Raw genomic sequence first — 121,896 nt, forward strand, 5'->3', positions numbered from 1 at the left:
ATACATCTTGCTCACCAGATGGTAGAGTTTTGTCATGACTGGCTCTCCCAAAGCCATCAGTAGTTCTAATGGAATGTTGTCTACTCCCGGGGCCTTGTTTCGACTCAGGTCTTTCAGTGCTCTGTCAAACTCTTCACGCAGTATCTTATCTCCCATTTCATCTTCATCTACATCCTCTTCCATTTCCATAATATTGTCCTCAAGTACATCGCCCTTGTATAAACCCTCTATATACTCCTTCCACCTTTCTGCCTTCCCTTCTTTGCTTAGAACTGGGTTGCCATCTGAGCTCTTGATATTCATATAAGTGGTTCTCTTCTCTCCAAAGGTCTCTTTAATTTTCCTGTAGGCAGTATCTATCTTACCCCTAGTGAGACAAGCCTCTACATCCTTACATTTGTCCTCTAGCCATCCCTGCTTAGCCATTTTGCACTTCCTATCGATCTCATTTTTGAGACGTTTGTATTCCTTTTTGCCTGCTTCATTTACTGCATTTTTATATTTTCTCCTTTCATCAATTAAATTCAATATTTCTTCTGTTACCCGAGGATTTGTATTAGCCCTCGCCTTTTTACCTACTTGATCGTCTGCTGCCTTCACTACTTCATCTCTCAGAGGTACCCATTCTTCTTCTACTGTATTTCTTTCCCCCATTCCTGTCAATTGTTCCCTTATGCTCTCCCTAAAACTCTCTACAACCTCTGGTTCTTTTTGTTTATCCAGGTCCCATCTCATTAGATTCCCACTTTTTTGCAGTTTCTTCACTTTCAATCTGCAGTTCATAACCAATAGATTGTGGTCAGAATCCACATCTGCCCCTGGAAATGTCTTACAAATTAAAACCTGGTTCCTAAATCTCTGTCTTACCATTATATAATCTATCTGATACCTTTTAGTATCTCCAGGATTCTTCCAGGTATACAACCTTCTTTCATGATTCTTGAACCAAGTGTTAGCTATGATTAAGTTATGCTCTGTGCAAAATTCTACAAGGCGGCTTCCTCTTTCATTTCTTCCTCCCCAATCCATATTCACCTACTATGTTTCCTTCTCTCCCTTTTCCTACTGACGAATTCCAGTCACCCATGACTATTAAATTTTCGTCTCCCTTCACTACTTGAATAATTTCTTTTATCTCGTCGTACATTTCATCTATTTCTTCATCATCTGCAGAGCTAGTTGGCATATAAACTTGTACTACTGTAGTAGGCATGGGCTTTGTGTCTATCTTGGCCACAATAATGCGTTCACTATGCTGTTTGTAGTAGCTAACCCGCACTCCTATTTTTTTATTCATTATTAAACCTACTCCTGCATTACCCCTATTTGATTTTGTATTTATAACCCTGTACTCACCTGACCAAAAGTCTTGTTCCTCCTGCCACCGAACTTCACTAATTCCCACTATATCTAACTTTAACCTATCCATTTCCCTTTTTAAATTTTCTAACCTACCTGCCCGATTAAGGGATCTGACATTCCACGTTCCGATCCGTAGAACGCCAGTTTTCTTTCTCCTGATAATGACGTCCTCTTGAGTAGTCCCCGCCCGGAGATCAGAATGGGGGACTATTTTACCTCCGGAATATTTTACCCAGGAGGACGCCATCATCATTTAATCATACAGTAAAGCTGCATGTCCTCGGGAAAAATTATGGCTGTAGTTTCCCCTTGCTTTCAGCCGTTCGCAGTACCAGCACAGCAAGGCCGTTTTGGTTAATGTTACAAGGCCAGATCAGTCAATCATCCAGGCTGTTGCCCCTGCAACTACTGAAAAGGCTGCTGCCCCTCTTCAGGAACCACATGTTTGTCTGGCCTCTCAACAGATACCCCTCCGTTGTGGTTGCACCTACGGTATGGCCATCTGTATCGCTGAGGCATGCAAGCCTCCCCACCAACGGCAAGGTCCATGGTTCATGGGGGGGACATTAAGATAGCAAATTAATTTTGAGTCCTCCAAGACAATGAGTAGCAGTACTAGTCAGTAAGAATTGTGATCTTCAACTATTATTATTATTTGAGGCAGGAAATACATCTCAGCTAAAAAGTACTAATAAGAAAACACTCCCAAGTGCCAACAAAAGATCGCGATGATATCTGGTGGTACGTAGTACAAAATGTAATTTTTTTTGTTTATGCCCAATTTCACTTTTAAGGAGTAAAACACACTCTAAAGGTAATTTGGCATTTTAGGTTTAGACAGAATATAGAAGATAAATAAAAAATGTTTTTCATATAAAAGTTGATTTGTAATTAATATTCTGGAAAACTGTATAATCAAATTTCGTAATAATTTGAAATTTCGCAAAATACCCTACCACCATTAATTAATTCTGAGTAACAAAAACTTTTATTACAATATAAATGAAAGAAGTTTTATTACACGGTGGTGTCTGTGACTGAAAATCGTCTTTCATTTATGTTGCAACAAAAGTTTTCATTTTTCAAAATTCATTAATGGTGGCGAGGTATTTTGCAAAATTTCAAATTGTTACAAAAGTTGATTATATAGTTTTCAAGATCATTAGTTATATATCAACTCTTTTATGAAAAAATCATTTTTATCATCGTTTCAAAGAAATTCCCTCTAAATGTAAAATGCTAAATTATCTTTTCAGATGCATTTTACCCCTTAAAAGTGAAACTGACCACAAAAAAATGTGTTCCAATATTTTGTCCCCTCTACACACTTGCCAAGTTTCATCAAGTATGTTGATTGACACTTAGGAATGATCGCTCATAGCTAACCAGACAAGCAGACTGACAGTATAAATGTATTTAATTTGATCTACGCTTGATGCAAGTCACAATATACCCTCAAATCAAATGGCACAGGCCTACTGGAAGTTATGTGCAATAATAACTCTACACGAAGTTTGCAATTAGAAAAGTGGTACCAAGGCTCTCTAGAAAATCTGTAGACTATATTGCCTATAAGTAGCTATTAAATAATACCCCTATCTAACAAAAAAATGCGTGACACACACAATGTAGCCAAAACACAAATAAACACCATATTAGGAAGGGACGAAGGAAGTGTTTGATTTTAGGAACAAAGACGGCGTTCAGTTTTAGGAAGAAAGAAGATTTTTATTACAGTATGTCACTTAAACTGCAAAATGATACGTTTTTCTTAAATACACTCACGAGGTGACCAAAGATGCTGACAGACAGATTTGTAGCGTTTCCAAAGATGATGACAGAGTTGATATTTCGAAAATAAATAAAATTATTTATCATTTATATGTAAGGTAGCAAAACTGCAAGCTCTGTGCAGCATTACATTGTATATTCTCTCTTCCAAAAGTGCTTCGTAACTTACTAAAATACATACAGCTTACATATTTATTGTAACAGGCATGACCTCAAAGAAAGATTCGAGCAAAAGTAACTTATCTGTACTTCATCTCTCAAGTACAGTATGTTTATATATTCAGCCAGCGATGTACATTTCAATTCTCTGGAAGTCTCAAGAAAGATTTCTATGTTAAGTAGGTTGGACAAGCCCCTGATAGGTTGAAAGATAGAGAAACATGTTGTTCTCAGAGCAACATTTATGCCTATATAAAGTATCTCAAATATACGTCAAACCATTCAAATTCCTTAAAAATGGCAGTAAGAGCTACTTACCAAAGAGGCCGCATATTGTGTGTGTCCAAAATGCAGATGTTCCCACTTACTGTGAGCTTTCAACACTCCTTGACTCAAGACAGCCAACTGTCGTTACTGAGAACAAAGCAGTATAGAGCTAACTAATAAAAGTTGTTACAGCAGTAGAGAGCACTCTAGCCAGTCTTGACAATTACTGTTAGATGTGTTTAAGGTTAGTTGCTATTAAAAACTTGCATAGACAGTGTCCTGGCCAGTCTTTTTTCTGGCGACTGGGGGATGTGAGTGCTCCTCTGACCAGGGTATATATAAAGTGTGTAATTTTTCTTCCAGTAAGAAAAGTCTACACCGCAACAACACATAGGTGGACAATTTTGAGTCATACTCCGCCCCCCCCCCCCAGGTGACGTCACATCGTTGGACCCTTGCTGCAGCTTCAAGTGGATGATGCATTCATCTCGCCCAATGCTGTGCCTATGAGAAACATCACAAGCAGAACCCATATCTGTGCACAGTGGCCTTGGTGGAGATCTTACAAGTGCTGGCAATGTAGGATGGATGTGTTGTCTGCAATGCTTTTCCAGTGATTGCAGTGTTGTGTGACTGTTTGAACAGAAAAATCATTGCATCCCAAATCATATAATTTACTTCGGCATAGTCTGTGTAAAAGTACCCGAGTGACTTGAACTAACTGTTTTTGTTACAGAGGGATATCGAAGTAATTAATTATATAATGTGCTGCCATACTTACAAACGTGCCATGGGCTGGCCACACCTCTCTCTCTCTCTCTCTCTCTCTCTCTCTCAAACACACACACACACACACACACACACACACACACACACACACACACACACACACACACACACCAGCAACATATGCAAATGGCTGGAGTCTAAGATCTTTGATATGTGTGACACAAGCGATAGGAGAGATAAAAAGGGAATCACAGTAAGTCTCTTGGTGACTGCAGTGAACACACTGTACACAGAAGAACTATTCAACAATCTGCATAAACTATATATGACCAAAAAGTATTAGCGCATTAATAGAGATAAATTTTCCTACATGTGTCCAAAAAAATACAGCTCATCTCGTCTGTAATGCGATGGAAAGCACTGCTTTCTTTTCTCTTACAGGCATAGGGGTACGCCTACATGTGAGAATTCCTAAATAACATAATTCATTGGCACTCAATAGGCTTTTCTTTCGTTTAAATATATGAAGTTGGTGCACAAGTTTGTAGCGTTTTTGTTTTGCGTCTTGGTATTCCGGTTGCTATGGGTTTAGCTATCGACTGTCCTTTTCATTTGTAGTTTACTGTTGCTATTTGAGTTTACATATTGTCATTTTGTCGTTTGGAGATGGTGAGTGGAGCTGTGGACGCTAGAAAATGGAGTACCAAGTGGAGAAATCGGAACATTTCCAACCTATTCTTCCGTCTGAGTTCCGTAGAAGGGTGACAGCAGCAGAAGCTGCCCGAAACATTCACATAGTTAGTTCGTTGATTTGAGGGAGGGGCCCAAACAACAAGGTCATCTGTTCATAGGATTAGGGAAGGATGGGAAAGAAATTCGGCCGACGCCTTTCAAAGGAACCTTCCCAGCATTTGACAGAAGAGATCTAGGGGAATCGTGGAAAACGTAAATTAGGATGCCAGACGTGGGGTTGAACCATCTTCCTACCGAATGTGAGTCCAGTGTGCTAACCACCATGCCACCTCGATCGGTCGTTTGCTTAGTGATGGGGATAATGCCACTGGACAGTGAAAGGCAAGAAAATGATTTTCTGGTTTTAAGGAGGATCCTTTTGATATTAGTGACTCTCCACATTCAGAAAGACCTTTGGGGCTTGATGGAGATTGTTTAAACATATTAATCCAAAGTGACCGCCATTAGTGTAGTCAAGAACTGGCAGATGTCATGAACTGTGATCATTCCACCACTGTATGGCACTTGCATGCAATGGCGAAGGTTCAGAAGCTGGATAATTGAGTACTGCATGCTCTAATCCAAAATCACAAAAACTAGTGGATGGCCATGTATGCATCTCTGCTTGGTCGTCATCAGTTCATTCATAAAAATACCAACCATTTCTGTCCTGTATAGTCACTGATGACGAGAAATAGCGTCATTATGCAAACATAAGATAAAGAAAGGAATGTTCGAGCCCAAATAAAGCAGCAGGTCTTCGTACAAAGAATTATTAACATCCACAGAAGATAATGTTAAGCATCTGGTGGAACAACGACGGTGTGGTGTACTACGAATTGCTTCCTTGAGGTGTAACCATCACTGTTGACGTTTATTGTCAACACCTGAGTCATCTTGAGGATGCAGTCCAAGAAAAGCTACCAGGAAGACTGCATGAACTGATGCTGCTCCATTTAAAACACCCACCCTCATTCTGCTAGACTTACACAAAACACTATACAGGAATTGAGCTGGGAATTCATTTTGCACTGACATTATTCAGCTGATCTCGCGCCCTCAGATTTCCTCTTTCTGCCCTCTCTGTTGAACAACATTCAAGGAACTTTCTTTCCAGATGAAAATGCTCTCTGAACGTGTCACGATGAGTTCTTCGCTTCAAAACCACACGATTTCTAGAGTCACAGAATCCAAAACCTACCCAGACAGTGGCAGACTGTTGTAAATAGTGAAGTAGAATACATTATTGATTACTAACGTTTCTGTTACGTGTATCTGTTGTGTTTGTTAAACTTACGAAAAGCGGTACAATTTATGGACCAACCCAGTATAATGCTAACACAAGTGTACCACAACAACCAACCTATATTTGTCTTTTAGTGGAAATGGTCTGTTGGTAGTTTTTTTATGGTACAGGTGGTCATGATAGGCTGTGCCCTCCAGCACTGTAGAGGTTGAAGGATGCTGTGTAAAGGCCAGAGGAGCAACCACTAAAAAAATTGTATCACGCTCAGTGGTCTGTGATCTGAAAGAGTTTGGCGATATACTTGCTTAACTATTCCAAACACATAGTACAATGAGATATGTAGAGATTTATGGTGGATTATACCCATTTATCTGCCGAAGGAATCTGGAAGTAACTTCTTCAAGGAGGGATCTGCCTAAGTCTATTAGACACGTCGCCACATCCCAAATTAGTCTAGTCAGGTATTTGTATGATCGAGATGTATTAACAGAAAAAATTAAAACGTGAAGAATACTCAGTACTCCATAACAGCAAAGAAAATATTTCAGCACCCAATTCAAACTGTTGTTGTTGTTTTTGTTGTTGTCTTTATTCCTGAGACTCGTTTGATGCAGCTCTCCATGCTACTCTGTCCTGTGCAAGCTTCTTCATCTCCCAGTACTTACTACAACCTACATCCTGAATCTGCTTAGTGTACTCATCTCTTCGTCTCCCTCTACGATTTTTACCCTACACGTTGCCCTCCAATGCTAAATTTGTGATCCCTTGATGCCTCAGAACATGTCCTACCAACCGGTCCCTTCTTCTTGTCAGGTTGTGCCACAAACTCCTTTTCTCTCCAGTTCTATTCAATACGTCCTCATTAGTTATGTGATCTACCGATCTAATCTTCAGGATTCTTCTGTAGCACCACATTTCGAAAGCTTCTATTCTCTTCTTGTTCACACTATTTATCGTCCATGTTTCACTTCCATACATGACTACACTCCGTACAAATACTTTCAGAAATGACTTCCTGACACTTAAATCTATACTCGATGTTAACAAATTTCTCTCCTTCAGAAACGCTTTCCTTGCCATTGCCGGTCTACATTTTATATCCTCTCTACTTCAACCATCATCAGCTATTTTGCTACCCAAATAGCAAAACTCCTTTACTACTTTAATTGTCTCATTTACTGATCTAATTCCCTCAGCATCACCCGACTTAATTCGACTACATTCCATTATCCTCGTTTTGCTTTTGTTGATGTTCATCTTATATCCTCCTTTCAAGACACTGTCCATTCCGTTCATCAGCTCTTCCAAGTCCTTTGCTGTCTCTGACAGAATTACAATGTCATCGGCGATCCTCAACGTTTTTACTTCTTCTCCATGGACATTAATACCTACACCGAACTTTTCTTTTGTTTCCTTTACTGCTTGCTCAATACACAGATTGAATAACATCGGGGACAGGCTACAACCCTGTCTCACTCCCTTCCCAACCGCTGCTTCCCATTCATGTCCCTCGACTCTTATAACTGCCATCTGGTTTCTGTACGAATTGTAAATAGCCTTTCGCTCCCTGTATTTTATACCTGCCACCTTTAGAATTTGAAAGAGAGTATTCCAGTCAACATTGCCAAAAGCTTTCTCTAAGTCTACAAATGTTAGAAATGTAGGTTTGCCTTTCCTTAATCTATTTTCTAAGATAGGTCGTAGGGTCAATATTGCCTCACGTGTTCCAACATTTCTGCAGAATCCATACTGATCTTCGCCGAGGTCGGCCTCCTCCAGTTTTTCCATTCGTCTGTAAAGAATTCGCGTTAGTATTTTGCAGCTGTGACTTATTAAACTGGTAGTTCGGTAATTTTCACATCTGTTAACACCTGCTTTCTTTTGGATTGGAATTATTATATTCTTCTTGAAGTCTGAGGGTATTTCGCCTGTCTCATACATCTTGCTCACCAGATGGTAGAGTTTTGTCAGGACTGGCTCTCCCAAGGCCGTTAGTAGATCCAATGGAATGTTGTCTACTCCCGGGGCCTTGTTTCGACTCAGGTCTTTCAGTGCTCTGTCAAACTGTTCACGCAGTATCGTATCTCCCATTTCATCTTCATCTACATCCTCTTCCATTTCCATAATATTGTCCTCAAGTACATCGCCATTGTATAGACCCTCTATATACTCCTTCCACCTTTCTGCTTTCCCTTCTTTGGTTAGGACTGGGTTTCCATCTGAGCTCTTGATATTCATACAAGTGGCTCTCTTTCCTCCAAAGGTCTCTTTAACTTTCCTGTAGGCAGTATCTATCTTACCCCTAGTGAGGTAAGCCTCTACATCCTTACATTTGTCCTCTAGCCATCCCTGCTTAGCCAATTTGCACTTCCTGTCGATCTCATTTTTGAGAAGTTTGTATTCAAACTACAATCCTTAAAAGTGCTGTGTGGAGTTTTGAGGTTACAGAATGTTGTTCCGGCATTAATGGTTTATCTCCAGTCATCCCGTGAGATTACTGTGCTGTATAATGTGTATCACTGGAAACGGGTCTCCAACCCCCCTTCCCCCATAGGTAGTGGAGTCATCCGGTGAGATTACTGTGCTGCGTTATGTGTATCACTGGAAACAATTTCCAACCCCCCTCCCCCACAGCTACTGTCCTGGGTATTATAATTATGGTTCTTGCTGTGTGTGTCTCTCCATTCACATGGAAAGAAAAATTGCCTCATACATGTTGATTACCTCACCATGCATGCACACAGATAATTTACAGATCCAAGTAAAAGGTTTTGATATCCATATACATCACTTTCCAGCTGTTTTCCGTGTATGGGTGTGTGTCACTCGTACAGCAACGGTGCCAATATGTTTTACATGTCGTGATGTGATGCGGTCAGGATTAAATCACATATGTCACTGAGACATCTCTGTGATGAAAGAAATAGCTAAAAATTACGATAAATGACAAAAAATAGGTAGACATGGAATAGTTATGGTATCACATGTCTGTCTCATGCCTCGGTCAGACTAATTCAAATCACAAAGTACACATTAACAGTTGATACAAACTCGAACGGTTTCACAAGTAGTTGGAATAACATCCACGTTAATAAACGCAGTAACTGTTTGCCAGTTGTACTTTTTTAACAGTTAAATCAAAACTCCTTAATGCTGATAGCTTTCACAGCTGGAAAAGCAACTTATATGTACTCTAAAACTATAAAATTTATGTAACACCTACCACAGGTGGTACTGCAGAATACTATTTGCGATCTGGTAACTGATACACACTGTCAGTTTCTCATGGTGGTACAATACAGCTGTGAGATTCATATCCGACACCTATTCTCATGCTATTGTACATACACTTTCTAATCAAAAGCACCTTGTGTGAACACACCCCACCACTTTTTCACGTTATTCTACCATAAATTAATAATATTAAGAGATTCTCCTTGAGCACACCCCATATCTTGTTGTCCTATGTATGTAATCGTGTTAGGCAATGCACATCTCAGCAGTTTTTTTTGGACCACAGACCTCCGATTATGGTACAGACTTCTGGCAGTTCTTCTTCCTGCCTAGATACAACATCCTGCGACTATTGATGTTGGAGGGCACAGCCTACCACCAGAGCAGTTCCGCTAACACATTTGTAGCTTGGTTGTTGTAATACACCAGTGTGGTCATAAAGTCCCAGTCACTACGATAGTGTCAGCGTTACAGAAGCTACTGAGTGGGAATGAACTTCATTTAGGGATTCTCATGTCTCTGATGTACGGCTACTTGTGTAAGAGGAAAGAAAGCAGTGCTTTCCTTTGCATTGCAGATGAGACGCGCTATAATTTTTTTGTGCAGTTGAGGAAACGTGTCTCTACTAGTGTCCAGACATTTGTTAGTCATACACAATTTATGCAGTTTGCCACATATCTTTTCTGTATACAGCACGTTCACTGCAGTTACCAAGAGATGTGCCGTGACTCGTTTCTTTATCTCTCCTAGCATGTGTATCAGATATCACAGAGTGCCTGCTCCAGCCATACATGTATGAGACCAGCACATGTACGTGTGTGTGTGAGTGTGTGTGTGTGTGTGTGTGTGTGTGTGTGTGTGCGTGTGCGTGTGTGTGTGTGTGTGTGTGTGTGTGTGTGTGTGTGTGTGTGCTGCATCATAGTTCCTAGCTGATCACTGGCACATCTGTAAGTATGACAGCACATTGCTTAATTAATTACATCGACATTCCTTTGGAATGCAGACAAGTAGTTCAAGTTGCTCTACTAATTTTACGTAGAAAAGTCGAAGTAAATTATATGGTTTGATATCCAATGATTTTTCTCTTCACATCAGTGTAGAGAAATACCGCCACTGGAACAGCACTGCTGACACTCCATCCATCCTGTGTGAGTGGCTTGTGCAAGCTCTTCATCAAGGCCAGTGTCTACAGCCACTAGTATAGCTTGCAGTGCATCTCACAGAAAGGAGGGTGAGATGAACACATCATAGGGCATCTATGTGACATTGCAGCAAGGTTGCAATGGCATGATGTCGCTAGGTGGATAATGCAAAGCCAGTCATCTATATGTGGTTACAGCATTTTTTCTTATTGGAAGAAGTGGTACACAGTTTATATTTGCGTGGGCTGTAGAAGCACTCACATCCCTCAGAGGCTATAAGAAAATAGATTGTCCATGGCTCTCTGATGCCAGTTTTAATAGCAACTAACCTTACAAACATCTAATAGTCATTGTGTAGATTGCCTAGGGTACTCTAGTGCTACATCCATGTCAATTATCCTCCTACACTTCACACCTAGACAAAAATAACTATTATTAGTTAGGGGTACATTGTTTTTTTCTCGATACATATTCACTGTCTTGCATCAGGGAATTTCCATATTTTTCATATTTTTTTTTTTTTTTTTTTTTTTTTTTTTTTTTCTTTTCATCAGTCTACTGACTGGTTTGATGCGGCCCGCCACGAATTCCCTTCCTGTGCTAACCTCTTCATCTCAGAGTAGCACTTGCAACCTACGTCCTCAATTATTTGCTTGACGTATTCCAATCTCTGTCTTCCTCTACAGTTTTTGCCCTCTACAGCTCCCTCTAGTACCATGGAAGTCATTCCCTCATGTCTCAGCAGATGTCCTGTTGTGGACTGGCTAGACAGCCAATCCACTATGACAGGAAGCCGAAAGGCACGCGTTTAAGCTCACACAGGCTGGCGTGAGGTCTGGAACAGGTAAAGTAATTGAGACTAGCAAATAAAGTACGTAGCTGCTGGAATACTTAACTTTAATCCATAATTGGTGAACATCGCTCTTGACAGTACATGTTTTACAGCATCAATAGTAACTGGTAATGGCGCCTTGCTAGGTCGTAGCAAATGACGTAGCTGAAGGCTATGCTAACTATCGTCTCGGCAAATGAGAGCGTAATTTGTCATTGAACCGTCGCTACCAAAGTAGGCTGTCTAACTGGGGCGAGTGCTAGGAAGTGTGTCTAGACCTGCCGTGTGGCGGCGCTCGGTCTGCAATCACTGATAGTGGCGACACGCGGGTCCGACGTATACTAACGGACCGCGGCCGATTTAAAGGCTACTACCTAGCAAGTGTGGTGTCTGGCGGTGACACCACATGTCCAATCATCCTGTCCCTTCTTCTTATCAGTGTTTCCCACATATCCCTTTCCTCTCCGATTCTGCGTAGAACCTCCTCATTCCTTACCTTATCAGTCCACCTAATTTTCAACATTCGTCTATAGCACTACATCTCAAATGCTTTGATTCTCTTCTGTTCCGGTTTTCCCACAGTCCATGTTTCACTACCATACAATGCTGTACTCCAGATGTACATCCTCAGAAATTTCTTCCTCAAATTAAGGCCGGTATTTGATATTAGTAGACTTCTCTTGGCCAGAAATGCCTTTTTTGTCATAGCAAGTCTGCTTTTGATGTCCTCCTTGCTCCGTCCGTCATTGGTTATTTTACTGCCTAGGTAGCAGAATACCTTAACTACACTCCTGGAAATTGAAATAAGAACACCGTGAATTCATTGTCCCAGGAAGGGGAAACTTTATTGACACATTCCTGGGATCAGATACATCACATGATCACACAGAACCACAGGCACATAGACACAGGCAACAGAGCATGCACAATGTCGGCACTAGTACAGTGTATATCCACCTTTCACAGCAATGCAGGCTGCTATTCTCCCATGGAGACGATCGTAGAGATGCTGGATGTAGTCCTGTGGAACGGCTTGCCATGCCATTTCCACCTGGCGCCTCAGTTGGACCAGCGTTCGTGCTGGACGTGCAGACCGCGTGAGACGACGCTTCATCCAGTCCCAAACATGCTCAATGGGGGACAGATCCGGAGATCTTGCTGGCCAGGGTAGTTGACTTACACCTTCTAGAGCACGTTGGGTGGCACGGGATACATGCGGACGTGCATTGTCCTGTTGGAACAGCAAGTTCCCTTGCCGGCCTAGGAATGGTAGAACGATGGGTTCGATGACGGTTTGGATGTACCGTGCACTATTCAGTGTCCCCTCGACGATCACCAGTGGTGTACGACCAGTGTAGGAGATCGCTCCCCACACCATGATGCCGGGTGTTGGCCCTGTGTGCCTCGGTCGTATGCAGTCCTGATTGTGGCGCTCACCTGCACGGCGCCAAACACGCATACGACCATCATTGGCACCAAGGCAGAAGCGACTCTCATCGCTGAAGACGACACGTCTCCATTCGTCCCTCCATTCACGCCTGTCGCGACACCACTGGAGGCGGGCTGCACGATGTTGGGGCGTGAGCGGAAGACGGCCTAACGGTGTGCGGGACCGTAGCCCAGCTTCATGGAGACGGTTGCGAATGGTCCTCGCCGATTCCCCAGGAGCAACAGTGTCCCTAATTTGCTGGGAAGTGGCGGTGCGGTCCCCTACGGCACTGCGTAGGATCCTACGGTCTTGGCGTGCATCCGTGCGTCGCTGCGGTCCGGTCCCAGGTCGACGGGCACGTGCACCTTCCGCCGACCACTGGCGACAACATCGATGTACTGTGGAGACCTCACGCCCCACGTGTTGACCAATTCGGCGGTACGTCCACCCGGCCTCCCGCATGCCCACTATACGCCCTCGCTCAAAGTCCGTCAACTGCACATACGGTTCACGTCCACGCTGTCGCGGCATGCTACCAGTGTTAAAGACTGCGATGGAGCTCCGTATGCCACGGCAAACTGGCTGACACTGACGGCGGCGGTGCACAAATGCTGCGCAGCTAGCGCCATTCGACGGCCAACACCGCGGTTCCTGGTGTGTCCGCTGTACCGTGCGTGTGATCATTGCTTGTACAGCCCTCTCGCAGTGTCCGGAGCAAGTATGGTGGGTTTGACACACCGGTGTCAATGTGTTTTTTTTTTTCATTTCCAGGAGTGTACATTGACTTCGTGAACATCAATCCTGATGTTAAGTTTCTCGCTGTTCTCATTTCTACTACTTCTCATTACCTTCGTCTTTCTCCGATTTACTCTCAAATCATACTGTGTACTCATTAGACTGTTCATTCCGTTCAGCAAATCATTTAATTCTTCTTCACTTTCACTCAGGATTGCAATGTCATCAGCGAATCGTATCATTGATATCCTTTCACCTTGTATTTTAATTCCACTCCTGAACCTTTCTTTTATTTCCATCATTGCTTCCTCGATGTACAGATTGAAGAGTAGGGGCGAAAGGCTGCAGCCTTGTCTTACACCCTTCTTAATACGAACACTTCGTTCTTGATCGACCACTCTTATCATTCCCTCTTGGTTGTTGGAAATATTGTATATGACCCGTCTCTCCCTATAGCTTACCCCTACTTTTTTCAGAATCTCGAACAGCTTGCACCATTTTATATTGTCGAACACTTTTTCCAGGTCGATAAATCCTATGAAAGTGTCTTGATTTTTCTTTAGCCTTGCTTCCATTATTAGCCGTAACGTCAGAATTGCCTCTCTCGTCCCTTTACTTTTCCTAAAGCCAAACTGATTGTCACCTAGCGTATTCTCAATTTTCTTTTCCATTCTTCTGTATATTATTCTCGTAAGCAGCTTGGATGCATGAGCTGTTAAGCTGATTGTGCGATAATTCTCGCACTTGTCAGCTCTTGCCGTCTTCGGAATTGTGTGGATGATGCTTTCCCGAAAGTCAGATGGTATATCGCCAGACTCATATATTCTACACACCAACGTGAATAGTCGTTTTGTTGCCACTTCCGCCAATGATTTTAGAAATTCTGATGGAATGTTATCTATCCCTTCTGCCTTATTTGACCGTAAGTCCTCCAAAGCTCTTTTAAATTCCGATTCTAATACTGGGTCCCCTATCTCTTCTAAATCGACTCCTGTTTCTTCTTCTATCACATCAGACAAATCTTCACCTTCAAAGAGGCTTTCAATGTATTCTTTCCACCTATCTGCTCTCTCCTCTGCATTAAACAGTGGAATTCCCGTTGCACTCTTAATGTTACCACCGTTGCTTTTAATGTCACCAAAGGTTGTTTTGACTTTCCTGTATGCTGTGTCTGTCCTTCCGACAATAATATCTTTTTCGATGTCTTCACATTTTTCCTGCAGCCATTTCGTCTTAGCTTCCCTGCACTTCCTATTCATTTCATTCCTCAGCGACTTGTATTTCTGTACTCCTGATTTTCCCGGAACATGTTTGTACTTACTCCTTTCATCAATCAACTGAAGTATTTTTTTCTGTTACCCATGGTTTCTTCGCAGCTACCTTCTTTGTACCTACGTTTTCCTTCCCAACTTCTGTGATGACCCTTTTTAGAGATGTCCATTCCTCTTCAACTGTACTGCCTACTGCGCTATTCCGTATTGCTGTATCTATAGCGTTAGAGAACTTCAAACGTATCTCGTCATTCCTTAGTACTTCCGTATCCCACTTCTTTGCGTATTGATTCTTCCTGACTAATGTCTTGAACTTCAGCCTACTCTTCATCACTACTATATTGTGATATGAGTCTATATCTGCTCCTGGGTACGCCTTACAATCCAGTATCTGATTTCGGAATCTCTGTCTGACCATGATGTAATCTAATTGAAATCTTCCCGTATCTCCCGGCCTTTTCCAAGTATACCTCCTCCTCTTGTGATTGTTGAACAGGGTATTCGCTATTACTAGCTGAAACTTGTTACAGAACTCAATTAGTCATTCTCCTCTTTCATTCCTTGTCCCAAGCCCATATTCTCCTGTAACCTTTTCTTCTACTCCTTCCCCTACAACTGCATTCCAGTCGCCCATGACTATTAGATTTTCGTCCCCCTTTACATACTGCATTACCCTTTCAACATCCTCATACACCTTCTCTATCTGTTCATCTTCAGCTTGCGACAGCGGCATGTATACCTGAACTATCGTTGTCGGTGTTGGTCTGCTGTCGATTCTGATTAGAACAACCCAGTCACTGAACTGTTCACAGTAACACACCCTCTACCCTACCTTCCTATTCATAACGAATCCTACACCTGTTATACCATTTTCTGCTGCTGTTGATAATACCCGATACTCATGTGACCAGAAATCCTTGTCTTCCTTCCACTTCACTTCACTGACCCCTACTATATCTAGATTGAGCCTTTCCATTTCCCTTTTCAGATTTTCTAGTTTCCCTACCACGTTCAAGCTTCTGACATTCCACGCCCCGACTCGTAGAACGTTATCCTTTCGTTGATTATTCAATCTTTTTCTCATGGTAACCTCCCCCTTGGCAGTCCCCTCCCGGAGATCCGAATGGGAGACTATTCCGGAATTTTTTGCCAATGGAGAGATCATCATGACACTTCTTCAAATACAGGCCACATGTCCTGTGGATACACGTTACGTGTCTTTAATGCAGTGGTTTCGGTTGCCTTCTGCATCCTCATGTCGTTGATCATTGCTGATTCTTCCGCCTTTAGGGGCAATTTCCCACCCCTAGGACAAGAGAGTGCCCTGAACCTCTATCCGCTTCTCCGCCCTCTTTGACAAGGCCATTGGCAGAATGAGGCTGACTTCTTATGCCGGAAGTCTTTGGCCGCCAATGCTGATTATTTATCAAAGTTTAGGCAGTGGCAGGGATCAAACCCGGGACTGACGACGTTTTATGAATCAAAGACGCTACCCCTAGACCACGGGTATTTTTCATATAATTTGTAAAAACGCTGATAATGCTGAGACAAAAACACGTTTCTGCACCTTTCAGCCTATCAGGGCTTGTTCAAACTAATGAACACAGAAATCATTCTCCAGATACTTAGAGCATTGAAAGGCATATCACTGACTAAATATACAAACGTAATACACTTTGGTCATCTCATGAGTGTATTTAAGCAAAAAATATCGTTCTGCAGTGTAAGTGATGTACTGTAATGAAAACTACATTTCTTCCTAAAACTAACGCCTCTTTCCTCAAATCGAGCACCTCCTTTGTTCCTTCCTAATATGGTGTTTTATGTAAACCGAAAGAAGGAAAGGGGAAGGGACGGTGATGTCAGCTGCATCAGGACATTCCACAGAATCAGCAGCTATGAGTGAAACCGTGTACCAAGCAGGGATCTGAACCTGGGATCTCCTGCTTGCTACACAGTTACGTTAACCACTGCTCCATCCAGACTGTCTCAGCATATCTCTTGGCCAACCCACACTCCCACCTAGCACCAACTATCTGCAGCCCCCGTCCATTCCCTCCATGTTCGCTACTCAGAGATTTCCGCAGGAAGTCGGCCGTAATTGTGCGCCGATGCTGAAGAAGGAGGAAAGATTGCTCATCAAGAAGAATCAATTATATGACATATCCGAAACAACAGACACCATGCATTTGTATAATGTGTTTTTTGTTTGTGTTTTGGCTAGTTTTTGTGTGCCTTTATTATTAGATGATGGTATTATTTGATCACTGCTTGTAGGAAATACAGTATATAAACTTTCTAGAGAACCATCGTACCATTGTTCTGATTGCAAACTTTGTGGAGAATTGTTACAGTATGTTACCACCAGGAGATCTATGCCATTTGATTAGGGGGTGTATTTTGACTTACATCAAGATTAGCCTAATTAAATATATTCACTGTCAGTCTGCTTGCCTGCTCAGATTAGTATTTCATAGCTAAGACATATTTCCTGCCACACATAATAAGATGTGGGCAAAGTCTTAGTGAGAGGTTCCAACTCATTGCCTTGGAGGGTTCAAAATTATTTTGCTACCTTAACGTCAGGCAGGCACACACTCACATTTCAGTCTGTTTTTATGCTTTATCTCAGCCCAGGCAGGCACATATTTGCATCTCAGTGCATGTATTTATGCATCATCTCGGCATGTTTGAGCTTGCAATGTCAACATGTTAGCTCATTCAATACACTGCTCTGGCAAATATGTACATAATTCAAGTGGTGGTGACGTACTAATTCTTAACTGTGTAAGTACATGAATATACCCCATTTGTTAAGCATCTTAGGGCGAATATTAACACATGCCATATGCCATTCATTACCCATTATAGGCGGCATATTTATATGTCTTCTCGCCATGTTCTCAAAATGAAACACTGCTCAGCTAGCATTCTGCAGGTGGATTACCTATGGGGTGTACACACGTATAAAGTGTGAAGACAGAAGTAATAGTCTGATAATAACATAATTTTTTGTTAGAAATAATATGAAGCAAAGTGCCCGAGAGCAGCAGGTCCCTCGATTAACATTTTGCAGACAGTGCTATGACATAATTATTTTATACTCTCAAAGTATCTTACCTCAGTATTTTTTTTAACTCTGTTTCTCACTTTGGCATAGCCTTCGAACAGGGGCAACAACATATGACATAAATAATACAGCTACTTTTGACCACTAAATTAATTAAGTGACTCAGCAGCACAGGATGATATTGAAGTAATGCGATATTGGTGTAACACTGGTGTGAAGCAAGTGTTACACTGGTGTACATGCTGCAATTGTGCCACATACATGCAATTGCGATGCAGCCTGATCATTTACATGTTTTCAGCACAGGTCTTCTCACTGAGTTTGGGGCCACACAGCTAACATTTGGTGGACTATGCTATGACAACGTTATTTTATACTGCATGCTGCTCACTATAGCATCGTTTAACTGCAGTAATAATAAGCAAAATAATCTGTTGTAAGAAATACCCACACCCTAATCCTCTTAATACAGAGCACAAAGCTAGAATGGAGAGCATTTTGCCCAGAAGTAGTGAGCCCCTTCATCTTCTCAGCAATATAATGTGCAGACAGCAACGGTGTGCTCATGCAACTGAATTATAAATATTAAAACTGGCTAAAAGGAGGGAGGGGGGGGGGCTGAGCTTGTACAGCATTAGATGAAATGTCAGTGTTCTGGGGCCCGACAACACTTAGTACACAGCACATTAACAATGACATAACTCGATTGACTGACCTCCCTCTCCCTTCCTGCACCTCTTCCTCCCCTGGCTATTGTCTGTCGTCAGTGACCTTGAATAAGATATGCACAATTGCATCAGTTATAATATGACGCCGGAAAAATATGTTAAAAACTGATGCTGAGTGAGAATCTGCAGTGATACCCACTTTTAAAAGATTATTGATCGGTCTCGTGCAATTGTTTCTATCATTTAAGAATGAGAGGTATTAGCATGTCATGAAACAAGTCAGCATGATGATTGGTATACCCATTTCAACCTGTTCAGTGAATTTGAGAAAGTAATGCGGTATCTGTTGGTGGGCTGCAGCTTTTAATAAAGGAAGATGAATATCCAATCACTAACTCTTTTACAATGACTTTTTGTGCATTTGCAGAAAGCATAATTCCTAAATTCGATACAGACCAGTGTCAAAGAAAGTCCTAGATGGCTTCCCACACATTCAACACCGCCAAGTACTTCTTGAAATATGTATGAGCATATCTCTAAGCCTGTACACAATATGTACTCATAAACACAGCTCTTTAGATGGAGCTCATATGCCATATGTTGCTTTATTTCCCATGTTTTTTAATACGATAAAATGTACACTGTACATTTCTGCATTCAAACTGGCGCCATGCATAGTTTATGTACTTCCGGCAGACGTCAGTGCCAGTCTGCAGCATGAGTGAAGACAACACATGATCGATCTGTGTGATCGTGGTAGCCTAACCTCTGATTGGGGCTTAGCTCACTTTGTGGTTCACATTGTGTGCTTGTGTTGTATTAGGAACGTGGATGTTTTTGATGGTTCTTCCAGATCGGAGTAGGAAAAATTTGATGTGGTTAATAATTACGAACCTTCCAAAGTATTTTGCGTAAGTTCCAAAAGTTCAGGTAATCAATACAGATTTATATTACTGAAGAATATCGTTACAAAACAATATGCATGTTCCTATAAAAGCAAATATTACCTCAAAATATTTCATGCTGTTCTTTTAGCTTCTTATGTATGTATTTATTTATTCATGTACAGATGAGGGTCCTAATACTGCTGCCTGTCCTTATACATCACAGAACTTAAATACTGACATGATCAACTGGCCAGAATTGACAACCAGCCTGATTTACCATCTGTCACTATTGATAGCGGTGTAACTTTGCAGATTAATGAAAACTGTACTGAATTTGAATGCTTCTCGGCATTTTTCAATAATGAGAAACAATAAAAGTTGAAAGAAACAGGCATGCAGAACTAAAAATAATTAAAATGATTAAGAGAAAGTCTATGAAGAGAAATCATAAACGGCATCGATGGTCAGTAGTAAAGAGACATTAAATATATTGGTTTCTCTTTATTATTCTGTATATGAGTACAGTGAAGATACCAAAATTAAGTACTGTTGGTCGAAGGATTTCTGTATACTTCATGGGCAAACTGGCTAATGAGTAGAGACAAATTCACTTCCATCTTGTTCTGTTGCACTTGAATCACAACACAAAATTCATAAGGCTAGGTCAGTCAGGATGTGATTCACTGCACAAAATTAGGCCTTTCTTCAATTCTTTTGTCTCAAAGTGTAAGAATAACTTCAAACCATGCATGAATCTTACAATTGATGAAGGAATATGCCCTTTAAGAGGCTGAATAGAATTTAGAGTTTACATGAAAAACACACCAAAATGAAGATGGAATCAAACTTTATTTACTATTTGACTCAACAACAAGTTATGCTTTGAACTGTGAAATTTACACACATAAAGCAACCAATGTAGATACCTCAGGCTTGTCTGTAATTGAGAGGTCATGTGGAGATTATTTTGGCAAAGCACACTGCATTTACATGGATAGGTTCGACACAAGTCCTGCTGTGGAAGAATGAAACCTTTGGAGTAGACATTGTAATGAAAAACAGGAAGGGTCTACCGAATGAAACCAAGACTCTGAAGCTTAGAGAGGGGAAAATGATATTTTGGACAAAGAACATTTCCTTGCGGTAAAATGGAACTCAACCAAGGATGTGCACTGTCTTTCAACCGAGCAAATTCAATTGTAACAAGTACCAGAAGCAAAGAAAATTAAGTAGAGAGACATAAACCAGATGTTGTAATAGACTAGAACAAGGGTAAAACTGGAGTAGACAGGATTGACCAGCTATCAAGCTATTATCGTTTCTGTTAGAAGACACTGAAATGGTGGAAGAAGATTTTCTTTCACTTGATCCTTTTAGTAGTAGTGAATACTGAACAACAATAAACACAGAATCTCTGGCGTGTTTCATCAATACCTTAGGTAAACAGCTAGCTGTTCATGGCGGTGTGGAAGGGCTGCAGGTCAAATGTGCACCATCACCAAGTGCAGGCAGGGTCTCTGACTGATACTCAGAGAAAAGATCCCAGCAACAGCACATAACCAAAATGAAGCAAGATTCTGTAAAGTTCGTGCAGATAAAGGGAAATGCACTCCTGTACTGAATTTTTCTTGTAGGCCCATGTTTCTTGCAATAAAATATGTTCTTTTGTACAGGTTTATTTCTTGCAAACATTCAAAGGAATGAGTTTTCGACGTAACTTTCTTTTGGAAAAACATTCAACTTTGAAAACTGTAGAAAAATGCCATTTACATCTAGGAAAAAAATGTATAACAGCATTAGAAAGAGGAAGTTTTAAACTTTAATGTAAGCAGTTTAGTATCTTTATATTTTCTTCATGGCTTCTTCCAAAAATCCTAGAAATTGGTTGAAAAGTGTCAGACCATAGGGACAGAACTTGTGTAAATGGCTCGGTATGGAAAATGTTAAAAGACAGATGCTTGGGATGGATCCTACCAATAAGCCCAAACTTTAAGAAGCTCATTGGAGCTGTGTTATCCACAGCAAAGAAATGTATCTGAAGAGATTTCCGCAAGAAATATGTACTGAGATGGAGGGATAACGCGTAATTCTGTACAATGAGTTTTGTGACAACAATAGCTGAAATAACTGACAAACCTCTGCACAGTATGGGTGTAGCTAATTGTATGCAGTGAACTGAGACAGTAAAGGCCTTAGACTTCCACATCTCAAGCTCCTCGGATTCATCACATATAATTAATGTCAAAAAATAATTGAGGTCTCTCAAACTAGCTTGTAAACCTAAGTCAGACTATTCTAGACCATTCAGTGGCGAGGAAATAACTGCAGCTCCCAGAGAAATTACAGCAGGGAAGGCACATAGTTTCATGGCATCCATTCAGAATTCCTAATCCACAGTGGCAAGTACGTAAAAAACTGGCTAGAGATTCTTTACTGATACTCTCCGAACTAGTAACGTACCCCATGATCTGAAAAGAGTGATAATCATAGACATGTTAAAACCAGGTAAACCGAATAACAAACTGCAAAGCTATCGACCTAGTGCTTTACTTAGCACAGTATATAAACTTTTGGAAAGATTATTGTATAGCAGAATCAGTCACAAAATTTCCGGAAACCTGTTTGCTGAAAAGGCAGCGCCTTGTAATGCTGTGTGGAGTCAAACCAGGTGTTAAAATTGGAAACCTCATTGATGATATGTTAAGCAATGGAAGCTATCAAGTTCTAATGGGTAATTAGATGAGCCCTCTAATGAAGCTTAATAATGGGCTTCAACAATGATCAGTGCTAACTCATCTTCTGTTTTTCCTATATATAGCAGACATGCCTAAGACACTATCAAGGAAATTTGGATGAGATGATGACTGGGCTCTTGCTGTCAGCCACAGAGACATGGGCATTAATGAGTCTGTCTGACTGAAGACCTACAAACTATCGGCTAATACTTCCATAACTGTTAGTTACAGCCAGGTGCTGACAAAACGGAAGTCACTAGCTTCCACCTTAAGAGCAAGCTCGCAAACCAGGAAATAAAGATATGTTTTGGATGAAAGCAGCTGAGCCATAACAAAAACCCACGTTATCTAGGGGCTACTCTTAAAAATCAATTTCAAAGAGCACTTGCTGAAAACTGCCGGTAAGATGAAGTCAAGATAGATCTTGCAGAGACTTTGTGCCAGAATGTGGGGATCACCATCTCCAACACTAAGATGATCTGTTCTTAGACTGTTGTACCCTATGACAGAATATCGCACTGCAGTCTGGATCAACAGCCCACACACCAGACTTGTTGATATGAAGCTCAACCAGACTACATACATCATCATACAAACAATCAGAAACACTTCAACTGTCTTCTCTGGCATATAGATCCTCCAATTTTCCTGCGAAATTCTATTCTCAAGCTGGAGTTTACAAAAGTAGCTGAAGATCCTTATCTCCCTATAAACGAGGATACTCCTGCGCTCAATAAAGTCAAACTTCATCAGTAGTCATCCACCTCTATAAATTTTTGATGGACAACAGAGCAACAACAACAGACCTACAAAACTTCCTGGCACACAATTTCAATCTGCCATTAAGTTTCATTTCAGTGCACACCCCACTGCAGAGATCTCGAGGGGTTGTGAAGGGTGAGTTGAGGAACAAATGGAGGGTAGGAACCTGTGTTCGGAAATGTCATCCAGCGACGCTAAATACACTGATTTTAATCAATTCTTTTTGTCTCCAGAATATGTCTTCTACTGATTCATAATATAATTCCAAAAATCTCCATTGTTTGTCCCTTGCTGCTACCAACCAAAATTCAACTGAGTGCCTCCTCTCCTCACGATCAACAGATAAATCTGTCGCCCATCTTCGCAAAGCAAAAATCATCTCTGACTCACCTCTGTGCTGCGCACCATCTCTGTCGACGCTGCTCGTGCATGTCTAAGCAACTCAGACGTCAAGAGCGCGATTTCAGACATCAAAAACAAGAAAAGTTCCTACAAAAATTAACGCGCACACCATTCACTATACCTCGGCCTCTCCAACCAGAATTTTGCAGGATGAGATCTGTAATTAACAAAGATGAGATTTGCAAAATTCGCTAACGATGTTAAAACACAATGTGCTCAAGTAGAAATTACGAAATGATAACCGTATATAGCGTAAAAAGGTAACGGGATTCATAATTTACAAACTGTTTTGAATTGTTGAACACAGGCACAGTCCTCGACAGATTGTCTTAAATCATTGTGCATAGGTGCATAAGCAATTCATGACAAACTGATTTAAATCATTGTGCACAGGTTCATGAACAGTCCATGACAGATTGGTTTAAATCATCGTGCCCAGGCTCACCAACAGTCCGCGAACATCAGCGTGCTCAAAGCATCAGTAAGGAAACAAATGCGGTAACGTCACAGGCTTTTACAACATTGCAAAATCTGTTTCCATACTTGTATTACATGTATTCAGTGACAATAGTTGTTAACTTGAATGTACTCAGCACATCACAAAAAGAAAACTTGTCGTAGTGTGTATTGAAGTAAACATGTTTTGTCGAGGACTCAGTGCAAAAACATTTGCATCATTGTACTGGTTTGTTTGTGAGGACGCTAAAGCAGACTCAGAGGGTACACGAATGGCCATAGATATTCCGCTGACAACACAGAGCCATAGTGACTAAGAACAATATTGCAAAGTGCCGTAGTAACGTGATTCCGTCGCATTTTTTTCACCAAATGTCTGTGAAATAATTGCATGAATCCAATTTAAGTGAGGTAAAACATCTCTGTTGTAAAAGTACGTCAATACATTGCATAAGTGTCTCAAAGTGCGGAAGAGTATGTCTAAATATGCCTATGAATGTTCTCATTCAGCATAAGACATAATAAGCAAACACTGTTACAAATAAGTAAATACATAAGGTAGACTAAAAAGCAAGTTGCCATAAGAGAAGGTGTTTGCTGGTGGCATTCGTGACCGATCCACAATATACAGTTGAAGCTGATAAATCACCACAAAGGTTACATATTAACACATACATGAAATTCTTTACTTTACTGTTGCACTGTATACTAGGCAAGAAAACATATGAAAAACATTTTATCCATAGAAGACATGAACTGAGAATGAAAATCATAGCGTTTTTAAGCAAATATCTGTCAAAATACAGTTACAAAAGTAAGAGCTTCTTTCAGGTTGCCTAACATACGCTATACAGTAATCACAAAACATAATACTATTTCCACGAAAAAGTTTTAGCTCGAGCATCTATTCAGATGGAAAGTGGATGAAGGAAGGAAATAAAGGTTTTTGCACAAAATTATTGTTGTATCTGTCAAAAGAAACTAGTTAATTAAAACATCAGTCGTCAGTCCGTCACAAAAGATAATGAAAGTGAAAATGTGGCCACAAATGCCTTTTCTATGCGTGTGCTAACTAATAATTATCATCTGAAAATATGCTTAGTATATCCCAACTGCAAGATAGACAAAGTAGTACAAAAAATGCCTTGCAACGATACACAAATAAGATAATGAATAGTTGTGCTAAATGGTTAGTAAACGTATACACATCTGTTAAGCTGATCTGAAAAAATAAAAATAATTTCATTAACTTGGTTAACAGTAACCAAGAAAGAAGAGTTGATAAGACAATCAAAACCAAACAGTTGTCAAATCGAGCAGATGAATAGAAGTGTCACTTCTCATAAATGTCACTACCTACACAGAAAAATGCGCACAGGCCGAAAGTTCTCATCACAGTGTAACAAATAAAGTAGCAAATTTTCCAACACATCTCGTCTCCATTCATAAGAAATCTCCTACTTTAGACAAAAGTCACTAAACCACAACAGCACAGAATGTGCACTAAAAGCAAATCATCTCATAATCCCTAACAGTCCCTAACCTCATTGCCTATCTCCTGAAATCCTAAAATATATCATCTCAAATATAAAATCCGCAAGTCCACAAAATCATCAACTTCTTCATCATAAAATCATAATTACTTCCGTCACATACCATATAAATTACTCAAAATAGGTCATATGACACTGTACTTACAGTTGTTATTCCGTATTATAATGTTCAGTGATCTTAAATGGATTCCACTATTGTGTACTATACAACATTTGTCAAATATCATCCAGTTGCTGCATAGTTCAGTGCGTCAGCCTATGAGAAAAATTCCATTACTTTACTCAGTGCCCGATGTTACCATCCAACACTCATGCTTTTGTGTCATTACGCATTTCTACACGACTAAACGATGCCGCTTCTTTTTTTGGAACGTAGTTTTGCCCGAATATTTATACTGCTATAAAATATCTTAATTAGTGATATTGCAATCTGTAAAAGTAAAGTACATTATATTAACAGAAATTCATAAAGTGGAAGAATACAAGGAAATAATCAACCTTGCTGTTGTTCGTAACTTTCATTTCTATTATTCCCCCATCTCTCATTTTCTCGGAAACTATGGTCTTGTTGTCTATTATCATGACAGTTGTGACTGTGTGCTTGCTGCTTATGCATGTGCAAATTCTTGTTCTCTTGTACGTAATTATTTGCAAAACTGCTATGTTACCGTGGAGGGCTGTTGATGTTTCCCCTTGAATTATGAAAGTGCTGGTTGTTGTAATAAAAATTAGGATCTTGTAGCGAATCGTACTGTGGTGGTGTATTGAAATTGTTACGTCCCTGATATTGTTGTTATTACTGTTGGTTATTCCCGTTTCTTCTGTCTCTGTTGTTACTGAATGATTTGAAATGACCCCTATTACAGTTGTCATTTTAACTGTGATTGTTCTGATAAAAATATCTGTGTTTGTACATATAGTCTGAATTTTTAATGTCAGTCAATTGTAAAACGTTATGGAATGCACTGATGTTTTTCTTCTGATGTCCAGTCGGCAAGGAAACACGTACAAATTTTGGGAGTTTAGAAATCTGATTAAAACAGACTGACCGATCGGTTCTATTAAATGTTGGTTCTGTTGTATCGTGTGCTCGAAGAACTGTGTTCATGCTGCAACCTGGAATTTTAAAAATTTGGCAAACTCGTGAGTTTTTCCCTAATACCACGCTGTGCCTCTGAGACATATGCTGCTAGGAATGCATTTTGAAATTCCTCTAAAGAAAAGCACTGTCTTGCCATGAGTCGCATCCGCATAGCTGGTTCACCTTCCAAAAAACTGAAAATAAATTCTAACTTGAATTCTGGAAATTCTAACTTGTGTGTCACAGGCCAAGCTGGTGGTAAAGAAAAGTTAAACTGTTGCATCCAATCTAAGAGATGTAAATCATTGATGCCACCGCGAAAACCTTTAAACTTTCTACCCGACAAAAAATGCTTGTAGTCAGATCAGTCGTGTCTAGTTAAGCCATTAAAGTCGTGTCAGTTGAAATGTGAATGTCCGTGTTCATTTTAAATGGTTCAAATGGCTCTGAGCACTATGGGACTCAACTGCTGTGGTCATAAGTCCCCTAGAACTTAGAACTACTTAAACCTAACTAACCTAAGGACAGCACACAACACCCAGCCATCACGAGGTAGAGAAAATCCCTGACCCCGCCGGGAATCGAACCCGGGAACCCGGGCGTGGGAAGCGAGAACGCTACCGCACGACCACGAGATGCGGGCTGTTCATTTTAAAAGTCTTTTTTCTTGCACAAAATCATTTCTCGGCCGTGGCAGCTCTCACTATAATCACGTCTCTCTTGTTCTTGTGACAAATGCTTTTCACTGTCAGCTAGATGAGTGCGTGACTTACAGGTTTCTTGTTTGTGCTGTTTGTTTACCGTCATCTGCAATTCCTTAAAATGTTCTAAAGCTTGAAATTCTGCGGTTTCTTTAAACTGTATTCGTTGTCTGCGTACTATGAGATCGTATGTATTTATTTCGATCTGCTCAACTTCGTTTGGAAGTTCACAGATCTGTGCTTTCAGTGTTTCAAATTGTGCTTTTGTACCGGAGTCAGTTTCAGGTTTTTCTGTTCCAATTCTGTGCGTGATTCGAACGCTTTTGCGGTTTGCGCTGTAATTTTGCGACCGCGGCATTAGGACCTGCTCTATTAATTTTTTTAGTAATTGAAGCTGTCTCTTTTCGGTGTGTGTCTGTAATTTATTTAAAGTTTGTGTCAACCTCAACCACTCTCTGAGAAAACTGACGTTTACTTGCGTTTCCATTTTTGAAAATTCTTCTGTTCTTGTAGAGCTTTTGCTTAATTCTGTATCCCATACCTGTAGTTACATTCTGTACCATTGAATCATTGCTTCCTTTTGGTTTTATTTCAAGTATTTCGTTGTGTTCTTGCAATTTTGTTTCAATGTGACTTGATAACTGATTTATTAGTGTTTGGTTACTTTCTTGTAATAAGTGCTGAAGAATTAGTTCAAGGTCCTTTTTTCTGCAGAGAATTGCGTGATCAAGTGACTGTTCGTCTGTGTTTTCATTCGCTGCTGCATTCTCTGAAAAATTTTGCATCGTATGTGTGGTGATGCCGTCTGACTGAGCAGAATCGAACACTTTAATCTCGAGTCTCATCATCAGAAGAAATATTTAAGTTCGCAAAAATGTTGTCATTTTTAATACGTGTAATGTTCATATTCCTCGTAACCTGATTAAATGGGAGGAAAGCATTTACAAAAAAATGTTCAAATGTGTGTGAAATCTTATGGGACTTAACTGCTAAGGTCATCAGTCCCTAAAATTACACACTACTTAACCTAAATTATCCTAAGGACAAACACACACACCACTGCCCGAGGGAGGACTCGAACCTCCGCCGGGACCAGCCGTACATGACTGCAGCTCCTGAGACCGCTCGGCTAATCCCGCGCGGCCAAAGCATTTACATCAAGCACTGTTGTTTCTAAATTGCTCTCTGTAGGTGACTCGTTAGAAGTTAAGGTACTGCTGTCGCATTTTTAATATTGACTTTTAGAGAATGATTGCTACGCCACTTGATATTCACTGTGTTGCGCGGAGTGGTAATTGCACTGAAGAGCAGAAGAAACTGGTACACCTGCCTAATATCGCGCAGGGCCCCCGCGGGCACACAGAAGTGTCGCAACACGACGTAACATGGACTGAATTAGTGCTGGAGGGAATTGACACCATGAATCCTGCAGGGCTGTCCGTAAATCGATAAGAGTGCGAGGGGGTGGAGGTCTCTTTTGAACAACACGTTCCAAGGCATCTGAGACATGCTGAATAATATCAATGTCTGTGGAGTTTGGTGGCCATCGGAAGTGATTAAAATCAGAATAGTGTTCCTGGAACCACTACGTAAGAATTCTGGACGTGTTGCGTGTTGTCCTGCTGGAATTGCCCAAGCCCGTCGAAATGCACAATGGACACGAAAGGATGCAGGTGATCAGACAGGATGCTTACGCTGACGTCACCTGTCAGAGGCGTATCTAGATATATCAGGGTTCCCATATCACTCCAACTACACACGCCCCACACCATTACAGAGCCTACACCAGCTTGAACAGTCCCCTGCTGACATGCAGGGTCCTTGGATTCATGAGGTTGTCTTCATACCTGTACACGTACAATTTTAAAAACGAGACTCGTTCATCTAGGCAACATGTTTCCAGTCATCAACAGTCCAATGTCGGTGTTTACGGGCCCAGACGAGGCTTAAAGCTTTGTGTCATGCAGTCATCAAGAGTACACGAGTGGGCCTTCGTCTCCGAAAGCTCGTTTCGATGAAGTTTCGTTAATTTGTTCGCACTCTGGAACTTGTTGGTGGCCCAGGACTGAAATCTGCAGCAATTTGCGGAAGGGTTGCTCTTCTGTCACGTTGAACGATTCTCTTCAGTTGCCGTTGGTCCCGTTCTTGCAGGGTCTTTTCGGCCGCAGAGATGTTGGAGATTGATATTTTCACGGATTCCTGATATTCACGCTACACCTGTGAAATGGTCGTACGGGGAAGTTCCCACTTCATCGCTACCTCGGAGATGCTGTGTCCCATCGCTCTTGCGCCGACTATAACTCCACGCTCAAACTCACTTAAATCTTGATAACCTGCCATTGCAGCAGCAGTAACCGATCTACACTGAGCAAAAGTATCCGGACATCTCCAAAAACATACGTTTTTCATATTAGGTGCAATGTGCTGCCATCTACTGCCAGGTACTCGATATCAGCGACCTCAGTAATCGTTAGACGTCGTTAGGGATCAGAATGGGGCGCATCGCAGTATTCAAGGACTTCGAACGTGGTCAGGCGATTGGGTGTCGCTAGTGTCATACGCCTCTACGCTAGATTTCTACACAACTAAACATCCCTCCGTCAACTGTTTTCGATGCGATAGTGAAATGTAAACGTGAAGCGACACGTACAGCAAAAAAGCGTACAGGCCGACCTCGTCTGTTGACTGATAGAGAGCGCCGACAGTTGAAGAGGGTCGTAATGAGTAATAGGCAGACATCTATCCAGACCATCACACAGGAATTCCAAACTACATCAGGGTTCACTGCAAGTACTATGACAGTCAAGCGGGAGGAGAGAAAACTTGGATTTCATGGTCAAGCGGCTGCTCATAAGCCACACATCACGCCGGCAAATGCCAGACGACGCCATGCTTGGTGTAAGGAGAGTAAACATAGGACGACTGAACAGTGGAAAAACGTTGTGTGGAGTGACGAATTACGGTACACAATGTGGCGATCCGATGGCAGGGTGTGGAAATGCGGATGACGGGTAACGACATCTGCCAGCGTGTGTAGTGCCAACAGAAAATTCGGAGGCGGTATTATTATGGTGTGGTCGTGTTTTTCGTGGAGGGGGTTTGCACCCCTTGTTGTTCTGCGTGACACTATCACAGCACAGGCCTACATTGATGTTTTAAGCACCTTCTTGCTTCCCACTGTTGAAGAGCAATTCGGGGATGGCTATTGCATCTTTCAACACGATCGAGCACCTGATCGTAATGCACGGCCTGTGGCGGAATGGTTACATGACAATTACATCCTTGTAATGGACTGGCCTGCACAGAGTCCTATTCCTATAGAACACCTTTGGGATGTGCCAGGCCGCACCGACCGACATCGATATCTCTCCTCAGTGCAGCAGTCCGTGAATAACGGACCTTCCAACACCTTCCAACACGTGCCTGAACGTATGACTGCCAGAGTGGAAGCTGTCATCAAGGCTAAGGGTGGGCCAACATCATACTGAATTCCAGCATTACCGATGGAGGGCGCCACGAACTTGTATGTCACTTTCAGCCAGGTGTCCGGATACTTTTGATCACATAGTGTAACAATTGCGGCCAGACACTTGTTACCTTATGTAGGCTTTGCCAACCGCAGCGTCGTATTTTGTCTGTTTACGTATCTCTGCATTTGAATACGCATGCCTATGCCGGTTTCTTTGGCCCTTCAGTGTATAACACTACTGAAAGAAAAAATAAAGAAATTTTTATAAATTATCCCACCAAGCTGCAAGAAGACACACATGATTAGCAAATAAAGCTGCAGCAAAACAAAAGTATAAGAAAAGAGCTATCAAGACCAGTGCACTTCATTTCGAAACTTGAAAAAAAATCGGAAATTCTCGCCTCCAAATCTAAGCAGAATAGGGCTGAGTGAAAGTCGTCTGTTTCGATTTGTTTATAGTGAGAGGAAATGAACCTGAATCTGTAGGTAACTTAATAGTAACCGTCAGTGATAAAATTCAGCTTCGAGAATGCTTAGGTAAATCGAACTGCGAGAATCTTGAGAAAACCATGCCCTGTCATAAACTTGTAATCACACAATCTGACTATGAACTCTGATAAAACAAAACTGATTTCTCTGAAATGGGTGCAAATTGCTCTCGTAAATACAGCGCGTCTCGATAACAAAACTGCAAAATCTAACTACAGAGATACACGGAGGTTCAATGGACACTCTAAAAACTTTACTATCGTTTTTGGTTCACAATTTTGTGTTAACATTTTTCAAATAAATGAAAATGAATTGAGTCCTTGGATGTGAGCAACGATTCTGGTACAAATGAACTCAACTGCAATTTCATCTCGTTAGACTTAACAACATTTAATGAAATTTCAAAAATACTAACGCTTTTTGTGAAAATAATAATCCCAAAATTACACAAATTGAACTTACAAAAATTGAACTTCATATGTATAATCTCTCCTTAAACAAAATTCCAGACTCTAATTCTTAAAACTATTTCTCTCTCAATGATCGATAAATCCTAAAAAAAAAAAAAAGCCAAAAGACTCCTCATCTGGACCACTGACGAGCCAACGGCTATGGCAAATAAAACAAACTTAGTCATTATCTGTAAACCATTCTTCATAAATGTTATCGTACCAATGTAAAAATCAATTATTTTTGTCTTGGGAATAAGTATTCTACTGATTCATAATATAACTCCCCAAATCTCCGTTGTTTGTCGCTTGATGGTGCTAAAGCACAACTCGACTGAAACTTCCTCGCAGATTAAAACTGTGTGCCGGACCGAGACTCGAACTCGGGACCTTTGCCTTTCGCGGGCAAGTGCTCTACCAACTGAGCTACCTAAGCACGACTCACGCCCCGTCCTCACAGCTTTTAATTCCGCCAGTACCTCGCCTCCTACCTTGCAAACTTCACAGAAGCTCTCCTGCGAACCTTGCAGAACTAGCACTCCTGGAAGAAAGGATATTGCGGAGACATGGCTTTGCCACAGCCTGAGGGTTGTTTCTAGAATGAAATTTTCACTCTAGAGCGGAGTGTGCGCTGATATGAAACTTCCTGGCAGATTAAAACTGCCAGGAAGTTTCATATCAGCGCACACTCCGCTGTAGAGTGAAAATTTCATTCTACAAAACTTCAATGTTCACATGTAACACCAAAGCTCAACTGACTGCCTCCTCTCCTCTCCTCGCGATCAACAGATAAATCTGACCCACATCTTCGCATAGCAAAGACCACGTCTGACTTACCTCTGTGCGGCGCAGCATCTCTGTTGAGGCCGCGCGTGCATGTCTAAGCAATTGAAGTCTTACGAGCACGGTTTCAGGCAGTAATTGTATTATAGAAAAGTAGTGGAGCAACTTTACATTGTAAAATACACTGAAGCGCCAAAGAAACTGGTACAGGCATGCGTATTAAAATTTGGAGATACGTAAACAGACAGAATACGGTGCTACACTCGGCAGCGCCTATATAAGACAAGCGTCTGGCGCAGTTGTTAGATCGGTTACTGCTACAAATAAGGCAGGCTGTCAAGATTTAAATGAGTTTGAGCGCGGTGTTATAGTCGGCGCAAGAGCGATGGGACAGAGGATCTCCGAGGTAGCGATGAAGTGGGGATTTCACGAGTGTACCGTGAATATCAGGAATCCAGCAAAACATCAGATCTCCGACAACGCTGCGGCCGGAAAAAGATCCTGCAAGAACGGGATCAACGACAACTGAAGAGAATGGTTCAGCGTGACAGAAGTGAACCCTTCCGCAAATTCCTGCAGGTTTCATTGCTTGGCCATCAACAAGTGTCAGTGTGCGAACCATTCAACGGAACATCATCGATATGGGCTTCGGAGCCAGAGGCCCGCTCGTGCACCCTTGATCACCGCACGACACAGAGCTTTTCGCATCGTCTGGGTCCGTCAACGCTGCCATTGGAAACGTGTTGTCTGGTCGGATGAGTCTCGTTTCAAACTGTATCGAGCGGATGGACGTGTACGGGTATGGAGACAGCCTCACGAATCCGTGGACCTTGTATGTCAGCAGGGGACTGTCCAAGCTGGTGTAGGCTCTGTAATGATGTGACGCGTGTGCAGTTAGAGTGATACGGGACTCCTGTGATACGTCTAGATACACTCTGACAGGTGACACGTACGTAAGCATCCTGTCTGATCACCTGCATCCATTAATGTCCACTGAGCTTTCCGACTTACTTGCGCAATTCCAGCAGGACAATGCGACGTCCCACAGGTCTAGAATTGCTACATAGTGGTTCCAGGAACATTCTTCTGAGTTTAAACACTTCCACTGGCCATCAAACGTCCCAGACATGAACATCATTGAGCAAATCTGGGATGCTTTGCAATGTGACGTTCAGAATAGATCTCACCCCTCGTAGTCTTAACTGATTTATGGACAGCCCTGCACGATTCATGGTGTTAATTCCCTCCAACACTACTTCAGACATTAGTCGAGTACATGCCACGTCGTGTTGCGGCACTTCTGCCTGCTCACGGGGTCCCTATACGATATTAAGCACGTGTACCAGTTTCTTTGGCTCTTCTGTGTATACAGGTATAATGCAGCGTTACAGTGCGTTAAAGCACGTAACAATAATTACTGAGCGGCCACTTTATGTAAAAATTTTATAAAAACGTAATGAAAATGTTTTTAAATCTCAACAGCTTACCGCCCATCACATAGCTATTAACGCTCACTAATGGGCTGTAGGGACCAGGTTGACTACCGATAGCCGTAGCGACAACCAGTGGATACGACGTGCCGTCAGACCAAAGAAGCCAAAGTCACAGTCTGCTTAGGATGAAGAGAAATCCGAGATGAGAGGACTGGATAATACGATCTTTTGCGATGGTTGTTCATCATATCAGAACAGCAGCCGCCAAATGGATCAGCAGAAGAGCCAGCTTGGGTTAGTCTGGGAGGGGATCCGCCACACTGCGTGATAGCGATGAACAATGCCACTACATCAGAGTTACTAAACACGGCTTCCCGAAATTCCTTCAGGAAAGGAGATGAAGTAAATATTCTCGAAATCGAATCAATAACAAGGAGGAGGAGGAGGAGGAGGAGGAGGAGGAGGAGGAGAAGAAGATTAGTGTTTAACGTCGACAACGACATCATTAGAGACTGAACACAAGCGCGTATTAGGGAAAGATAGAGTAGGAAAGCAGCCGTGCCGTTTCGAAAGAACTATCCCGGCTAGTTCACTTGCTAGTGAATCTGCTTCAAAAATTCGAATTTTTTTCCATCTTAAATAAATATTTAGAGTTTTGAGAACAAAATGGTGGTTAAATGAATCGATTAGGACATCGGGAACATATTTAAAAACAAATTTAAATACATGTTAGAATGCAGCAACGACCATGTTTCCACTGCGGTCGTATGTCAAATGCCTCCAAAGGGTTCTCAAATGTGATGGAAAATACGGAAGAACTGTAGAAATTGAAATTTAGAGTGTGTTGGTCATGTCCAAAAGAGGATGGCCACACGTTTACGTAAGCTAATAAAAGATATGAAGGGGAAAAAGCTCAGTGATGACAAACCAATTGCTGGTCGGGGTCGTCTAACCAAGGAAGAGCAGGACAAACTGCAGCTGTATTATGGTTTGTCCATAAGAAGGAATCGAGACAATACTGAGGCCATGAAGAAAGCAGTATGGGCTGCCTTTTTCCATAAAGCTTCTACGGGTGACCATCCACAGTATGCTCTCTGCGATAGTGGTGTAGACACATGTTGTGGATACAAAAAGCAACGGCAAATGCTGAGACTTATCCCCACCGTCACTCCCTGCCATTTGAGGTATTGGAAGCAATTAAGCCCATATACAGGGACCTAAGTGACACTAAACTATTGTCACGGTGCTTACATGGAAAGGCACAAAATATTAATGAATATTTCAACCATGTGATATGGGAACACCTGTCTAAAACTGTGCTGGTTGGTTTCAATGCCATGAGATTAGGGGTATTAGATGCAGTTATTTGCTTTAATGATGAGGCAGTTAGCAGATGTGATGTTTTAGAGTTGTTGGGACTAACTCCTGATTTCAATATGATACAAGCACTGATGGAAATTGGTTCCTTGAGAGTGACCGAAGGCGAAAAATGGGTTTTTGAGGCAGAATACCAAAGAGGAGCAAGAAAAGGAAGAGAGAAGATGAGGAACAAAGAATATTATGCAACTGGAGGGTATTAAGAACAACAGAGGTGAGTAACAGATCAAATGTATCTTTAAACTGAATTTCCCAAGAATCAAATTTTCTGACATGTTTATTTTATGCAAAAAAAAAAAAAAACTATTTGAGCTAGAGATCTGAAATTTTTTGTGGTATTTCAGGCTGCCATTTGGAGAAGAGTAAACTACAGACACCAGCTTACTATCACCAGGAGGAATAATATACCCTTATTAATTATAAAAAAATTATCTCAATTTCGACTGTCTAATTTATGTATTTATAGCATAAAAATCACTGACTGATATCACTTGATTGTAGTCTACTTTTTAGATAACAATGTCACAAATGTGTGCACAAAGTTTTAAGCATCTAAGGTAAGTAGTTAATAAGTCTGTAGACTTCAAACATAGACTGGCAGGAAAAATTTTAATTTACTGACCGACATAAGTGTTTATATAATAAAGTTTATATCAAAGTTATTCTGATTATTCTTATACCAAAATCTTCATCCCTAAAACACTTTCATTGTCCTAAAATTTCTTTGTATTTAGAGTTCACTTTATGTTGTTAGACGCTCATAAACTTTATGAAAATTCTTACCGTTTTTCCAATCGTTCACTGTCAAGTTACCTCAACTGCTTTAAGAAAATCACGGAAAACGTAATCAGGATTTCCGGACGCGGGCTTGAACCCTCGTCCTCACGAATGCGGGTCCAGTGTGCTAACCACTGCGCTACCCCGCTCAGTAAATCAAAAACAGCTGCCAACATGAGTAACGTACAAGTAGATATCCTCGACGCACTGTACCAGATTTTAAAATACTCCTGGTTTTATACTAGTCTGGTTACTTTCAGAGAGTGCTAAAACAGTATCTCCACACTCAGCAGCCACATACAACCACTCGTTTGTCGAGAGATCACTGGCTAAGGATTGGAAAGTTGTAAAGGTCGCACCAGTACTCAACAAAGGAAATAGGACTAATCCACTAAGTTTCAGACCCATTTCAAAAAATGGTTCAAATGGCTCTGAGCACTATGGGACTTAACATCTGAGGTCATCAGTCCCCTCGAACTTAGAACTACTTAAACCTAACTAACCTAAGGACATCACACACATCCATGCTCGAGGCAGGATTCGAACCTGCGACCGTAGCGATCGCGCGGTTCCAGACTGAAGCGCCTAGAACCGCTCGGCCACACCGGCCAGCAGACCCATTTCACTGATGTCGATTTGCAGTAAGAGCTTGGAACATAAAGTGTACTTGAAAAATGTGAATTACCTCGAAGAAAGAATTACTTCGAAGATAACGACGTATTGACAAATAGCACGATTTGAGAAAATATCCTTCTCGTGTAACACAACTAGCTCTTTATTCACACGAAGTAATGAGTGCTATCGATAGGAAATCGCAAATTAATTTCATTTTTCTAGATTTCCAGAAGGCTTTTGAGACCGTTCCTCACGACCTACTTCTAATCAAATTGCGTGCCTGTGGACTATCATCTCAGTTGTACGTCTGGATTCGTAATTTCCTTTCAGAAAGGTTCGTAATAACAGAAGAAAAGTCATCGAGTAAAACAGAAGTGTCGTCTCGCGCTCTCCACAGCAGTTTTATAGCTCCTCTGCTGTTCCTAATGTATATAGCCATCTAGGAGACAATTTAGGCGGCCCTCTTCCACTGTTTTCAGATGATACAGTCATTTACCGTTTAGTAAAGTCATGGGAAGATCTGAATCAATTGCAAAGTGACAATTGTCTCTCAGTACGGAAAAGTTTGATGTCATCCACGTGAGTACTAAAATGTGTCCGTTAAATTTCGCTTAAACGATAAATCACACAAATCTAAGGACTACCAAATCAACTAAATATTACAGTTACGAATGACTGAACCTGTAACGACCACATAGATAACGTTGAGGGGTAAGCCAACCAAAGAGTGCATTTTATTGACAGAACGCTCAAAAGACAACAGGTTTATAAAAGAGGCTGCCCACAATACGCCAGTCCGTCCTCTTCTGGAGTAGAGTTGTGCGCTTCTGATCCGTATGTGACGGGATTGATGGATGACATCGAAAAACCTCAGAGAAGGGCAGTTCGTTTTGTATTATCTCGAAATGTAAGGGAGAGTGTCAGGAATATGATACACTGATTGGCGCAGGAATCGTTAAAACAGAGGTGCTTCTCAATGCAGTGAGACCTTTTCATGAAACTTCAGTTACCATCTTACTCCTCTGAATGTCAAAATGCTTTGTTGGCGCCGACTTAAGTAGGGAGAACTGATGATCGTAATAAAATAACAGAAACCAGAGCTCGCGTGGGAAGATTTAAGTGTTCGTTTTTCCCATGCGTTGTTCGACAATGGCGCAGTAGTGTGAAGATGGTTCGATTAACCCTGTGCCAGGCATTTTAGTGTGAACTGCAGAGAAGTCATGTAGATATAGGTGCACACTCCACTAAGACTCGACGAGACCTCAAGAGAACTCTTGACACTCTACCTGCCATTTTGACATTGTCCCCTGACTTGTCGGAGCTGACGGACATACACTACTGGCCATTAAAATTGCTACACCAAGGGGAAATGCAGATGATACATGGGTATTCATGGGACAAATATATTATACCAGAACTGACATGTGATTACATTTTCACGCAATTCGGGTGCATAGATCCTGTGAAATCAGTACCCAGAACAACCATCTCTGGCTGTAATAATGGCCTTGATATGCCTGGGCATTGAGTCAAACAGAGCTTGGATGACGTGTACAGGTACAGCTACCCATGCAGCTTCAACACGATACCACAGTTCATCCAGAGTAGTGACTGGCGTATTGTGACGAGCCAATTGCTCGGCCGCCACTGACCAGAAGTTTTCAATTGGTGAGAGATCTGGAGAATATGCTAGCCAGGGCAGCAGTCGAACATTTTCTGTATCCAGAAAGGCCCGTACAGGACCTGCAACATGCGGTCGTGCATTATCCTGCTGAAATGTAGGGTTTCACAGGGATCGAATGAAGAGTAGAGTCAAGGGTCGTAACACATCTGAAATGTAACGTCCACTGTTCAAAGTGCCGTCAGTGCGAACAAGAGGTGACCGAGACCTGTAAGCAGTGACCCCATACCATCACGCCTGGTGATACTCCAGTATGGCGATGACGAATATACGCTTCCAATGTGCGTTCACCGCGATGTCGCCAAACACGGATGCGACCATCACGATGCTGTAAACAGAACCTGGATTCATCCGAAAAAATGACGTTTTGCCATTCGTGTACCCAGGTTCGTCTTTGAGTGCACCATCGCAGGCGCTCCTGTCTGTGATGCAGCGTCAAGGGTAACCGAAGCCATGGTCTCCGAACTGATAGTCCATGCTGTTGCAAACGTCATCCAACTTTTCGTGCTGATGGTTTTTGTCTTGGAAACGTCACCATCTGTTGACTCAGGGATCGAGACGTGGCTGCACGATCCGTTACAGCCATGCGGATAAGATGCCTGTCATCTCGACTGCTAGTGATACAAGGCCGTTGGGATCCAGCACGGCGTTCCATATTACCCTTCTGAACCCACCGATTCCATATTCTGCTAACAGTAATTGGATCTTGACCAACGCGAGCAGCAATGTCGCGATACGATAAACCGCAATCGCGATAGGCTACAATCCGACCTTTATCAAAGTCGGAAACGTGATGGTACGCATTTCTCCTCCTTGCATGAGGCATCACAACAACGTTTCACCATGCAACGCAATTTTAATGGCCAGTAGTGTAGATATTCCGCTCGCCACCGCAAGGTGCGTGTAGCACTACTTGTCATTTCCCCTCCTGTTCCACTCGCAAATACAGAAGGGGAAAACGACTGTCTGTACGCCTCGTACGAGCCCTAATTTCTCGTATCTTGTTATCGTGGTCCTCACGGGCGATACGTGTTGGCGGCAAGTAGAATCGTTCGGCAGTCAGCTTCAAATGCCGGTTCTTTAAATTTTCTTAGTAGTATTTCCCGAAAGGAACACCGCCTTCCCTCCAGGGATTCCAACTTGAATTCCTGAAGCATCTCCGTAACACCTTTTGTTTGCATCTACCGGTAACAAATCTAGTGGCCCTCCTCCGAATTGCTTCGATGTGTTCCTTCAATACGACCTGGTGCGGATCCCAAACACTAAAGTAATACTCAAGAATAGGTCGCACCAGCGTCCTGTATGCGGTCTCGTATACAGGTGAACCATCCTTTCCTACAATTTTCCCAATAAACCGAAGTCGAACGTTTGTCTTCCCTACCACAGTTCTCACACGCTCGTTCCACACCTCATATCGCTTTGCAACGCTACGCCCAGTTATTTAAACGACTTGACTCTCTCAAGCTGGATGGTAGTAATACTGTGTCCGGAAATTACAAGTTTGTTCTTAATACTCATACGCATTAATTTACATTTTTCCTCATTTAGGGCTAACTACCACTCATCACACCAGTTGGAAATTTTGTTTAAGTCGCTTCGTATACTCTACAGTCACTCATCTTCTACACCTTACCGTACACCACGGCATCTTCAGCAAACAACAGCATACTGCTGCCCACCCTGTCTGCCAGATCATTTATGTACCCGGTGCTTATAATTAAAGTTAAACTTTCAAACCGCTGTAGAAATAACACCACTGGCCAGAATGACGTCAGATTGCAAGGGAATATTATCGGAGAAGGAGAAAAAGTATGGCAGAATAATAATAAATAGTTACAAAATGTAGCAATAGATAGCGCTGCAAGCATCATAATTTAATAGTGGTCGACTACAGATGACAAATGAATCATACAACAATGGCTAAGGTGTACGTTTGACGTCAAACAAACTGTACTGCTCAGTGTGCATGAGTGTGCAAGTGTGATACTGTTAGTTACGTAAGCCCATCCACCACAGCAAGGTCATTTCATATGGGATAGGAAAAATCGGTTTTTAATTGTCCTGAGGTCAAAAATCGCATAAAAAGCATCACTCACGTTGGTTTTTAATTGTCCCGGGGCCAAAAACCGCATAAAAAACATGAGTCTGAATCAAATCTGATTACCAATTTCGGTGTGACTGGCGCGAAACATGTTCAATATGCTGTCCAACGTTTTCTGCAACAAGATGAAATCGAGAAACAGCATGTTCCACAACTGATCGAAGTGTTTCTGGGATCACGTTCAGAATGTGTTGCGCAATGCGTGCATTCAATGCAGTCGGAACACTGAACACATCTTTCAGATAGCCCCACAGCCAGAAGTCACACGGATTAAGATCAAGTGATCGGGAACAGCCAGGCTGTAGGGAAATGGCGGATGATAATTCTAGCATTTCCGAAATGGCGCTTCAGCAGCTGCTCGACTGGATTTGCAATGTGCGGAGGTGCATAAAAATGATCCCATCCACACATCCACGCTGTTGGAGAACTGGAATGACGTGATTGAGCAAAAGACACTCATAGCGCTTACCAGTGACGGTACAGGTAACAGTACCGGAAACCTGTCTCTTCGAAAAAATGTGGACCTATGGTAAATGATACTATAAACTCCCGCACCACACAGGGACCTTTTCAGGATGAAGTGGTACTGGTTGATTTGCGTGAGGATTTTCCGTTGCTCATATTCGAAAATTCTGTGTATTGACATATTCTGTCAGATGGAAGTGGGCTTCGTCTGTCCACAAAATCTTCCACCGCCAAATATTGTCCACTTCCATGCGAGCAAGAAATTATAAAGCAAAGCTCTCTCTTGCTGGCAGGTCAACAGGAAGAAACTCGTGCGTATGAGTAATTTTGAACGGATAGCAAAGAAAGGAGTTGGGTAGGATTTTATGCACCGTGCTCACGGGTATATCCGATGTTATGGCAATTCTCCGTGCGGTACACGTTTGCACACCACCACTCGTCTCCTCCTGCATTGCAGGGGCCAGTACTTCCACGGACGTCGAATCAATTCATTTCCTCCCTCTACCAGGTTGCACACCAAAAGAACCCGTCTTTTTGAATTTCCGATTCATTATCTCCAGACCCACGGCAGTCGTCGGAACAACGCCTTTTTTCAAACCTCAGTGTCCGGATCTTCTGCAGAGCGACGTGTGCACTATGATCGTTCTTGTAACACAGGTTTACAAGCAGAGCGCGAACCTGCATTGAGACAGTTGTGGCGAACGTCGCAGGCGCGAAAGGAGGAAAAGCCGTGTACCCGGCGTGTTTATACCAATTTCAGTAGGTCGTGCGCATGATAGGTGTTTTCATTTACGTATTCTCACACATACAGCACCATCTACTGATCAATTTTCACACTATTTTTTTTCCTCTTCTAAACGTTTTCCGATAGTATTCCGTTGCAATTTGAAGTCATTCTGGCCAATGATGTTATTTCTACAGCGTTTTGAAGTTTAATTATAATCACCCTGTATATACAGAACAACAGTGATCCTACTACACTTCCCTCGGGCACACCTGACGATACCCTTGTCCCTCACGAAAACTCACCACCGAGGACAACGTACTGCGTTCTATTATTTAAGAAGTCTTCGAGCCACTCACATATCCTCCTGTACACGACAGATATGCCCCAACCCCCCCCCCCCCCCTCCAGTACACCTCTTGCAAGATGCTGATGACACCGCATTCCTAGCCCTCGCTCCTACCCTCCAACGGTCCCAACGCCTTCTCCAGAATCACCTTGACCTTTTTGCTGCATGGTGTAACCAGTGGCTCCTGAAACTCAATCCTTCCAAGACCCAGGCAATCATCGTAGGTCGTACCACACACTCCTTCCGGCTCCTGGATTTCTCCCTTACTGTCTGCGCCCATCCTGTCTGCCTCACTCCCACCCTCACCTACCTTGGCCTCACCATTGACCGTCACCTCACCTGGATCCCTCATCTCCGCTCCATCCAATCCAAAGCCCACAACCGCCTCTGACTCCTCAAACTCCTCTCTGGCCGGACATGGGGGTTGCACCTCTCTACCATCCTCCACACCTACAAATCCTTAATCCGTCCCATCCTCTGTTATGCCAGTCCTGCCTGGATATCTGCCCCCCCCCCAAATTCTATAAGTCCCTCCAGATCCTTTAGCGTCATGCGCTCTGCCTCACCTTCCGTACACGCCTCCCATCCCCCATGTGGATCCTCTATGATCTCATTCCTTTCCCCCATCTGCTCCTATTCCTCGAACATACCCGCATCCTCTACACCTCCCACCGCCTAGAACCCCCTCACCCCCTGGTTGCTCCTCTCCTCTCCTATCCCCGCCCCCTGCCACGTCTTCACTGTTGTGTCCCCCCTACCCTCCATCTCTACACCCTACATCTCCTTTCCCAAGGTGGCTTCCATCAACTCCCCCTCCTGTTTGATGCCCTCTCTCCCTCCATTTATCCCTCCTATCAACTCTGGTCCTCACTCCCCCTCCTTTCCTCTGTCCTTTTCCCGGGCTCCCTCCCCCCCCCTTTCATCCCCTTTCTTCCCCACCTCCCCTCTCTTTGCCCCCTTCTCTCCCCCGAGTCCTTTTACATTTCCCTCCTCTGCCTCCTCTCATTCCCTCTCGCGTCTGCACTTCTCCCCCTTTATTAGTCGTCTCCCTCCTTGGTTCCCTCCCCCCCTTTTCGTTTTTTCCTCTCCTCCCTCCTTGTTTTCCCCCTCCTTCAGGTCCCCCCCCCCCCCCCCCCCCGTCTGCCTTTGGTTCAGGAGTGCCATATTTGTGCCGCCATTTTCGTGCAGTGTTTTACAGTGTGTGTTTTTCCAGTGAGTGTTCCATGTTGTGTCTTTTGGGACGTGTAGTGAACAGCCATCATACTGTCGCTGGGTGTGATTTTCTTTATCTCTTGCGAACAGAAACCAGACTGTCGCCCTGTTTTTTAATTGTGTGTCTACTATGTTACTTGTCTGATTCCTGTGTATTTTATCAACATTGCCAACCCCTTTTGCTTTCTGTTTTAACTTTCCGGAGTTTTACGCCATTTTACACTTTAAGTCACCATTTTATCGCCTGTTTTTCCTTGTTTCTTTCTTCTTCCTTTTTTTTAAAAAAAAGTCTGTAGGCTGTAGAGCAGCTTACTAAGCTGCTGCCATCCCGCCCCCTTCGGGGGGAATTGAAAATCAATAAAGAAAAAAAAAAACCACATATGCCCTCATCCCCTCCATCTACCCCTCCTACCAACTTTGATCCTCCTCTACCGCACCCTGTGTTTTTTCCCTTCTCTCCCTCTTCCCTTCCTTCCTCCCTCCCTCCTCCCGCCGTACTTCCCCTACCCCCCCCACCTTCTTTCCACCACCTCCCATCTCCTCTGCCACTGGCATCTACACCCTACCCTCTCCATCCTCCCCCACCCCCCCCCCTTTTTCCAGGTCCACGGACTCGTACACGTCAAGTGAACTTTCGCGCGCCGGAGATCGTCGCCAGTGTTTTCGTGTGTGCCATTGTGTTCGTGATTCAGTGTTTCGTCATTTGTGCTCCTTCGTTCACGTGTGCCGTTTCTATCGTCTCTGTTAGTGCCCGAGTGCTGAACGTTTTTCTTTATACGCTGCACTTGTGAACGACTTCACGTATTTTTAAATTTGTGTGTCTACTGTTGTCTATCCACCGTGTTTTTTCGTTTTTCGATGTCTCCACTTGAAATCAGTGTATTACCTGTGGCCGAAGAGCGGCGTAGTATTGCCGCTGCTGGCCTACCTTTGTATAAGGTGTAAAAATAACAATAAAGGGAAAAAACCACTCACATATGTGTGAACCTATTCCATATGCCCGTACCTTCGTTAACAGCCTGCAGTGGGGCACTGTATCAAACGCTTTCCGGAAATGTAGCATAAAAGATGAACCGTAAGTTTAAGAAAATGATTTCAAATTCGAAGAAGTCTGCTCATGCTGGTGACACAGATCGCCACATACGTAAGAAACGAAACATTTAGTAGCTGTTAAAACTGAAAAAAAAAAATTTGCTTTCATAGTAGAGGGCTCGGATTTAGACTGGATTTTTTTAACACTGACAGAAACGAATCAATTATATTTTATGAATTAACGTCCACTGAATGTCGACATTTCGGCTTTTAGATTTCATTTCCGGTAAGTATCGGAAATAAAGCCCACAAACGGAAATACAGAATTTCGAAAGACTTTCTCTCTATGTGTCCACGGACTCATTATGGATCCGCTAACAAAATGAAAATAAGTGCTTCCCACACACATCTGTAGTGTTTAAATTTCTCTAGAAACAGTGACTAAAGACGAACTTTTGTCGGGCGGTTCACGCGACAGAGCTACAGAATGCACAGTTTGAGAGGTGGAGTGGTTGCGGCGGGTAGAAGGGGGGGGGGGGGGGGGTAGACTATCGGGTGGTCCTAGCCGCTCGATATCTCGACTAGCAAAGTTCGTCGGACGGTCAAAATCCATACACATGTCCAATTTGTTGGTACGTCTGTCGATCGGTTAGTGCTAGTGCAGGGGCCTTTAGTGTAAAGGCCTTGAGGCGTAGCCCTATGGGAAGTACCCTTTGCAATGTATTTAGCGCTGATGTAGATGTTGAGAAGAAAGTTGGGACTAGACGCGGTGCGTCGCAAGCTGCCACAGCTAGCTCCCGAGTCGTGTGCGGCATTTTCTGTGCAGCAGTGCTAAATTCGAAGTTTGTCAATGAAAAATCTTTTGAGTTCATAGGCGACATCATACAGTCCGAGAAGCTGTTAGTGTGACGAATAAAAAATAAAAATAGCTCAGTGTCTAATAAGGGAAGAAAATGCTTCGAATACGAATCAATGAAATTCATTCCCTTTGCGACGGAACCACACGCAGAAATGGACAGCTCACTTGTGTTACTATATTTCAATAACTATACGTACTTTGCAATTGACTGCTGTAGCGTACTAATCCATGGTCTTAAAATTATCAATAAGTGTATTTGTAAATTAGGAGATTTTATTCTGTTTTTTAAATTATTGTTGTAGTTAATCGTCTACATGTAGCACCTTCTACCAAATGCATTCGAATAAATATGTAATCAACGGATGTTATAGTGATTTCAAAATTTATTCTGCTACGGTAGACCACATGAAATAGTTTGTAGAAATAAAGTAACTAAAAAGTTAGAGTTCACTTATATAATTCTGTTTATTTACAGAAATTAATATCGCAAGTACACAGTATTACTCTGTTGGTACATGTCCTGCCTTTCAATCTTTGGTAATCGTGCCATGAAATATTCTTGTACTAGCTGTCCATCACTGGGTGGCCATCAATGTATCTTTGCTGAATTGTGTTAACCTGTATAATAGCAAGTATCTTCTGTTCAGTCTCCAAAACAACTGCACCCTTACTTATGTCATCTGTGTCTAAATATTTACTATGTACACGATATACAAGAGAAAACTATCAGAGCATCTGCTTCGATAAGTGCCAATGTGATAAGGAATACCACTCAATCCATGATATGAAGATTGCAGCTCGGCATTGATACCAATGGTCAGCACTTAGAACCCCTTCTGTAAATGGACGTTCATGCTACTTTTGTGACTTTCGTTGACCTTCAAAGACCTTACTGTTACACATCTCTGGATTCCTCTCGCTAGCCACTATCAGAAAATAAGTACCACACTATAGCATCCCATTTAAAAAACAAAGTTTACCTTCATATCTCTGACGCGAACTCACCTAGCAATAAAAAACCAACGTCATATTATGGCTCCCCATTTTCAGATACAACTTTTATCCCACAAACTTTTCAGCTCCTCTCATACTCTCGGAGTTATTCTTGGTCGCGATAGTTAGTGACTCACCGTGTATAGTGAGAGAACTTCCACTTCGTCCACGGCCCTTCTTTTTAAATATTCTCCTCTTCCACCATAGTTTTCTTTTCCACTGATTTCCATTTCCATTGTTAGCTGCATGTGAAATGACCAAGTAAGCAATCGGTGCAGTCAGCTGATCACCTATTCTCCTTCAAGACCGACTCAGAACGGCACAAATTCTGTAGCTTTGGTGTACATTAACCACGCGACGTATGTCCCAAAATGTCTCCTTCTATAGCATACTACTATATTTGGAGCCACGAACGATGCAGGTCGAGTTTAGGTTTGTTCTGCGCACCTACGTCACGCACTCTCCGACAGCCAACGAGCGTTCAGCATGTTCTGCGCGCTCTGCTGTGAAAGCCGTACGTAATGCGACCATTGAACGTAGCCGTAGAGAGTTGCTTACAAGGGAACCTCCCGATCGCACCCCCCTCAGATTTAGTTATAAGTTGGCACAGTGGATAGGCGTTGAAAAACTGAACACAGATCAATCGAGAAATCAAGAAGAAGTTGTGTGGAACTATGAAAAAATAAGCAAAATATACAAACTGAGTAGTCCATGTGCAACATCAAGGGTAGTGTGAGCTCAGGAGCGCCGTGGTCCCGTGGTTAACGTGAGCATCTGCGGGACGAGAGGTCCTGGGTTCAAGTCTTCCCTCGAGTGGAAAGTTTAAGTTTTTATTTTCAGTTTATGTGACAAACTCTTACGTTTTCATCACTTTTTTGGGAGTGATTATCACATCCACAAGAAAACCTAAATCGGGCAAGGTAGAAGAATCTTTTTACCCATTCGCCAAGTGTACAAGTTAGGTGGGTCGACAACATATTCCTGTCATGCCGTCACCAGTGTCGTATAGAATATATTAGACGTGTTTTTCTTTGGAGGAATCGGTTGACCTATGACATTGCGTTCAAATGTTTTCGGTTCCCATTGGAGAGGCAAGTCCTTTCGTCTACTAATCGCACGGTTTTGCGGTGCGGTAGCAAAACACAGACACTAAAGTTATTACAGTGAACAGAGACGTCAATGAACGAACGGACTGATCATAACTTTGCGAAAATAAAGAAAGTAAACTTTTCACTCGAGGGAAAACTTGAACCAAGGACCTCTCGTTCCACAGATGCTCACGCTAACCACGGGACCACGGTGCTCCTGAACTCACACTGTCGTTGATGTTGTCTATCCTGCGCATGGGCTACTCAGTTTGTATATATTGCTTATTTTTTCATAGTTACACACAACTTCTTCCTGTTTTCTCGATCGATCTGTGTTCAGCTTCTCAAGGCCTATCCACTGTGCCAACTTTTAACTAAATCTGAAGGGGGTTGCGATGGAGAGGTTCCTTTGTTAGTGAATTTCGATTCCATTTGTTGCGCATTGTCATCGCTGATTGTGATGGTAAGTGACAAATTCTGCATAAGCGTGCATAAATTGCAGGATATGCGCTTTCTTAAAGCGGGAAGCACGCGTATGCGCTTACCGCAACTGTCGCTTGGAATCGTCAACAATGCAGTCCACGTCCGTGCCTCGGCATGCGCGAACCGCCATCCTCCGTGGATCGGACTATAGACGTATGTAAGGTGTTGTTGCCCCAGCGTAAACAAGGCTGTAGAGGTGCAGCGCCACCGCTGCACCTGTTGTGCGTTCGGCTGCTGTGCGTCGAGCCCGGACCTCGTCTACTGTGCACTGTTGCCGGCCGCCAGAAGGCGTGGCGCTCGCCAGAGTGACGTCACTGAGGCCGCCTCTCGCTGCGCTACAGCTTGCACCAGCGCAGCGTGCCAGTAGCGTTCGCAGCTGGCAACTGAGCAGACGGGATGGATCGCTATCAGGGCCGCGTCGCTCTGGTCACGGGCGCCAGTGCCGGCATCGGCGCCGCCATAACTCAGGCGCTGCTCAGACGCGGCGTCAACGTCGTGGGGCTCGCCAGGAGGGTCGACAGAGTCCAGGTGAGCCGTGCTGCGTCCGTACCGGTTCGCGTGCTGTAAAACTCTGAATCGGAAATACCATCCGAAACACATTTGGCGCAGGAGTAGGTCACTAACTACTGATTACCAACACACTCTTTACGGGACCGATCGATGTGGCACAGTGTTCAGCAAACTGGACTCTGATTTGGGAGGACGACGGTTGAAACCCGTTTCCGGCCATCCAGATTTAGGTATTCCGTGAATTTACCTAAGTTATTAAACTGCTTAAGGCAAATGGCAGGCTGGTTCCTTTGAAATCCGATGGGACGGATGACCTAGCTGTTTGGTCCTCTACCACAAATCAACCAACATCCACCAGACAAACGTAAAGGTAATAGAAAATAATTGAACTTCAAACTCAAATAAGAAATAACCTTTATCACACGAAAAATACCGTAACCACCCAGCTTCAATAACGCATCTATAAGAATTATTCTACGAGAAACAGGGGCCTCTACAAGAAGCTTAAGGAGTCAAAGGTGAACTAAAAACTTTGATATTCTAACTAAATAAAGCAAAAGTTATAAGAAATAACAAAATCAAACAAAAAAGGAAAATACAAAGCATTAGCGAAATCATAAACCTTAAACAAAACCAACAACAAAGGCAGTCTAGCACACACAGTATAAAAAATAGAGTTCAGGTTGGTAACCACAACCTAAAATTAAAAGAAAAGTAGGCACCAGTCTAGCCTCATAATATAAAGAGAAAGAAGAATCAATCTAGCAAAAGAACAATAAGGCATAGCTATTAAAATCAAAACCATAAAAATAAACAAATTAGAATATGAAGTTAAATAAACTGAACCTCTGGTTATTAAAAAAGAAATCCAAAAACTTAACAAAATCAAATCTTCAAAGCGGTTTTTTTTGTCAACCCAAGTCAGTCCGTGGAATCAATACCAGAAATAAAAATAATACACGCATTTTCAGTGATTTTTCCAGGAGCCATAAAATGTTTAGGTAGATTTCACTTTAAGGTGAGCCTAAAGGATTTGTTGGTGACAAACTCGTACACCAATGACGAATTTCTTAGCACGAGCGACTGATATGTAAATGTCCCCAATAATAGGAAGTTAAGGGAGTATGTTATAAAGTCAGCTCCGCGCAATGTGGTAATGCGAAGTTTAGGTCGAGGGGAATGCTCGATAAGAGTTGCCGGCTTTGACCAGTGATGTCAGCTTGTAGTACATACATCCAGTTTCGTTCTTCGTTGGCAAAGTCAACGAATGTGAAGCCAAAAACAATCTGGCTGTGGGGAGACTGATCTGCAGCTTAATGCATTTGAAAATACGCCTTTGACATCACTTTATAGTAGCAATGTTCACGACGTCTGTCGCATGTTTAGTACGTCACTGATCAAAGCCGATCAATCTTATCGAAAATTCCTCTTTATCCTCAAGGGAATAAGTGTTTCATAATAAGTTGACGATACACGGATAAAACAGCGTAAGAATTATCATATGCTCATCAATGTATTGAACATCTACGTATTTTGTGATATTTTTAGCTTTTAAAATGGGAAATAAGTTCCAGATGTTTTTTTTACTTATTCCATATCCAGGAGGGACGTATATTAGCATATCTTTTCTCTAAAAATATTTGCGTTCTTGACGATTTATCCGTTAATAAATATGCAACCAATCACTTTTTAAGATTTATTCAACCATGACTGGTTGCGTATTTATTGCCAGATAAATCGCCAATTGAAGTCAGCCACAGTTACGTTCGTCACCACAACGGATATACTGAAATTTGTGGTCTTGTTTTCTGATGCGTTCTGCATCCTGGAAATTCACTATGGATCTTATGGAACGCAAAGTAAATCTAATCCAACGGATAAAGAACATAGCGTGTAGAAGATCCGCCCCCACACACCACACACCACACACCACACACCACACACCACACACCACACAACACACAACACACAACACACAACACACAACACACAACACACAACACACAACACACAACACACACCACACACCACACAACACACACCACACACCACACACCACACACCACACACCACACACCACACACCACACACCACACACCACACACCACACACCACACACCACACACCACACACCACACAACACACAACACACAACACACAACACACAACACACAACACACAACACACAACACACAACACACAACACACAACACACAACACACAACACACAACACACAACACACAACACACAACACACAACACACAACACACAACACACAACACACAACACACAACACACAACACACAACACACAACACACAACACACACCACTCTTCAAAATACTCGACGGCTGAATTCGGAACTTACTTGGGTATAATAACAGTATATGCATAAAGGTGGCAATGTATAAATACAGTAAAAGAAACTTCAGAACGTTAAATCCTGTTTCAGAATTATTTGTGGAGACACTCATGTACATAATTGTGTTTTAGGGATCTTTGATTTTTAAGAAATACTGTTTATCCTTTATTCCAAGGATGACGTGTATTAGTTCCTTAAGTGATCTGTTCACAATAGAGGGGCTCATTGAGAGCGATAATTGAGTAAATTTTCTACATCTCATTCCAATTGCCATCCGCGTCATTGAAGTTTGTCTAGTTAAGAATTTCCTAATCTTAGCTGTGTTCAAACCAATTCTGAATCATTATCTGTTCTGAAGTCCTCAACCCACAACTAGTTTTCTAACTTCATTGATACTTGCTACTCAACCACGATATTACTGCACCAGGCCCCCGTGGCCGTTATCGGAAAGAGGCGCTGAAGTTACAGTAAACAGTCGTATAAATTTTTCAGACTGTCGGATACGCTGTGAAAGGTAGATTAGCTTGCCGACCATGTTGTCTGGTCGTTAGAACGGCAGTGCATCCTTATAGGCTTAAAGTACTCAGGTAAAAACACCAGCCGATCGAAGTGCCCTCGTTCCCGGGTGCGATAATATTGTGGTCGACTAATAGCTCTGCAGGAATGTGGGGAAAACGGGAAGCATTACTGCCTGTACGACTTAAACCTCGCAAGTTGTAAATAACCTTTCGCATCAGTCCCTTGACTTACACACTACTTACCCTAACTTACGCTAACAACATACACACCCATGCCCGAAGTAGGAGTCGAACCTCCGGCGGGAGAGGCGGCGCAAATCAGTGACATGGCGCCTCTAACGGCACGCCACTCCGGACGGCTTTCGTTGCTGTATTGTATCCTGTTATGTTCATAACTGGAAAGATTCCACCCAGTATTGTTAGCTTTCTCTAAATCTACAAAATCTGGAAATGTGTGTTTGCCTATCTTACAACTCGTAGGGTAAGTATTGCCTTGAGAGTTCTTAAATTATCCCGGAACCTATCCTCGAAGTCTGCTTCTAATTCTCCACACTTCCGAAAACAGACTCGTAAAATTCACGGCTCTATATTCGCACCTGCTCGCAGCTGTCTTCTTTTGAAATCGAATTATTACAATCGAGTGTGAGGATACTTCGCGCTTATGACTCGGAAATACCCATGCAATGTTAAAATTTCACATGCGACTACAGGCGAATGTTTCCTGATACTGTTGTTTGTTGTTGTTGTTGTTATTATCTTCAGTCCAGATACTGATTTGATGCACCTCTACATGCTACTAATTCCTGTGCAAGCTTCATCTCCCAGTACCTACTGCAACCTACATCCTTCTGAATCTGCTTAGTGTATTCATCTCTTGGTCTCCCTCTACAATTTTTACCCTCCACGCTGCCCTCCAATGCTAAATTGGTGACCCCTTGATGCCTCAGAACATGTCCTACCAACCGATCCCTTCTTCTAGTCAAGTTGTGCCACAGACTCCCCTTCTCTCCAATTCTATTCAATACGTCCTCATTAGTTATGTGATCTACCCATCTAACCTTCAGCATGCTTCTCTAGCACCACATTTCGAAACCTTCTGTTCTCTTCTTGTCTAAACTATTTATCGTCCATGTTTCACTTCCATACATGGCTTCACTCCATACAAATACTTTCAGAAACGACTTCCCGACACTTAAATCTATACTCGATGTTAACAAATTTCTCTCCTTCAGAAACGCTTTCCTTGTCATTGCCGGTCTACATTTTGTATCCTCTCTACTTCGACCATCATCAGTTATTTTGCTCCCCAAATAGCAAAATTCCTTTACTGCTTTAAGTGTCTCAGTTCCTAATCTAATCGCCTCAGCATCACACGACTTAGACTACTTTCCATTCTCTTCATTTTGCTTTTGTTGATCATCTTATATCCTACTTTCGAGACACTGCCCATTCCGTTCAATTGCTCTTCCAAGTTCTTTGCTGTTCTGACAGAATTACAATGTCATCGGCGAATCTCAGTTTCCTTCTTCTCCATATATTTTAATACCTACTCCGAATTTTTCTTTTGTTTCCTTTACTGCTTGCTCAATATACAGATTGAATAACATCGGGGATAGGGTACAACCCTGTCTCACTCCCTTCCCAACCACTGCTTCCCTTTCATATTGGCAGAAGCCGACCTCGGGGAAGATCAGTTTCGATTCCATAGAAATATTGGAACACGTGAGGCAGTACTGACCCTACGACTTATCTTAGAAAATAGATTAAGAAAAAGCAAACCTACGTTTCTAGCAGTTGTAGACTTAGAGAAAGCTTTTGACAATGTTGACTGGAATACTCCTGATACAGATCTACCAGAAAAAATGCGTTTCAGTAATAACAGGGGTGATAGCGAGAAAGAGTTCAAACATTTTTTTGGCGTAAGTAGACTGTAAAAATACCATTATATCCATATAGCTGCGGACCCTTAATGTTAGTCTGCACACTAAGCAAGCAATATTGGAAACAAAAGAAATATGGCACCAGAATTAGTTCAGGGACGAGAAACTGAAACGTTTAACGGCAATACGTTCGTCAAATAGCAAATGGTTTGGGAGTGCAGTTGAACGGAATGAGTTGCCTCGAAAGAGGCTATAAGATTAACATAAATAGAACTAATACGAAGGTAATGTAATTGAAAAAGGCGGTCCTGCGGGAAGTGGATGAGGAAATGACACTCAAAGTACAAGAGCTTTGCACCCGGGACAGCATAATTGTCGTGATCCTAATGGAGGAGACTGCAGACTGGCTGTCCGAATGAAAGAGTTCCAGGAAAATACGTATTTAACAAACCGCACAAATTATGAAGTATTCTCTGAAGTTGTTCTTTGCCATTTTCTTTCACAAGGCTGGAAGATGAATGATAAATAGTTCAGCAAAAAACCAACCTTTTGTATGCTGTTGCTATAGAAAACTGCTGTAGATTAAATGGGTTGGTCGGATACCCGATGAACAGTTGCTAAATCGAATTGCAGAACACCTGAAACATCAAGGAATTTTAATTTTAGTAATGGGAGTGGGGGGATAAAATTTCCATTTTCGCTTTTCGTCTGGTCACGAATCCACTCACATATAGGTTTTGGGTATACTTTTCTGCTTGCCAGGCATAAGGTTCCACAATCTGTTTTTGACTGCATTTGAATCGTGAATGAGTTGACAGGTTCTTAATGGCTTTCAATATTGGCTGTTGCGCACGAAGTGATTTTTGTGCCGAGGAGAAAAAGTACTGGACTGACCGGGAAGTTCGTTTAAATGCTAAAGAGCTAAATTATTGTTGAACAAATACTACATTCTAGCGAACTGTTTGGCAGCAATACTACAAATGACATAGTAATCGTATTTGTAATATTGCTATACCCACTCGCGCTTTCGGAGGTAAAGGCTCTCGTACGCAATTATTGACGGATGATAAAATATTCTGTAACCTACGCATGGGATTAAGAACATACCCCCACTTACTGGGAAATTTTCTAGCCACTTCAGATTTACAAAACATTCTAGTATAAAATGTTCGACCTAATACCTCCTCGTACTTCAACCTATGGTAAGTGCCCTTAAGAGCCTCTGTTCGCTTTACACAGTCCATCCCTTACCCAACGCGTCCAAGCAAGCTTCTACTTGAGGGAGTCACTGTGATGTTCCTGAGGGTCCCTGCTGGTCACGCCGGTCTGACGGGTATGAGGCTGCTGGCACTGCTGCCAAGGCTGCAGCCCTCCTACCTCGGCCTGCCAGCTGTTACATTCCTTCGGATTATCTCCGTGTTGCCGTCTGTCGGCAGGCGGTGTAACTTTGGCGTCGCCACTGGTGTTCGCTTCGCGGGAACAAGTTGGGAGGCCGAGAGATCAATTTAGCTAGTTTGCGCATTGGCCACTGTCTTCTTAGCCATCGCCACTTAAGTGGTGATCACCCACCACTTTGTACTCGTTGTCTTCGGCCTTTGACAGTTCGCCATTTCCTGACCTAATGCTCTTATTTTAACGGCGTTCGTTCTAGTGTGTGTTGGCCGTCTGAGTTGTTGTTGTCTTCAGTCTTGAGACTCGTTTGATGCAGCTCTCCATGCTACTCTATCCTTTGCAAGCATCATCTCCCAGTACCTACTGCAGCCTGCATCCTTCTGAATCTGCTTAGTGTATTCATCTCTTTGTCTCCCTCTACGATTTTTACCCTCCACGCTGCTCTCCAATGCTAAATTTGTGATCCCTCGATGCCTCAGAACATGCCCTACCAACCGGTCCCTTCTTCTTGTCAAGTTGTGCCACAAACTCCTCTTCTTCCCGATTCTATTCAATACCTCCCCCATTAGTTATGTGATCTACCCATCTAATCTTCAGCATTCTTCTGTTGCACCACATTTCGAAAGTTTCTATTCTCTTCTTGTCCAAACTATTTATCGTCCGTGTTTCACTTCCATACATGGCTACACTCCATACAAATACTTTCAGAAACGACTTCCTGACACTTAAATCTATACTTCATGTTAACAAATTTCTCTTCTTCAGAAACGCCTTCCTTGCCATTGCCAGTCAACATTTTATATCCTATCATCAGTTATTTTGCTCCCCAAATAGCAGAACTCCTTTACTACTTTAAGTGTCTCATTTCCTAATCTAATTCCGTCAGCATCACCCGACTTAATTCGACTACATTCCATTATCCTAGTTTTGCTTTTGTTGTTCATCTTATAGCCTCCTTTCATGACACTGTCCATTTCGTTCAACTGCTCTTCCATGTCCTTTGCTGTCTCTGACAGAATTACAATGTCATCGGCGAACCTCAAAGTTTTTATTTCTTCTCCATGGATTTTAATACCTACTCCGAATATTTCTTTTGTTTCCTCTACTGCTTGCTCAATATACAGATTGAATAACATCGGGGAGAGGCTACAACCCTGTCTCACTCCCTTCCCAACCACTGCTTCCCTTTCATGTCCCTCGACTCTTATAACTGCCATCTGGTTTCTGTACAAATTGTAAATAGCCTTTCGCTTCCTGTATTTTACCCCTGCCACCCTCAGAACTTGAAAGAGAGCATTCCAGTCAACATTTTCAAAAGCATTCTCCAAGTCTACAAATGCTAGAAACGTAGGTTTTCCTCTTCTCAACCAACTTCAAAGATAAGTCTTAGGGTCAGTACTGCCTCACGTATTCCCACATTTATACGGAATCCAAACTGATCTTCCCTGAGGTCCGCTTCTACCAGTTTTTCCATTCACCTGTAAAGAATTCGCGTTAGTATTTTGCAGCTGTGACTTATTAAACTGATAGTTCGGTAATTTTCACATGTCAACACCTGCTTTCTTTGGGATTGGAATTATGTTCTTCTTGAAGTCTGACGGTATTTCGCCGGTCCCACACATCTTGCTCACCAGATGGTAGAGTTTTGTCAGGACTGGCTCACCCAAGGCTGTCAGTAGTTCTAATGGAATGTTGTCTACTCCGGGGGCCTTGTTTCGACTCGGGTCTTTCAGTGCTCTGTCAAACTCTTCACGCAGTATCGTATCTCCCATTTCATCTTCATCTACATCGTCTTCTATTTACATGATATTGTCCTCAAGTACATCGCCATTTTATAGGCCCCCTATATACTCCTTCCGTTTGAGGTATCGGTCGTTTTAGCGAACGGCACGCGGGCTGTCGACCGCGTTTTACTTTCAATAGCAGTATGACGAATGACATTTAATCTTCGGATCGGAACCTCTGCTGTCGCTACGGCATACTTCGTGCATCTTTCTCCAAGATAGTCTTTGTTTTAGCTCTTTCCTTCCGTCGATTGGGCTTAACAGGTAGTCGCTTTTAACTTTCTTCAATTAGTGTTCTAATTTCATGACATACGCGCGTAAGACCTCAGTTGTCTTTCCGCTGCAAATCAAAACCAAACAACCCATGTGATCTGAGCCCAAAAAACGTTTCGCACTCTTTGACTGGCTTGTTAAGATTTTTAAACATTTTCTTGATTTTCAAATACATACTTCGTCAGTCTTCTAATTCAGCCTCGACTTACGGACATAGGCCTCTTCCAAAAGTTCTTGAACAATGTTCCTTTCCTTCCTCTCAAAGGTTCACTTAGATCTAAAGAATATCGTGCTCTCTTCAGTAAAAATATTACGAATGTACTGATAACCTCAGTCTTGCTGACGAAATAAGGATGGCTAATTTACAGACACAATGTCTGTAAAAACGATCCGAAAACAGACTTGATCGGGCCAGCAAAATCTGTGACGCTCTTAGATGCAAACAAGACAGTAGAAACAGATTTCAGATAGCGTTTTCATCTTTCGCAAGTTGTGTTGCGTGTACGCTTACCGCATGATGCTAACGAAAAGACCACGGAGTAAGTCACCGACTCTCGTTAATTACGGGTAAACGTCTACATTGGGGGAAGTGGCGTGCGTGCTTCTTGCGGCGCTCGCAGAGGTATGACGGAAACGACAGCAAGTGTCAACTGCTGATAACGAACCGGTAAGTGAATAGCAGGTGTACACACTGGGAAGAAAGAGACGAAGGAATATTGTCATGTTCTCTCGCCAATATAGACACAAAATCCAGTACATATTCGGACAAAGTAGAGCCTACCCTAATTACCTTCTCGAAAATCGCCCGTACTCGGTAGAAGCGGTCAAATATAAGTGAAAAATTAGATGGCAGATTTCATTGCTGCTCGTAGAAATACAGCGCGTCTTCTCTCGACTTGCACTGGTTAGGCGAAACTGTCACCCCACACGCTACGCGCAGCTGACTAGTTACCAACCTATGAGCATTAGACACACAGCGGCGTGATTGGCGCTGACCCTTATCTAGACTTCGGCCAAATCAAGAAATCCGCCATTATGTTCGTAAGTAATAACATGATCCGGGATTAGGAGTAAGCCGCAGCGGTTGGATTTGAAACTCCAGCCATTCATTAATCAATAGGTCGATGTACCTTCCAATGGCCATGTTCACACGGCGCATGGTAGCTAAAGTGGACGCCGATGCGACATCGGACGCCATGAGATAGCCCCGTAATCGGGTTGAGCCGGTTAACGTGATTTCAGCTCGGAGGCCGTTGTCAGTATTATTTCGCCAGCAAAGCATGCAGTTTCTGTACGAAAATAGACACGCGTGAAACAGCTGCTTTAACTCGGTTCGCGTTTTTCTCCGTAGTTGTTCGATAATCACTAAGAACATTAGAGACTCATCCATGGCTTGAACATTGAACGCTGATAGAGGAACTTCAAACTGTAAAACGCTCTGTGATGATGCGTACTAGAAGTTACTCTTTAGTTAAATTCATTTTCATTCAATTTTTCGTCGTAAATTGAATGTAATTAAGGTATAGTGTGTCAGTTTGCGCCTACACATCATAAGTAATCTCGATGTTGCATTGACTACCAAGACTGAAATAACGTACTTCAAAACACAAGTTTCAAGATAGTCATTTCGTAGTTACATTCGATTGGAAGAGTAGATTTGTTCGAAGTTGCACTCCATCACTGAGATATTTAACGCCAAGATGCAGACATGAGTCAGTCGAAAACCCAGAGACAGTTACATACATTTTACAGAAAGTTTCACAATAGCACATACTCCGTGTGTAACTTGCTGACTTTGTGACGTAGACTGGCAGTCACGTTAAGATTTGCAGCGACAGGGATACACTCCACTCGTTGTCTTCTGCAACAAAAATTTGCAGGAAGTGTATTATTTGTAGTAAATACGACTGACATTAGAGAAAACGTACTTTCACTAAATAAGGTGACGCTGAAGGAATTGGATTAGGAAATGAGACACTGAAGTAGTGAACGAGTTTTGCTATTTGGGGATCAAAATAACTGATGGTCGACGTAGAGAGGATATAAAATGTAGACTGGCAATGGCAAGAAAAGCGTTTCTGAAAAAGAAATTCGTTGACATGGAGTATAGACTTGCCAGGAAGTCTTCTCTGAAAGTACATGTATGGAGTGTAGCCATGTGCGGAAGTGAAACATGGACGATAAATAGTTTAGACAAGAAGAGAGTAGAAGCTTTTGAAATTTGGTGCCACAGAGGAATGCTGAAGATTGGGTGGGTAGATCACTTAACTAATGAGGTACTGAATCAAATTGGGGATAAGAGGAATTTGTGACACAACTTGAACAGGAGGAGGGATCCGTTGGTAGGACACGTTCTGAGGCATCAAGAGATCAGAAATTTAGTAGTGGAGGGAAGCGTGGAGGGTAACAATCGTAGGAGACATACGAATAGACTAACCGGATTCAGAAGGATGTAGGTTGCAGTAGTCATTCGGAGATGAAGAGGTTTCCACAGGATACATTAGCATGGAGAGCTGCATCAAACCAGTCTATGGAATGAAGTCAACTAAATAAATAAGATCAAAAAACTTCTAGAAAACAAAAGTGAAAAAAGGTTTGGTAGATGGACACGAAATGGGTACGGTTTGGTTCACAGCTTACGAACTAACAGCTGAATTACGCCTTTAACACGGCGGCTTGTCTTCATTATATTTTGTAAAGACTATCCAAAGACGATCTGAAACTGCTATTTATATTCAAGACGTTTAACTATAGTTAATGGTATCAAAACGATTTCCTGACATTGTGCCGTAGGACTGAAATGGTGTACTTCTATAGCACACCAGCTTTAACACTAAAAGCAGCAAATACAGGAAGTTTCCATCTAACTGTACAGTCACACGTTACTTTACTATAATAAAATAGTAGCTACAATGAAGAGAGTTTCGATAGATCCCCAGTTTGATGTTGCTTCGAAACAACGTACATTCATACCACGCAGTCTATGATAAGGGAGTTCAACTCGGTTCAGTATGGCGGCTCCTCAGGTCTGCTACGGCAAGAAAAAATGAAATAAATGTGAGATAGTGTTAATACTTTCATCGTTCTTCACCTCCTCTGCATTACTGCAGATGACGTGTCACTGAGCACATTTGTACACGTGAGGTGCCTAGTTGTTTCCACTGCCCTGTGTGGAACACGTAAGTTCTTGTACACTTCACTAACCTGCTGACTTCATGATGTCAACAGCGCAGAAAACAGCACGCAGGTCGTGGATTCTTTTTCTTGAGGCTGAAATTATCTTCGCAAGGAACTGCTGCTACGAATAAACTATAACTCATTTGGGATGCCGCTCGCGTTTTTATTGATATAGACACGATAAACTATTATTGATCACAACGTATTGAACATATCTTTCCACAGTCATTATACCTGGCTAAAATAACATGAAATACATCCTGCCACAGACATGTCTACTCGGTCAGAACTGGAGAGACGGACTGCCCGAGACACTTCGCGCGCCAAGCCAGCAAGGCGTGACCTGAACGCCACCGAAGTGCATCGGCAGTAATATCATCAGTCTTTTGTTTTAGTAATTTTAATAATTTTGAAATTACTGATTGATAGCTGACTGAGGGATGTTTATTTAAAAATGAAGTAATTTGTATGACAGGTTTAATTAATAATAGCAACTCAAGTTTAACGTTTTTGCGCCCTACCGCCGAACACAGCAGCCAATCACAGAGCAGCATCATCATGCAGGCGCTCCCCAGGGTGTCCACAACTCTTTTGTGGATACGTGCGTAGCGAGCACGGGACCCCGAGCTAATGTGGCTCTCCTTCCTTTCCGGGCTGCATACCTTCCTTTTCCGCATCCTTCCCCATCCTCCATCTTAGCCCTCCACCTCACCTCCGCCTCTTTCCTTCCCTTTCTCCCCCTCTGGGAGTATGTTTTGTGCCTACTTCCGGAGACGGACGCTCGAGAGTGTAACGGTTTCTTCGCTTTCTCTGCTTGCAAGTCTTCGTCCCTCCTTCCTTCCTTCCTTCCTTCCTTCCTTCCTTCGTCTGTCCTTCCGTCCGTCCGTCCTTCCTTCCTTCCGCCTGTCCGTCCGTCCGTCCGTCATGTTCAGTCCCCATTTAAACCATCGTTCTGTGGTTCTCCAATGGAATTGTAATGGATACTATCGTCACCGTCCGGAATTGAAATCCCTTCTTTCGTCCTACTCTGCAGCTTATGTGGTTCTCCAGGAATCTCATTTTACTGATGCTCACTCATCCACCCTCTGTGTTTTCTGTCGAAATCGGGTCAGACCCCTTCGGGCTTCTGGTGGCGTTTGTACGTTGGTCCGTACAGACATTGCTAGCACGTGGATTCCTCTTCAAACTACATTGGAAGCGGTTGCTGTTAGGGTCCACTTAGACTCTGCGGTCACAGTTTGCAATCTTTATCTCCCTCCTGACAGGACTCTTACACCTGCTGCCTTAACTGCCCTTAGTCAGCAACTTCATCCTCCTTGGGGATTCTAATGCTCATCATCCCTTGTGGAGCAGTGCCTTTCCATCTAGACGAGGTCTTCTTATAGACCAATTTATTGCAGACCACGACCTGTGCCTTCTTAATGACGGCTCCCCTACTCATTTCAGTGCCGGTCATGGTACCTTTTCTGCCATTGATCTTTCTCTTTCTTCTCCCTCTCTCCTACCTTCATTACACTGGTCGCCACACGACGACCTTTGTGATAGTGACCATTTCCCGTTGATTATCTCGCTCCCTTCCTGCTCCCCGGTGGACAGGTTACCTCGTTGGCCTTCCAACGTGCCGATTGGCCTCTATACACTGCGCAGGTCGTGTTTTCTCCCTCTTTGTCGGGTTGTATTGATGTCCTACGTGACGCGTCTGACGCGATTGTTCGCGCTGCTAGCCTTGCTGTCCCGCGCTCATCTGGGCCATTTCGTCGCCGGCAAGTCCCATGGTGGAGTACGGCCATTGCCATTGCCATCCGTGATCGCCGTCGAGCTTTGCAACACTGAGTCACCCATCCGTAGCCAGCCTTACTACCTTTAAACGCCTCTGCGCTAAAGCCCGTTATTTAATAAAACAGAGCAAGCGGATATGTTGGGAACGATTCGTTTCTTCCGTTGGTTCTACTGTCCCTCTGTCACGGGTATGGGCTACACTTCGCTCTCTCTAAGGTTGCCATCGGCAGTCCACCCTCCCAGGCCTTCACCTCCCAGATGGCATTTGTACGGACCCATTAGTTCTTGCAGAACATCTTGCGACCCATTTTGCAGTGGCGTCAGCGTCAGCCTCCTATCAAGCTGCTTTCCTTCATCAAAAACAGTGGGCTGAAGCTTCCACCTTATGTTTCACCCCTTGTGAGTCAGAATCTTACAACGAACCTTTTACTGAATGGGAATTTCTTTCTTCTCATGATACAGCCCCCGGCACAGATTCCATTGATAACCAACTGCTTCAACATCTCAGTGCTCCACAACGGCAACATCTTCTTCCGGTGTTTAACCGTATCTGGCTCCAGGGTGACTTCCCTTCTCAGTGGAGGGATAGCATCGTGGTTCCTGTCCTTAAGCCTGGTAAGAACCCCCTATCCGTTGACAGCTATTGGCCAATTAGTTTGACCAATGTTGTTTGTAAGTTACTTGAATGGATGGTAGCCCGTTGGCTCAATTGGGTCCTCGAATCTCGGGATCTATTGTCCCCTTACCAGTGTGGCTTTAGAGAGGGATGGTCTCCAATCGATCATTTACTTCGCTTGGAATCCGCAGTTGGGCAGGCTTTTTCCTAGCGCCGCCATTTGGTTGCAGTGTTTTGACTTAACAAGGCCTATGACACGGCCTGGCGCCATCACATCTTACTTACCCTTCATCAGTGGGGTCTTCGGGGCCCACTCCCGATTTTTATCCGCCAGTTCCTGTTCCATCGGTCATTCAGAGTTAGAGTTGGTGCCGTTTTTAGTTCTCCACGGACCCAGGAGACAGGCATCCCACAGGGTTCTGTCTTGAGTGTCCTTTTCCTCATTGCTATCGATGGACTTGTGGCTTCTGTCGGTCCTTTGGTCGCCCCTGCCCTGTATGTGGATGATTTCTGCATTTGGCTTAGTTCCTCTTCGATGGCATCTGCAGAGCAGCAGCTCCAGGGAGCTATACGACGTGCCTCTGCATGGACCCTCTCACATGGGTTCCAATTCTCTCCTCTAAAATCGCGGGTGGTCCACTTCTGTCGCCATACTACGATCCACCCTGATCCAGAGCTCCATTTCGCTGCATGAAGGACCGTTCCCTCTTTCCCCGTCTTTATCGTGCTCTAGTTCTGTCTCGCTTGGACTGGTTGTCAAGTTTATGGTTCAGCTGCTCCTTCCACACTGCACCTACAGGATCCACTCCACCATCGTGGTATCTGTTTGGCCACCGGTGCCTTCCCTACTAGCCCTGTGATAGTCCCCTGGTTGAAGCGGGGATCTCCCCCCCCCCCCCCCCCCCTTTCCGTTCGGCGGTCCCAGCTTCTGGTGTCTTATGCACTCGCTATCCGTTCCTTTCCCACTCATCCTTCCTATTCTATCCTGTTCCCAGAACATGGACGTAGCCCACTTGACTCCCGCCCGTGGGCGGGTTTACCGGTTGGGCTCCGCCTTGCGTCTCTTTGCCGTGATTTTCAGCTTCCTTCTTTGTCCTGTCTTCCTCGCTCCCTCCCCTCCACCCCCCCCCCCCTTGGTTAGTCCCTCGGCCTCGAATTCGGATGGGTCTCCGCTGAGGTCCGAAAGATTCCATCCCCCCCCGGTGGTGTTCTGTTCCTTTTTCCGCCAAATTTTATGGGAGTATCGGGATGCTGTTGTTTCTTACACTGATGGCTCTAAATCTGCTGATCATGTTGGGTATGCCTTCACGTCCTTTGTTGGAACGGAAAATCATCTACTGCCACCCTCATGTGGGGTGTTTACTGCGGAATTGATGGCAATTTCCCGGGCCCTTACCTTTATTAAACAATCCCAACACAACCGCGTTTTGTTATGTACAGACTCGATGAGTGGCCTTCTTGCTATTGACCGGTGTTTTTCGCGCCATCCCTTGGTCTCTGCCATCCATGACCATCTCGCTGATCTTCACTGTGCTGCTTGTTCCATTGACTTCCTATGGGTCCCGGGCCATGTGGGTATCCCGGGTAATGAGCTCGCTGATCGTTTGGCTGGGGGAGCAGTCACTTACCCCCGTTTTCTGTCACCCCTCCTGCAGCGGATTTACGGCTTCACATCAAATCCCACTTGGCACAATCATGGGCCAATTCTTGGGAGGCTACTCCCCTGTCTAATAAACTCTGTGCGATTAAGGTGACACCAGGCCCATGGCGTTCTTCCTTTCGCCTCTCTCGATAGGACTCGACCACACTGTGTCGTCTCTGCATTGGCCATACCAGGCTGACCCATTTTCTTTTGCGTGATGAGCCACCCCCACTTTGTGGTTGTGGAGCCTTCCAGTCGGTAGCCCACATTTTGGTTGAATCCCCCCTTCTTTTGGCTCTGCGTGCTAAGTACAGACTCCCCCACACTTTACCTTTGATGTTGGCTGCCAATTCCCGGATGGTCTCTCTGGTTCTTGGTTTCCTCCGGGAAAGTGGTATTTAATCTCTCTCTGGTATTTGGGCAAGGCGGTGAGTGTTTGGGTGTCTCCCACTGTAAGCAGTGTTTGGAGATTCCCGATTCACCCCCCTGACCGAAATCGTATTTTCTTCCCCTTTTACCCTGTTTTTACCCTTTTTTTAAGGCTTGGTTAGTCTCCTTTTCCCATACGTACTTCCTACATTCTAGCGGTTGTACCTTTTGAGTCACAGGTGGTCTTGCCTATGCTGCTTCATCATGGCGTTGGATTCGTTCTCTTGCTGACTTCCCACGTTTTGTTTTTACCATTGACAACATGACTGCCCCTTCACGTTCTTAGCCTTTTCCCTTTTATTGTTCTGACTTTCCTGAGACGTCACATTAGCGGAATGGACCATATGTGAAACAAGGGACTGATGACCTTGCTGTTTGGTCCCTTAAACCTCAAGCAACCAACCAACCATCTTTCCTTCCGCTTTCCTAAAACCTTCTTGACAACTTGGGGTACAGCACCGCCTTGGCTCCGTCCCCGGGCCTGCCTCTTCCGTGACCTTTGTCAGTTTCCCAAGGATGGTACCCCTTCACTTGTTTATCGTCGGGCATTTGCGGCTCTGTGCACAAATGCAGGAAGCCACATTTATTTACACTGATCGCTCGAAAACATCGTTAGGTGTAGGGAGTGCCTATAGTGTTGGCGACACCCCAAATCGATTTCGGCTTCCCGACCAGTGTTCGGTTTACACTGCGGAGCTTTACGCTGTTCTCCAGGCTGTCCTATACATCCGTCGCCATCAGCGGATACAGTATGTTATCTGTTCAGATTCTCTCAGCTCTCTCCTCAGTCTCCAAGCTCTGTACCCTCTGGTCCACCGGATTCAGGACTGCCTCCACTTGGGGGGCGCCTCTGTGGCGTTCCTTTGGATCCCAGGACACGTTGGTATCTGTGGAAATGAGGCGGCCGATATAGCGGCCAAGGCTGCAGTCTCTCTTCTTCAGCCAGCTATTCGCACGATTCCCTTCGCTGATCTACGGAGTTTATGTCGTCGTGTTGTTTATTTATGGCACGCACATTGGTCGACACTTCCCAATAATAAATTGCGGGACGTGAAAGCTCTTCCTTGTGCTTGGACCTCTTCCTCCCGAACGCGTCGTCGGGAGGAGGTAATTTTAACTAGACTCCGGATAGGGCACTGTCCTTTTAGCCATCGACATCTTTTAAGTGGTGATCCTCCCCCACTCTGTCGCCACTGCTCTCAGCTGTGGACGGTAAGACATCTTTTACTTGAGTGCCCTTATTTTACTCCGTTACGCGTCCGTCTACAGCTGTCGCCTGATATATCTTCCATTTTAGCAGATGACACGCGCTCAGCCGATCGCGTTCTCGAGTTTATTAGTGCCGGTGAGATGACGTCACTCATTTGAAGCTCTTTTTGGGGGCAACCAACCCCCTTCTATAGTGGTTTTTTAAGCTTTCCTTCTATTTTTAGTTTCTCCAATTTTTTGTTTCGTTCCCATTTCTGCCTTTTCCTAAGTCACAGACTGGGCGCTAATGACCGTAGCAGTTTTGCGCCGTAAAACCATAACAAAAAAACATGCAGGCGGTCTTTCTCACGGGAATGGTACCGAATGTGTCACCGGTACCTCATCCCTCACTGCGTCATCTCTATGCTTCTTGCATCTCCACTGCCCTGGGAATAGCTTCCTGGAGCCTAATATGATGACTGAATAAGCCAGAAATATTACACTGCTTGTGAGGTAAAAGCGATGTGGCATATTATTGGCCACGTTTCTCTCCACGATCCTTCATTTCGTGCTTCACGGTAACGTGGAATTCCACAGAGGCCTACGAGAAAGATTGGCTTTGGCGCGTACTTCACAGCACGTGACACTGCAGGTCTTAAGAGAGCCGGAAGCCGTCTCCGATGGCGAGCGAGTAACTATTTTCGACGAATTTAATAATTCTTGATGGCATGTTAAAATTCATGCACTTGCTCGATAGCGCACGACAAAGTTAACATCTGTAGTGGGTACCTTTTCAATTACTGATTTCCCGTGGAGTCTGCACAGTCAAGAGTTTGGAAAGTGTGGCGGACAAGCCGACTAATGTGACTTCACACATTGATTGCGACGTCCGTATATTCCGTTGGCCCCGAATTACTCGAAGTGACGTCACCAGGTCATCGTCCTCGTGCGTCTTCATGCGAGAGGACGGCTTAAGGATGGGTGCAAAGGTGCCGACAGTAATATCAGTAGAAGGGCGGAAGTCGCCAGTTCTCTTTGTACACAGTGACTTAGGATCAAGTCTTTCAGATAAAAATTTGTGGTTTGTATAGATAGATGATCTGCACGAATTTTGGACGCTCAAAAGTTTGTATCATCACAGCATTCCCTTACGCGCGCACAGTGTCGCCAGATAAACAAAGTAAGAGCCTAAGGAATTTCAGACCAGCTGTGTGGCTGGATTGAAGAGTTTTTAGCAAACAGAACACAGCATGTTGTTCTCAATGGAGAGACGTCTACAAACGTTAAAGTAACCTCTGGCGTGCCACAGGGGAGTGTTATGGGACCATTGCTTTTCACAATATATATAAATGACCTAGTAGATAGTGTCGGAAGTTCCATGCGGCTTTTAGCGGATGATGCTGTAGTATATAGAGAAATTCCAGCATTAGAAAACTGTAGCGGAATGCAAGATGATCTGCAGCGGATAGGCACTTGGTGCAGGGAGTTGTAACTGACCCTTAGTATAGACAAATGTAATGTATTGTGAATACATAGTGATGTGGACGGCTGAGGCAGCCAGTCCACACTGACGGGTAGCCGAAAGAAAGGCACGCGTACACACACGCCGACTGGCGTGAAGTCTGGAACAGGATAACTATTGAATGGTAGCAAGAAAAGTACGTAGCTGCTTTATACTTAACTTTTAATCATTGTTGTATACATCGTTCTTCTTGTTGAGACATTTCATACGATAACTATCAAACTATGTAAGGCTAATGGCGCCTTGCTAGGTCGTAGCTATGGACTTAGCTGAAGGCTATTCTAACTGTCTCTCGGCAAATGAGAGGAAAGGCTTCGTCCGTATAGTCGCTAGCAATGTCGTCGTACAACTGGGCCGAGTGCTCGTCCGTATCTCGAGACCTGCCTTGTGGTGGCGCTCGGTCTGCGGTCACACAGTGGCGACACGCGGGTGCGACAGGTACTAAATGGACCGCGGCCGATTTAAGCTACCACCTAGCAAGTGTGGTGTCTGGCGGTGACACCACACATAGAAAGAAGGATCCTGTATTGTATGATTATATGACAGCGGAACAAACACTGGTAGCAGTTACTTCTGTAAAATATCTGGGAGTATGCGCGCGGAACGATTTGAAGTGGAATGATCATATAAAATTGTTGGTAAGGCGGGTACCAGGTTGAGATTCATTGGGGAGTCCTTAAAAATGTAGTCCATCAACAAAGGAGGTGGCTTACAAAACACTCGTTCGACCTATACTTGAGTATTGCTCATCAGTGTGGGATCCGTACCAGGTCGGGTTGACAGAGGACATGGAGAAGATCCAAAGAAGAGCGGCGCGTTTCGTCACAGGGTTATTTGGTAAGCGTGACAGCGTTACGGAGATGTTTCGCAAACTCAAGTGGCAGACTCTGCAAGAGAGGCGCTCTGCATCGCGGTGTAGCTTGCTCGCCAGGTTTCGAGAGGGTGCGTTTCTGGATGATGTATTGAATATATTGGTTCCCCCTACCTATACCTCCCGAGGAGATCACGAATGTAGAATTACAGAGATTCGAGCGTGCAATGAGGCTTTCCGGCAGTCGTTCTTCCCGCGAACCATACGCGACTGGAACAGGAAACGGAGGTAATGACAGTGGCACGTAACGTGCCCTCCGCCACATACCGTTGGGTGGTTTGCGGAGTATAAATGTAGATGTGTAAGATTCTGGTGTGCACTAGAGCCAGAGACGTCGCTTTAAAATACGGAAATGTTTATCTATAAGGGAAACGAATTTTCTGCACGAATAAAACCGTTTAGATAGCTATTATGAAAGATCCTGTATTACGTTTCGGCTACCGCCATGATTAGATACCCGCACCGCAATTAAGACGAAAGGAACAATGATACAGGTGTATATTACACAAGAAGCTAACGAAAGGCAATAATTTAAAAGCTTGGGACTTTCGGATTCAAAAGCAGGGTTTGAGATGGCGCGGGTACAGGTTTACTGCACGCAGACTTGGAGCAGGCGCACCTGGAGGTCCGGTGCTTGCTCGGTGGAGCAGAACCAGTGCCAGGCGTCCCCTCCCACATCCACATCGCTTTGCTCTCCTCTCCCCCCCCCCCATATTCCTCCTCCCCCCTCCCCACTCTGCGCCCCATCCCACTTCCCTAACCTCCACTAGCAAGACCGGGCAGGCGGCGAATAACGACCCCGGCGACCTGTTTCCATAGGAGTCCCCAGCGCTCACTGACAGTGTGATGCAACAGGTTGTGGTTAGTCGGCCTAGACGCCTACCTACGGATAAACTGCGTGCAGCCAACAAAGAATTTGGAAACATGATCAATGGAGAATTTGTATGTCCACGCGGTGATCGGTCGTCTGCATTACAGATGGTTAAAAAGAGTAATGATTAAGGGAGAATGTGTGGTTACCACAGAGAACGTAAAGGTAAAACACTCGTAAGCGCAGCTTATAAGATCTTCACAAGTATATTAAACGAAAGGATGCAGTAGTGTGCAAAGACATAATAGGGGCATATTAGTGTGGCTTTCGACCAGACAGAGGAACAACTGATAAAATATGTCTGATAAGACAAACGATTGAATATTTCTGTGAAAATAACACAGATACGCATTTCCTATTCACGGACTTCAAACAAGCCTTTGACAGCATAAACTGGCAAGAACTATACAGAGTACTGGAAGAAGTTAGTATATGTGCTAAACTAATAAGACTAATCAGAATGACAATGACAGAGACAAGAGCAAAAGTGAAGGTCCTTAGCGCAACAAGTGAAAGCTTCGATTTTAATAAGGGCCTGAAGCAAGGCGGTAGTCTCTCCACTGCCCTATTCTATATAGCCCTGCGTAGTTTAGTAAATAAAATCAATGAAAGAGGCACCATGTTTATGAAAATATGTGCATACGCTTATGACAGTGCTGTAGTAGGAAGAAATATTAATACACTCTAAGAAACATACCGGGCAATGGAAACAGAAGTCTTAAATTGGCCTCATAATAAATAAAAATAAAAGAAAATATATGGTAATGTTACAATCGGAGGCCAGAAGAACCCCTAAAGACCTAAACATCAATGGGAAATGCTTCTAAACGAGCGTCCTCTTTTAACTACTTGGGAGACCTAGTAACAAATAACAGTATCGGAAAGGCTATAAGGGAACGAACACGAGCAGGGAACAGATTACTTTGCAAATACGCAACTTTTCAGAAATACCCTTGTTACAAGAAAAACGAAACTGCTAATATATAACTCCCTAGTCCGCCCAGTAATCACATGCGGGTAAGAGGTATGGACGTTGACAGAACACGATAAAAATGCACTAAGAACCTTCGAGCGGAAAATAATACGCAAAATCTATGGTCCAATACGGGAGGAAGAAGGTTGAAGATGCGCTACATTGCCGAACTACAACAGTTAATACAAGGTAAGGACATAGTAAAATTTGTGAAATCACTGCGAATAAGATAGCTAGGACGGCTAGAAAGAATGGCAGAGGATAGAATGCCAAAGAAAATCCATTCATATAGGCGAAATGGGAGACCTAGAAGATGGATTGACGACGTAATAGTGGATCTCACCAATATGAGTCTGGGGGTGGAAAAGAGAAGCAAATAACAGAAGTTCGGAGGAAGATCATAGAAGAAGCCAAGGCTCACAAAGGGTTGTAGCGCTACTGAAGAAGATTTTCAATATTCATTAAATGTTTTTACGGAGGAAAAGTTCCGTTTCCTGGGATACACCGTCTCACTCAACGGCGTATCACCTACATGTGAAAAAGTATCCGGTATAGTGCAGTTACCCCTTTGATACTTTCAAAAGGCTAAGCCGTTTGTAACCCTCGACGCAAACAGAGGGGTGTTAGAAAGTTTAACGTATGTATCTGTGCATCAATGGCATCGTAACTCCCAGACGAAACGTTCGATTTTAATGCACTTTTTATTTGAAAACCGGTTTAATCGAGATGGTTCTTATCTATGTTCCATGAAACTTTGTTCATTCGTTTAAATTTAATCAGTTACATTAAGTAAAAATGTTTTCCGCTTGCGTGCTCTCCTGATACATACTACGTAATACATACAAGCTATATTAATTTACGTTGTACCATATTGTAGAGCTCAAAAACAGCCAAATAAAAGCCCGCGAGAACGTAAGATTCTTTTATGGTTGAGCAACAACGAACATTTTCAGTCACCCTTTTCAGTACCTACAGAACAGAAAGAGGTTATTATGACAACTATGAAAGATACATCTGCTCTCGCGGATCTTTATTTCTTTTTGAGATGTAAAATACCGTACTACATAAAATTTTTCCCCTAATAATTAAGGCAGCTTATTGGAAGAGAGCACGATGGCAGCCCACTTTCTTCAGATTTGATTTAGAATTATCGCCACTGCTTAATGATTATATTACGTAAACTGGCTGTGTACTAAAACGTAGTCAATGAATATGCGTGAGTTGAAAAAATTGTAACTCGCGTTCATGGAAAAGACATTGCGTCGAAATTTCGTATTCCATCCCGAAAAGTACGCCTGTCAGTGTCTGCGTAGTATATCGATCGTACCGTGTCTGCACTTCACATTCCATAGTCCCTTCTTCACCTTCCAGATTCCAGTTTTAGCTTCTATATTCTTAGCTAGCTTTTGGGAATAAAACAGCATGATAACCTATTCTCACTCATGGACAGAATTTCTAGAGCATTACAAGGTATGATCGGAAGTTTTCCAGCGTATGCCTATATGTCAAATCCTAAAACGTAGTTTGAAACTATTTTTAATGTTGTCATTGGTAAAACTGAAGCAATTGTCAGCGTCCAGTCTGAAAACTGGTTTGATAACGATACGACTAATTTCTGCAACACCTTGCAAAAGGCCAGCTTCATGGTGACCTAATACAAACTCAGTACGGATGATAGTGAATATATTTTATCCAAAGATTACTGTAATCATATATATAGACGCATATTAAGTTAAGGTTATCTTAACAAAATTGATAGACCGTAAAGTGCTACATTAGAAATGTCAAGTTGTCTGCTGCTCCTAGCCCTTTATGTACGCTATCAGATGCGGAATACTAATGACACTTGAGAGGTGCCGGGGTGGAGAAGAGTTTGTACATCTTTAATTCAGACGAATCTTGCATGAGAACGAGACATGCACTCAACCGCCTCCTTATCTACCAGCTAATTAATTACGCGCACAACGGTAACGGAAGGAAATAACGGTGGACCCTGCTAGTTGGTAAAATACGGAGTGCATACTCACAATAATGTAATAAAAATCTTAATCTACTCAAAAAAAGAGAACTTTATCAAAATAAACAGGAAATGGGATTCTGCCTGTATCTACGAAATGATATGCGGATTAAGTATCACAATGAGATTTATTACATATCAGAACATAAATGCACAAGATTGTCGACACACACCGTAGGTTAAAGGATAGGGTACACTGAAATATGAGAATAAGAGTTGGCTCGAGAACAAAGGGCTCCTACTCTCTGTGATGCAATAGATTGACGATAATGACTGGAGGTCCTAATGAATCAAATATTAATCTCCCGACTATATAGCGGTATCGCAATTAGTAGTGAGAGTTCAAAAGGGATCACCTGGAGAAACAAGCAAGGTGGACTTGTAGCAAAGTGAACGCACGTGCTGCTGAGGGATTCAGTATAAAATTGATAAGGTCCTACAGTGCTGGAGACGCAAAATACTGTACCAGTACTGAAATCTGCAGCACGTCGTCGGTGCAGCAACTGTGTGTCAACCCCTGGCCGCAAAGGCTCTCCGAGAATTCTTAAGTTCTTCCGAAAAAGAGCGACCAAGTCGCAAGACCGTCCGACTCCGACGAAGATCAGATCCCGAATTCCCTGCCCACGTAACGCAAGAGTGAAGCCAACATTGCTCTACTCCCTACTCCCCTCGAACACTGCGAATCAGGATTCAGTTCGGATTCCAAAATTCCCCCACTGTCTCAGAACATCATTTGCGTCATTAGCGACTGTTCCCTCCAATTTCGAGCAGGGCTTTATGACGTCAACTAGCCTCAGTTTAAATTGACCAATCATGCCTCTGCTGCTCAGCTGAGGGCACTGAGCTTGTCGTTTGACCGGCTACGAAAACTGCCTAGACCACCGGCCTTTCGGCGCCAGACAGTCGCAGCTAGCAGGGCATAGTCCACAAGCATTCTCAGAATCAAGAGGACAATGCAGTCAGTCGGAGCCAGGAGTCTTCGTTCCGGACGCGCCAGAACGGTAAACACGCAAACTGCGGCGACACTCAGATGTATAGCAGGTCATTCCACCCTGCATACAATAGGCGAAACTCGACCGACGTCAGTCGTTCCGCCAGGCGCTTAAGCCTATTGTACGAACCCTTCAGAATTCAGGGAAGTGCAGCCACCAACCGGAAACGCAGTGTGCCGCGTCCTATGTTGCCTCGCACCTGCCACCCAGGGAACTAACCCAACATGTGTAAGAAACAAGTGAGGAGTATTTTTTGTCTTTGAGCTCACTACACATACTCTAAGTACAGTAACCTTATACGGTCTGTTACTACCGTGCAATGACAAAACATTAATAAAATTGATGAAAATAAGAGGCGACATGCAAAAGACGGCATGGAACCTCTCATAGTATCGTGCCTTTATAAATATGCAGTGTACCACTGATGCAAGAAAGTCCATTGCGATAATAGCCTCTGCTGAATTTGCAATATTTGTCATCACAATACCGTATGCTGATTTGCAAATTACCACATATATTGATGATCGAACTGCTAGAAAACTTACTACATAATTTATAGTACCTAGCGTAATGTAAGTTTGGTACAGCTTTTAACTCAAGGATCTACTGAAGAGTAAACACTTCTTCCAAGGGAAAAAGTTATGGAAACTCGGGCTTTCTAAGTGAATTTGAAAATTACCCAGCTCATAAGTGCCGCTGAAAATCTCAGCATCACTTCAATCGTTGAAATCCAGTTCAGTGACCCAACCCACCTTTGAACGGCTGTTTAGGAATCAGCCATTTGGTAAACGTTCTACAGACTGTCTCAAGGATCTGGATCTCTCAGGCATTAAAATACAGACAGGGATGGAACGCACTGCCGCCTTGCTGTTTTCAGAGGCCCGAAGTGATTTTAAGCTTGACAAGGAACAAGAAAACATGTACTCCAGACTTTGTTTTTACAGCTTTTAATCTATTTTAAGTATGTACCACAGTTTTATCGTTGTTTATACAGATGGCTCCCTGCAGGAGAATGCTCTTGGTTATTCTGCTGTTTTCCCTGATAGGGTTTTCAAAGTGCTTCTTCCAAAACAATTTCCCCCCTGCAGGTCCAGAGGTTAGAATAGGCCCGAGGTATCTCTGTCTTCTGAGGCGACTAAAAGGAGTTTCACACGATTCGGCCTTTATGTGATGGTCCCCTGTAGGGTTTGATCTCCATTCTTCAAAATTTTCCCGAAGAGCGAGCCGATAGGGAAGGGCGCCTTACAAGGTGCATTGTGTCCGTCGTGCATTGAGATCTTTAGTCCACTTTCTCTTCGTCACATTGCAGTCTTGCCCATTCTCCATCTCTTGAGCGAGAACACCTACCTGGGTGCGTTTTCCACCATGCACTATGCAGTGTCGATTCCTGCATCGAAGATGACAGTGGACTTCTTTGCACCTGATATCCAGCACGGTAGCCAGTCCATTGTGGTGGGGCCGCCATGTACCCTGTTGGTTGTAGCCCCCTGACCACACAGGGATCGCTCTGCTGATGCCTGCGCTGTTAACTTCCCACGTATGCCAAGGGGTAGATGACCATCCCCCTGGGGCGTCAGGACTCCAGGCAATGGCCATCCTGCCAAGTGGCCTTTGCTGCAGCTGGATGGCGCCCATGTGGAGGGCCGCAGGTCAGAGTGGGTGACATCAGGGCAGATGACATGCGATGTAGTCCATCTCTTGCTGTTGGTAAAACACCAGCAGTCTCTAAGCGATCACGAGCTCAATTCAACACACAGGAGTACGACCCCAAATTGTTCTCCTCCATGACCACACCATGGGAGGGACATCAGGCTAAGGATGGCAGTGGATCTTATTCGCCCTGGTACCTTGTATGTTCGAGAGCTGATGGGGAATCTTTCATCACAATGAAGCCTCAGTTTTTTGTTGAGCATTTAGAGGACAAGTTCAAGGAGGTGGAGGGCTTGTCCAAATTGAGATCTGGGTCAATCTTGATCAAAAAAGCATCCTTTGCCCAGTCACGGGAGTTACTCGCTTGTGACAAGCTGGGGGGATGTTTCTGTAACAATCATGCCCCACAAGAGCTTAAATATGGTTCAGGGTATCATATTTCACAGAAACCTTCTTTTGCAGTCCGATGATGAGCTGCGCGCCAATTTAGAGCGGCGAGATGTACATTTCGTCCGGCGTGTCCACCAGGGTCCGGAGGATAATCAGGTTGCCACCAGTGCCTTCATCTTGGCCTATGAGGGTCATACATTGCACGAGGTCAAGATGATGGTCTACCAGTGTGATGTGAAGCCCTATATCCCTCCCCTGATGTGGTGCTTTAAGTGCTGGAAGTTCGGCCATGTGTCTTCCTGCTGTACTTCCAGTGTCACATGTCGAGATTGTGGACGCTCAATACTCCATGTGACCCGCCTTCCATCTGTGTCAACTGCAGAGAGTACCATTCGCCTTGCTCGACTGACAGCAAGATTCTTCAGAAAGAAGGGAAAACCATGGATTAAAAGACCCTTGACGACTGACCAATACCGAGGCTGAGAGAGAATCTGAACACTTGCATCCTGTGCGTATGACAGTCTTACGCCGCCGCCACAACGGTTCTGGTACCATCAGCTCTGCCAACCCAGGTCACGTCTCAGAGCTGGAAGACTACACCTGCCCCCTTTATGATGGGGACATTTCCTTCCCTGTTGCTCCTGCACCACCTACTTCGGGAGCGACACCCCCCCCCCCCCCCCCAACCATTGGGGACATCTGTCCCCACTTCTAAGCTGGAGAAGCGTAAGTCTTCTTTGGTTTCTCTCGCTAGAAACATGTCCCTTGGGTCACTCCCTTCCCAGGTTTCTTCTAGTGGGCAAGACGACACCCCCCAGTGGCTGAAGAGCCCAAAAGCACCTGGTCATAGGACTTCATGCTCATCCTCAGTCCCGGAGACAGACCCAGTGAAGTCCTCTGAGCCAGGGAGGCCCAAGGAGCAGGGAGAGAAATCCAAAAAGAAAACCCCTAAGAACAAGAAAATTGCAGCGGTACGCACACCACCGCTACCTACAAGTCCTGCGGCTGAGGATGGGGTGGAGATTTTGGCGTCCACTGAGGACCTAGATCTCTCCAGCCACTCACGCAATGGATATAGACTGCTCAGGCAGTAAACCGGTGGCAGCAGGTGACTGAGGCGTAAACTGCCTCATTCAATGTTCCATGCCTTCCCAGTCTCATGATGTCCTCCTCCTGTGGAATTGCGGCGGTTTTTTCCACCGCCTGGCTGAGCTACGGCAACTGTTAAGCTTTGCACCTGCTATCTCCGTTGCCGTCCAGGAAGCCTGGTTCCTTCGTGGCTATAAGGGATATTACAGGAACTGTAGCGACTATAATAGTGTGTCAGGTGGAGTTCGCGTTTATGTCCTAAAATCGGTCTGTAGTGAACATGTGCCCCTTCAAACCCCTCCTGAAGTTGTGGCTGTCAGAATGACGACGCAGGAAATAACTGTGTGCAATGTACATATTCCTCCAGATGGGATGGTGCAGTACCTGTGAATATATTAGCTGCACTGATTGATCAACTCCCTAAACCTTTCCTACTTCTGGGAGATTTTAATGCCCATAACCCCTTGTGGGGTGGTACCATGCTTACTATCAGAGGCAGAGATGCCGAAACTTTCCTGTCGCAATTCGACTTGTGCATCTTAAATACTGGTGCTGCCACACATTTCAGTGTGGCTCATGGTAATTACTCGGCCATTGATTTATCAGTTTGCAGCCCAGGATTTCTCCCATCTATCCACTGGAGAGCACATGACGACCTGTGTGATAGTGACCACTTCCCGATCTTCCTGTAACTGTCCCAGCATCAGGGGCATGCCGCCTGCCCAGATGGGCTTTAAAGAAGGCGGACTGGGGAACGTTCACCTCTGTCACCGCTGAATGTCCCCCACACGGTAACATCGATGTGATGGCTGAGCAGGTGACTAGCACAATTGTTTCTGCAGCAGAAAACTCGATCCCTCGCTCTTTAGGGTGCCTGAGCGTAAGGCAGTCCCTTGGTGGTCGCCGGAAGTCGCTGAAGCAATTAAGGAGCATCGGCGAGCTCTACAGCGGCATAAGCGGCGTCCTTCCCTGCAGCACCTCATAGCCTTTGAATGGCTCCGTGCCCGTGTTCGCTACCTTATCAAACAACGGAACACGGAGTGTTGGGAGAGATACGTCTCCACCATTGTGTGCCACACGTCACCTTCGCAAGTCTGGGCAAAGATCAAACGTCTTTTCGGGTACCAGACCACAACAGCTGTCCCCAGTGTTATCACAAATGGCGAGTTATGTACCTCCGGAAACGCGATTGCCGAGCACTTTGCTGAGCACTTCGCTCGAGCCGCTGCGTCGGAGAAACACCCCCCCCCCCCCCCCCCCCCAGCCTTTCGCACGCTCAAACGGCGGCTGGAAGGGAACGTCCTATCATTCACTACACGCTGCAGTGAATCCTATAACGCCCCATTTACAGAGTGGGAGCTCCTCAATGCCCTTGCCCATTACCCCGACACAACTCCTGGGTCTGACCGCATCCACAGCCAGATGATTAAAGATATCTCATCCGACTACAAGCGACATCTTCTCGTTATCTTCAACCAGCTCTGGTGCGATGGCGTCTTTCCATCGCAATGGCGGGAGAGCACCATTCCGGTGCTCAAACCCGGTAAAAACCCGCTTGATGTGGAGAGCTATCGGCCCATCAGCCTCACCAATGTTCCTTTTAAGCTGCTGGAATGTATGGTATGTCAGCGGTTGGGTTGGGTCCTGGAGTCAGGTGGCTTGCTGGCTCCATGTCGGGGCGACTTCCGCCAGGGTCGTTCTACTACTGATAATCTTGTAATCGATTCGGCCATCTGAACAGCCTTTTACAGACGGCAACACCTGATTGCCGTCTTTTTTGAGTTACGTAAAGCATACAACACGAATTGGCGACATCATATCCTTGTCACATTGTATGAGTGGGGACTCCGGGGACCACTCCAGATTTTTATCCAAAACTTCCTGTCACTCCGTACTTTCCATGTTAAAGTTGGTGACTCCCATAGTTCCATCCATAGCCAGGAGAATGGAGTCCCGCAGGGGTATGTATTGACAGTCTATTTTTAGTGGCCATTAACGTTCTAGCAGCAGCTGTCGGGCCCTCTCTCACCTTCTGTATGCTGACTACTTCTGCATTTCGTACTGCTGCTCCAGAACTGTTGTTGCAGAGCAGCGCCTCCAGGGAGCCATCCACAAGGCGCAGTCATGGGCTCTAGCCCACGGCTTCAAGTTTTCATCCGCGAAGTCGTGTGTCATGCACTCCTGTCGGCGTCGTACCGTTCATCCAGAACCCGCACTTTACCAAAATGACGATCCACTCACTGTCGTGGATACATATCAATTCCTAAGACTGGTTTTCGACGCTCGATTGAGTTGACTCCCTCATCTTCATTAGCTTATGCAGAAGTGCTGGCAGCACCTCAATGTCCTCCATTGCCTGAGCAACACCATTGGGTTGCAGATCACTGTATGCTGCTACAGCTATAAAGAGCCCTTGTCCAGTCCCGAATTGACTATGGGAGTGTGGTTTATAGTTCGGCAGTGCCTTCAGCATTGCACTTATTCGACCCTGTGCACCACTGTGTGGTTCGATTAGCGACAGGAGGTTTTAGGACGAGTCCGGTGACCAGTGTACTGGTGGAGGCTGGTGTCAATCCACTGCAGATCAGACGTGCCCAACTGCTCGCCAGTTACGCAATACACATTCATAGTTCTCCTGACATCCGAATTACAATCTCCTTTTCCCGCCCGCGGCAGTCCATCTCCCGCATCGGTGGCCCAGATGGGGGCTAACGATTGCGGTTCACGTGTGGTCCTTTCTCTCTGGAGTCCTTCCTTTGCGGTCCGTTCACGTACGCCTCCATGGTGTACGCCTCGGCCGCTACTTAGTCTGGACCTGAGGACTCTCTTAACCCTGCCGCTCTCCGCTGTCACTTCCTCTCAATTCTTGGCGTGTTCCGGTTTACTCAGGTGACTCAATGGCTGACGGTCACATAGGCTTCGCATATGTTCATGGAGGATATATTGAGCAGCACTCCTCTCCAGTTGGCTGCAGTTTTTTCACTGCAGAGCTGGCGACCATATCTCGTGTTCTTGAGTACATCCGCTCATGCCCTGGCATGTCATTTCTCCTGTGTACTGACTCACTGAGGAGCCTACAAGCTATCGACCAGTGATACCCTCGCCACCCTCTGGTAGCGTCCATTCAGGAGTCCATCTATGCCCTGGAGGAGTCCCGCGGTTGCGTGGTGTTTGTGTTGGCCCCAGAACACGTCGGAATCCCCGGCAACTAGATCCTTTTAGTGTTCATTGATTTACTTTAGTTCTTGTGGCTTTTCCTTTCTTTCCATTTTGTGTTATATGTTTCGTAGTTTTCTCACACTTGTTTCATTAGGAACAAGTGACCGATGGCATCGTAGTTTGGTCCCTTCTCCCGCCTTTAACCCAACCAACCTGTTTCACTAGAACAAAGCCGAAATTATATTGGCAGCACAAAATACAAAAATATGTCCGATCGTGATCAGAGGCGTACTTAAGAGTTTCATACCATATTCCAAAGGGTTTACAATTTTTCTTATAGGACTTAACATCTGAGATCAATAGTCCCCTAGACACGCCCGAGGCAGGATTCGAACCTGCGACCATAGCCGCAGCGTGGCTGCGGACTGAAGCGCCTAGAACCGCTCGACACAGCGGCCGGTTCTTAATAAATGAAATTCTACTAGTTTGTTACGACTACTTTAGGTTATTATTTCATAAATGAATCCAGAAACACACAGTAACCAGTATAGTACTTCATAATTAATAATAAATTCTAAGTGTGCCAATAGTTCGAAATTTCAAATGTCTCTAAAAAATAATTTTAACAGTACTTTCAGAACTAGTACCTATTGATTATGACATAGACTAAAACATTTTATAAAGTAATTCATTTTCATAAATTATTGCTTCAAATATAACATACTGTGTATAAAATTATATGGAAGTTTTTAGAAAAGCCACTGAGATAATATTGACATGTCCAGGATTCGAAAAATAATACTGGTATCGACTACTACTGTTGAGGAAAATTAATGCTAGAGAAGGATGTCCCGTTAAAGTGTGCAAGATGACAGTTAACGAAACTTCGCTTCTAACAAAGTTGTCGAATGTCTGGCTGCCCAGTCCAATGTCAGAACTCGGTAATGGCTCAGCCCTGACGTTCCTGAGGGTGTGCAGGTGTTGCAGTGTCTCTGAAGAAGCTTATGGGAACCATCTTGAGTGTTTTTGTGTTAAGTCAGAGACTACAGCGTGTGCAACCACACAGCGGCGAAAACGGATATGCAAACTGATACATCACAATGTGTCAAACTTCTCTAAAGTACCAACTTCGCACACAGAGGATAGACAAAACTCTCCAGATGAAACTTAATAGCTGAGGTGTGCTCGCTATCTGCCATGTTCGATGAAAGCCAATTCCAGTGGTTGAGCAGTCTCATTGCCTATTTCTTATTACCCCTACATGTCCAATGTCCTAATGGAATTTAGCTATGATCAGATTTCTATACATTAGGGCTCTAACACGTGTGCGCAGTGGATAATACGGGGATGCAAACTCGAAAGGGGGACGTGGCTTTACAGGCTTAGGCACGAGACTTCCTGTGGCTGGCATTTGTTATTGACAAATATTGGAGTAGTTCTTATTAATAAGAGGTAAAAAATCCCCCCGAATTGAGTAACATCCAGTACGATATATTTAGGATTGTTACTAGCTTTGAACCAAAATTCTATTATGTCGATTACGGTTGCCTTAAATAAGAGTAACGGTGGAAGGGAATTAATTGTAATTGTGGTCTGACATACGACAAACTATCAAAGTGAATACATGGGGCCTATAGGTATAAGGAAGACAGATTTACGTAAGCGCTTACGACTTAAGACAGCATCATAGGAGAGATGGGGAAGTATGAGATCATGAGGGAATCAACAAAAATTTCCTTCACGTATCAGTTCACTTGCACAATAAGAGTGAAAACCACGCCTAGTTGCAGCACATCTATAGTAAGCTCACAAGTGGTGGGTGGACACCAGTTTACCAGAACATGTGAAGTGTTTTAAGGCGGATTTCTATAGGCATGTGGTTACCAAATGGGTTCTAGTTAAGTATGGAAGACCGCGTATTGGTCGCTGAAAGACAGGTTTGGGTGCTAATAGGCGAAAAAGAAGCACGTGCACATCTCTTCACGTAGATTACTAACGTGTAGGGGCAGGTGAGGTACCAAAATTCACAGTAGTTGGTTCGCTTTATTTTTATTTTGTTAGAGGCGACGGGAAGCATTTAGCAATTGAAGTTCAGAACATGAGTGAGTGAGTCTGACGCACTTAGGATCACCTGTGGTGACTGCAATGATGAAAATTCTTTCACGAAGTTTCACGTGATAGACTGGAAATGATCAAACGCTTTAAGTGAGCGTTCAAGGTTCATACATCTGAAATAGGCTGGTCGAGCGGATGGCTTTGATCTCGTTCTACATCGTGGGAATTCCGTGAACACGGAATAGTCTTCTACACGGCACAACTTTGGTTTACAGGTGCAATGGGAACTAAGAGGGTTGCCCAGAAAGTAATGCATCGCATTTTTTTCTTCTACAGTTTTTATTGAACGTAATGAGTTGCAAACACGAAAGAATGGTGCTCTATCTGCACACCGTTTTTCCGCGCAGTCTCCATCGCGTTCTACGGTCTCCGTCCAGCGCGAAACAAGGGCGTGTATGCATTGTCGGTACCAATCCTTTTCTTGGTGGCGGAGCCAGTGCTTCACTTTGTGAATGACCTTCTCATCGTCCTCAACATGACTGCCGAGTCGTACTGCGTCTGTCCTCGCGAATGACAGCGTCAGGTGCGACAGCTGTGGATCCCCTTCTAGACTTCTGCAAATCGTGGAGCTCCGCCGAACCGCGTTCTGATGGCCTCACCCATCCTGATCGACGACTAACTGTACTTCTGTCGACATCAGATGCTCCATAGACTTTGCCCAAGCTTTTGCGAATGTTACCCACAGTTGGTTTCTCTGCGCTGTGAGAAATTCAGTGACGGAACGTTGCTTGTAACGTAAATCACCTACAGACGCCATTTTGGAACTGTCCTGCCGCTACGCTGTCAGAAGTGACGGAAACTTGGCGCGCTCACTCAGGAGAATTCAGATAATACAAATGTAACGTTTCGAATTCGTAGCATTGTTCTCGGCTGAGAAAAAAAATACGATGTATATTTTCTGGGCAACCCTCTCAGCAATACGCGAAACGATGAAACTCAAAAATGAATTTAACCTGAAGATTGAGACAAGCGTGACTACCCTGTTTCGCTAGCTACTCGGAGGTATTTCGGTTCAGACGAAAGAGCTCTCTGAGGTCCCATTGTCTGAAATCGTGAAAAACTGAACACTAAAATGGTGATAAGCAGGGCAGGCAGGAAGGAAAACGGGAAGGACTGGACCAGTGCGGATTTTACACACTTCAAGCACTGGTAGAACACAATTTATTTTACACTGTTTCAATCACTTAGCAGCCAGTTAAGCTTTAATTTTTTAAATTAAAAGACCAAGCAAAGAGAAACATTAAGAATTCAATGCCAGTTTAAATAATGTACAGAAAATTTAAAGTTCATTTAAACCCAAGACGATATTATGTAAGGCACAGAATGTAATAAGGGTAAAAGCTAAACGACAGTACCAGAACGTCCTTAATTACCAGCCGGCCGTTGTGGTCGAACGGTTCTAGGTGCTTTAGTCCGGAACTGCGCAGCTGCTACGGTAGGGACTGATGACCTCAGATGTTAAGTCCCATAGTGCTCAGAGCCATTTCCATAGCGGTTGGGAGAGAACAAATGCGTCCTGGAACAGACTTCAATTTATCTGAGCCACTTACATCGACCAGGCGCTCTTTGTAATTCCTTAGACAGGATAGGCCTTCAGCATTAGCTTCAAAGAAACCAGAACAAAAGCAGATTATAATAGACCAATAAAACAGCAAACACACACATTGACATGCGCTATTAATCATCCGTGGGAAGTGGTACTACTAAACATTACACCGCGCAGTTACTTCAAAAATCAGAAGGCGGACAAGAACAGGTAACGCATATACTAATGCACGCCGCTAACTTTCAAAAGAAGCTTCCTCTGGAACACGGCGCTTTACGCTGGCTAAAGCTTCACAAACGCCACGAATACACAAGGTTAACACAAACAAATTACATCAGTCAATGAATAAGTATAAACTGTCTACCAGATCTTGCAATCACATTGTCCTTCGAATACCATGGAGACACGGGCATCCGTACCCAACAAACAGAAGGAAGATAGACCAAAATGACAGTGAACACTTCCCGGACAGCTTGGCATCAAAATGGTTCAAATGCTCTAAGCACTGTGGGACTTAAAATCTGAGGTCATCAGACCCCTAGACTTAGAACTACTTAAACCTAACTGACCTAAGGACATCACACACATCCATGGCCGAGGCAGGATTCGAACCTGCGACCGTAGCAGCCGCGTGGTTCCGGACTGAAGCGCCTACAACCGCTCGGTCACATCGGCCGGCGGTCAGCTCGGCGCTCTACTGATAAATCACAGCTGAAGCCACGTCGGTCCTGTTTAACTTATACGGGGTTACATGATCCCAGTATTGGTCGCTCCCCAACGGCTAACACCACAGCGAAAGGGGCTCACGGAAAGCTCGTTACAGATGCGTTCCTCATCTCACACTGTCCTCTAAACCGACAACCACACCCGGAGCCCACACCAGATGGCGCTGCGGTCAAACAGCAAGAGGTTAAAGATCTTATGAATAGGGATAATCGATAGATTGCGGGAAAGCCACCACGTTGTAACGTTCTTCGTGTGTCACGAACATTAGAATTATTGAAGTGCTTCAATGAATGCCTGTATTGGGAGTGCATAGAAAACGAAGTTACCGTGTAACAGGTTGTAACTGCAAGTGGTGTGCTTCCACCGTGTTACTGTTGTCAAAACTCTACACGAACTGATTGGGCAATGCAACTCCCAACACCAATAAAAATACAGTCACTGCAAGATACATTCAGCCCCTTACGTACTGTATCCTGTGGCCCTGTTCAAAACTTTAACTTTGGTCTCTGTGCACATAGCAAATAAATAAAATTGTGTTACCTCAAAAGCAACTACTATGGATCGCGTTATATTCTGCTCTCTTATGAAGCATAAAATATGCTAGCTACAGGCACAACGGTGTGATATGCTGGCCGTAATACTTCGAAATAAACATGAAATTCCTTTCAATTATAAATGAAAACATTTAAGAAAAGTTGAATGTCTTTAAATAAAACATAAGACATGGGCAGGAAGGCGACAGTGATTTGGGTGAATTAATAACACCGTTTTATCAATAGTGAAGTTGTATTCGGAGTTAGTTTGGCTTTTCAAAACATTTGATAATTGAAACTACATTGCTCAGAAAAATCACATCCTTTTTATTAAATGAATACCTTTCTTTGCTGACGTAGTCACAATGAGATTTGTACGGCAAGTATTATCCAACATGACAAAAAAGCATAAACACAATCAAATTACGTATACCTATGTTAACAAATCTTAACAATACAAAAGGGAAATATCTAACTAGCCTATACATAAAATCTGTTTACGTTCTGGGGTTAATCAACATAGAATTCACTGTTACCAATTGCCGGATGGAGAGGCCGAGCGGTTCTAGGCGCTACAGTCTGGAACCGCGCGACCGCTACGGTCGCAGGTTCGAATCCTGCCTCGGGCATGGATGTGTGTGATGATGTCCTTAGGTTAGTTAGGTTTAAGTAGTTCTAAGTTCTAGGGGACTGAAGACCTCAGAAGTGAAGTCCCATAGTGCTCAGAACCATTTGAACCATTTTTTGTTACCAATTATCAGCAAACTCATTTACACTAACGTGCTGGCAAAAGGAAAGTAACAACTAGCTTCTTTGCCTTAACTGTGAGAAGACTTCTGCTTCCACATTTGTATTTTCAGTAATACATTTACCTGTAAAGCTTTTTTGTAATAGGAATCCAGTAATCCTTTCTTCACAATTTAATATACATTTCATCATTTCACTTCACATTCCATTACAAAATCACTCATTTTTAACTACCTATTTAGTGGTGTCACCGCCAGACACCACACTTGCTAGGTAGTAGCCTTTAAATCGGCCGCGGTCCGTTAGTATACGTCGGCGTCGGACCCGCGTGTCGCCCCTATCAGTGATTGCAGACCGAGCGCCGCCACACGGCAGGTCTAGAGAGACTTCCTAGCACTCGCCCCATTTGTACAGCCGACTTTGCTAGCGATGGTTCACTGTCTACATCCGTTCTCATTTGCAGAGACGACAGTTAAGCATAGCCCTCAGCTACGTCATTTGCTACGACCTAGCAAGGCGCCATATTCAGTTACTATTCTGAACAGATAATATTGTGAATCATGTACCGTCAAGAGCGACGTTCATCATTAATGGATTAAAGTTATCACACTAATTACGTCCGTTTTCTGAATTCTAAGTCATTGTCATGTTCCAGACGTCGCGTCAGTATAGTCCTTCCCTCCTCACGCCAGCCTGCGTGAGCTAAAACGCGTGCATTTTGGCCTCCTCTAGTAACACGGTGTTGGCTCATCTGCCAACACAACATACTGTACGTGCGGTGTAACTTCCTACATTATAATCTAACAGCTGGTGGCTTTACAGAGCACACCACAAAAACTGCCTACTCCATCCTATTTCGCTCACAGACTGATACACACTCATTGCTCTGCGCCAAGCGCTCTCTTATTCCAACATTACAATCTCAGAGCAGAATCAGTATCTCTGGCTCTGCGGTCGTGTAGTCTGCGATCCGCTTTACAAAGCCCACCAGTCACAAACATCTTTTACAATATGATAGTTTCATTTTAGTTTGTTAGTATCATTACAATATTCGGGAGCCACAATCCACTTTCAACGTCTCAAACACGATTCGAAACTGGCCTAGCATCATAAACCTAAAAGAAAATGTATATTATTTTAGTTGCTGAAAAAGACATCCTAATATCCAGAAAGTGTTGTTACCCTAAAACACAACCGTTCACTCACCGCTGCAATCGAAGGTCTGCCGTACACGACTGCGTTAGAGCTTGGGATAGAAAGGTCGTGGGGGTTGGCAAAGAGGCACGTAGCGGCTTGTGGGCAGCGTGGCAGTTCGAACGGGAAATATCGAAACTTCGCAAGGCGTGCCCTGCGGATGTAGACAAACCACTCTGCTGTCTTCGATCAACACTCAGGCTGGCAAAATGACAACGCTATGCTACAGTTAGCCCCGATGGTTCCCGTCTAAATCCACACCCACAGTTATGCACCCTATCTTTCATACACAGGAGTGGTACAGCACAGAACATTTTCATACCAGATCGTCATAGCTCATCTCTGGTCCAAAGGCTCGTTAGCATCATAAACAGCGTCAGCTGCAGATAATCCTCACAGTATACGCTTCCAGTACACCCATTTCATAATGTGCTTCTTCTTCCGTCTGACTAGGTGTACGTTTCTGGTATTCTACTAGTAGGTCACTTCGGAAATGTAGAGAAGGCTAATGCAAACTCCGCAGTTCTTGCGTTTTTCGTTTAGGCGCTGGAACTGAAAGATGCTCCTGGTAATCTGTACGCTCTGGAAGGAGACTTGAGCAAGGAAGAAAGTATCCTCGCAGCTTTCAAGTGGATCAAGGAGAATTTGTCTGGAGTGGACATCCTTATCAACAACGCTGGCATTCTAATAGACGAGCAACTGACAAGTAAGTAGCGAATTGCTAGAACTTACGTAGACTGGAATATCTGTATGTTTTTACTCATTTACAGAACTAAGAGCAATTTCAATATACAGTTGTGATTAGTAAGCTCCAATAAAATTATTTTTTTGTAAAAACTACTTTTTGTAAAAATGATTCACCATAAAAATATTTTTTGTAAATCCATATTTCCAGCGAAACTTTTAAAGTCAGAAGTTTTCCAAAGATAAAAAAATCTTAACTGCGTTTACTTTCTCCTAGCAGACAGAGCTCAACACGTCGTTCTTGACAGGGATGTTGAAACGTCCTCTTAGAAAAATTAATGAATTACTGTGCTGATAAACCTCTTACATTATTTGATTTTCAAACAGCTGAGCAGAACTGAACGTGCTCAGACATTTCTGTCTTAACCTATTCTGATCAACACTAAACTGACACACAATATTTTTAGCGCAACGCAATCTGACTTTCAAATATCCCTACAAAAAATGGCCCTGACTAACAATAACCTATACCTTTCACAAATCACTTACCTCACAAAAATCTTCGTTACTCAAACTACTGCAATACAGCGAGCGCCAATACTGACAGCTAAATAAAAGATTCAAACTACTGAAGGCACTAACTACTGATAGGCATAGTTAGCAAATGAAAGATTTTGATAGAGAACAAGAAATGTATTTACCTTAATAGTGTTCAAAAGTCATAATATATATATATATATATATAATCAGTCCATGATATCCAATATTACAAATTTACTCTCTCTGCTGGACACACGTCCAGATCGTCCGCTCTCAAAATTCCGCCATCTCTCTCCCCACATCCACCAGTGCTGGCGGCTCACGTCCAACTGCGCAATGCTACGCGCTGTTAACAGCCAACTGCCCAACACTACAATAGCAAACAATGCAAACCAGCCACAGACTGCACACAGCACAGCCAGTGATTTTAATACAGAGCGCTACGTGGCGTTACCAATAAAAAAAACCTTAACAGCCTACATACAATGTTACGAGGCATTAGTGCATACAATATTAACAAATTTTTCGATTGAAAACATCAAAACCTCTGTGTCGATTTTCATGTAAGACGTTACTGTATGAAGGTTCCCCCTCAGTGCCGAATGGCTGTAACCAAATCGGTGAAGGCCTGAAAAAGGACTGACACTTCGTACGGAAAGTAACTAAATGTAAATCATTGCACATACCTATATGAAGAAACATCATTGCGATAGGACCAGTATTATTTTATATACAATATAGGCCGCACAGGGTGGGGAGCCATCTACGGTCTTTCTGCTGGTTAGGCTGCGGTGTATGCAAAGGTATCGAAGGTAAGTGACTAGAGGATGACAGATGATGACTTACGCAATAGTTTTTAGCTGGTGTGATGGATGGCAGCTGGCTCTGAGAGTAGAAAAGTGCAGTGAATACAGATAAGTAGGGGGAAAACTCACGATGAGCGAATACAGCAGTGTGTGCTGTTGACTCAGCCGCATCGTTTAAACATCTGGTAGTAAAGTGGCAAAGTGATATGAAATGCAACGAGCATGTTCGGACTGTAGGTAACGACAGCGAATGGTCGATTTCGGCTTATTAGGAGCATTTTAGAAAAGTGTGGTTCATGGGTAAAGAAGACCGCATGCAGGACGCTAGCGTGACCTACTCTTGAGTACTCTCGCGTGTTCGGTATCCGCATCAGGGCGGATTGAAGGAAGACATCCAAGCAATTGAGGGGCGGGCTGGTAGATTCGTTACTGGTAGGTACGAGAAATACCCACGTATTACGGAGATTGTTCGGGAACTCGGATGGGAATCTCTCGTGAGAAGGCGACGTTCCTTTTGAGGAACACCACTGCCAAAATTTAGAGAACAGACATGAGACGCTGACTAAAGAACGTGCTTACTGTCGCTAACATACGCACTGAAGAGCCAAAGAAACTGTTACACCTGCTTAATATTGCGTAAGGCCCCCCGCGAGAACGCAGAGGTGCCGCAACACGACGTGGCATGGACTCCACTGACGTGTGAAGTAGTGCTGGAGGGAACTGACACCATGAATCCTGCAGGGCTGTCCATAAACCCGTAAGAATACGAGGGGTAGGGATCTTTACTGAACAGCACGTTGCAAGGCATCCCAGACATGTTCAATAATGTTCATGTCTAGGGAGCTGTGGGGCCAGGGGAAGTGTTTACTCAGAAGTGTTCCTGGAGCCACTCCGTAACAATTCCGGACGTGTGGAGTGTCGCATTGTCCTGCTGGAATTGCCGAAGTCTGTGGGACTGCACAATGGAAATGAATGGATGTAGGTGATCAGACAAGATGCTTACGTACGTGTCACCTGTCAGTCGTATCTAGGCTTATCAGGCGTCCCATATCACTAAAACTGCATATGCGCCACACCACTACAGAGCCTCTACAAGCTTGAACAGTCCCCCGCTGACATGAAGGGTCCATGGATTCATGAGGTTGCCTGCATACCCATGCGCGTCCATCTGCTCGATACAGTGTGAAACGTGACTCGTCTGATGAGGCAACACGTTTCCAGCCATCAACAGTCCCATGTCATTGTTCACGGGACCAGGCGAGGCGTGAAGCTTTGTGTCGTGCAGTCATAAAGGATGCACGAGTGGGCCTTCGGCTCCGAAAGCCTATATCGATGATCTTTCGTCGAATGGTCCCCATGCTGACACTTATTGATGGCTCAGCATTGAAATCTGCTGCCATTTGCGAAAGCGGTAGCAGCTCTGTCACGTTGAACGATTTTCTTCAGTCACCGTTGGTCCCTTTCGTGGATGATTTGTTACCGGCCTCGGCGATGTCGAAGATTTAATGTTTCCCATCTCTCGTGTGCCACGTTCAAGCTCACTTAAATTTTGATAACCCGTCATTGTAGCAGCAGTAGCCGATCTAACAACTGCGCCAGACACTAGTCATTCATAGGCGTTGCCGACCGCAGCGCCGTATTCTGCCGGTTTACATATCTCTTTACTTGAACACGCTTGCCTGTGGCAGTGCCTTTGGGACTTCAGTGTGTTTCGCGTACGGACCACGGTGATAAGGGAAATTATCGCTCATACGGAGGCATATAGACAGTCGTTTCTCCCTCACTCTGCGACTCGAACAGGAAATCAAAAGACCAGTAGCGGTACAGAGTACCCTCCGTCACTCACCGTACGCTGGTTTGCGACGACTAAGGTAAGACCGATAAATCGTTGGACTTCAGTATCGGCCGAAGAAAATGAAAGGTCCTGTGCTGCAACCACAAAATGTTTTTTTACATTCCTTTATTTAAGGCAACAGATTTTAACAGACGATGCTTTCATCTTCAGAAAATATTTTACAAATATCAAGTCTGCATAATTTGGCATGTTCTTTGTCAATGAAATATGAAATGTCGTGTGGCTAGGGCCTCCCGTCGGGTAGACCGTTCACCTGGTGCAGGTCTTTCGAGCTGACGCCACTCGGGCGACCTGCGCGTCGATGGGGATGAAATGATTAGCAGGACAACACAACACCCAGTCCCTGAGCGGAGAAAATCTCCGACCCAGCCGGGAATCGAACCCGGGACCTTAGGATTGACATTCAGTCACGCTGACCACTCGGCTACCGGGGCCGGACTCATTGTCAGTGATACACGTAGACGGAGGTAACGACAGCCAGTTTACGCCTGCGCCTCCTGGTGAGAAACATCTGACCTCACATAGTATCGTATCAAATATGTGACAGGATCCGTAACTTCATGGCAGGTAAAATTGCACATAGTTCTTCACAAAGCGAGATCCTACTCATCTGCATTAACTTCAATTTTTCTGCACTTAGAATTAGTTGCCGTTCATTACACCAACTGAAAATTTCGTCTGTCGCCTTGTGTCCTACAGTCACTCAAATTACACCTTCCCATATACCACAGCATCTTCAGCAAATACCTTCAGATCGCTGCTCACACTGACCGCCAGATCATTTAAGTACACTCCCGGAAATGGAAAAAAGAACACATTAACACCGGTGTGTCAGACCCACCATACTTGCTCCGGACACTGCGAGAGGGCTGTACAAGCAATGATCACACGCGCGGCACAGCGGACACACCAGGAACCGCGGTGTTGGCCGTCGAATGGCGCTAGCTGCGCAGCATTTGTGCACCGCCGCCGTCAGTGTCAGCCAGTTTGCCGTGCCATACGGAGCTCCATCGCAGTCTTTAACACAGGTAGCATGCCGCGACAGCGTGGACGTGAACCGTATGTGCAGTTGACGGACTTTGAGCGAGGGCGTATAGTGGGCATGCGGGAGGCCGGGTGGACGTACCGCCGAATTGCTCAACACGTGGGGCGTGAGGTCTCCACAGTACATCGATGTTGTCGCCAGTGGTCGGCGGAAGGTGCACGTGCCCGTCGACCTGGGACCGGACCGCAGCGACGCACGGATGCACGCCAAGACCGTAGGATCCTACGCAGTGCCGTAGGGGACCGCACCGCCACCTCCCAGCAAATTAGGGACACTGTTGCTCCTGGGGTATCGGCGAGGACCATTCGCAACCGTCTCCATGAAGCTGGGCTACGGTCCCGCACACCGTTAGGCCGTCTTCCGCTCACGCCCCAACATCGTGCAGCCCGCCTCCAGTGGTGTCGCGACAGGCGTGAATGGAGGGACGAATGGAGACGTGTCGTCTTCAGCGATGAGAGTCGCTTCTGCCTTGGTGCCAATGATGGTCGTATGCGTGTTTGGCGCCGTGCAGGTGAGCGCCACAATCAGGACTGCATACGACCGAGGCACACAGGGCCAACACCCGGCATCATGGTGTGGGGAGCGATCTCCTACACTGGCCGTACACCACTGGTGATCGTCGAGGGGACACTGAATAGTGCACGGTACATCCAAACCGTCATCGAACCCATCGTTCTACCATTCCTAGACCGGCAAGGGAACTTGCTGTTCCAACAGGACAATGCACGTCCGCATGTATCCCGTGCCACCCAACGTGCTCTAGAAGGTGTAAGTCAACTACCCTGGCCAGCAAGATCTCCGGATCTGTCCCCCATTGAGCATGTTTGGGACTGGATGAAGCGTCGTCTCACGCGGTCTGCACGTCCAGCACGAACGCTGGTCCAACTGAGGCGCCAGGTGGAAATGGCATGGCAAGCCGTTCCACAGGACTACATCCAGCATCTCTACGATCGTCTCCATGGGAGAATAGCAGTCTGCATTGCTGCGAAAGGTGGATATACACTGTACTAGTGCCGACATTGTGCATGCTCTGTTGCCTGTGTCTATGTGCCTGTGGTTCTGTCAGTGTGATCGTGTGATGTATCTGACCCCAGGAATGTGTCAATAAAGTTTCCCCTTCCTGGGACAATGAATTCGCGGTGTTCTTATTTCAATTTCCAGGAGTGTATATAGAAAATAACGGCGGTGGTGCCACATTTCTCTGGGACACTCATTGTCGAGGTCAACGTATTGGATTCTACAACTTTTAAGAAGTCTTTAAGCCACATATCTGAGAACTTAAGTTATGCTCGTACCTATTTTAAGTCTACAGTGGGTCATAACCTCAAATGACTTTCAGAAATTTGCCTGTTGCCCTTCGCCCATGGGTCGTAGAATATTATGTGAGGAAAATGGCAAGCTAAGTTTCGCACCGGCGATATTTCATAAAACTGTAGTGATCAGTGGACAGATTTTCCGTCCCAATTGAATTCATATTCGCTCTCCTGGCCATTTTCAGTTTATTAAAAAGTAGCTCCTCAATGAGGCCTGCGTGGTCTGAATGGACCCCGCTTGCCAACGATGCTCGTCGGACCCGGACGGTCACCCATCAGAACGCTAGCCAAGCCCGACGGCGCTCAACTTCGGAGTTACTACTGCGGGGTAATGGGTGAGGCCTACTGTTAATAAGAGGTGTCGTTGGTCTGGAGAAGCAGAAGACGGTATTGGTTTCCGTATGTCCTAGTCAAAGTTTAAACCACGGGCGGATTAGCACCGCAAAACTGTCCGAATTTCATTTGTGACCACGGTGCCATAGCAAGCACTTCGAACCAACCCTGCTAGTGAACGCCTGCGCCCACAGATTCGGCACAGTGGCTACAATGCAAGTATCAAGTATTCTCAGAACCCAGCAACAATCAGCCCCTGCCACTTATTGTTGTTTTATTGTAAAATTTTCCTAGTACCCTTTGTGTTTACTTAAATATTGAACTGCAGTGACGGAGGATTAATTTAGAAAGGTAAAAAATCGCCTATTCTCAATGTGTGTTTCCCTAAATGCTAACATCTTCGGCAGTTCACATTTGCTTTGGAGTGGTTTCTGGAAATAAATTCTAAAAAACGGCGACCATTTCTATCTCCTTCCCCATCCTCGTGCAACTGAGCTTGGGTTCATGATTGAGAACGAGGCTTGTATACGATATTAAATTTTGCAGCATTCCTTTCATTCCTGAATAACCGTATTTACGTCAGCAGTCCATTTTATTGAGTATTCTGCGTAGATACAAGAAAGGACGTATCCAATCTGATACTGCAATCGTGTATTTATGATGGATATTCAGTTTGTGAGGAAACGTATTGAGAAACTAGTAAAGAAAACAGATGGAGTGAAAATTCTGTCGCCTATTCGGCCGTATCCAGCAAAGCTGAGCGTAGGAAATATTGACATCAAACAACCGACTGTTAGACATCCTTCACAGCTCACCTGAATTGTCTGTAGGTTTTACCATTTGTGTCGCCTTGAACTGAATCACACTGCTAAAGATTTGACAGCGCTGCAGACTGTATTAATTTTTAATCAGAAGTGGAAATACTTTCCCTCATTTGAGGTACATGTATGCAAGGAGGATTCTCTGCATGCTGCAACAAGTGTTGCGTTTTGGGTTAAAAATTGGAGAAACTAACCACTTTACACATCTGAAAGTAAAATGGACTGCTGACGTAAATAGGGTTATTCAGGAATGAAAGGAATGCTGCAAAATTTAATATCGTATACAAGGCTCCTTCTCAATCATGAACCCAAGCTCAGTTGCACGAGGATGGGGAAGGAGATAGAAATGGTCGCCGTTTGTTAAAATTTATTTCCAGAAACCACTCCAAAGCAAATGTGAACTGCCAAAGATGTTAGCGTTTAGGGAAACCCACATTGAGAATAGGCGATTTTTTACCTTTCTAAATTAATCCTCCGTCACCGCAGTTCAATATTTAAGTAAACACAAAGGGTACTAGGAAAATTTTACAATAAAACAATAAGTGGCAGGGGCTGATTGTTGCTGTGTTCTGAGAATACTTGATACTTGCATTGTAGCCACTGTGCCGAATCTGTGGGCGCAGGCGTTCACTAGCAGGGTTGGTTCGAAGTGCTTGCTGTGGCACCGTGGTCACAAATGAAATTCGGACAGTTTTGCGGGGCTACTCCACCCGTGGTTTAAACTTGGACTAGGGCATACGGAAACAAAGTTTCGATAAGGTAACATTGACGATTGTGCAGAAATCGTGTTAGAGAGATGAGTTTAATAGGAACTTTTTCACGTAAACGTTCTCTAACCATCTGTAGGTATATTATTAACGACATGACTTCTTAGGGCTTAGCTTAAGACTTCGTGTCCATCTTGATAGCGAACAAACATAAACATACAATGTAGGCTTTCACGGCCGGCGTTGTCTTCAGGTGAAACTTCCGGGCTGAGAGGCCATGGTCGATGTATAAAATTCTGTTCATCGACCACGGCCTCTCAGCCCGGAAGTTTCAATTGAAAACGTGGTCATGATACCTGATAAGGCGGCGGCGGCGGCGGCAGCAGTAGTAGTGATTTTAGAAGCTGTGTTTGGATGCAACTAGACGCCAACAACGTACAGATAATAGTTAAAAGAATGAAGCATGAACGAAGTGTCACTTATACGTCAGAAAGGCAATGGACAAAATACTACAGAACTCCAGAGAGCAGTTGTTTCCATGACTGCTGCAGCCCATATAAGACTCGTTGATAGCAGTTTGTCGTAGGTCGCTGACTACGGTGCCATTTAGTGTCCTAAGACAGTCATTATTTCCGAAGTAGCTATCGAGCCCAGCATTTCAGCCGATCAACGTTCATAGTGAATTTAGGCGGGAACCCGAACAAACAGCAATTTAGAGCTCACAACAATAATAAAAGCAGGGCAAGTAGTCGCAGCAGATGCAAGAACAAAACGAGGCAATTAAGAAAGCATAAAGACGCTTTGTTTAGGTGGAATTGTTAATCAGTTAGCAGCAATAAAGTTTGTAGATTTACATTTGCGTTCACAAAATAAACTTGCAATCTTATCGGCTGTAGCAGTTAACAGACTGCGCCTGACCAGCACTATCAGAAAGATAACCAGATAATTTATAGACTGAGTGAGCTGACTTCGAATAATGAGCTAGAATGCTAACGGCTAATTGCTAACACAAGTCAACATATGTTGCCCAACCATTTATGTTAAAAGCATGTGATAGGTTATCAAAGTATCAACATGTAGCTACATGACTTGCCTAAGCTTTACATAGTTAAGAGTAATGCCAATTACACACAAAAATGTCCCGAACCAAGTGCCCCAACTGTAAACTCAGAAAGCTAGAAACTCTCATTAGGAATCACAATACTTGCGGCATCCCAAAGTTCTAGTAAAGTTTTCATTCCTTTCGAAATCCGCGAGCGACAAACCAGCATATGTAACCAACAAACCACTAACCTCGATCAAAATGGCCCCGCTGTATAAAATGACTGACACTGTGTGTGTGTGTGTGTGTGTGTGGGTGTGTGGGTGGGTGTGTGGGTGGGTGTGTGGGTGTGTGTGTGGGTGTGTGTGTGGGTGTGTGGGTGGGTGTGTGGGTGGGTGTGTGGGTGTGGGTGGGTGTGTGGGTGTGGGTGGGTGGGTGGGTGTGGGGGTGTGTGTGTGGGTGTGTGTGGGGGTGTGGGTGTGTGTGTGGGTGTGTGTGTGGGTGTGGGTGTGTGTGTGTGTGTGTGTGTGTGTGGGTGTGTGTGTGTGTGGGTGTGTGTGTGTGTGGGTGTGTGTGTGTGTGTGTGTGTGTGTGTGTGGGTGTGTGTGTGTGTGTGTGTGGGTGTGTGTGTGGGTGTGTGTGTGTGTGGGTGTGTGTGTGTGTGGGTGTGTGTGTGTGGGTGTGTGTGTGGGTGTGGGTGGGGGTGTGGGTGTGTGGGGGTGTGGGTGTGTGTGGGGGTGTGGGTGTGGGGGTGTGGGTGTGTGTGGGGGTGTGGGTGTGGGGGTGTGGGTGTGTGTGGGGGTGTGGGTGTGTGGGTGTGGGTGTCAATTTCATTATCACTGAAACCCTCATCAGATCGTTACATGAAAAACTCAAAACTAACATTTGGATGAGCTATTTGACTGCGTATTCGAATAAGAACTTACAAGTGATAAAGAATCTGGCTTGTGCGACGGAATTGCTGGATTAGAGTACATGACATGTTGTGGTATGTCAATGTCTCTGTTTTGGTCTGAAGTTTTTCACTCACCTCTATAGATGACAGCCTTTTTCTAAGTGGTTTTCAGCAATTTGCAGCAGCAGCAGTGACTGAAGATGGTTACTAAGAATGAATTTAATAAAAAGTTTGCTTGTGTCCCGTTAACTACTAAATAACTTGTAAGAAGGGATTTCCTAAATTGTCTATTTAAAAGCTTCAGAAATCACCATCACCAATAATTTGACAAGTATTAAAAATGGCGAAATACCTGCCAATGACCTTGTAAGTATTTATAATGGCTGAGTGCCAGATTAATAAATTATTTCAATTTCAAAGTTACATAAACATTTAATAACCACAGCAAATTTATCAATAAGATGTGGTGAATAATTATTTGGAGGAGGCTTTTTTAACCGACAAACAAAACATGGGATTATTGCAAACTCGGCCTAAAAATCACGAGCCTAACTCTGCAATTGAGCTTTACGCTATGCTAGGGAATTTTACCTTGAATTCGACTTAAAGCGTAGTTAAGTCATCTAAATCTCTTGGCCATATAAAAAAAAAATCAGGCCTTGAGTGTTGTAAGATCTGCCATCACCGATGTGAGGGCAGTGTGACACCTCTTCTGCCTCAGAGTTCTCGACCAACACTAATGAAATTTTACTCTGGCAAGACAGACCTCGTCTTAAAACACTGGTTGGAATCGCGCTCCCATGTTTCGCCCTCAGATTGTTACTACTGATATCTGAGAGCTTATATATACACGTATATATGTCGTGTTCAGAGATACGACAGGAACGATGATAAAAATAAATGCCGTGTGACTAGGGCCTCCCGTCGGGTAGACTGTTGCCGGGTGCAAGTATTTCGATTTGACGCCACTGCGGCAACTTGTGCGTCGATGGGGATAAACGATGATGATTAGGACAACACAACACCCAGTCCCTGACCGAAGAAAATATCCGACCCAGACGGGAATCTAACCCTGGCCCGTTAGGATTGACATTGTTGCGCTGACCAAGCTCCGGGTGCGGACAGAAACAATCATATGAAGCAAAAAAGTGTAGTAACGTACTCTAAAATACGTATCTGAAGAACTCTGAGCATTTAAGTAGAAGAGATGTTTCACATTATGGAATATGTTGTCATAGCTCTTACAGTACGCAGTTTAGTGCCCATGTTCACCAGACAGTTTTGTTTATAAAGACGATTCCTTCTACATGCTTGAGTAAGACCTCGTTCTGTTAGACAACACGTCAATCACGGTTTAGACTTTGTTCTATGTAACATGACATTTGAATCATCCTGTATTTTTTGTATCCACAACGGCAATGGGGACATTTTCGTAATTTCGCCTAAAGACAGATTTTAGGCTATACACAGTGGAGAACAACCTGGTCAGGTCAGAGCTGGATTGGTGGCCGTCTAGCCGAACAAAGTATTTCAGATTGAAAGAAAAAACTCTGCAATGCTCTGCTGTGGAGCTATGGCCATAAAGTGACAGCCAATCACCGAAGAGCGTGCGTGAGTGTATCAGGGCGATTTTCGGTGAGTAAGCTTAGTTCACACTTCTTGATCTAATGTACTTGACAGAATAATCTCTGTCCATTAGCACGAAGAAACCATGGCCTTTAGATGCCCACGGACACAGAGCCTGACGGAACTTGTGGTACGCACCTTGCCTTTTTTTTTCCTTTTTTCTTTCTTGCCCAGACTGCAGGAGAGCTTTGTTCTGCTTGTTTCATAGAGCTGATAAATTTTATAAGAGGAAGTCTGCTTGTTGTGGGAGCAAAATTGAAATGTTTCTCAAACCTCCACCAGATTTCAACCAGCGACTACACAATTACCGTACAATTAAGCTGTGCTTTCAGCTATCGACAAATGTCACTAACAAATGTTAATAGGGATTAGGTCTCATAGCAAGTGATTTTATCACGTGTTTTTTTTTTTAAATTTTTGGAACAGTCTTGCTGTTCCAGGAAACAGATTTCTGGGCAATGTCAGCTTTCAAATCCCCGAACAATTTCGTTTTACTTTTAGGTTTCTTATCTATTAACAAATAGAATTAAGTGGTATTTTTTAATAAAACATGTTATTTGTGAAGGCTCGTCAGAAATTTAATTAAGACGCGAGATACCGTTTTCAAGTTTAAGAAGTGTATACATAAACAATGCTGTTAAAGCTCTAGAAATCAAAGTATTTTCTATTGAAAATTTTGCATTTCTGTACCGAATGTTGTCAGTACTGGCGTTTCTATGTGATTAGTGATTAAAATTTGTCAAGATTACTAAAAATGTTTAGATACATAATTAACATTTCTACTTGTTCCTAAATGCTGAATTTCAATAAAGGTAGAAAACTGCAAGTAGTCAGTGGAGGCAGCAATTTCACGATCACAAGGCTTTCTTGCTAAACACTCCACTATGACAATGTTTACAATTTAAAATGTTTTAATATTCTTTGGAAATCTTAAAATGATATATGAAGTTTTTTGAGACTTCAAATCCTATAGGTATTAAGGAAGACAGTCCGAAAGATGCAGTTGTTACTAATACATGCACATTAGTTTTAGTGAACTGTAGTTCCTAAATACTGAGTTACTTGGAACTCTGTCGAGTGTTCATGACTTGGTGACAGATAAATTCATGGTGAATTATGTAAACTTAGAATTGGACCCCCCCCCCCCCCCCCCAATGTCTGCTGGGTCACAATGATTATTTTAGGGTGAGCTGTGAGTGGACAGTAAGTATATTTTAGGTAGTAGTAGAGCTTTGAATGAGTACAGAACTGTTCATTATCACGCAGGCCAGACGAACTGTAACACAACCAGATTTCAAACGCTTGTGGGATGAAGAAATTCATGTAGGAACTTACAAAAGCACTGCGTCGAATACTCATTTCCCATCACCCTTATCCTACCTAAGACGTAATTTTAGCCATTACAGAAGAATGTACAAGCCAAAACGATGGATGTAGTCGCTCCATAAAAAGTTAATTTAAATTATTAGCTCGATAATCTTTTCTGAGGATGTCACAAAATATTCAGCTCCATCTTGCACATCACAGGCGGACGTACCGAGACGTGGACACGCATGCTGGACGTGAACGTCCTGGGTCTCAGCGTCTGCACCAGGGAGGCTGTGCAAGACATGATCAGCAGGGGCGTCGACGATGGCTTCATCATCCACATCAACAGGTACATTCTAAATCTGCATCTCGCTCGTATCGCTTCACCATGTAGTGTGAAGATATTCCCCTCCAGTCATTGTTCCACTCGCGAATGGAGCATGCGAAGTAATGTAGGACATAAATGATATGGGAATTGAGTCCTCCATCGGTGGGTTTGTCGCGTCGGCGTTTGTCGCGTCGGCGTTTGTCGCGTCGGCGTTTGTCGCGTCGGCGTTTGTCGCGTCGGCGTTTGTCGCGTCGGCGTTTGTCGCGTCGGCGTTTGTCGCGTCGGCGTTTGTCGCGTCGGCGTTTGTCGCGTCGGCGTTTGTCGCGTCGGCGTTTGTCGCGTCGGCGTTTGTCGCGTCGGCGTTTGTCGCGTCGGCGTTTGTCGCGTCATGATTCTTTCTCTTAGGGATATTGTCTTTACTTACCACTTTTACTTACGTGCATAAGTAAATATGAGATGGGTTCTTGAAATGCCGCTGTTATTCGTGTGCGAACTTCAGTATTTGAACATGGTAACTAAAATATAGTTGACGTTAACTGAATTGAATGTAATTTTGTTATTTCAATTTATTGATTGCAAAGCAAGGCTCGAGAGAATTTAGATTGTTACCGTCGAGCGGCCAAGATAAAACTTACTGAACTCGTGGAATCTGTATAATTTAAAAAATGAACTTTAACGGAAATTATGTTGCAATTTAGAAAGGTTCTTACAACGAGGTCTCTCGCATTTACAGTTACTGTTAACACTTTGAAAAATAAATTAATACTTCGGCTCGTAATGGCTGACCAGAGGCTGCGCCGGAAGATGAGCTTGTCGCAGCACAAATTCCTGAAAAAAAAAAGCTTATTAAAAATATTAGCCGCTGCGATCATTTGAGGTGACAACTATTACAAGGAAATTAATTTTGTGATAACGATAGTTTATTTTGGCAGAATACCAGATAACTTACATAAAATATGTGTAACTGCTCAATGGCTGCCTTCCGTATCGCGAAACAGAACATTGTGTGTACCATAAAGTACGTCCTTCGTCCTCAGCCGCACAATCGCGTCTCTTTTCGATCCTTTTTTTATTTTCCCTAGACATCTTTCAAATAAAGGTCCTTTTTTAAATGATTGCTGCATATTAGTTGTTTCAAGAACATTAACTCTTTTATACTAATTATGTTCATAAAATACAAATAATTTTTGGTTCACCCTTAACAATATTGTTCACTTTTTACAACCGATAAAAATGTCAATATTTGTGATGCACTGCCACAGGTTCTTCAAATCTAAGACATGCAGCAATAGCATAGATACACAAACCCTGTAACACATTACATTTTCACTATGTGGTTTTTGAAAGTGTGTAACGCTGACAAACATAAGTTCACTTTTTAGTATTTGTTTATAACAGCCGCTCACACAGATGCAGATGTCTGCCGAGAAAAACGGCAACAGAAAAAACACAGAAAATATACCGCAAACAGCGAGAACAATTCTTAAGAACATGTTATAACGTACAATAAATGAGATAGAATGAAAGTATCCACAGAAAACTACATTCAAAATACTAACGATAAAAATGTAATAATGTGTTAGTGTTTGTATAACTATGCTATTCTAGTTTGGGGAATGAAGTACTCGTAAGTAAGCCGGCCGCGGTCGCCTAGCGGTTCTAGGCGCTTCAGTCCGGCACAACACGACTGCTACGGTCGCAGGTTCGAATCCTGCCTCGGGCATGGATGTGTGTGATGTCCTTAGATTAGTTAAGTTTAGGTAGTTCAAAGTTCTACGGGACAGATGACCTCAGCTGTTAAGTACCATAGTGCTCATAGCCATTTGGACCAACTCGTAAGTAAACAAGTTGTTTGCATCAAGGCGGACTAAAAATTCCAATATTGTTAATTTTCTTTGCAAACACGGACCAGATGGAAGAGTTCCAAGATAAAGTTACTAATGAAGCTCAGTTAGAGCACAGTGCTGTCTTGTACTGTAGCGGAAAACTTAATCTCCATGCATTTTTATTTTTTATTTCATCTTCACAGAATGATGTGGTTCTTATTAGTCTTTTGACAAGTTCGATGCGACTCGCCACGACATCCTATCTTGCACTAACCTCTATATCTGAGAGTAGCACTTGAAGCCAACTCACTCAGTTATCTGTTGCACTTTTGCGTGCGACGGGAGTCCTCTCACCCTGTCAAGTGCCCACAACTACTTTCGCCGAAGTCTGTCCTACCTGGTGTTCGCGTCACCTTTACAATTAGCCCACCGATCCGCTTTGACTTGCTGTCTGAAACTGCCAGCTCAGCCAAACGTGATTCTCAAGAAATATAACGACTAGAAGCACTTCATGTATTGGCAATAACTATCGGATAATATTTAATAAAAACAAAGGAATACGCTATTTTAAAATTAATTCGATCTACCTATCACTCTATGTAATTTGCATCTCAGATACCAATAATGTGCAAGTCGATGAATCTATCAGTTTCGCCGTCTTTCAACATGTTCATTTTTTATCCGATCAGCCCATTATTTTCAGCATCCTAGTGTAAAGGGCATATCAAGCGCACGGATCCTCTCCTTTTCCAGTTTTCCCACTGCCTCATGCGCTTCCATATGATGATTTTTCAGACGTACATTCTCAAATTTGTTCATATTAGGACCTATGTTTGATACAAATAATCTCCTGTTCGCGAGGAATGTCGTCTATGCCTGTGATAGTCTTGCTCCTTAAAGCCTCCTTCCTTCGTTAAGTGTTGAATTTTGCTTCTAAGTTCGTAGTCCTTCATTTGGTCCTCTGATTTTGCCCTAAAGTTAATTGCTAATATAATTTCTGATAGTCCTCAATAGTTCGGGATTCATCTGGTATACTCGCGATCCATATTATCAGGTAGACTGTGCGTTTCATTCCCCTGTACTGTAATTCTTCCTCTTTCATTGATGATAGCATAGTTATCGATGATTCTGATCGTTATCATTTCAGTATGAAGTTCAGTCTCACTTATAAATCTACTTATTACTATTGTCCTTCCTTCTTAAACGTATTACACCATAGGAGAGAACTGTAGCATTCTTGCCTAAGGTATTTATACTCAAACACTTCGCCCTTGATTTGTCCCTTATTTTTACCTCTTGGTCCTTGCACTTAGTGTGCATTACTGTCAGCCCTTATGATATACAAATAAACATTTTTTATGAAACTTTGACACCATTCAAGTTTTTGTATTATAGAACGCTTTTCCAAACGAACCACAACAAAGCGTCTTGATATTTTAAGCCTTGCCTCTCCTACACAGCGTAGTCAGAACTGCCACTCTCGTGCCCTTACTCTCATGAATCCAAACTGGAAGCCATCCAGTCATCGGTTATTATCTTCTCAGCAACTAAAATGTATGAACTGTCAAGCTGACTCTGTAATTCTGGACACATTTATCTGTTCTTGCTAATTTCGTGCTTGTGTGTGTGATAAGTCAGATGGTATGTATCTAGTCACATTGAATTTCCAAACAAATATGAATAACTGTTCACTTTCCGCCAACTGCCCTATTTGGTAGCAAGTTTTCCAAACTGTCAAACTCATCACTCTAATACTAAACTTGATGTCTCAAATTGACACGCGTTTCTTATATCTTGTCACCAAAAACGGTCCCCCATCCTCGTACATATTCCAAACGTACCAATTCGATGTATTCACTCTCCATTGCTTTTAAGTCGCCTTTCCCTTGCAGTCTCCGTGTTGACGCCCTCACGTTAACGTCCACTGAAGGCTGTGTTGACTCTGGTATGCTGAATCGGTCGTTCAGATGATCATTTGTTTCTGGTTTGCTTCACGATTTCTCCTCCAACTATGCAACTTCAGATTCACTGCACTTCGTAGAGTTTTCATTCCTGAGTGACTGATTTGTACTCCCTTTTTTTCGTTGATCTGTTGAAATATTTGCCTCCTTTGTACCTTGGTTTGTCTAACCTCTGTGATTGCTTTCTTGAGGGTGTAAAGTTCTCTCGAACTGCCTATTGTGGTATTCATTATCGTTTCAACAGCGTCAAAACCTAAAACTGATATTAAATACTTCAGTATCAAACTTCTTTCGACATTCTTTCTGGTGATTCTGTTGACCACGATTTACTTAGGGGCTTCTTTTTTGTTCTTCACTTGATCTGAAGTCAACTGCTTTTCCCCTGTTTATAGCGGGGACTGATCAGGACATAAACGTAATAGTCTAAGACGTCTAATCATTCATTCACATTTTCGCAAAAACTTAAGTTTCACAGAACAAATCTTGAAGAATCACTTTCGGATGTAAAGGATTTATTGCATTTTGGTTTAGTAACAGCGATAGGCAACGTTACAGAGGAAAGCGTGGTGGAAACAGGTCTACTTTCCCAATATACAACTTCAGATTTGTTTCACTCGTTTGTAAAGACACTTCAGGAGCCAGCTAGGTGTCAGTTTGTTCCATATTTATGACGTTATTCAGCAACTTACTTTCTCTGCACCGACTCTAACGAAATGAGCGGTGGAAAAGCAGCTGAAATGTGTTACGTTCCACTTAAAACGATTGAAAATAACAGCAGGTGTAATAGCCAGCCAGGTGCAATAAATGGTTTTCAAATAACCTTCACCATGATTTTGACTGATTTAAATCAGTCTTCCTCAGAAGGACAAAGTATTCAACCATTTTCAACTTGACGTCCAGATATGTAGAAACTGCCTTACACACCTTGTCAGGCAGGAACTTCAACATTTTGAACATGGCTGCACTAAAACAACGGTTACAGAACAGCAGGTGTAATAGAAAGGCAACGAGTTCGAATAGGTGGTTTCTGCTTGCCACGGTATCTAAGGCTGTTTCCAAATATATGGGCATAAAGTTGAAAATACTAAAACAAAGTGTCCTTCTGAGGAAGACGGGTTTAAATCAGTCGAAACCATGCTAAGCGTTATTTGAAAAAGACCATTTATTGCAACTGGTTGGTAGTCTATTAAACATGGTGTTCTGTAACCGTAGTTGTAGTGCAGCCATGTTCAAAAGACTGAAAATGAAGTGCCTCCATTGAAAGACGCCAGGACTCCAGACAAGAAAGGAGTCTCGGGGAGAAAAGCTTTTATTTCACAAACATGCTTGATGAATAGTTTATCGACCTCTGAGGCATAACATATATAATTCATCCTCCTCAAACCAAATCTGGGAAAATTAGCCTTTTCTGATGAAAATTTAAGAATTGTTTTAAAGTCCGAAATGGGTGAAATTATTTTGTTTCAATGTTTTGAGTAGCCTGCTCACATGTAAATACCTTCCAAATCTTTCCTATCATTATTTGTACTTCACCGTATTTCAATACTGTTGGTAGTTTCCTACTTCAAATTTTTTGCATCACAGTTTTACTCTATAAATGTTCCAGCTGAATTTTCTCTCGGTGCTTGGAAAACACAACGTTACATAGTATTAAATTAATATTGATAGAAACGTTATTTGCTGCTTCCATAACCCGTGTCACTGTATACAATGGTTTGACGATGCCGAAGCGTTTCGTACATATCACTTAAATATATCAGGGGCCTCATCGTCCTTTTTGATTTCCGTGGAATATATTTAACTGAATTAAAGGCCTGTACGTGTGCTGCTGAAAATGTGATGCAGACTTAACTGTTTCCAGTCTTTGGGGACACACACCACCAGCTAACAGTGAGACAGCGATGTACGCCGCTACCAAGCATGCAGTGCGGGTTCTCCTGGAAGGCCTCAGGAAGGACCTCGTCGCCAGGAAGAGCAACATCCGTGTTGGGGTGAGCTGAGTTCGTCATAGAACTCCATGTTCTTCTCATCTTTGTGATATTCGCCTTTTGTTTTTTCAGGTAGAAAAAAATTTCAAAATTTAGTTTTTAAACAAATCAATCTTCAAATTTTAAGTCAACTGAAGGCCTTATTTTAAAATTAAAACAAACTAAATTAATAGACGGCTGAAGGCGTCGCACAGTACATCAGACTAAAATGAAAATCACAATCTAAAACCAACAGAACAGTGGTGCTCAGAAGTGTTCCAAGGGTCAGCCTGAGGAGGTAGCTCTAATGTAAGGTGAGGTGAGACAGGCAGCCAAGAGTAAGGTTAATCGAATGGCAACCCGACCCAGGGACGGCTGAAGAACCGACCAACAACCTAACCAATTCCCTTCCGCCCGACCAACGGTACGACAACCGAAAATATCAGCCGTCTTCAAAATTGGCATCTAAAAACAGCCAGGGCCCAATAACCACTCTTAAGAAAAAAATATGAACAACCAACTAAAAGGCTGTCGAACTACACGCCGTGCCGGGCACCATCAATGCGGCGAGGAAAAGACACCGCCGGAAAATTACGCTAACGTCCGGGCCAGGTAACTGGGGCGTTAACGGCCACAATGCAGAAAATACCGTTGGTGCACTTCACTGATAAGTAACAACCAATTTAATAGTTACACCATACAGGAAGAAGACTCCAACACACCATACATTGTTGCTTCCTGGGCCATCCCCGCTAGCAGCAAAGGCGATGAATGAAGAGATGTCACAGCAGTTCAGGTTTCGTAACACGTAAACTGATCACTCAGCTTCAGTGTCCAGGTTCGGTGGGCAACGAACTTTGTAGATCTCGCAGCTAGCGCCTCACAATCCAACTGCACGTGCACGCCTCCAGTGGTTCCGGCCTGACCTCGCACTGTGCAGACTTCCTCGCTGCTCTGTCCCATCCATCCAACCAACCGACTGACACACACACACACACACACACACACACACACACACACACACACACACAAAAACCACCACCACCACACGGAAATAGAGCGGTCACACCAAAGATGGTACAGCAGTACTAGTATCGATAAGCGCTGCTGCTGTTGCCACTGGCCGAGGCAAGTCAGCAACTCGTTATGATAGTAACTAAGGGATAAATTAGGCACCACTCGATTGCGACAAACTGCCAAAGAACAAACGACATCAGTGCGAGCCGCCCACGGCTCAGTCCTAAATAGACAGTATTAGTTGGCAATGTGGAATAGGTAGCGAAAGTGGTGAAGCATCAGGAAAATAATGGAGCGCGCACCATACCCATTAATGAAGAATGACTGAGTCTCCACTGTTTCGGTATCTGTAGAATGGTCTTAACAGCTACCTGTGGAAGATCGACGTCGCAGTCCACTAAAGTACTGTATGGTTACGCATGGGGAATGGTACACTTTCTGTTGCCCACCCTGCTGGGATGTAGATGTGTTCACACCATCTGCTTCATCTACTGGATCCCACATAGTTCGCCACTCAGCTCAGTATGGAACATTGACCAGTGCCCGTGCTACTGAGGCAGTAGAGGAGCTGTGTAGTATGTGAGGTATTATCGGCTGTCCAGCGTGCAATGCGCCATGGAAGACACACACTTCAATGTTTCAGACACCGGGCTCACCGAAACGACCATGTTCAACAATGTTCCTGGCAACATTACACATTTCCGCCACTCACCATATGAGGGTACGTCCAGAATTAACATACGAGGGTTGCCCAAAAAGTAATGCGCCACATTTTTTCTTCAACAATTATTCATTGAATATAATGGGAATTACACAAACGAAAGAATGTTTTATCTACACATCCTATGTTTCCAGGTAATCCCCATCTGGTTCTATGGCCTTCCTCCAGCACGAAACGAGTGGGCGTATGCCCTGTAGGTACCAATCCTTGTCCTGGTGGCGGAACCAGTGTTCCACTGTGTGAACCACCACCTAATCCTCCTCAATGTCCTCCACGAATGGCATCATTTAATGGCCGAAACAAGTCCGAGGGGGCTAGGTCAGGTAAGACAGCCGCGGATGGTCTCCCCGACCGCTGCAAATCTTAGAGCTCAGCCGAACTTCCTTCTGATGACCTCACCCAGCGTGCCCAGCGACTAACAGTACATCGGCAGCAGATGCTCGGTGGACTGTACAAGTGTTCGTGAATATTCTCCACAGTTTATTTCTCTGCAGTAAGAAATTCAATGACGGCACGTTGCTTCTAGGTACATCACTTAAAGATGTCATTTTGAAACTGTTCTGCAGATACACTATCTGTCTGAACTGACGGGAACTTTGTGCGCTAACTCAGGAGACTTCAGATAATACATACGTAACGTTTTACATTCGTAGCGTTGTTTTCGGCTGAGAGAAAAATGCGGTGCTCTACTTTGTGGGCAACCCTCGTAATAGGTTGGTGTCCCAGGTGTTCGGAGGCATAATGTTGCATCGCGAGCTGACCTCCAAATCTGTGAACAGGGTACACACATTGGTCAGCTTTGTGACACTGCACACCTTCCCCATGTGCGTCGCTACAGGGGGCGCATTCAGCCCTGACATCGTTTTTACAGATCAGTGGCCGCATAGAACTGAGCGTGTGGACCAGTTCTTGCAACGAGAGGGTATCACACGAATGGACTAACTTGCCCATCTCCCGACTTAAACCCTATTGAGAAAGTGTGGGATGCGTTGGGGAGACGTATTGCAGAATGTCTACGTGCAAAATGACAGTGACAGTGCCGGTGAAGGAATGGAGCCCCTACGGCAAGAACCGCTTGCCGATCTTACAGCCAGTATGGGAGCAAGCAGCAGAGCAGGCGTTGAAATATCCGTGATCATCACGCTGTGTTGCGAATAATGCCCCACCCTTTGTAACGTCTGGCAACGGCTTTACCGCAGTGGATACACCAGTTCCCTTCAGATCACCGAAGTCAAGCGCTGTCGGCTGTGGCCGGCACTTGGATGGGTCACCATCCGGGCCGCCATGCACTGTTGCCGTTTATCGGGGTGCATTCAGCCTCGCGATGCCAATTGAGGAGCTACTCGACCGAATAGTAGCGGCTCCGGTCAAAGAAAACCATCATAACGACTGGGAGAGCGGTGTGCTGACCACATGCCCTCCTATCCGCATCCTCAGCTGAGGATGACACGGCGGTCGGATGGCCCCGATGGGCCACTTGTGGCCTGAAGACGGGGTGCTTTGTAACGTCTAGAGGACCATCTGACTTCATTGCAATTATTGTTTTTGAATCTCATTTCTGTTTCTCATTTGTTACCTTCTGTATTATACCATAAGGGTTCTTCCTGTGTGTGGTCAAAGTTTTATCGAGACGTTACGTGGCAGTCACACTGCATACGAAAGTTACTTCCGTCCTTCAACTCTATACAGCAGTGTTACTTCCATTTAAAATGGGAAAAAGTTAGTTGTAAAAGGTTCGTCTATTGAGGTGACTAAGGATGTAGAATGTGCTGCGAGACTTGTGGTTTATTCCAAAAAAATTCGCACATCTAGTTTCTATTCATGTCTTGGACTTACTTTAATGATATTAGTGATTCACGTAGTTAATTACGGAGTGAAAGCAGCTTAATTTAGAGAAAAAAGACAAATTATTCTTTCGGACTTAATTTCACTTCAGTAATCTTCTTTCTTCTGAATTATGATTATGGAGATATACACAATCGTTTACACTGATAATGCCTTCCGTGCAGGAAATATCCCCAGGAATGGTGAAGACAGAGATCCTCACTAATACCACCAACTGGACGGAAGACTTATATAACCAGCTGAATTATATGGAAGCAGAAGATGTTGCAGAAGCTGTGATCTACATGCTGTCCCAGCACCCACGCGTGCAGGTAAGCCACTCCTATATCTCGTATCAGCTCTGTCTTCTACATCTACACATGCGCTCCGCAAGCCATTGTACGTTGCTTTGCGGTTGGTACCTCTTACGCTAATAACGGTTTCCTTTCTCATTACGTTTGCGAACTACGTGGGGCGGTGGCGGCCGTAGTGACTTCATATGCATCTGTACACGCCCTGGTATGTACAATTTTATCCTTTAGCTGTATAAGATGGTGGCATCAGAAAGGCAGCACAAATATCCTAGAATACACATTGACCCCTTAATAACTGACCAAATTTCACCTTTAAAGAAAATCTTCAAAAGTTCTGTAACCGATAGCGAAATCTTGTACATACTCATCTAAGGTACGAGTATATTACGCATGTTGGGTGTAACTCGGTATGTCACATCTGTGACAATATCTACGCGAGATTCTGAACCTAAAACACTGGATTTAGTTATAGACCTTCTGGCCGTGAGACGTGCACGAATAGCCTAATGGTAAGGCGAGCGCGCCGGCCAGAGTGGCCGAGCGCTTCTAGGCGCTACAGTCTGGAACCGCGCGACCGCTACGGTCGCAGGTTCGAATCCTGCCTCGGGCATGGATGTGTGTGATGTCCTTAGGTTAGTTAGGTTTAAGTAGTTGTAAGTTCTAGGGGACTGATGACCACAGCAGTTAAGTCCCATAGTTCTCAGAGCCATTAAGGCGAGCACCTCGCGATAAGCGGGAAATCCGGGTTCGAGGCCCGGTCAGGCACGAATTTTGTCATTCCGTTCTAAAGCTGGTTGTAGGCATTGGTCGCAATTGCGAATTCATCTGACTTACAATTTGTTTTACGACAATTTTAACAGTAGTAGTAGTAGTAGTAGTAGTAGTAGTAGTAGTAGCAGCTTTATCCCTTTCTAAAAGATATAGGACATGTCAGAGTATTTACAAATATAGATCAATTTGAAATACGCTAATTCGTATACACACACATTTACTGACTTCTAGTTAGAAACAATCATTAGATTTACTCTTGGTATACCATACTTTTTTACAAATAACTTACTAAATGATGTAATGCTTGAGCTCAGAAAGAGGAGGAGGTGTTAGTATTGTGCTATGCATAGCTTGGGTGTAAGTATTTCTAGAAAGGAAAAAAGAAGGAAAAAACAAATGAAGGTGTTATGTGGAATGTTGGATATTTTATAATTGTTATTATTTTTATTTGTATGACTTTATCAACTAAGTAATCCTTCAATGAATAAAATTTATTGCATAACAGGTACTTTCTAGCTGCCTTTTCAAAAAAGTGTATTTTTGCAATTTCTTCAATCTCTTTTGGTAATTTACTGTACAGTTTTATTCCTTGGTGGAAAATAGTGTTTAGAGCTTTATGTTTATTCTTTTCTTGGTAAATGTAAGTTGAGTCTCTCTCTCTCCTTGCATGGTCATGGACAGAGCTGTGTGTGCAGTAATTACCATTGTCATTTTTGATGTGTACAACTGACTGGTAAATGTATTCACATGGAACAGTTAAAATACTGTGTTTTGGACAGATCTTTACAATGAGCTCGACTACTATTTTTGGTTATTTTATGCACTCATTGGAGCAAAAAATGACATAACGTATCACTGTGTGTGTGTGTGTGTGTGTGTGTGTGTGTGTGTGTGTGTGTGTACAAAGGAGTGGACAGCACGTGTCAGAATCGTTGGTAACTTCGTGTGGAAGCTACACCTCCAATCACTGGCGCTCAGTAACAGATAACCTTCGAATTATTAGCGCCGCTTTGGTATGACGCGAATTCGCGACACACTACATATGGGGTTAACTTCATTTACGCAGCTGGATTTGCAAGAACAGAGTTGTTATCCTTCCAGAGATATCCATTTGCACTTACACAAAACGGCACGACCACTGCCCAACGATAAAAACAGAGTGGAGAAGAAAGCGGTTTCGTTCTAGAAACCATACGGAACTAGGGAGACAGGCAGTTGTTACGAAGTGAGTATGCAGCCTCACGTGAAGTTCTTCTGAACAGCGCTGGCGCATGGCACACCTAGGGGCAGGGGTTGCTGTACCACCACTGCCTTTCCTGCACAAACATCAGAAGCCTAGATTCTGTGGTGCAGACCGCTATCTCTAAAATTTTGGTCATTCAACATAGTTTGGCGCGAAGAGACTTACCCATCGAGGAGACGTTGATCTAGGCAAGTACCAACCTTGTTTGTTAATGCGCATTTTTCATGCAAAGAGTGGAAAGTTTTTGCTTTTCCCCCCGTTTTTTCATGCAATAGATATTACCATCTGTCAAACTGGCAATAGCATTGAGTCATCACCTCCATGTATAGTTCCTTGAAAGTAGTGTGTTGAGGGAGAACTACCTAGTGGTTACAGTTAAACTTTCCCTATTTAACACGTTACGTCACAGAAAATAGATACCGCACAAGGACCAAACTTGGTAGCATTGTCAAGGAATCAGTTAAGTTGTAACATTTTTCCGTAGGTATGCTGGCTGCCTCTGTTGTTATGCTGCGCTTCAGATGAGCACATGTGTGGATGTTCCCCTGGTAAACCCTCTCTTTCGGGTAGCCCCACAACCAGAAATCACAGGAAGTGAGAACAGGTGGTCGTGGCGGCAAAGCATTTGGAAACGATACGCTGATAATTAGTTTCCAAATGTGTTGCGGAGAAGCAGGTGAACTTCACGCGCAATGTACGATGGGGTCCCATCTTGCATGAAAACTGTTGAGTTCAGTGCGTCTCTGTCCTATAGGGTGAGTATGACATGATGGCGAAGCATACCACAGTAACGCTGACCAGTTACGCTGCACGTCTTTGGTCCTTGAGCGCCAGCCTGTTGAAAAAAAGAATAAGCCAATCATGAACGTAGCTGTGAAGCCACATCATGTGGCGACTCGTTGACCTTGCTCAGGGACTTCATGCATATTGACTGGAGGTGAAGATAACAACACTCGGTAATTCTGTGCGTTCACCTGACCCTTCAGAGAAAAACGAGCTTCGTCTGTCCATAGGAGGGTCCAGGGCCAGCCCTCGTAAACTTCAATCCTTGCGGGAAAGTGGAGAGCGAAATAAACACGTCGTTGCGCGTCCTATAGTGCAAGCCGCTGTAGGATACGGATTCTGTACGGATACCATTTGAGAATGGTTCGAAGCACCTTCTGTACAGTGGACCATGGGATGTTCAGCTGTCGTGACACAGCACGCGCACTGCCTGACGATCGGAATTGCGCGCAGCGCTCTCCACCATAGTAACAGGGATTTTATGAAACATGTGTGCAACCTTTCCCCGGAGCGACGGTAAATTCTCCTGTTGATTCGAACTTCTGCAGCACATTCCGCTCAGCAGGTGGAGAAAGAGGACCCTTCTGTAATCCGTTCAGCCAGCGATATTCTCGAAGTGCAGCAGCAGCATTACCGTTGTACTGATGACAGAGCTGCAGCAATAATGCCGTGCTCATTTTGTCCAGGCTCATGTTGTCACGTCAACAAGTGCACTGCGATTGGTCAGGTGCGTGTGACTATGAATCACGATGGCTGATCACGGCACCTAATGACCACAGTTGGAACTGTACGGTGGCGGGTGTGGCGCATGGATATCATGCACCCTATACACCGGGCATTAATGCTACCAAGTATGGTACCTGTACGGTAATTAGTTTCAGTGTCATAACGTGTTAAGTAGGGAAAGTTTAGATATAACCACCCGGTAATTTTCGTGGCACTTAGTCTTCCGGCTACGAAAAGGGCACACGCTTCACTGATCGTGGGGGCGATCTGTACTTTGAGCACCTTGCTGCTTGTTCTGGCAAGCAACGTTGCTCATTTGATTGTGTTGTGAACCTTCTCTCTCCAACGGTGAATTCGTTACGTCTCCAGATGAGGATAATTTGCTGAGTTTTCTCCATGCAGCCTTCCATGTAATTTGGTACTTCCCCATAGTGTTACCGTCATTTTTGTGTGAAGTCAAATTTTTAAACCTGTCCTCCAGCAACTTTCAACTGTCAGACAATTAGAACAGATAAAAATCTGTTGTCAGACTTAATGTAATTTAAAAGAAGTTATTTTTATCCATGCTGGATCATGTGAACTCCGCAGCCGTTAACGGTAATTGGTGAATGTCTCAAACAGAAAAAATACTTTTCAAAGTCTTCAGTGCCATAACCGGTTTCGGGCTGATATTCCCATCTTCAGACTGCTAATATTTTTCGTTACTTCGATGTTTCGATCAACAGCATGTCGTCAGTTCTACAATACTTTCCGATGGATGGGGATTTGTTCTGTTTTTGTCGTCCATGTGGTTTTCTAGATCAATGTATGTTTTTGAATTCCACCGCATCGCACACATGGTAAACAAATTTCTGTGGCACACTTCATAATATTCTTAAAATGCGTGTTGAGCATAGCACATGACCCATACACTTGTGTGTCCTGTGATGGAATTGAAGAACAGAAACATCGATCTAGAAAACCACATGCACCACAACACAAATCGCCATCTATTGGAACGTGCTGCGGAACATACGAAATGCTGTTGATCAAAACATATACGTGACGAAAAATATTAGCCATCTGAAGACGGGCATGGCAGCGAAAAACAGGTTATGGCACTAAAATAAAATGTTTAAACAGTATTTGTGGCTGGTTGCGTTATTAATCAACTAAATGAAAAGATCTCTTACATAGTTCTACATCTTTCCCAGGTTAGGTGACCCACTAATAGTAAACATATTCTGTTCCACACCGGAGCTTATTTTTGTCACTAAGTATTACCATAGTGCGCAGTGTTCAAACTCGGTAGTCATTCAGTGAAGGTGACGAGCAGCGCACGTACTCTGCTTGCTTACATGTCTGTTCTTTCACAAGAGATAGCTTTGTCGATTCCCCCTTCGATTGTAAGTTTCGGTTGTAAGTTTGTGTATTCCCCTCTACTATTTGGCTAACGACGTTGCAGAGTTAGGATGTAATAAGCACCAACGTATTACGGAAGCGTCGTACCATAGCGCAGGTTCAGGGACAATGCCCAGACAAACTGCTTAAACTTTCACGTTACGGAGCTAATTGTGCCACTTTTGAATATTAAATTAACAAGTACTTGTTAACGAAGCCACAGCAACCACGGAACAGAAAGGTTAAATGTTGAATTTATGAATTAAAGGTGTGTTGATGATACAAAAAGTGAACTGTTACTATACTCTTTAGTTACTACGTTACACGTATGTTGCACAGTAAAACGTTTTCCAGGTACTAAGAAATAAATTATTATCGGTATAAACTTTAGTGGTTACTGTTGCCTTTTTACTAACGACTAGTTCTTGCGAACATCAGCAACCACAAGAAACTTAATACCTTCTGTACCATGTGATAACCTTACAATTTTGTTTGAATGTCGTGTTATGTGATGCTCTGACATGCATCACTGTATGAAAGTAGTGGCTGGGTTACCACTGAGACTGCTCAAACACTATTCCTCTTCTAAAAGTTGACAATATCAGTGACGATCTGCTTCTCCTCTCCTCTTCTCATTGTAAACTGTCCAAAGACTTCATTAACTGATATTCAAATAATGGTAATTACTTGATAGTCATTATCCGATTTGACACTAAAATCTGTAGCGGAACTGCATGACTATTACACGGGATATGGTAGCTATTGTTCCACAGCCAACGGCCAATACAACATTATTCTCGAGTACGAAGACAAATAAAACGAGCCTGTTCAAGGCTTCAACATTTGCTTTTCCATCTGTATCTCAGCAGTACTGACACTGTTACCAATCGTTGCGGTGGCGAGAATAAGGGCCTCTTGCATTTTTAGTACAGAAACATTTAGATTCAGGGTTAATATTTCGTTTTTTTCTTTGCTCCAGCGAATTTGGAATCATGTGTCATTCACGAGTGTCTGGACACGAACTTCAGCTCTGCTGCTATCCATTACATATGAAGAGAGTTTCTTGGTTTTCTGAGATGTCTTCCGATGAAATTGCTGTGGTAAACGTTAAAGGCTTTAAGCAATGTCCTCCTGACGGCGGAATGTGCCCTATTTCTCTCGCTACTCGTATGTCTCAGCTTCCCAGTTTCGCAGAAACGTAGTGATGCGCTGAGATCACACGGCATTATTTTAAAGAATGTGAGGCAGAACATTAGTAAACGAATATTACCCTTACTTCATACAGCCGAATAAGATCCAATCAGAACAAGCATTGCAAACTCTCTATGAGCAATGTTGTGATGCAACATGGCTGGTAGATGTTAATACAATATTTAGTTTACAATCTTGCGAGCAAAACTTCCGTAACAGAAGGTTGAACTGAACACTTCAAATATGACAGAAATAACGACTCGTGCATGTATCTGCTGCTCAGAACAGAATAACTACAAAGCTCACTTTGACTGTCAGTAGTGTTATGAAATCAAATTTGGCACCAAATTGTTTCAGGCTGGCTAGGGACCGATCATTCGCTCATTCACCTCAGACGCTTGATTCATTACGTAGTTACTGATTGCCCGTAGGCAAGGCTCTAAGCTCACCAAAATGTCTGTTATCAAATGTTTCCATGAATTGCGTTATTGGTTTTACTTTGTCATGATACACACTTGTCCTTCTTCGTCGTTAAGCAAAAGACAAACAATGCTATCTAAGTATTACAAGAAATTCTCTGAATTTTCTGACACTGAACAATGAAATACAAATACTGTTCTTTATGTTACAGGTTTATGACATCATCCTACGTCCGACGGGGAATCCGTACTAGAAAAAGGCTTAATAGGACTTGCGTATGTTGTCTCCTTCAGACAAAGCCACTGAAACTACGGTCGTATGTAACTGCCTTCAGCTAAAACTCTTCGCAAGTCACATTTACAGGCTTCAAGATAAAAAGAAAAAAATGTTTACACAGTTGACGTGTTTAACTGCATCTCCATTTCATGCTAAGTGTTGATTAAATACGGAAGAGATAAAAGTGTAAAAGGGAGCTAATAGAAATGGACTACAGAGTAGTTAACATTACGGCTGAGGGAATACCCTGCAGTTCTGATTTTATGGTAACTGTTCTAAAATGTTTCTCTATAAATCTTATCTACTTTGTAACCTGCTATCGCATTATTAATCCCAAATGTATAAGAAATAAACAAATTGTAGTGATGTGGTTCTACTCTTTGTGTGATACGCATGACTCATTTTCTTACTTAAACCATTTCTTTTGTTAGTTGTAGCCCCAGTGTCAACCTTCCTTTCATTTACTTCGCTGTATTCCTTCCCTCTTCTCCATTGTTATAATTATTACGAATTGTTCAACACATGAGACGTTTCCAATAAATGTCCACTAACCTTTAGTGTTTCGAAAGTTCTAATGATCAAAACAGCGTAATACTTATTCAACGTTTAGATATTCCCTCATACTTAGAAGTTTCTTTGGAGTATGTCATAAAAAATAAGGTAATAACCATATTGGAACAAATAAGCCCTCGGTCGCAAATACTAAGTCAAAATCGACCAGGTTTCGACGCTACTAAGAGCGTCGTTTTCAGAATTAGACTAACTGTTCTAAAACATATTAGGTATATAATACATAAATAAAATTAAAGTTTGTACTGACTGGAAAAGATGCAGTACTTAAGTCACATACTAAAAAAGATATAAGCCGGAAGGGCGACGTCATGATTAATTGTAAGAATGATGGCGAGCCGCTAAGGGCTGCTCGTAATTTAGTGAACAAGGGTTGCAACAAGACTGAGGTGCCCACATTAGAAAGTGTGGGCAAGTAAACATGGTGTTCAAAATTACACACATGAAATTGTGATGCAGCTGATTCAGGCATAACGTAAGCACTAATAATAGGATGAAGTTACATATTTATCTGCTTTAAACAGATACATTTTGTAACGTAAGAAGTTAGTTATGACATACATATTGAAATTAACACTGAAAAATTTTGGTAATGCAACTTCAGGCACAGTGTTTCTCACAATTACACATTCAGTAGCAAATAAAACTTCAATAGAAAAATGTAGCTACTGCTGATACTTTCCAAACAATAATTCCAATATATGAATTGCGGCTGATTAATTCCTTCCCTGTAGTTCCAAACGTAAGTTAGCAAACATCAGAAAGTAATATCGTCAGTTAGAGAGGCTGGTACACCCTACTGCACTTTTCTTTACATATGGTACCTTCTAGGCATGCGGCCCAAAGTCATTCTTCTTTCATCTTCATTGAGGTTACTTTAAGGAATTGTACTCTATCAGACGCCAATCTATTGCTTAGAAGATGTGATTTATAAACACATTACCAAGGAGGACATGGATGAGATTTAATGAGAGGTTAATATGAATCCAAAAGCAAATGATTGAATTTTTGCTGTGGAAACAGTGGATTTATTTTCCTAATCAAACCTTGCAATTGTGAGGCAGGCCAAACATTAATAATCACGTGAATACGACTCTTCCTGGCCGAATAAAACTGCGTGCCAGGCCAGGGTTCGAACCTGGGGTATTTGTCTTTTGCGAGCTAAGTGACCTGTTAACAGATCTTTTAAAGAAATCTTCTATTGACTTGAAACAAGAATTGCAAGGTCTTCCAAGTGTTTATGCATGAAGTAACTGCCTTAGGAGTAGACGAGTAGGAAGAGATCTACTGATTCTGCAGTAGTCTAACAGAGTAGATGAGTTTGTGTCTGATAGTGAGCAGCGCGTGCAACGTGCGACGTGACAGACAAAATGTTACCAGAAAACACCAACCACGGATGACAGTATGGACAGTAAATGAATGAAGAAACTAAAATTTGTTGCTTGGAAAAATAATTAACAGCTTGTGAGCTTCCACGTGCAACTGCACGAACAATAAACACTAAATGAGTAATTATTCATAGGTCCTCCAAAATGAATAATTGCACTTCCGTGTGTTGGCTACACTACAAACTAAAGGCCAACCAACGCATCAGTCACATAACTCTAAAAAAAACGTGGAAAGCCCAAATAAACGCAGGCAGGAATTAGCAGTGATAATTATGTTCACCAGTCAGTTTTTAAATTTTAACAAAATTGGAAAACTGAGTTTGTGTCATATAAAGTAACACTTACTGGTTAATAATGGTTAATTACTGAATCATTGAAATTGTCTGAATGAAGACTTCAACGAACAGTATCACATATCCGCATAAACTTCCCGAAAAATAAAAAAAATAGTTAGTATAGCGCAAGTCGAGTTGGGATTCCACAACTGCAAACAAACTAAATTCGGAGTTCAGATCGCACTCAGAAATAACTGCAGTGAGGTTGGATAGATCACTTAGCCTGAAACATTCAAAGCCCACGGGCTCAAAATTCTTCATTGCGTTCACTAGCGACACGTGCAAGTATGAGAAGTACAAGAATCAACACTCCAAAACATTTAGATTCACTCTACCTGAAACCTATTGCCGTTCCTAAATGCTGTCTGTTCCAGATATCGAACCAGACTGCCGTGTGAACCAAACGTAGTCTGTCCTCTTGCAAAGCTGGCGCTCTCTCTCTCTCTCTCTCTCTCTCTCTCTCTCTCTCTCTCTCTGCAGATTTCTGAAGAATGCAAGGTGTCCATAATTAAAGTTCTCATACACAGACTGAAGAGAAACTGTGCGCCACACGTTTGCTGCTGTGCATAATGACGCTTACAGAGTCATCTATTGGTCAAACTCCCGTTAAATCTTTTGTTTCACGAGGTTTCTCAGGTGTCAGTCACAGGGTATTAAAAACTGACGTCTTTCTGAACGGTGGTTCTGTCTTCAGCGTTTGAAACTGGAACTTTAATTGCGGACACACTGTACATTCCTGTAAAACACGAATTATCTTGAAAGCTACTCTTCGTATCAAAAAAGCTTTTTCACTCGTGCGCTTGTCTTAATTTTGTCTTTGTAACCATGATACTGCGTGAAGAGTTCGACAGAGCACTGAAAGACCTGAGTCGCAACAAGGCCCTGGGAGTAGACAACATTCCATTAGATCTACTGACGGCCTTGGGAGAGCCAGTCCTGACAAAACTCTACCATCTGGTGAGCAAGATGTATGAGACAGGCGAAATACCCTCAGACTTCAAGAAGAATATAATAATTCCAATCCCAAAGAAAGCAGGTGTTGACAGATGTGAAAATTAACGAACTATCGTTTAATAAGTCACGGATGCAAAATACTAACGCGAATTCTTTACACACGAATGGAGAAACTGGTAGAAGCCGACCTCGGGGAAGATCAGTTTGGATTCCGTAGAAATATTGGAACACGTGAGGCAATACCGACCCTACGACTTATTTAGAAGCTAGATTAAGGAAAGGCAAACCTACGTTTATAGCATTTATAGACTTAGAGAAAGCTTTTGACAATGTTGAGTGGAATACTATCTTTCAAAATCTTAAGGTGGCAGGGGTAAAATACAGGGAGCGAAAGGCTATTTACAATTTGTACAGAAAACAGATGGCAGTTATAAGAGTCGAGGGATATGAAAGGGGAGCAGTGGTTGGGAAGGGAGTGAGACAGGATTGTAGCCTATCCCCGATGTTATTCAATCTGTATATTGAGCAAGCGGTGAAGGAAACAAAAGAAATTCGGAGTAGGTATTAAATTCCATGGAGAAGAAATAAAAACTTTGACGTTCGCCGATGACATTGTAATTCTGTCAGAGAAAGCAAAGGACTTGGAAGAGCAGTTGAACGGAATGGACAGTGTCTTGAAAGGAGGATATAAGATGAACATCAACAAAAGCAAAACGATGATTATGGAATGTAGTAGAATTAAGTCGGGTGATGCTGAGGGAATTAGATTAAGAAATGAGACACTTAAAGCAGTAAAGGAGTTTTGCTATTTGGGGAGAAAAATAACTGATGGTCGAAGTAGGGAGGATATAAAATGTAGACTGGCAATGGCAAGGAAAGCGTTTCTGAAGAAGAGAAATTTGTTGACATCGAGTACAGATTTGTCAGGAAGTCGTTTCTGAAAGTATTTGTATGGAGTGTAGCCATGTATGGAAGTGAAACATGGACGATAACTAGTTTGGACAAGAAGAGAATAGAAGCTTTCGAAATGTGGTGCTACAGAAGAATGCTGACGAGTAGGTGGGTACATCACATAACTAATGAGGAGGTATTGAATAGGATTGGGGAGAAGAGGAGTTCATTGCACAACTTGACTGGAAGAAGGGATCGGTTGGTAGGACATGTTCTGAGGCATCAAGGGATCACCAGTTTAGTATTGGAGGGCAGTGTGGAGGGTAAAAAATCGTAGAGGGAGACCAAGAGATGAATACACTAAGCAGATTCAGAAGCAGGTTGCAGTACGTACTGGGAGATGAAGCAGCTTGCACAGGATAGATTAGCAGGGAGAGCTGCATCAAACCAGTCTCAGGACTGAAGACCACAACAAAAACATAGTTATATGTGTGATATGTAGTTCATGTGTTTTAGATATGTTTCGGTCTCACTGTCACAGGTGAGTCCATTGACTATTTCCAACTCTGTTTGATCAGGAATGTGAACAATCCGGAATCCTACAGACCCGATACGAATTGGCTTACGCTCCCCCATATGGGTTACAGGTGTAAGAAAAAATGGGTCAAAAACCTCGCCCGGAGCCTTCAGATTGTTGACATTCAGTCTCTCTTTCCATTATTTATGCTGATAATATGTGCGTTGAATTAATCAACAAAGCACAATTGTAAGAGCCATCGATGCTGGTTTAGTGGTTGAGATATCGGCGAGTTGTTGCGCGCCGACGGAAGCGTGTACGGCAGTCTACCGCTAAGAGCGACAGTTCGTTGACCTGCGCCGTGACGTCAGCGCCGACAGGTGACAATCAGTCGCCAGGCGCCGCGCATCAGCTGTGCAGTCAGGAATGACTGTCGGCCGCTCGCCTCGTGTACAACATGAAAACATTCGACGGAGCATCATTTCATCACCTGAACAGGACAAATACACATATCGAATGTGCTGAAAAATGTTATTAGTCTTCAAGCACTCCTCACATTCATGTATACTGTTTTTCTTTGCACTGATGCAATGTACGAACGTACGAGATCCACTTCTTTAAATAAGTTTATGGCTCGGACTCATACATTTCACCATTTTAACTTAATCACTGTTTTTTAACTTAATCACTGTTTTTTAACTTAATCACTGTTTTTTAACTTAATCACTGTTTTTTAACTTAATCACTGTTTTTTAACTTAATCACTGTTTTTTAACTTAATCACTGTTTTTTAACTTAATCACTGTTTTTTAACTTAATCACTGTTTTTTAACTTAATCACTGTTTTTAACTTAATCACTGTTTTTAACTTAATCACTGTTTTTTGTTAAATGTCCACTACTCAGCACTACACACTGTCACTGATGCGAATGTTCATGCGAGTACGTAGCTGTGACATTTTCTCACTTCGCTATGTTGTCCCTGCGTCGCTTCTAGCGTGCGTTTGTCGGCCCCGGGATCCGCAGTTCGCTGTGCACCACTTGTAGCGTCCCTTCACAGTCCACTGAGAATATTCCGGTCATAGGAAGTTACCTTGTCCACAGAAACTTTTCTTCACACTGTAAATGGCCGTACTGTTTTGCGTATTAAATTGTGTATTTTGCGGAAGGCAGCACCATGTATGCTGTTAATTTTATTTTCCTTAACTCGCTGTATTTGAACAACAGTTTTACGCTGCGAAACACAGTCAGGTCATTGTGTTAGCACACAGTTTAATGTTCAATTTTTAAATCGCATTCCAATTAACGATTCACTTCATCCGTGTTGCACTATCTAAGCGTCCGGATAGTCTCACTTATAAATTGGAACATATTAGCACGTATTACTTGACCTACATAAGAAATATGGCTTTCAAATTACACAGTAATATTCCATCCATTAGCCAAACCAGAGTTACTTCCAGATACGACTTTTCACTCTGTATCAAGTGATTGATTTACCTAGCACCTCTTACTTAAAGTTTCGACTAATTGGTCTTCCTGGACTGGTGAGTTCAATAAATGGCTCTGAGCACTATGGGACTTAACATCCGAGGTCACCAGTCCCCTAGAGCTTAGAACTACTTACACCTAACTAACCTAAGGACATCACACACATCCATGCCCAAGACAGGATTCGAACCTGCGACCGCAGCGGTCGCGCGGTTCCAGACTGAAGCGCCTAGAACCGCTCGGCCACATCGGCCGGCTACTCGTGAGTTCAGTGAATTTTTACATGGAGCATGTATAGCCATTAAACACTGATTCATTTCCTTTTGTTGTTGTTGCGCTTGCAGTTGCCTTACTTGTCAGGGTGCAACTGCACGTGCTTCCCAGCTGGAATCTATGCAGTTATTAATTATCTGCCATACCTTCAGTTATTATACTGTTCAGAGAATAAATCCTCAGATTT

General features: G+C 43.4%; 1 protein-coding gene across 1 annotated transcript; it reads left to right on the forward strand.

Moving 5' to 3' along the window:
• Window positions 1-47,989: 47,989 nt before the first annotated feature.
• Window positions 47,990-115,667, forward strand: LOC124544789 (dehydrogenase/reductase SDR family member 11-like). The gene is made up of 6 exons (XM_047123470.1): window positions 47,990-48,151; window positions 86,112-86,274; window positions 98,763-98,892; window positions 104,520-104,649; window positions 108,373-108,519; window positions 115,227-115,667. Exons 1-6 carry the CDS (start codon window positions 48,020-48,022, stop codon window positions 115,266-115,268), a joined length of 744 nt encoding a protein of 247 aa, XP_046979426.1. The 5' UTR covers window positions 47,990-48,019; the 3' UTR covers window positions 115,269-115,667.
• The last annotated feature ends 6,229 nt before the right edge of the window (window positions 115,668-121,896 follow it).

This window comes from Schistocerca americana, chromosome 8 (assembly GCF_021461395.2).
Source record: "Schistocerca americana isolate TAMUIC-IGC-003095 chromosome 8, iqSchAmer2.1, whole genome shotgun sequence".
NCBI lineage: Eukaryota > Metazoa > Arthropoda > Insecta > Orthoptera > Acrididae > Schistocerca > Schistocerca americana.

Excerpts from the sequence above, each read along its gene's own strand:
- LOC124544789 (XM_047123470.1), top strand. The coding sequence starts at position 48,020 with ATGGATCGCTATCAGGGCCGCGTCGCTCTGGTCACGGGCGCCAGTGCC. Across the intron at positions 98,893-104,519 it reads TTCATCATCCACATCAACAG|TCTTTGGGGACACACACCAC; the intron begins GTACATTCTAAA and ends AACTGTTTCCAG. Across the intron at positions 104,650-108,372 it reads AGAGCAACATCCGTGTTGGG|GAAATATCCCCAGGAATGGT; the intron begins GTGAGCTGAGTT and ends CCTTCCGTGCAG.